The 101890-nt window shown below is 39.0% G+C and overlaps 1 protein-coding gene across 2 annotated transcripts; it reads right to left on the bottom strand.

Moving 5' to 3' along the window:
• Positions 1-39024: 39024 nt before the first annotated feature.
• On the bottom strand, positions 39025-97226 carry GREB1 (growth regulating estrogen receptor binding 1). Of its 2 annotated transcripts, none has more exons than XM_074820804.1 (32): positions 97010-97226; positions 91749-91871; positions 90831-91007; positions 84104-84286; positions 83645-83788; positions 82206-82331; positions 80182-80304; positions 79168-79305; positions 78799-78984; positions 77882-78238; positions 77044-77172; positions 75406-75531; positions 74748-74945; positions 74477-74657; positions 72436-72628; positions 71710-71846; positions 70027-70366; positions 68381-68496; positions 67486-67685; positions 65572-65661; positions 62918-63552; positions 55600-55702; positions 53719-53877; positions 51169-51311; positions 50239-50400; positions 48367-48571; positions 47384-47558; positions 46204-46422; positions 43806-43941; positions 43058-43258; positions 41315-41453; positions 39025-39472 (listed from the first exon to the last, which is right to left on the bottom strand). In XM_074820804.1, exons 1-32 carry the CDS (start codon positions 97164-97166, stop codon positions 39309-39311), a joined length of 5865 nt encoding a protein of 1954 aa, XP_074676905.1. In that variant the 5' UTR covers positions 97167-97226; the 3' UTR covers positions 39025-39308. The 2 variants fall into 2 exon arrangements, with proteins under 2 accessions (XP_074676905.1, XP_074676906.1); XM_074820805.1 differs by having other exon boundaries at positions 62936-63552.
• Positions 97227-101890: the final 4664 nt, after the last annotated feature.

Here is a 101890-nt window from a genome sequence, read left to right as displayed (position 1 = left end):
GGGTTAAAAAAAAGGTTTACAAGCACAGAAGAGTTTAATAAAACTCAGGAACAGATTCCTAGAGAGCATTACATAAGTTCATGCAGGGGAAAAAAAGAAGGCCTTCAATTCTAGCTTGGGACACTAGATTTTTCTGTCAAGTATGTTGCCAGTGAGCAAAATAACCACTCAAACCAAGAAGTTAATTATTTAATGCATTATCAGTAATGTCTAGCATTTCCCTCCCCTAAAACTGGAGTTCATGTTCAGGCATATAGTACCTGAGTTATGAATGAGTGCAATTGTTAATGCATGCACACTGTGCATGTAAAAATGATTCAGTAAATAGAAAAGTTGAGCTTTTAGCTCTTAATTATAATGAACTCATAAGCAAAGATGGCTCTGGAGTCTGGTGCAAACATTCTCTGTATTAGTGTTAAACTCAGAGTAGCTCAGGTAGTATAAATTTAGAGTTGATCTAGTTTTTTTCCAGTGTAAACATCAGAAAGTACTTGGACTCTGATTCTGTAATTACCTGATTAAATGTCCCACCATCTTAAAAAAGGAATAGTTCTCCTAACATAAGTAGGTATCTTTATACAGTACCTACAGTTACCCGTGATAATTTGAATTCTCTGTCTGGTTTGCATTATTTTTTCCCTTTCTTTTTCTTTTCCCTTCAAGTCCAATTATCCAGTACTTCATTTTGTCCTTCATTTGAAGGCACAGTAGTGCTGGTTATTGTAGCGTGTAAATCCTGGCATTTAATCATCTGCCTCTTACTCCTTGATTTATTTGAGAACTTTTAAAAAAAAGTGTAAGTAGATGTTACGTAGTTGCAGAGATTTCTAAAACATTTGCCCCCCCCCCCCCCCCCCCCTTGATTTTAACATGTTTCCAGTTTTGTCTGTCCTGCTGGTTTTGCTTTGTCTCTGTTCCTGGGATCAGCTGTTCCCGCTGTTTCAGTACCAGGTACTTGAAGATCTGAGTAGTAAACAACTTTGAAAAGAGAAAGAACGCCGTCCTTGTCCAACATAAAGCCATACAGGACAGACTTTATTCCATATGAAACCATCTTGCTTTTGGCAGTGTGTTCAATCTGTCACATCTAGGCAGATGCTTCTGGCCTACACCAGCCATCAAGTCTGACCCGCCTGAGCTCTTTGCACTTTGCCAACTTCAGCTTCTGGATTTTGCTTTCCATACGGTTACAGTTAACAAGTATTGTAATTGTCACAGTCGCGCATGTTAGCCAATACAGTTCTGACATCATTTCTTATTTTCCTTCTTTGGCCTCACTGTTAACAGGCGAGATGATGACATCATCCTCAGGAGGACTGTGATGTCATCAGAAGTACTATCAAGTTTAAGTCATCAATGAGGCAGGGGAGTGACAGGTGAGAGGGGAAACTGAGATGATTATTTTGTCAAATGATCAAATGTCAGATTGTAATTTTCCAGGAACTGTTGCAGCTGGAATTAGAGGCAGGGTAGGAGGCACTGGTCATGTACCAAAATGCTCATCTGTAACAGTAACATGCTTATCAGGTCTCATGCCATCAGGGCTTGCACTGCATAACCAAATTTGATGTGGAACCAAGTACTTTTGGACTTAGTTTTGTGACAGATACACTGTTTCCCTGCCTCCCCCCCCCAAATATAGTCTCCAAAAGGGTATCTGTAGCCGACACACTACCAGACAAGTTTTTTTGCCTTTTCAGAATATAACAAGTCTTGATGATGAAGGTTCTCAAAAGAGCCTTTCTTTTCCCTCTAGATCCACATCCAGCCTTGCAAAACCATGAAAACCTCAATGCTTCCTTTATATCCTAGCAGCTCTTTCCACAGTTAAAATTCAGTTCTCAGCTACAAAATACTTGGCTACTGAGAAACAGAGGCATCTATTGACTGCTATGATCCAAACAAGGCCAAAGCAAAAGAGTGTAGGAATATTTAAATTAGGAACAAGAGAGGCTAAATATATCAACCCTGCTGAGGGTCTACTTGTACCAGTCCAATCTCATCAGACAGTAATTTAGCTGCAAATCTGTAAATAACCAAGCTTGAGCTCCTAAATAAGCTTAGAAAGTCCTGAGCCCTGATAAAGCAAAGCAATCACAGTGTATGAGATTAAGGATACAACAGTAAAATCAACATGTTCTTTCTTCAGCCAAAGCCTAGAATTCCTGCATAGGCATGTTTAAACACAGACCTGTACTCGGCTCAGGCAAAATACATACTGATGTTTAAATGCACACACATACAAGAAATGAGAGATAATACACCACTCCATGGAAAACCCCTCCATCCTGTTTTGGACTGAAATGCTTTCCAGCCCAAAACCTAGCTTTTCATCAGTCCAGTAAATCTATGCATGACTAGCAAAGCTTTTGCCCAGAATACTGTTTTCAAAGCACAGCAAATCAAAAGCAGGATCATCAACATTATTTGTTTAGAACAAAATAGTACAAAACACACTTTGAGAACTTCAAACAAAGCTGCTCTACTTCCCACGGTATAATCTTTTCTTTATTATTCCTGTAGCTCTTGCAAACTAAAATAGTAATCTTAATCTTGAAGAGGAAAAGATATTTGGAAACCAACTTCTTCTGCTGAGAAGATTGTTGCTTTCCTCTCAGCCTCACATCTGCAATTTCTACATCAGACTGCCTACCAATATTGAATTATCCTCGCAAACAGGTTCTGAAAGTTATTGCTCAGGGGTTGTAAAGTAGCACATCTTGATTAGTTCACTGTATTGTTACCTCCTTACTATGCAAACTAGTCCCTCTTTCCTGTAGCTAGCAAAGATGTGATAGCTATAGCCAACTTAAGATAATAAGAAGATAAACAGATACAGGAAGATAAACAGATATTTTGTATAAAGCTTTTTCTTATAGTAGGCTAAGCAGTAAGTGCTAACAGAGCTCAGCTTGAAGTTCATTCTGTAACTACTGAAATAGTGGTCTAAAATCAGGTTTGTAATAAAAGTAACAATATTTGGTGCTTCTCACTGTGACAGAAAAATTCTTCACTTTTGTGCAGACCAGGATATAAAAGTGGCTGTTCTGTGTGTGGCTCCTGGTGAATGAAGGGGCACTCCGTCACTTGCTTGTAGTTACAAGACACAGGTTTACTTGGCTTTGAAGTTAGAAAATTGTGCGCTATCTCAGGTACTGTCATTAGTTCAGGCTGTCATAAACTGGATGAAAAGGGTTTTAATCTCCCCTCAGGAAAGAGGCAGATGGAGGATTGTGAGCAGGCTGTCAGAAGAGGCAGACCCTGGCGACTTTCTCCCCCACCAGTGAATGGATGGAGGAGGCCTCTGCAGGCTCTGCCTGAAAGTTCTCCTCTTCAGTCCTATCTTATTAATTTTGCTTAAAAAATTGAGATGATCCAACCCCTTGCTACTATTTTTTTATTTCTCTCACTATCAACTTTCTTGAATATTCAAAGTGGTAGAATGTAACCAAGTTAGGACTTTTTTTTTTAAACATCTGTGTGTATCATTTAAAAGGGCAATTTTCCACTTTTCCCAATTCAGCCGGTGTAGCAGGTGTGGATCCTGCACCTCCGCCTGAAGGGCTCCTGCTTTCCCTCCACAAGGCTTTCTGTAACGGTGAGGCTGGCGTAAGGGTGCAAGTCTGTTCAAGGGCTTTGGCCCTCAGGTCTTTCCACACTGTCTTCTCATTCCTTCTCGTGTGCTGAGCTGTGAAGACACCTTAATCTGGCATCACAGATTTTAGATCTCTCTGATCTTTAACCCCTAGATTCAGTATCAGGTGATTCAGGAGGATGGGTGAGATACTGTTTGGGATAACCTGTTCTAGAGTCATTTTCTTTACAATTCCATTCTTGGGGATTTAGTGATTATGGTTTATATCAAGGACTCTGCTTGTTCTGGATTTAAAGTACAGTCATTCTTTGAATGCTTGTGGTAATAATTTCTTCAGGCAAAATTTGATCTGTATGGAACAATGATAATGTTTAAAAATATATTTGTCTTAAGCAAATGATCTTTTCAACCTCACTTGCTGTCAGAGCTGACTTAATCTTACTGTGCGTGGGCTGATTTCTTCTCAAAATACGTTGTTACTGATAAAGTTCACGATCAAGATTGTGTCGAAATTCTGGAAACAAGTTGAGGCACAGAATTAAATTCTGCACATTCGGTCACAGGACAATAAATTCTCTTTAATTACTTACATCAATCCTGAACAATTAATCAGTAAATAAGGCTGTTTACTGCAGTCTTTCTCTTATCTAAGCAGTTCACTCTCCTGGTTTAGGCTGAGGACTTGTATAAAACTCTCACCGGTACCTCTAAGTCAGGTATGTTAAAGCGGGAACATTGTCATTTATTTCAGTTTTGTACCTGCTATCTTTCTTTACATCTTCTGTAAGGACATGCATATCTATGTGACATTATCTGAGGAACTGGCTTCATTTTTATCTGGAGTGCTAATATAGTTAATAGATGTGATCGGCTTTGGAAACTCATGAAAATAGTACTTTATTTCAGTTTCATCTTCAAATTTTTATGAGGGGGAGAGGTATCCCTGGTAACTTAACAGTAAATCTTTCCCTCAAAATATTCTTGGTGTCAAAATGAGTGCAGTCTTTCCAGAAGTGCTATAGCACTACAATCCCTGAACATAGTAATAAACGTTGTTTTAGATCTGCAGTTAAACAACACTTCATCTCCATTAGTCTCAAAATAATTGTTTGGAAATCTAAACTTAGGTTTGCTGTGACAAAGAGTATAACAGCCAATTTGGATTTGGAAAATGAAGTATTTAATGGAGGAACTGTGGATTGAAAAGAAGAATTTCTTTTTTCTGATTTCTGCAGTTGTGTTGAAAGCTGAGCAAAACTAGAATTTTACCCTAACAGAAAGTTTCAGTATTCAAATATTAATATTTGAACAAAGACTCTGAAATATAAAAGAGTCTTGAAGTATAAAATGCACAAAAGTTTTTTCAAATGAAACACCTGTTTTAAAGGGGGGTTATTATGGCCATGTAATCTGGCCAGAAAGTACAATGTATTTGAATGGCTCTTAAGAGACAATGATCCATTGTAAGGAAATCTAATTCAATGTTGATCTGAGAAAGTTGAAACAATTTTAGTTAGTCCAATATTAAAATACTGTAAATGAATCTCTACCTGCTCTACGTATCGTTCTCTAGATTCTGCCCTTACATAAAAGCCAATGAGGGTCAACTCTGTGTTCATGTATTTCTGTTCATAATTTGAAAAAAGCTTACAAGCACTTGCACATACATACAAGAACTTTTTTTAAAAATCATGTTTCAGAGTTATTTTAAGAAAATGGCTGCATTCAAGAATTAACGTGCAGTGAAAATCATTCATCCCTGTTTCATAAATTGGCAGAGGTGTTTCCTAAAACAAGCATTTTGCATAAGTCTATGGAAATCATTTACTTCAGTGAAATTAGCGGAATCCATTTCATTAGGTCTAGCATGTTCTGGGGTAGAAAGCCTTTGTCAGGGCAGTCTGTATGCTTTACATATGCCGTTATGCAAATCTGAGAATACATCAGAGACTTTGCCTCATTCCTGCTACTCTCATTACAGCTTACTGTACAGTTTATCTACTGCAGACAAAACTACATACCATGAACAAACCTAGCAGCTTCTGCCCACAAAAGCAACATAAGCTTGTTTTACTATTATTTGCACATCAGCAACATTGTGTTCAGCGTATCATGCGCAAAGAGAATTCCTATCCCAGTGAGTTTAGAGTCTGAAAAGTGTCAGGCCACACAAAGGAAAATAATCCCATTGAAGCCAGTGAACTTTGTATTACACAAGCAAAGGGTCTTGCTCATTGTTTCAAACAGGTGAAATTTTTTTTTAAAAAAGCAAGGCTAAGAACAGGCAATCAGACAGTGCTTTGTATCAAGCTCTGCTATAGCACAAGAAGAGACAAAGGCCTGGTCAGAAAATACAGAAAATAATTCTATTTAATAGAATAAAAAACAAAGTCATACCCACAGGTAGCTCAGAGTCATGTCAAGGTACATGTCTGCTTCTGATCTGAACTCTTCAAACACCCTGTTTTTCCCCATGCCCACCCCCACACTGCAATCTGGGCACAAACAAAAAAGCCTCCCTGTGCAGTCATCCCGGTGATATCAGATGCCCCTCCCCTGCAGCCCTAGGTGACAGCCCAGCTCATTCACCCTGCATGTTTTGCATGTTGCTTGCATGGGGTTGGGATCATGCTTATTGCTCATCTACCTTGTCCAGGTCAGATGTAATGTATCCTGTGTAATTCTGCTTCGTGTGGCAGATTCCATTTGATATGGGTTTCTCACTTTCTGTTTCATACTGCTAACGTGTCTGTACAGACGTAGGCACAGCTTAGTGCGAACACATCTTTTGTCTGCAACATCTTTGGGATTTTTTTATCGTTAGTGGTTTGATAACTTCCCAAGATCTCCCTTCTGGGTAGCACATTTTAAATATAGCACATACATATTACAAAATTCTTCCTCCTCCTCTTCTTCATGTATTTCTGTACTACATTATGAGAAATCTAGGACAAACAGCGTAATAATGATATATAAAAATTAATTTAAAATTTTGCCCAGATAAAACATAAACTGATTCTTCTTAAAGTATAATCTCACTGCAAGAATGCATTCTCCTCAGTTCTTTTGAAGTTACAGTACAAGTTCACATGACATATTTTGGTTACCCAGGAGATGTTCTTGTAAAGTTCAGAATCTCACCTGAATGCAGATCTAAATGTTCCCAAAGTTTGGAAAGAAAAGATCACAGCTGTAGTATTGCTTTGCATGTGTTTAATTTTCAGATTTTATGCTGTTCTTTGCTAATTGGAGTTCCTTCACTGTTTATTTTACTGGCATTTTGAATTTCCAGGTACTTTTCTGTCTGCATAGCTCAGCTACTGCACTGGTGTCCAAAGCCAACCCCTGACAACAGCAACTAACCTATCCCTCATTTCAGACTGCCTCTTTGACTTAACCACCTGTCCAGTTTACATGACATAGCTAATATCAAACTCATCGTAGAAGTTAGATTCTCAATTTGTAAAAGTTGACATACCTTCATGGAAATCTTGACCTGCATCTGCCAGACCCAAACTGAAAAGCTGCCAGGCTCTACCAACCAGCTAGCACACTGAGAAGCTACATGCAAGTCACCATAGACCCCTGGATCAGGAAAGTTCCTCCGTAAACCATGGAATATATCCTACACTGTACTGTGTAGGTTGTACGGAAACACCTGAGTGGGATCTATGTGAGACAGCAGTATAGCTATGCTAACATTATACTCCACCCAGGCTAATAGGTCTCTTGTGAGACCTACGCAGAGCTGTACAGTGACTCCAATGGTTCAGCCAAGAGGATGTGTCTGCATGGCTCTGCTTGGTGCTGGGTAGAAATGCTGTGGTCCTACCTGTGATTTCAAACACATCAGCCTCTAAATATTCTGCTCCGCCATCACCGTAAGAGTAGGTCACTCTGAGGAATACAGTCCACAGTGACTTGGGAAATTACCAGGTTGTTTCCTGGATCTGCCTCTTTTCCCTTCTTCACCAGTTGTTCAGCAGTGGCAGTTCTATAACTGGGGTGTGAAGTGCCATTTTCCCTTTCTCGTTACTTCTCCTGAGTGGTTCTTCTGTATAATTCATGTCTGTGTCCCAAGACCACCACCTCACAGATGTACTCTCTGTTTTTCAGGAGAGCAGTAGCAGGGGTGTCTGGACATGTTTTCCCTGGCTTGGGACCTGTCTTGCATCTCACATTTGCCACAGGTTTGCTGATTCTGTGCTTATTTTCCAGGTCAAATGTCAAATTTCCAAATTTTTGTGCTGTTTCCCTCCTTATCCTGCTAGGACTGGCCACAGGTGAGGGCCACCAGTTTCACAGAGCCACCCAGCCTTTCACAGCAATAATAATACCACAGTGGACATATAGTAACACAGTGTCCAAAGGGTGACATTTGGACATGCTGTGCTGGGTACCAGAAGATGGACAGGAGTTAACCACTGCCTTGTCCTGTTTTCCCAAAGACCCACCAGGCTTCAAGTTAGGTCTGCCCTAAGGCACTGGAGTTAAAAAGAAAATGAACAATTAAATTCCTACATTTAGATTGCGAGTCCAGACGTTTCGAATCCAACCAGGATCTTTCATCAATGGAATCTGAAAGAAACGAAGAATAATGAGGAATAATAGAGTTAATTAACTATGCACAGAAGTTAATGTATCCAAGCCTCAATTATGGTCTTTGAAACTCAGCTGCCCTAATGAATACCTCTCCTGTGATTCCTTTGTAAGCCACATTACCCTTGTGTGATCCTCATTTTGTATCTGTACTGGGGGATGTTCTCAATATTCTCTTTCTACCATCTGTTTCCAGGGTTTTTGCAGGAGGATTTAATCCTCTGCTAGTAGGATCTGTATTGTCAGATGGGGAGAGATTGGAAGCAGGGAATCCCTGTGAGCTCTGAAGAAGCATGGACCACAATAAGCTCTGTTTATTCTTTTGCAGGATGGGGATGCCCAGTGCAAAGGACAGAGGCAGAGCTGTGATCACACTCTGCTGCCTAGGGAAAAAACCTTTTCATATGACAGCATCCTTAGATCTGTTCATGGTAGAGGAAGACCTCTAATACCCAGTAGGACAGGAAAAGCAATTCGGTAGGACAAGAAGAGTACATTTCAGCACCTTTGAAGCAACCTGGGGTTCAGGGGCTGCATAGCAGAGCCAGGGCTTTATCCCCTGAGCAGTGCGCTGCTGACAGGCAGCACAGAAGCCTCAACAGAGTGGCTGCACTTTCAGAGTCAGAGCCCCAAGGCTGAGGTGGCACACAATTACTGTGGTCACCTCTTTCTGAATACACAGAAGTAGGAGTGAATGGTGACTTCATTTTTAAAGAAGCCACCGTTGAAAGACACATTGACATAAATTAATGCCTAGTAAAAAGGGTAAGCTTCCGGTGTTGCTGGAGATGATGGGATTCATGTTTAAAATAAAAGTTACTGAAGAGAAATTCTGTACTGCATTTTATACTATTTTTTATTCCATAGTGAAATTTTATACTGAAAGGACTAATTCTACAGGATTGATAAATACGATGATATGAACAAATAATTTGAAAGATTTCCCTTTGATGTTTAGCAAAATTAACATTCAAATATGGCCAGGTTTGCTGGTGGTGTGTGTTCTGAAAACATTCATATTCCCTCATATTCAAATCTCATAATTTTTCAAGCACAAATGCTCACCATAAAAAAACAAACTCATTCTACTCTTTATCATTCTCAAGTTATATGTCACCCAGAAATACACTGTGGAATCTTACTGAGCAAGTAGAAAAGGCATGAAATGATCCCTTTTCTGAAATTTCTCTCATTTAAATACAGCTAATGAAACAATAACATATAAGGAGAAACCAGAAATAGAAAAACAGACATTACAGAAATAAATTCACCCAGTTCTGATAGGTGCGGTTCTTAAGAGTTCCATTAATGTTCATTGCACTCACTCACACACTCTGTTATATGTATAATTAGAATAACATTTCGTGTGGGTGACATGAAAAGTAAGTTCGGGGTGGTACCATCAGGAGAAGACAGTAGACGTCTGGCACATAGCCCTTCTCTGTTCACGATAATACCTTGCACTTGAGCATTCCATTAGGGATTGCACCACACCATTCAAACACAATATACTGAGTCTCTCAACAACCTTATGGGCCAGGAGGTATTATTAATTCCATTTTTCAAATGAAGAAACTGAGATACACCCTGATTAAATGACTTACTCTGCATTACAAAGGAAGTCTCGCATCAGAATTAGAAACATCTCTTTCCATATGGCCCATTGTTTTAACAAGTCTATCCTTTCTATTCTCAGAAGCAGAACAAAAATACTGGCCTTATTGAACCAATAATTGAACAGAAATACTCTTGCAGTTTAAATTATTAATTGAAATACAGATGCATGTTGTATGCAAATACTGTATTTAATATAATTACATTTTCTTGTTGCATGTGCATGTTTGGGTTTAAGAGGTATCTTGCTGCTTTGTTGACCAAGATGGTGGCTTGAAGCTATCATAGCAGTTGCCTGCGCAGTGACAACACTAGATATTTTAGAACATGAAATATTGCTGTCTCATCCCATTGTACACAGTCTGAGGTGTGGGTCTCAGTGTATGTCTTTAGTCTTTATCACTTTTTTAATTCTAGGTCCACTTCCACCTCCCAGGGAGAGCTGCCAGCCCTGTCCACATCTTGACCATGTAAGAAGGAAACCCAGATGTCCTGGCTGGATGCAGTGTTTGGGGAACAACTGGGTTCATTCCTTGGAAAATGCCTGCCCCAGAGATTGGTTGTAGCCTCCAGATTTCCCAGAGGAAATCAGCTGTGCAGAACAAGAACCAGCTAGGGTACCAATCTGCCACCTGTGCACACTGGATCCAGAAGAGCTGCTTTGAGGATGGGCTGGAAGGAGAGGCCGTGAGGGCAGGCTGTACACTAGGAAGTGCCACCTTCTTACTCCCAACATCAGGAGCACGTTGGCAGAGTGGATCAAGGTGGGGTTGTATTAATTAATCCCTTCTTCCTCTTTCACCAGTCTTTGCAGTCCAGTCTGGAGCCCACCCGCTAGAAAACAACTCAGATGAGTAGATTTATTTTCAAATATCTATATTAATGAAAGGGCTAGGCTGACCTTCCCTCCCTCTCTCTCTTTCTTTCTTTCTTTCTTTCTTTCTTTCTTTCTTTCTTTCTTTCTCTCTCTCTCTTTCTCTCTCTCTCTTTCTCTCTTTCTCTCTTTCTTTCTTTCTCTCTTTCTCTCTTTCTTTCTCTCTTTCTCTCTTTCTCTCTTTCTTTCTCTCTCTTTCTCTCTCTCTCTCTTTCTCTCTCTCTCTCTTTCTCCTTCCTTCCTTCCTTCCTTCCTTCCTTCCTTCCTTCCTTCCTTCCTTCCTTCCTTCCTTCCTTCCTTCCTTCCTTCCTTCCTTCCTTCCTTCCTTCCTCCCTTCCTCTCTTTCTTTCTCTTTTTTTGCTTTTATTTCTTTCTCCATCTTTCTCTCTATTTCCCTCACATGGAACAATCAAAGTTCCATGATTAAATAAATCTCAGAAACACAATAATAGAAACTGCCACAGGAAAACAATACGTTTCATTAGCAGAGAAGTCAACAGTGTGTTGCAACAGAGTTGGTAATTGTACAATAGTGCTGCTGCCTGTGCATTCAGTTCCTCTGAAAAACAATGATCGGAGACAGTCCTGTAAAACATTCTCTGTGTACTGTTGTAACAACCACGCGACTCTCCAGGATTCCTGCCAGCAGTTAAAAGTACACTTAATGTTGCAGTTAAGTATTTGATCTTTAGAATTGTCTAATCTCTGCTCCTGCTCACATTTGAAAAACTACCCTAAGGATCTTTCATTCAGTCCTGCAATTCATGGAAAAATTTAGTATTTATTGAATTATATTTTGTCCATTGTTTAGAGTGACTGTTATAAATCAGCTGTCTGCCTTTCCTATTTAGTAGGCTTGGAAATGCAAACTGATATGAGTAAAAATTATTTTAAAGCAGACACAACATGTCAGATCTTTTCTTCAGCTGTGCCAGTCTCTGTAGTCACCCTGCTGACCTCAGAGAACAAAGCTAACGTAGGGAAAAGATGACCTTGCACTTAATCTAGTGAAATAGGACACAAGGGCTATTCCTGTACGAGAAAACTAGACAGAGTCAAGGCACAGGCGGAGGCACTGGGACACTCTGATCTATGCCCTGATACTGGAAGAACAACACTTGGCATGGCTGCAGCCCTGGCCAGCTAGCAGCTCCCTTCTTGGGAATGAGCACAGAGCATTTCCAACATGCATCTGTATGGGGCCAACCAGTTTTGAGAGTTGAAGGAGCTAAATAGCATGGAGGTGACTAGATCACGCCAGGTAGCATCAAAGCTGGAGAATGGGCACTGTCACTGTTTAGTTCACTCACACCAGTGTAGCCAAGAGATCCAGATCTCCTCTGGAGCCACCTGAGCTTTCTTCCTTATAGGGCTGTGAACATACCACAATACCTGTTGCTCAGTTCTCCTGATGTCTAACAGGAATTATATCCTCCTAAGCTGTCAGGATAAATTCATTAATATTCATAAGAAAACTGTAACTTGTGGTGCAAAGCAAATTTGCCTTTTGACCCCTATAGAGAGGCTTTGTGACCCTATCTTGCCTGGTCTGGCAGCATTAAGCCAAGCTGTACTTTTCCCAGATAAATACAAAGCATTTAAGAATGAAGAGATTTCTTATAGCTGTTAGAAGATGGAGTAAAACAAGAGAAGATTCAGAGTTAACAGAGGCGATGCCATGATATCTGCAGGAGAACAGATTAGTCTATACTTCATACTCTCACTAGAGTGAAAAATACATAAAAATATTGCAAGGAAAAAACGAAAAGTTGGTAACTGTAATCCATGGCTCATTGTGAGAGAGATGGAGATGCAGTGAGCTTGAAATGCAACAGGAAACATGTAGGCATTAGGAAAACTTTATAATACCACGGGCGGGCAAGCTCTGCTATGGCTTGCCGGAAGAGGCCGAGATCTTTCAGAGCAGGCTGAACATGCATTTGTCAGAAATGTTTTAATTAACATTGATTTGGCTGTAGGCATAGAAATGGACCGGATGATCTCTGAGTCTCTTTCAGCCTTGTATTCTATTATTCTGTGACAAAGTGACATGGTAGGATGAGATGACATTTTCAGGAGCGCTTTCCTAGCAATAAAATCTCACAGTGGAAAAAAATTCAGAAACTGGTGGTGAAAAACCTGTTACATGAACTGTTTTGAATCTGACTAAGAAAATAGTGCAGAAATGAGTTGTAGGGAAGCATGGCAGAGTAGCCAAGGGACTGGCTGAGTGACCTAAGAGGCTTTCTGTCTCAAACTTCCGACTCAGTCTCACGACATCACCTGACTATGTTTAACTCATCACACTGATGCAACAGATGTTGTAAACAAAGTTACTCATTTGTGAATTACTCAGGTAATTTAAATCTGGTTCCTACAGTAATCATGCCTCTTAATGTAGCTAAGTACAGACAGTATGTGTGCTTCAGTGCTGCTAATACCAGACAGAAACATCGTATTTCTTCCCTTGAGGAGCATCTGATTTTACAAAACAATTATAAGACCTACCTCTGATGCCTGGAGATGACTTACATTTTCTCTGTAATGTGGGTGCCTAGTGCAGAGGGGCTGATCTGTTCTTTCACAGAGATCCAGTACCTTTGATGAGGGGATGCTATCTCCACTACAGAATATCTTCTAAGCAACAAAGAGGAAGGAGGGCTGGCTCCTCTGAAGATAAGATGACAATCCTAAATTCAGCCCATGACCAAATTACTTTTCTAAATGACCTAAAGAAAGAAAATCATTTCCTAGTATCTGGAATAGTCAGGTTTGACGGACAACATTAAACTTTCCCGGGGAGGTGTAACTAGAGTCAGGTAAAGCTTGGGACATCAGTAAATAATGTCAAAGAAATGTAACTACAGAAAGCTCTGTCAGAAACTGCAGTAGTGAGTTCCTAGTCAACTGGCCTGATGTCTTAACACACCAAGCCAAAGAATTGCTGTCTATGTTTACTTTCTAGAAGGCGGCTACCAAAATATAGCTGCTGGTCTGTAGGAGGCCACATGGGGGGCCTCAGCACATGGAGATCAGCACAGTTTAAGTTCTTGCAACATGAAAACCATAGTCAAGCTTTATTTTATGAAGTGAAGGAGGCTCAACAAGAAAGCAGTTCTGCTTTAGCACCTCACAAGGCAGCACATGGAAAGAGGGTCACAGGTATAGGGTGGGAAGATCCCAGCAGCTTGGAGCCTCCTTACTTGCCCAGCCTTCACAGCCTGCCTTGCTCCAGGGACAGCATGAGAGCCAGGACAGGTCTTGCAGCATGAGCATGATGTTCTCCCTGCTGAAAATACTGATAGCTGCATTTTGCATTACCTCAAGTTCCCAAATGATTTTAAAATCCAGACATATGCTGAATGCTTTGTAATAACCCAGTCTCTAAATTTAAAAAAGTGAGAATATCCAGGCACTTCTGTCCTGGAGCTCCAATCTTCTTGCTAAGCATCAGTGGGAGAAGGGAACTATTGAATTGCTGTGATCTGCAGCAAATCCCAGGCACCATGATTTGCTAGCCACACTTGAAAGTGAGTTTGAGTAAAGAACTGGAGGTGAAACACTACACAGCAGTTAAATTATTTAGCCAGGCACGTCCTTGAGTACTCCCCAGCACTGGGTTAGTGCATAAGACTCCAGCACCAGTCTTTGATATACACCCATCCAGCCTGGTGCCTTATGACAGGTCTGAATTCTTTCTGCTGAGCTCCTCCCATTTCTTAACCCCATGTTAGTCATTCACAGTGAGAATTATCAGCTGTTTATCATCTAAAATCTTGTGACACATCTATTGACAGCTGATAAGGCCGTTTCCTCATCTCCACCAAACCATTCAGCTGGAGGAGCGTGTTTGACCGCTGCCTCCATTGGCTGACGTGGTGGCCCCACCGCCACACCTGCTGCTTGCTTTTGGCAGATATTTTAATGACTGCAGTTAACACTGCACCTGGGAATGTTCCTCTTAGAAATTACCCCAGGCTACCAAAAGGTATTTCATGAGGTGTTGTTTCCACATCACCCAATCGTCACACCCTCCCTTGTAGCATTGTTCTTTCCAGACCCGGGGGCCTCCTAGCCCTCTCCTTCACAGGTCAGCTTTGCCATCCAGCCTGGAAATGGGGACTGCCAGCTGCAGCTCGCCATCGGACTGCCGAGGCAGGTCATACATGCCTTTCACCAAAGGAGGGTTAAAATGACTGCCTCCTGCTCACAGTTAGGGTCAGAAAGCTGGTGGGTAGTGAAGCTGCACAACTGTGTTATCTGCATTGTACATGCCCTGGCACATGGGCTTAGCCTTCTGGGAAGCTTTGGTTCATCCAGACCCTCGATGTTAAGTACAAGGCAGAGGAGTTGAGAGCTAGATCTGGCAGAATATGGGATTTGCACCCATGAAGAATCTGGAACCTTTTTTTTTTTCCATGATAAATGGAGAACAGACCAAGCTGATGATACTAATATTCATTCTGAGACACCAGATACATGCTTAGTCATGTATACAGAGGACCCTCACAAGTGAAAAAAAATCAGGAGCTATTAAGAAGTTCTTGACTTAGTTCAGACATATTCTGGTCAAACAGGTGCAGCAGTGGAGCTAAACCCAGAGCAGTTCTGTTTACAGGCTTGAGAAACTTGTGACACACATTGGATCCTCAGGCTCTGCATCACCTAAAAGTACACAGGCATAAAAACTGCTATAACTGCTGTGCTGCTCATGGCTCCTTAAATAACACCAGGCACAATTTGTGTGTGTTTTCACTTACTGGTAGATTTTGCTATAGGTCACATACAAATACCTTATAGAAGCTTGGGGGAGCTTTTGGAAAGGAGCATTTCCCTGTTCCCATTTGTTTTCTGTGTAAATCTGGGCATGAGTTTCAGGAATGGGGATGTGGTTGGGAAGATGACAGGCACAAAACTGGGTGCTGCACACTGAAAAGCTCTGCAAGCTTTTTGTGTTGTGAATTGTACCCTTTGTCCATTTGTCTGAGGCAGCTGCCTCTGTAGCGTGGCATAAATGTCACAGCAGCAAGTGGGAGGCAATGGTCGTTATCTGGGGCTGACCTTTAAAAATCAGATGGACTTTTTATTCTCTGTTTACTTTCTCTGTTTACTCACTTGTTTGCTTGCAGACTTTTACTCAGAGGTCTTCCCTGTGGGTATCAGAGCCATTTTAGACTTCAGGTGATGCTTCCCATCCCCCTGCCCACTGATTTGGAGTAAGCCTCCCATCAGAATGCAATTTATTCAGAGCAGATTAAATTTTGCCACAGGCTGAACTTGCTTCAAGTCAGTCCTGATATCTGAGTACTTATGTATAAGTTACCATCCAGAGCCAGCAAGTGTACAAACAGAGTAATGTGCACATCAGATTTCAAGATATGGCTTTGTGACAGGTTTGAAAGAGTGGTAACAAGTCTGCATTAAAGTATAAGGGAATTAAAGTACACATGGGGTTTTTTCTACTTTTCTCTGTCCATCTGAGAAAAAAAAAAAAATAGATAGGTTTGCTATAATTCTTTCAAACCTTTCATGTGGTCAAATCGTAAAGCCTCACATGCACATTATTAACTGCAGAAAAAATGTATCATTGTCTTATGTGTAGTCTTCATAGTTTTTTAAAGGGATTTACTAGCCACAGCCTTTTAGAGAGTAAGTTTAGTGGAACATGGGTATGATTGTAATATGGAGAGGACAGAACTTCAGTCCCGAGATCAGATTTCTGAAGAGGAAGCAACAGGAGAGGAAGAACAATCCTACCTCTGAGGGGTGGGTCAGGAAGTTTGGAAACTTCCATTGCAGCTGGCACTATCACAGGCTTTCTGTGCTCTGCTGCACAACCCAGCTAACCTTACTCTGCTTCTGGTTTTTTTAAATAAAAAATAGAGAAAACAATATCAGCCCTAGAGTACTGTTATGAAACTGAATTTCTCAATGTTCACAAAGGTTCTGAGTTCCTTGGGTCAGTACACAGGGATCACATGTAGTAAAGACTACGTGTATGTAAAAGTAAACACAAGTTCATAAATAGTCTTTGGAAGCAGTTCCCTACTGGATTTTATCCAGGAGGTCAGAAAATAAGGAGGAGGGGAAAGCTAAGTGTGTTTTTCATTGCACGTGATTTGTTTTTCTCACTAACACCACACTCTGTTCAGGACTATTTCTAGGAAGAAGGATCATAAAACCCAATCAAAATATGCTACAACTTCGCTGACTAGTAGATAAACAGCACGTGCAGAACAAGGAAGCTTTTGACTCAAATTCTTGGGCAGAAGCATTGCAGAATGCAATGGGGCAGGAGCATGTTATTCCTGTGGCACAAGTTTAGTATTTGTTCATATAGAAAACTTTAAAAGTCTTTAGAAATATTTTAAAGGATGTTATTAATCCTTTAGGCTTAACTAGGTTTTAATTAATACTAAAATAATTGGATTGGCTTTGGAATTCTTCCACCATGCAATACTATCTCACTTTTAGATGTTCCCTGCCTCAGTATTTTGCCTTCACTCAGTATTTTGCCTAAGCCAGACTCAGTGGCCTGGCATCTATCACTCTTTTGTTAAATGTCCTATAGTTTTTCTCCAGGGAGTGCAATGCTATGGGTGAACGTTTACAGATCCCTGGCTGTAAAGAATGCAATTTATGTCACCAGCAGATGCTCCACACAGGGCAGGCTGACCTAAGAATAGAGAAACAGGTCCTAATATTAACTACAAGTGTTTATTTTACAGTCCTGAAGATGCCATTGCTCCTAGGCTGGTGGTGAAGCAGTGCCTGATTGATACAGCAACAGTCAGCTGCCCTCAGGAATGCTTTGGGACTCTCTGTTTTCTGGATTTGTAATTTAAGAACAATATGGAGAGTTGGGTGCCAAGACCTGCACCACAAACCTCCCCCAGCATCCAACGACGTGGCCGAGGACATCAGAGATCCACCTCTGTCAGTGGAGGATCCTGACTGGTGTTTCTGTTACCTACACGGGGCTGGTTTTCCCCAGAAGTTAAATCAGGGAACATTCAAAGCTCAATTTTGTGAATCATCTCTTATTGAGTACGTTAGACTTTAAAGGTACTCCCACATTCAGATGGATGAAAGATAGTTAACTCTGTGATACTCCAGACTAGCAGGATCCATTTTTAAATAGGCTTCACAGATTAGGAAATCAGCAAAAAGTGAGATAGTGACAAGAGATAATCTGTTCACTGTAACAGGAAACAGCATATTTACTTGTTTTCTCTTCATTGATGCAATGCCTATAAAGTAATTATTGCTATGTGAAGGGATTCCTGCAAAGAGCAAGCACATAGGTCCATCTGTTCTTGTTTTGCTTGAGGTGGCAACATAGGACTATACCTTTTCAGAGCCTTTCTCTCCCAGGTCACAGTTTTCATTATGTAGCATCAGTTGAGTAGAAAGCTGTCCTGCCTCTCAGTTGGTTTGTTAGTGTTACTGTTAGTGAGACAGCATTAGATTTGGAGTCCCCATGGTATACAATGCAAAGATGCTTAACAAAAGAACCCTCCTACTTTTAGCCCAGGTGTACCTATCTGACTTCAGGGACAGAGAATAGTCCCCCTGACTTCAAAACCACCTTTCTTAAGTGGGATCAGATCCTGGGGCTGCTCCTCTTACATTAGACATCCATAACAAAGATGGTTACCTCTGGACTCCCTTTCTAATCAACAGGAAGTGTGGCATTGCTGGAGCATGATCCATCTGAGCTACCTTAAGATGGCACAACATAGAGCACTCAAATGCAACCTGTTTTCTGTAAATGGACCTCCGGCCTGTCTTGGGAAGGCAGTTTGCATAACTGCCCACTATTCTTTTTCCTTTACATTTTTCACCCTTTTCCCCCACAGGATAGATCTGCTTTTGTACCTTGCCTAAAGCATGCTGCTTCCATTAGGGGTTGCAGCTCCCTGAAACAAAGTCTGCTTTTCTTCAGCAAAGCTCTCATGGGCAATGGAAAAGTGAAAACAAATGCAAATACATCCTGAAAACGAGTACAGCAGTTAAAAGAGCTTCATTTTGTCAGTATTAAATTATCTCAGGGTTTACAAAGGAAAAGAGTATGCACTAAGACTCACATTTTATACTGCTCTTTGCTGGCCTTCAGCAGAGTTTAGAAGCTTTAATTGTGGCCCACTTTGCCACACACTGTACAGGAACAAAAGGAAAAGGTTGTGCCAGGGTCTTTCTCTTTTGCAATCGTCCCTAACTTAAGAAAGTGAAGGATTTCCAAATATTAACATCCAAAAGTCTGATCAGTCATTCACTGTCTGCTGCTTGTAACCAGCTTTATTAATATAATAAGGAACAAGACATCATTAATGTAGGCAGTGTAGGATGAGGTGAAGAGTTTGCTTGATGTGTATGGCAGGATGAGGAATGTATTGTCCAGCTGCCGCAAGGCCAGCGGACAGTCAGGAGGTATGTCTGCTCCAGCACTCCCAATGTCCTGGTTTCAGGGATGCTTGTCTGGGGATTTATAAAGGACTTTTACAAAGCAGAAAATAAACCACTGGCGTTACCAGGTAAATAAGGGCACCATTTTTCAATAGCTGTGAACTGGCACAAGGCAGTTAAAGTGAAGAACTGCCTCTCCCATGTGTGAATGTGGTGCAGATCCCCAGTGAGTAGCATCTTCCCTAACCTTAGCCGAAGCCTAAGCAAGCTTACAGTTCCCTCTGTAGGCCGTGGAGAGGTAGAGCCGATTTCAAGGATTGATTTACTCCAACAGGATTGTTGTCTTTAGATTGCAGAAATGAATCCTTCTGTGGGTTCAAATTAACCCTCTCTTTCCACTGAGCACAAATGCTGTAAAATAACCTGCAGCATCCTGTTTCGCTCCCTCTGACATGGGTGGAGATGAAATGAGTCCCTGGGAAATCAGGAGGTGGGAGCCCCAGGGCACCCGTGGGAATCCCTGGAGAGGCTGGGATGGAGGCTCCTTCCCAGATGCCATGCGAGGAAGGGCTAAAGGCTGATGCCTCTGGCCTTTGGCAGACCTCCTCAGTGGAGGGTGAAGGTTGCCTCCAGCTCCTGCCAAAAGCTAAGGGAAAGCATTGCTGGGCTGGATGCAGCCCAGCTCTTGCATACATTTTATATGGGTGCTCTGTGGAATGGAAACCTTTTCCCCACTAGCCAGTGCCCCCATCCCTCTGGATCTGTCACCCCTCACCCCCCAGCTCTATTTCACTCTTGCCATTAACTCCCCTTCTCTTCCCTGCCTTTCTTCCAAATCACCACAGGCTGTCCTGCTAATAGTCCTTTCCCAAGTACAGGCTACAGGAAAAGTGCCGAGCCCATGCAAAAGCTAAATATCTGGGTCCTGCACTACACACTGGGTTAATACTTAATCCAGAACATTTTCATAGTGCCTTATCCATCTCAGAAACTTCCCTCTCGTACCCAACTGCCCAGAACCACTGAGAAAACTGACTTGGGAAACTTGACCATTGCCTTTCCTGCTGCACTAACCTGTCACCCATTAGGCACATACTGCCTGCAGGAAATTAGACACCTGCTTTGGTTTTCTTGCAGTCATTAAGTGTCAGTATAGTATGTCTGCCAAACCCCTATTAATAAACCACCTTTTTGTCTGTCGCAGAGTTATGCCAAGATAAAATGTCGTTACCCTTCTACCATCTTTGTGTTTCACAGGTCCTAACAGAGCTTTTTTTACTGTACCATTTCCTGATTTACTGAGATTTGTGCAGCACTTACAAGAGGAAGAATAATGTAAAAATCAGTGAACTAGTCACATTAAGAGTTACAGGAAACTACTTGTTCTCAGTTATACCATTAGGGCCTGACTATCCACAACCTACTACCGTAGGGGAAAAAAGAAAGAGAGAGAGAGAGAGAGAGAGAAAGTATATTCATTTTGAGCAGAACGTAGGCTTTATAGCACAGTTTATAACCAAATGTGTTGCTGCAGAAATGTTCTGTGACCATTTTGATGGGCTCCTACTTTACAAGTCTAATACAGCTGCTGGAGGGGCACAGAAGTGTCAGATGAAATGAAAAATAAAGCAAACTTCCTTCTTCCATTATTTAAACTCCTATTCACTTAATGTTATTTTTTACATAGAAGGGGGGGAAGTATTATTATGTTTATAATCTGTTTATTAAATGCATTGTCCCTCTCATATACAGCACAGCATCCATGAGTCTCAAAGTATGTTACAAAAGATGTTATTAGCATAATCCCCTTTTAACAGATGGAGCAACTAAAAGTTGCAGTGGGTTATTGAAACTCATCCAGCAGCACAAGGGAAACAGCTTTGTCATCCTGTCTCAGGCCAGCACTGCACAAGAGCTACAGTTCATTTCTCAGACTAAGCTGAGAGTCAAGTCTTACTTGACTTACATTCAAGTTTTGGCCTCTATTGCACACACAACATAAAACTTCCAGGGGAAGGGATTTATGAGTACCCAACATTTTTTACCAAAGGCCATGTCTGTATTGCTTTAAATTAGCTCAATTGCAATGACTGACTGCATTTCCACTGACCTTCCAAAAATATCAGGACTCAGCCTGATATTTTTGAATTTAACCTTAGTTAAATTGGATTCATTGGATCTAAAGATGAAGAACATTTAAATACCTATAGGAAAACTCTTCTTCAAGTTTAACCTGTTTTGTTTTAAATTAGGCTAATACAAATTAAGGAAACCATTGTTTTTCAAGAGAGTGTTCATACAAATATTTCTTGCAATTTATTTATTAAAGAGTATATTTCCATTGAATTTCCTAAGTGTACCTCTGCAGAAAAGCGCCCCTACAGACATCTTTGACTGGTAAAAACCTCTAAGCAAAAGGTGACAGGCTGGAGGTTCTCAGACATTTGCGATGAAAGGAGATCTCTGAACTCTTGGAGGTATTTGGAGATATTTACTGGGCTCTCCAAGGAGATTTCTTGGAGATATTTACTGGGATTGACATCCCACAAAGCCTCGACTTACAACTCTGCCCCATTTCTCTGTTTTCAAGCATCCAAGAAATAATGAGTCCATGGGATCCTAAAATGCTTAGGAAAATATAGGACAATCCATCATGTTGTCCAGATTTTAAAGGAAAATTAATGATTTTATTAGCAAAGCTATGCAGAACTTCTAATTGCTGTGTAAGTAAAAGTTCACCTTGAGATGCTTGATGATACTTTAGTTGCTTTTTAAAAGGTCACCTCCATCCTGTAGCAGATTGCTATATGTAGAATTTTAGCAGCAAAGCTGTACTACGTGCAGAGGGTGGGCAAAGAGAACGGTGCATTATAACCCAGCATAATGCAGAAAAAAAAAAAAAAAAACCTGGATGTAAAACATTGATGTAAAAGAAAATAAATTTAAAACGTTCATACTGGTTAGCAGGTATGCAAATAACCTGGATGTAAGGGTACATCAAGATTAACAGACCATTTTTTGTTTTTAAAGGATAAATCCAATTTAATTAACCATGCTTGATGCAGGCTATTAATTATCAATTGCCTCATTTCTAACAAAAGGAAGGAAGATAAATACCAGACGTCAGCCATAAATAATGTGTGTGACCACTGGAGGTCACTTTTGGTTTAGAAATCCTCTGCTTTAGAGACCTTGTGACAGCAATACAATTTTTTGCAAAAGCAGAAGAGAGCACAACTGAGGTTTGCAACTTGTTCATGAAAATTCATTGGAAAATATTTATTTCATTTTGGGATATTTTGTAGCCCAGAAGGGCTTCAGGGAATTCTAGCAAATTATCTTCATGAAACAGCTACTCTCATTCAATTTTTTCCATATCACAGAGTTTTGCAATGTGGCTATTTTGGCCTGAAAGACAATAACAATAATAAATCAATAAATTGAAACAACTATAGGATTGGATTAGAATGCAAAAGAACATATTTTTTGTCTTTGTGGCTAAGCAGACACATTACTGTCTCTGCATTTAAAAGAAGAAAATGTTAAAACTATTCACCAGATCCATGGATCAGCTATCTACCAATTAGCTCAAAGGCTCCAAGTTTCCAGCTTTTGCCACTGAAGAAGTAAACAAGCAAAGAAAAGTAGCAATACTCTTTGTACTGGATTAATTTCTAGACTGATCCTGCAAAATCTTACTCTTCTGAGGGGTCATCCTTAGATGATTGATAAACTGACTTCAAAGGGACAGTGTGTCTGAGTAAAAAAGTTTTGACCAGCCATCAATGTTCAGCCTCTTTTTGCAGTTTTTTTCTTGTTTGCTCAGGCCCTTGTGAAAGGGGGCTGCTTCCCAGCCTCCCTTGCTTGGGAGCAACCATGCAGTCCCCTGGCCCCTTGTGTTCCCCATCTCTGTTGGGCAAAGGACAATTTGCTCATCCATTAGAGCAATGCGTTTCGGCTGTGATGCAACAAAACCAACATTACTCCAAGATTGCACCAAGGCTTTTGTGGAATTCAGAAGACAGAAAGGAAAAAAGGAAGAGAGGGCAAGAGAATATAGAAACCACATAAATTCCTCCATCAAGTATTTTCTTCTTGGTCTTTCTGAAGGAAGGATGAAGAATTTATTGTGAATGGGCATGTCTCCATTGCCTGGTAACAGTGTCTGTAATATAGCGCCTCCTGTGTTCAAGTGACTGACTGCTCTTTTGTGTTGTGGTCTGTGGTTTTGATGATGAACTTCCTGAGAGACTGTAAAGATAAAAATCGCAGCTTGCCACTTGTTGAAGATTTAAGAAGAATTAAGATTTCTACTTAGGGATAAACAGGCTCTTGACTCCTGCACCTGACCGCCATGGCAGTGCTGCAGAATTTCAGTTGCTGAAACCTAAACAAAAGTCATGCGCAAGCACACGAAATTCCTGCCCGTTTCCCTACAATCGCTTCTTTCGCAATGCAAAGAGGCTCTGCAAAGCTGACCAGAGACTCTCCTTTGCTGTCAGCTTTGCAGGGAAACCATCCCAATACAGCAACAACGGGCAGCAGCGCAGCCATACAGAGAGCTCGAGGATGGCAGTGAAGGTGCAGCAGAAGGTACCAGCTTCATTTGAAACAATACAGACGATAGACTAAAGGAAAAACAGTTTCGGGAACTTCTTTTTCTCTCTGCATTCATATATATGACATTATACTGGTAATTTCTCATTAAAATAGCAGCTGATTTTCCTGTGAGAGTGGCTACTGGTATCAAAAGAGAGAAAATTAATTCTGAGGATGGTCTTGGGGTCACTTTCCTTCCTCATTTCATGAACTGCAATCCCAGGTGGGATGTGCCTTGGTTCTAATACACGGTGCATTTAAACTGGGGGCACAGGGGCTTGAGCTATAAGGCAGCATGCCCCGGCAGGATGGGCATATACAAGGTTATGCGGTAAAACATGCCCTTCTCTTCTTGCAGCTTTTACTCCACAAGCAAGCTCAGTTTTGCTTTCTGCTCCCATGCTCACTTCCACACCTATTTCTAGCCCTCAACATATGCAGCTTTTTTGCAATTTCTTAATTTCTAGCTCTGTAAAATCAATGTGGTCCACAAGACCATTTACTCCCATTTGCTTAACACTCCCCCATATATGTAATTGTGAGTGAAGTAGGAGACAGTTCTGCCATGAATGCTCTTCTCTGATGATCTCTCCAGCTTGTGCCTGTTAAAACCAGAGGACACACATTTTGGGATGCCAACATGATGGTCCCTTTTCAGGCACACCCTGTTATAGCACCTGTGGCCTCATGGCTCCCTGGGTGACAGCGTAGGAAGCACTCAGCTGATGACAGCCCAGCCCTTATCTGCTCGTTGATTTGGAGTAGAAGCTCTTTGGGAGCCTTCAGTGTAAGCACCAGACTTCTGCTGCTTTTCAGGAAGCTTTTTCTTATCTCCCAGAGACAGGGGACTTTAAATGGAAAAAAGTTTTAACCTTTGCCATGACTGGTAAAAGCTTGATACATTTTTGAATGTAGATGTCTGAAAGCGGGTAGCAGGAAACAAGTATCACTGCTTTGAAAAACCTCAGATTTTAAGGCAACCCTGGTTCTTGGAGATGTGTTTGTGCTTTCTGTCTGTTTGGACTGGGCTTTTATTGTGTGCTCCACTTCTAGGAGTGTTTTGCACTTGCAGCCCAGATCTCAGCGTAGGTTTTGCTTAGCCACTTGGTCAGGGCTGCTGAAGCTCACCCCTGGGCTGATCAGGCCCAGGGGTGAGGCCTTGATGTGGTGCAAACTCCTGCTCCAGATGAGATTCAGCTGTCACAGATCACCACAAGGAGTAGGAGAGTTGGAAGCAGAGAGGTTAACACTCCATTTGTATTTATGGAAGCATAAGATAAATAAGTGTTATTAAAGCATTACTCATCATGCAAAGAAGGGTTATCATGCAAAGGCAGTGTAGGCGACAGGAACTGGGGGGCGAAGCAGCTGACAGCCTTGATACTATTTGTCTACCACTTATTGCCCTCACAGCCTTTTATCCCCATGGACCAAGCTGAACTTTCAAATCTATATTAAGACAGGACAGGCTCTCGGAGACATGATCTCCAGATACAGAGGATTTCTGACCTCCAGCAATCTGCTCTAAATAAAGTGCAAAAGGACTCGGTCCCCAGTCAGCTCCCCAGAGAGGTGCTCTGGGAGCTCTGGGGTGAACCACAGGGAAGGGTCTGTGTTCAGTTTACTGTTTGTTTTTCAGTAGGTGGGAAGGCAGCATACATGCTTGATGCTGAAAGAAAGTAGATCTGCAGTGAATACCTCTGAGCCTTATTTACCCTTGGAAAAATACATCCTCCAGTCGCTGAAGTGTCAGCCCACCAAAAGGGGAGCAAGGGGCTGCAACCAGGCAGCACCTGCTCCCCAGGCTGCAGCTGCTGACCCGCTGGGCACGATGGAGTAGGGCCACCATGGGGGAAAGAAGCTCCTGCCTCTGAAAAGTCTGAGGTCTACTCGACAGATGGGTGCAAAAAGGCCCACCAAAATAAAACAGAACAAGAGCCCACACCATGAACCCTGTGCATAGGGCAGTAGTTCAATCCTTGTGCCTGAAGTGGTACAGATCAGCCACAAGTCAGAAAGCCGGAGGGAATCAGGCCCCATGTGAGAGACCCTTCACTGGGGAAGGTCCACGGGATGGGGCAGTCCCAGAGTCCAGACCATTCCCATCTGTGGGGACGGCTGGAAACAGTCCTGCTGTCAGAGTAACTGGAGGCATCCTTACTCTAAAAGTGCAGGGGACTCCAAGAGACCAAAGCCACTGCGTAAATGGGCTCTGATCTCCAGCTGACCTGAGCTGGTACAACATCGGAGGGATGAGAGCAACCTCTGGTGCCAACCTGCTCTTTCCCATTTATGCGGGATAACAGTTTTCTTGCAGTAAGTCTCACAGTGAGAGACACGCAGATGTTTTTAGCTTTCCAAAGAAACTGATGCTAATTAAATTGTTATCCCCACTGGAATTTGGTAAACCCAGGACTGCCTGCAGCCCTGGAGAAATGACAGTCTTTTATCAATGATCCCGTGGTTTGGCCTGGGACTGGGCAGAGATTGATAGAAACTTGCCCTTGAGAAGCCAACCAGTCCCTCCCCCATGGCAGCATCAACGGCAGCTGTAGCACTGGCAGCAGATGGCAACTTAATTGCAGCAAGGCTTTGTATTTCTAAAAGGCTTCTTCTCCCAGCGGATCTCAAAATACAATATAAGCTTCGGGTTAAATTAACCTAAAAAAGTTGGGGAGAGGAGGAAAATTAAGGTTACAGTTTTCAAGTATGCCCATTTATTTTGGGTACCCAGTACAAGCGGCTCGGGGGATTTTCACAGATGCTCAGCCCTTGCAGTTCAGGTGAAATTTGTAGAAATTCCTCTGAACTTGAAGGTCTCAAGCCAGGAACTCAGAGCAGAGCTACCTACAAAAACTGGAAACACTGGAAAATAAAACCTGAATTTTGCTTAGTGCTATATGGGAAGTTTGTATTTGATTCAGGATTTTGCATAGATCTCCCTGTGTCTGCTATGCTTTGACAGGCCCAGTCCTGCTCTAAAACTTGGCAATAATGAGGGTGGGTGAGTACTTTCAGTGTCCCTCCTAGATATTTCTGTAATTAAATGTGAACAGCAGTGAGAGCATCTGTTAGCTAAGCTACACAGCCCACACTATTTTATTAGTTATCAGGCAAAAATAAATCTTTATGGGATCAAACTGAAAGAAACACCACCATATGGAGAGCTTGGAGATGTTTTAAATATTCTCTTTTCTCCAATATGTTTTGGGTTTTTTTTGCTAAATATGTTACTGGCTTTCGGTGCCCACTGCAAAGTGTAACTTGGAAAATCCCTCCATGGCCCAGCCACTGGGGCTGCTGGGGGGATGCGACAGGAAGGCAGCAATGCCCAGGGATGCCTGGGGACAAGTCAGGCCAGGCACCATGTCTGCATCTGAGGTAGTCCTGTTGCCTTGCTGAATACGATTGCTCTTTGCCCCAGGCTGGAGGAGCAGAAACATTCTCCACACATGGCCCAGCAGTGGTCATTTTGGGCAATATTTGGTTGGAAGAGAAGCTCCCCAGCCACCCTGGGACTCCTCCACCGCAGCTGGTGTCTCTCCCTGGAAAGCAGCAGCGGTACAGCCCAAAGTGTCTCCCCTAGAGCCACTCCCCACCATCCTTCACTGGCAAGACAGCTGCTGGCCCCAGAGCATGGGGATTTCAAGCACATTCACAAAAACAGGGAGGCACAGGTGAATGCAGGAATGGTCCCCGCCCTTTCTAGCTTCCCCAGCCCATCTCATTTGGCAAATATGCTCAAATGTGGTTGCCAGTCCCAGTTCTAGCCCTACACCAATGGTGAGGTTGGGATGAGCTTCTCACCAGTAACACATAGCCCAGCTTGTCAGACACTTGCAGACACTGTCACTGTCTCCAGGTTGGTAGAGTCTGTCACCAAGAGTTTGTCACCAGTGGAAAGAGGGGAGTGAGGAAGAGCCAGCCTTGCTAAAATGCTGGTGGCACAGTACTGCCACATTTGACTCCTCCATCACAGACCATTCCCCCAGGGTGGATGTGTTGTCTTCTACCCCTCTTTCTGTACATCATGAACTTCTCACCTCCCCAGCCATCATCTCCCCCACCTCTGCAGAGTGCAGTCTGGGGATATTGCCAGTACAGTGCTTTCTGGGTCAGGGATGGACTGGGGAGGCTTTAGTCTGCCCTTCCCAGAGCTATCAAGAACTGTGAAATAAGTTCTCCGCAGCATGAAAGAGTACCGTAGCACATAGCAGCCTCTCCCCAAATTAGATATGGGCTAAACCGGTGCAAGAACGGGCTAGAGGTATCCACCTGTGCATTATCCATACAAAGCTGTGGCAATGCACTATAACAAGGGTTTATAATTATCTTACTTCCACAGGAGTTCTAGAAAGGCAGATACTTAAGGACAGCATAACCTAAATAGGGCTTTGGGTCACACTGCTCTGGCAGAGGCCTCCCTTCTGAACATTCCCATTTCCAACAGCACAGGGTAGCCACAATTTTCTGTTGAAACTTCACATGCTGTCACATTGCCAAAGACTGGTCAAAAGTGGAAAAGAAACTGGACTGATTATGCAGGTGTTTAAGGTAATTTTTCTTGCTGCTTAATTTGTGTAGTTATCATAAAGCTGTCTGCCCAAGTATCGTTCTGTTTCAAGTCTAAGGGCACTTGTGTTTAAATTCTTGTACCACCATCCCCACCGTGTTATATCAGCTTCTCTCAGTGGTGCATAATTTATTTTTTATTTTTTCTTTATTCCTTCTCTGGAAAGGACAGAAGTGTACAATCTCATTCATATCCTTAGGGAAAGAAGACATCTGTATGAAATCATATTTGTGTCATCCTCTTGCAACATCATGGTAAATCAGAGGAAGTGTTCTGAGGTCTAGATGCTTGCAAAAACCAATTTTTGCTTCTGGAAGCATTTAAATTTTTAATCACATGTGCTACATTTCAAAGCCTAGGGCTTGTATGTTTATCTTTGCATACCTAGGGGATCTTTTTATCAAAGAGCTCTTTATTAGGAGTTTTTTATATTCTCAACTATATGTATTCTGTCATCCTCTCCCAGGACCACAATTTTCTCTGTACTCTATGACACACCAATATGCAGAAGCACTACAGTAAATCTATGGAGGCAAATGGTACTTCTATTCTGAAGTCCTTAGCAGAAGCCCAGAGACAGCAATTCCTAAAGGCCAATAGCAACAGTTTCAAATGATCTTTAGCACATCTATTTCTATCAGAAATACAACATGCTTTATATGGTGAATAACACTGTTTATTTTACTTGTAATGAAACTTATATATTTGTTGCAGAACAGATTGTTTCATGGAGCAGTGGGATCCATGGTTTCCCTTGGCAATTAAAAAGACTTATATGTGAAGGAAATTCCCAGAAGGAAACTTAAGCTAAAGTACATATCATACACAAAATGTTGTGTAGGACATCTTAATTTTTAATAAAACTGATAGCCAGAAATACACTGATGTTTGAAGTTTAAAAAAAAAAAAAATCCCTGCCTTCTTTGTTTATACTGAAAGTTTGGTTTATATTGAACGTAATCTAGGTGTTCCTTAGCATTTCAGCCATCTGCCAACTATTCAGTACCTATCTCTCCCCAGCCAGCCTCCATTCTGCTCAGTATGTAGGGGATTTTCAGTGGAAATAGAAAGTTTCCACTTACGTTTAATTAAGAAACCAACATCCATAAATTATCTTCCTACCCATCGAAAATAGACATTCACCAACACACAAATACTGTTGCTCACCAAGAAACCTGTGTCCTGATAGTGAGAACAACTGGTAATCCTTTTCATCCTCCCAGCATGTTCCTCCAAAGGTGAGACTATTTTAAATCCACATTCCTGTCATCAACTAAACCAATTTATTCTATGCCTTTTACCTTCAAAAAGCAATTGACTCTGATAACTTGGGTACCTGCACAGTTGCATCTTTACACACATCTTCATGCCCGACCACAAACACCTAGACACTATTTCAAACACTGACATTTCCAGAAAAATCATAGGTGTGTATGTCTATAAAAAGATATGGAAGTTTAAGGTTATGACATGAAACCATAAATGCTATTTTCAAGACATATAATTGGTTTTTAATCACTTTAATGCATTTTTTAAAGTAATTGAAAACCTTGGTTGTACATCCCCCACCCTTTTCCTGAAATTTAGAGAATTCCCAGACCATTCCCTAGAACTGTTCCTACTTCCACTCAAAGCCCTTTCAGAGTGAATGCATCCTTTCCATCAGAAAACCGTACTGACCCACATCATCTCCAGCAGCATTAGGCATCAAGCCCAGATCTTGAAACACAGGACCATGCAACCACTGTTAGTGGACTATCAGTGCGGACTGTCTTTCATTAAGGCAGCTTCTATCTTACTAAAAAAATTATGGCAAGACATTTCTGTATTTGTAATAGGCGTCTTGCTGACCCTTTTCTTAAGGCAGACCTTCAGAGCAAACACTTGCACTATTGTTTACATCATTTTCCCTCCATTATACCTAAAAGGTGTCTTTGAACAGTGCTCCTTTACATGGCCAGTGAAACAGCAAAGCAAACAGTACAGAATCAACCAGGTTTTCTTGTAGCATCTGACATGCATAACAACAGCAAAAGAAAGTTTTCCTCATTCAAATTTTTGTTTTAAATGTCCACATGTAGAACTAGAACAGATAATCTAACCATTAATGAAACACAAACTTCAACATGAGAGTAAAAAAGCTGATGATACTCAGTTCTATCTAGGTTCACACAGCACAGCTTGTTATTTTTTTCCTAGAGCTTTAGTGTTATTTATGCAACCTTACAGCATAAGCTCTTACCCAAGACCAAGGGGAGCCAGTGAGGGTCTCTGGCTGGTCCTCCTCCTCAGACGACGTCCTGAGCCGATAATTTTCCCCCATTATTTGCATACACTACTAAAACCACTCTTGGTTTCGGCCATATACAAAAAATGCTTCCTTCAAGTTTTAGCTGTTGACAACAAAGCTCCAGAGAATATAATTTCCCAGCGATCATGTTTGCTTGCTAATTTTACCTGCTGAAGTTCTTGGAAGCACAGTCAGAGCAAGAAACCTGAGCTCAGTAAACCAGAGCACACTTTCCTTGCAACTGACTCTTCAAGTATCCTAATTAAGTCATAAGGTTCAGTGAAAAATTAGAGCCTGACAAACACAAATTCAATTCCAAACAGTTAGTATCCTCACTTTCATAGGAGATTTTATGGTTGGGCAGTTTGCTGAGTTGTAAATTCTGTGAACAGAATATAAGGAATTTTCACTGCCAACATTTTGTTACCATCATTAATCATATTTCATATGGGTTTTAATGGTTTAATTTTGTTTTCAAGACAGGTTCTTAATGTCAAAATCTAATTCTACCTTTCTGCATAGCCACACGACTCCACAACCATAGTTGTATGTTTGTGAAGGCAGCAAGCTTTTCTGTTCTTCTGTGCAATCACTTTTGAAAGAGGATCACTTTCTTTTCCATTTGCCCCTTTTGGTCATCTGTTTCTGTTTGGTACCAGAGTGTAGAATCCTATTATTATTGATCTCATCCTATGTAACTTCAGACAAACTTGCTCTGTTAACTGTGAGATTTCTGGTTCTGCGAGAGGCAGCTGCTGATTCCAGCATCTTGAAATCACTTCTGGCAGCTGACAGGAGTGGCAGCTTTGTCTCCAAGATCAGGTCTAAAGGAGGCTTTGTGCCTGAACTGACCACTAATTCGCAGCTATGATATGCTTTCAAATTCACAACCTTTAGCTTGAATTTTATTATTTATTATTCCTCTGCTTATAAGGCATCCAGCTGCAGTAGCAGGTGAAATAAAATTGTTATCAAAACCCCTGAACCCTTCTGATACAAGTCTGACTTTGGGCAAAGGCTTATAAGTCTTTCCGCTGAGTTATATAACAAAATGGGCTATTTATAGCACACCAGTGCAGGAGAGTCCTAGCATTAGCTATGAGCTGATAATGATCATCAAATGAACAAATATGCCCAGCCATGTTTGATATTTAACCTTAAGCTATATGCAAATTCAGTAAGTAGGAAAAAAAATTAAATGGTGGAAAAAGAAAACTTTGGAAATATAGCATTAAGTAGAGAAATAGCCTGTGGCCAGCGCGTGGTCTCTCACCACTGTGAGCGTCACTAAGCTGGGCAGCATGTAACGATAGAGAAGATTAAGAAGTGCTAGCCCTCTCTGACAGTTGGCAGCCCACCAGACATTGTCTACTTGAGGATTAGGGTATCACAGTCACATGGGCTGTGGTTTGACAGTGTGTTGTTTTCAACAGCAACATCAGCATCAGCTGTACCTGCCTCCGTCATCCTCCTTATCCCAAACTACAACATGCAGGGCTTTTAAAAGTCTCAAACAGTTTCCTAAAACAATTTATTCTGGGGTCTCAAGAAGAGCTGTGACATCCCAGGTGAGAGGGAAGCTCACTGCTGCATGGAGTTGCCTTTAAGCTTTGGGAGTATTGGGAACGAAGTGCTATTCCCATGCATCAACCAAAACTAACAGAGCTGCCAGACTGCTGCAAATGTCTGACATGGCAAAGGGAATGTCAGTTTGCATCACAGGACAGGCATCAGGTGCAAGCAACACACTCTTGGCTCACTCCAGTTACTCACTGGGCCTATGGGAGGCTGCTGGGCTGCCCTCAGCATCCCTCCTGCACTGTCACGCAGCCTCGTGCTGCCAGCTTGGACCTGCTCCTGCCCCTGAAGCTCTGCCATTCTGGCCCACTGGTTCCAGCCTGATGGGTGACAGGATCACAGGACATTGACTTGGAAGACATCTGGAAGAGACCTAATTTTCAGAAAAATTGATGTTTACCTAGACTCTTTCACGTTTTACATTAGAAACTCAGAATCTGAAGTGGCCCAGTAACCAAGTCACTCTCCAGTTGTAGGCTAACACTTCCAAGAGAAAGCAGCACAGCACTTAAGTTACCAAGATGCTCAAGTTACTCAACAACTGTACTGTTGTACACCAAATGTTAAGACTGTGAGCACAGAAACCCATTTATTAGCTATCTGACAGATCACATTTTCTTTCTGGAACAATTTCAGGGAAGGAAATTCAATACAATTCTTCTCATTTCAGCTAAACAGGGAAATGCCACACCTAATGAATTTCAATGGCATTCCTGCCTCTGCTGAAAGATCTATTCACTAAACTTAAAAGATAGGAACCACTGTTTGTTGGAGTAGTTTTCCACCGTCCCACCCATTTCTTCTGTTAAATTTGCTTTCAAGCTGTGATGGGTAAGTATAACAATCTATCAGAAATACTGTTTAAATCATTGTAATATGTTACATAATGTTTATTTATAAAACTCTTCAAGAAGCAGCTGTGCATCTTTCCCAGCACACTGTATTTCTGAAGCCTTTGTCATATTCTGCGCCACCCAACTTCAGGATCTTTCTGCTTTCACCCAGAAGCACTAACAAGTACGAGCATTTCTTCTGTGCAACATACATGAACCCAACGACTGCTGTTCCTAGATCAATGCATCTGATAGTCTGGTATGCTATGTCCAAGGGTGGCCATCACCAAACACTTCTGATCAAGATATCCAGAAATGGAATAATAACCAGATGTAAAAAGAGCTTTCTCCATAATTTTCATAAATGAGGACAGTGGTTCCCAACCTTTTTCCACGGTTGCTGTTCCCACCACCTGCTCCCCTTCCCGCCTCCTCTGCTGCCATGTCCTCATAGCCAAGCCACGGTCTCTTTGCCTCCTTCCCAGTGCTCCCCCACAGCCCCAGCAGCTGCTTTTCCCACACTCCCTTTCCATTTCCCCACTCCCAGGACTTCACAACTTTGCTGCTACTTCCCCAGTTGGTGTTTTCAACCAAAGACACACGTGGAACACGGGGCTGACACAAAATTCACAGAAATTATTCTCAGACTCACAGTTCACAAAAGCTTCACAATGGTTTTTGGACTCCTGTTCAGCTCGTAATCTCTGTGACATCCTGTAGCAACAAGTTTCATTGGATAATTATGCAGTGTAAACAGAAATCTTGCTGTCAGTTTTAAACATTGCCTAATGATTTCACTGCATGATGACACAGGGTAAACAGGAGCCAACTTCTTTTTATAAACAGTGTTTGTAAGTGCTGTATCATGAGAAGGAAAAAACCGCTTGTAATCATCACAGAATATTAAAATATAGTAATATTAGCTCATGGTAACCTTCATGTGAACTTCATTGTGTTGAACTGATAAGATTATGTCATCTTATTTTTAATAGAATAATTGTTTAACTTTAAGATTAATTTAAGATATTGTTAAATACAATCACAACTCTACTGTATTGGGACAGCATCACTCACCCAAAATAGTTTTAAGTTTCTCCAGCCTTTTCACATTACTGCAGTTGCCATGGACAAAGTGTATGGAACTCCTCTTCTCTATTTTCTTTCTGTAAAAGGCTTCTGTCTCATAAACAGCCATAGCAATTTATAGCACCTTGGTACCTGAAATAGGGCTATATTAAGAAAGCAAGAATAAAATCTACCTTACTGCTGAGTTGTAACTCTCTAGTTTTGCATCTCCTGCAGAGGTAAGATTCAAGATGCTGCATGTTCAGCCCAATGGTGAGCTTAGTAGGGGATTTCATACACAACACTGCCAACATGCCCCAACACAGATGCCATCTTGTCTGGGACAGATCTATGAAATTTATGGCTGATAAATCAACAGTATTTACAATAATAATTTAAGTTTGAATAGAAAGAAATCACACCATCACCAAAAAACAGGTTCTGTGTGTTTGCAAAAGCACGTTCTGCATAGGTATCATATGATGCAGAATTAATCCTGTGGTTACTGCAATAGTCTGTGAGCCAATAACTGTTCTCCAAACCGTTACTGGTCCCTGTAGGTAGTAACAAGTGAAAACTCACTTTCCTATCAATCCCATTGTCTCTAAGTATAAAGAAAATTGTTAAATTGCTGTTAACAGGGCCACTCAACATTTTCTATAGCACTTCAGCAGACACTGCCAGAATTAACCCTCCTTAGTATGTTCAGAGTTTAAGTGCATAATCAACACATCAGTCATGTAACAAGTGTGAAGAAATTTACTTCTGTTTATAACACTATGTAAATCTAAATAAAAAATTCCAATTTTCTTGAGGATATTTATCAAAAACGCTTTTACATATGAAGCAGCTTTATGAAGCTGCTTTCTTAAGATCATAGTAGTTGATTCCAACCATCTTTTTCTCAATGAGCAGGAGTCTCACTGTTATATCCAACACCCCATCACTCCCTTACTGAATAATATGTCAGCAGTGGGCAATGCCAGCAATTGGACTATTGCATCAAAACTCCTGGAGCTGTGTCCTCCACAATCGTCAATGGTTATTTGGGGCACTGTCAAAACAGGACCAGAAAGGTTATAAAAGCATTTGCAAATGACTAGAACCACTGAGTATTTCTTCACATGAAAACTGTAGCAGGGATAAGGAGTAGAAGACAGTCAACAGGCAGAGGATGTCTGGGACTAGTTCTACTTCTCGTCGAAGAGCTGTCTCCTTAAGGAAGTACGAAAAAGGAAAGAATACAGATTTTATTTCTCACCAACATAGCCACGATATTTCAGTGACAGTTGATGAAATATTAAGGCTGGTTGCTGAGGGGTGGGGGATGACGTGTGAGCGGAGGACTCTGGTGGCAGAGTGGCGGATTGCGCGTGGTGCGGCGAAAGGCCGTGGTGTGGGTGTGTGGGTGACTGCCAGCGTGCAGGACTCTGATCGCTGCCAAGCAGTGCGTGGTTGGTCTTTCAGATAATTGCAATGCCTTACCGCTCTGAAAATCAGCTCCAGCATTGTCATTTCTGCTACAGGTGTCGTGGCAGTGGCTGGGGCACAGAGCCTAGGAAGGAGCAATGTCTCGAGACCACCCGCCAAGCCCCGCAGCCTGCCCAGCCCCGCAGTCCGCGGCAGATGGCCGGGACCCATTGAGCTGGGTGCTTATGCCACCCACCTGAATTCCCCCTGGCATGAAAATCCTGATTCTTTTGCACCACATGCAGCCCCTGCCCAGGGTCCTTGTGCCCAGCAAACACTTCCTAACGCAGCCAGGAGCCCTACTTGCCTCCCAGCTTCCTCTGTGCTGCTGCCTCTGTTCATAGCCCCCACTTCCCTTGCTGTCCATTTTCCACCCAGTGGAGCTCTCCCCTGACCCCTCCTTGGGTTGTTTCTCTATTAGTTGTACATCTTTCTTTTTGAGTGAGCGACAGATTTCACCACAGTGTGTCACAGATACAGCCTTTGAAAAGCAACTCCCTCTCAAGCAATATTTAGCAGCTGCTTTTAGATGCAGAGTGGGAGCCGAGATCTGTACATTCCCTACCACCACAACCGGAGGCACTTGCTAGGGAAGGATGAAATTCCTTACATTGTCTAGTGTTCAAATCATCTGTAATGCCCAGATGATTAGATACCAGACATTAGTGCTTAAATGCTTGTGAAGAGCACTTTGGTAGTGGAGAGAGGATGGTAAGAAGGAAACTAATGTCACCTTCCCAGTAACCTTCTCTATATTTGGATACCGTCTTTTGCAGAAGCTGAATCATAAAGTACTTCACTCTCTAACACACAATACAGAACATGCTAACAATACTATCTGCAGGTGATAATAGTGGATAACTAAACCAGCAAGCATGGAAGGCACTAAAGAAGAAGGTAGAGGCTGTAAAAAGTCTGTAAATGCATGCAGGCAATGCCTTTTATTTTGTTTGCTACTACACTATCAAGTCAATCCATGTGATGGAGAGCTCTCTTTTCTTGCAAAGTCCAAAATCAGAAAAGAAATATTTAAAAGGTTTGTGTACATAATGGGAATGGGCCAAGTTTGCTCGCAAAGGTCACTGGGACTGAAAGCTGATAATCCCCTCCCACGAAAGGCAAGACAAGAGAAGGGTGGAGCTGGGACCTGGGTTCCCAGCCCTACACATTCAGCTGTGGTAAACAACTGCAGCACAAAGAAGTTGCAGCACAGGATGCCAGTCCCACAGAAACAGATTTGCTTTTATTTATCACTGTTATTTATCTGTGCTACTGTATCACCTCAGAGGCCCAGTTGGACACAAACCTTACGTTGTCCCTCTCCCTGAAAGCTTGCACTCTAAGGGAGCTTAGCTTGTAAACTAGGTCAGGGAAGAAGAAGCTTTAGGATGGAACTCTGGAGAGCGGCTCTTCCTGACTCATCCATCATTACTTTTTTGGCATCTTGTGAACAAAATGCCGTATTTTTCTACCATATTGGGTGCATAGATGCTTGTATGATCAGAAGCAACTGCATTTTGGTCACATGTAAGTGCATATCTGGTCATATAACAGGATGTGATCCATCAGACAATGGGCCGCGCAAGCAAGTTTTGCCATATACAATTGCTTATGTATATACTCCATGATGGACAATGATTGCAGTTGGTCCCATGATAAAGATACGTCTGGTAAGGCCAGGTCCTGAGACTCCTATCTGGTAGACAAGATACACTAGGTAGTTATCTCATGGAGCAAAGGTTAAAGGTGAAACAACACTCAGGAGTATGACGGCTTCAGCCCACTAGCAGCTGCATTTTGTCAAAGTTCTGAAGGCCTTGTGGCAAAAGAGAATGTTAAGAAAGGACATGATTTTTAAAATTTATTTATTAGTATATACTTTAGGCCTTTTTTCAGTTTCTTGGAGAAAATGGGCATCTAAAGACTCGCAAAGCAAATCTCAGATCTAAAACACAGGAAACATTAACAGACACTTGGTATAAGTTGTTTAAGTATTTGGTTACAGGAAAGGAGGTATCAACCCGCCATCTTTAGTTCTGAGTTCTTGTAAAAACTCTTATGCCTTTGAGGCTGCATTATGCTTTAGGCCATTAAGCAGTACTATACTTTCTTTTGATCAGTTCAAGGCATTCCTTAATTATATTAACTCCTTTCTGCCAACCCTTTTCTTTTTTTTTTCCCTTACAAAAGCATACTTCATGGTCCTGTACATCACAAAGACAGATGTCCATGCAGCATGAACTTTATTTATAAAGGATGGATTAGACATGAATGTCACACTTCTTTAAAAAAGTTTAAATTAACTTATCAACTGGTGAAAACTGAACAGGTAGTACTATTTACATAGGACAATGCTTGCCTTCCTTCCCAAAACTTAAAGTGAATTTGCACTCTGAAACAAGGACAATGAAATATAGAAATACACTGATTTCTAGAAGTTACCTTATAAATAGAGATCTAAGTTTCTCAGACTTACAGAACTTACCTTTTCCCTGTAAATGAACCTAAATTAGCTCTTTGGCATAGTCACACTGATATCTGCATTTCAAGGCCAGTACTGTAATGGACTCAGCCACCTAATGGCATTTCATCAGTATAAAATCAATGATCTTCCCATTGGTGTATCCCGCAAGAAAGGACTGCCCAAATATTAGAGGTCTTCTGTCAATGTCTATACTCATCCTTCCTGCACCTGGACTGAGTGAAGTCAACACTGATTCTATAAAGACAAACAGGAAGTTTGCAACTCGGAGTGTTTCCAAAAACCTAGACAAAGACCGTGGTCACTGACTTCACATTTAGAGTGTACAAAACATTGTGATGCCTGGTGCCATTCTAGAACATATTTTTAGATTTCTACCTGAATTCCTCAGAAATGTAGTCTCCATTTTCTCACTCTTTTGAAGCACCTTGGCAAGAAAATATCCCCAGAAAGTGTATTGGGAGTGTTTCAGAACTGTCTCATCTGCTGTCCTGAGTGCACTGGGCCCAGCTTGAAGTCTGCAGCCAGTGCAACAATTTAATCAGAAATCAGAAAACATCACTGTTCTAGATGGAATAAGTAAGTCACTTGCAGGTCAGTCTCACCATTTGATCTCTTCAATTACTCAAGGTAATTTCAGTTTCAAGTTTAAATATTCAGATCTCATTTTAAAATCTACTTTCTTGACTCTCTTCCTTATGCTAATAAAACCAGACATATAATTATGCTTCTATCTCAAGAGTCCTGTATGGTAAAACTATCCAGTGTGGCACCTGTTCCAAAAAATTAAGGTTCCAACTGAGTTCCCACTATTCAAGAAATATACTTTACAAATCTTCATATAAAAGCCTACCTGGATCAATCAGTAGCAGTATACTACAAAACTGTAACAATTCCTGTTGCCTTGTGCCAACTGTTACATAAATAAGACTTGTAAAATAAAATCTGCTCCTAAATTTACATTTCCTATTTCTGGAATGTCCAAAAGTTTTCTAAAATTCTTGCTTATGAACTTGGATGTGGTTTTTTTTGTCACAGAAGTGGTGCACCCATTGACCTCCCTTCTGATCCAAAATTATTTCTGCCATGGGGAGTAGTAAGTTTTTGCATCTCTCCCAGGAATTAGGAATGACTTCCATCAGACAATTAAATTAGAAAAGTCACTTCAAAGTTTGGAAATATGAGCATAAATAGTCTGATTAGATTTCATTTGAATAAACAATGAAAAACGGTCCTGTTTCTGTTCAGAAAGCAGAGAGTCTCAGAAGTCATTTAATAAGATGGTGGCAATCAGTCTCTTGTATCATTCAGGAAATGTGTCTCTTTTCAATTAAATATGTCGTCCAGTCAGGAAGAAAAGTGGTCTGTCCTCTTTTGCATTGGCAGTCTGGAATTCATCCCGCAGTCGGAACTGCCATTCATCTTCCAGCTCTAGTCGGACAACAGTCTGGCGAAGAGAATTGCGATCTTGACAAATCACACACAGGGTGGCACCTAAGCAAACAGTTAAAAAGAAATGCACGTGAGTATCCATTCCTTGTTCTCAGATCACCCATCTTCCACCACCCCTTCGTATGTAGAACTCCACCACTTTCACAACAGGAGTTACAAATGGGGTTGGGAGAAAATTAAGACACTCATGTAGGATTGAAGGAGAGCTATGTTCAGCTTCTCATTTATCAGGATCTTCTTATGTAACTTGAGGTATCTAGTATTCATCTAGTAAACAGGACTAACAATACATTCTCTATTCTTTAAGGTAAGGAAGGGTAAAACTGTCAGGTCTAAGCAGGTGGTAATGAGTCCTGGCAGAAAACAAGATACAGCCCTACATCCATTACTGTTCTAGCCCTACTATCATTACCTTGTTGAATGAAAACCTCACTTAGCAAAACACTTACACCACAAGTCAATCACCATGATGTCTGCCTAAGCTCTTTGTGCTTTGCTGACCAGAAATTGTCTAAACATGTCCTTAAAACTAATCACAAACTTTTTGGATTGGTAGACTAATGTGCTGTCAAAGAAGAATCTGGTCTGTTTGGCTATGGACACAGGCAAATCCACAATGCCAAAGTAAGAAATATCATATTTTAGTAAACAATATCAACTGTCTTGACTGGCATGCTGATACCATTTTAACTTGCATGCATGATTTCCTGGCTTCTGAGAAAAGTGCTCAATTAAGAGGAAATAATTACCTTGCCAGCATTCAATAATCTGAATAAGATGAAGTGGAAATGCCCAAGACATAAAAAAAAAAAAGCTGAGAATATAATAAAAGAAACCAGACAGACAGTCATGTGATGTTTAATGCTCATGTGGTGGGTTAGAAAAATCAAGTAGACTGCCAAAGGGGATGGAAAAATCCCGAATAAAATACACTTTGTGCTGCACACTATAAAAATTGTCTGGTTTATGCAAAATGAAAATGATTGATAGCCTCTGGTCACTCAAAAAATGCAGTACAAAAGCACTGCTTTCATTTGCAGTTAGTCTGATAGCCTTGTTAGAGAAACTAAAGGCTGATTAAAATGTGGACACTGCTCCAGAATGAGCACAGGCAGCGTCACTCATGTGGCTTCAGGTAAAAGCACTGTATACCCCAATTTGCACTGTGCTACACATACCTACATGAGACTGTATGAACTGCAACAAAGAACACAGCAGTTAATAACAACTCTGCCTGCTTCAGGAAGGCATTTGCCTCGGTGTTCTTCCTCCAGTGACAGTTATAGTTGTGAGTGAAACAAATCCCCAGAGTGCTAAATGCCTAAGTTAGCAGAACAAGCCAAAAGCAGTTTGCAATGTGACTGCCTGCAATACAAATGGAAGTTATTTGTCTCCACTGCTATCCACCATCATAAGGACAACACGAAGAAACTGGTTGTTAGGAATAAATTTTAAATGAGCCAGATTCTATTTCCAAGGATAGTAAAAAGATTTTGATGGAGGCTTGTCCATCACCCATTTTCTATCAAAAATTAGAAAACCTGCAAGAACACAATAGGTAAATGCTTCCTACACAAACCTTAAATGCTCAGTTTTCAAACATAAAGTAAGGAGTTGTGCATAAACACCAGGCATAATGATATGGATTCAACATTCCTCCCTCACTTAGAAATCTGCAGAATTTACAGCACTGTTATATACCAGTTTACTATAGTACAGAGCCAGCATGATCAAGCATCAAAGATGGGTGGGACGTATAAAGACAAATATGAATACATGCATATACATATATATGCACATATATTTTCATATAAAATACATTTTTCCCCAGGTTCCCAGAGACCAGGTCATATAATTCTCTGTAATAAAATTATTGCAGCTCACCTTTAAGAAAATGAAACTTCTTCAAAAAGCTGGCTACAACAAAGGAGTCACAGAGGTATAGCAGGAGACCACTGAATGTCAAACCAGAGGAACTGATATTCAGAGAGTGAGGCCGAGAACTCACGTAGCAAACCGCAATCTGATTGGGAGAGGGGGAAAAAATTTAACATTTTTCAACCTTCTACATAAAGCTAAGACCTGATACCAAGCTTTCAGTAGTCGCACCCAATTCAAATTCAGACTTGCTTTCCAGCTCCAAATATTGTGATCTATGTAGTTCCTTCTGAAACATCCCCCTACTTATTAAAAATCTACATAAAAGCACTATTCATAACTATGTATTAGTCATTACTATGTATTACTATTATTATCATGAGGTTTAGTTGTGATAGGGTTTGAAAGCTGCAGTAACAATAGCTCCCCACAACCATAATGCTGTGACCTGCCCAACACAGTTTATCTACACATGAGTAAATATAGTAACTGTGCAGTCAGACACAAAAAGAACCCTTTAGAAATTACTAATTTAATTTCCATTAAAATAGGATTAGTCAAGTCAGTAGAGGTGTGCATATACATAAATGCATAGGGTTTCCTCTTGTCTAGGTTTTTTTTATGGCTAGTCCCCAAATCCACTAGGCACTGGGAATATTTATAGCACTCTTTCAGGACTTATAAATTTAAATTAAGGAATCTTCCACACAAGACTTTGTTACTTAGTTGGGGCAGACCCTCATCTGGCATAAATCACCATGATTCAATGGAGGAAGGTTGACCCACAGCAACTGAGACTCTGGCCCAGGATGCCTATATTTATCCATATTCCTTCAATCCTATTGTATTATATTCCAGCTCAGATAACAATTCCAGATCAGAATTGAACTCATTTCATGTGTTGAATGGGTTAGAGTTGAAAGGATGCTATGGATGAAGACAGTAACAGTACAGTGCCCTTCCACAGAGTTTGTTTTTCCAAACATGGTGGGAACATAGACCTCTAAGAGCTCAGCCAGAAGGGAAATTAAAAATATAGTTCAAAATGTTCTGGGAGCAGCATATATGGGAAGGTCATTACACAGCTGTTTTTGTAAAGAAGTTTAGTAAATCCAGCAAGACTGAATTTCATTTAGTATTCAAGTCAGGTGAAAAGGTAAAAGGTTTCTCTCTCCTGAACAACACCACCTTAGTATCACACTTCTATCCAACCTACATTTGAGTTTAAGCATGACCTTGGCTTTAGATCCAAACTCATCAGAGAGCCAACAGCTCCTGAGATCTAATGTCAGCTTCTCCCATTCTCACTGTTTTCTTGGTATTTGCTTCTCTGCCTCAAGCTTATCAGTCAAAAATGAACTAAAACATTTGTGGTTTGAAGTGCTTTCTAAGGGCTAGCTAGTATTTGTAAAACACTCTTGTGGAAGAAATTTGCTGTAGGAAGGGCCAAATTATAGCAGACTGAGAAAACACTCATCTCTGTGCTGAGTGTTAAAAATGTGCTCTGTGTTAATTCAGAATCTAATATAATTCACAGACTATATTAGTATTTAGGACAACTCTGGTATTGTTCTCCATGTATTTTATTTGAAGCCTCTAATAATATGTCTATAGGACTAAGAATCCGACTTTAATATTATAGGGATGTAATACCTGATTCTAACTATTACTAAGTAATGCATCAACAAACTCATTCAAAACATAGCCTATACACTTCTAGAGCTGCTTGAAGATAATTTTGTTCAGTACCTGTGGTCCTAAGTTAAGGTAACAGTCCACAGATAGCACTGGATGGCTATAATTCTTCAGTGAGAGAGGGAAGAAGCGATGGCTGTGATACTGGAGGTATTTTTCAAGGAGCAATTGAGCAGGTGCTGCCAAGAAGGTATGCTTGCTGTCAGGAGCACAAATGTACTGAGCAGGGGAGATTGAAACTGGAGTGTCAGATACCTATGAGGAAAAAATATTTCTGATATAGATCAATCTGATCAATCAAGTTGTACTTATCTGAATTTTGGTTTGTATAAAATATATCTCTATCCTACAAATCTAAGATTTATATAAGAAGCAAAGTCATTCAGCCAAAAATATCTGCTACCAAAAAAAGTTTCAGAGTTTCACAGAATTATATTTGTATTTATAGAGTCTTTGAGGTTTCTTTGAACCCAAAGAACCCATACTCCTACATATGAAGTCATACGAAGATGAGCAATTCAATAGCTATAGATAAAAAACTCATAGTAAATGGTTACTTGGATTGTAAAGAGACACTTTAGGTGTTTTTAATAGTTTTAAAGGAAAATGATTCAGGAAAGGTGCATTTATGTCAAGAATATTGTGGATTTCAGAAATAAATGTAAAAAAACCAACACATGGCAGACATACCCCATTACTGGCAACTGGTGATGCACCAAAATACCTCAGCTCTCTTGGTTACAGGGTACAAAAAAGGAAAACAGAATTTTAACAATAATGAAACAGAGGTCTCAGTTACCACCTTAGACTTAATGTGGAAGGATCGCTGTCCTCCTACTGCAATTTGCTTTTTCATGGCACTGAAGTGATTGAACCGACAGATGAGAAGGCCAGCACTGTGGACACGCAAGTTGAAGTCAACATCATCACACGTAAATCTGGAAAGAATAAAATCATAGCAGTTCAGAGGAAGGTCTCTCATCACATACTAACAAATACAAGCACTCAGGGGCTTTGATCACCGTAGAAAGGACAGGTGTCAAACATACTGACCCTTCACCAGTGCCTATCAATCAGGAAAAGAGGCTTCAGCTTTGTAATAATAAACTAGGCTAGAATGAGTTCAGCAAGATCAGAAAGAGGGAAGGAACCACTTAGAGAGGGAAAGGACCAGAAACACTGAGGAAAGGCGGAGGAGAAAGGTAATAAATTGCCAGGAAAAAGACCTAGGAGTTAAAATATTTTCTTTGCCTTTTACTACAATAATGCAGTCATAGAAAATGGCTACATATGTTACTATCCTAAATCAGGTCAAAGAAATTATTGAAAAAGAAACCTCCACAGAAATGGATGAGGCCCTACATTTGATTTGTCAAATGCACAGAGGTCTCGGACTACTCATTTTTCCCTTAGAATACAATTAGAGACAAAAACTATTTGAAGACAAGGAGTCTTTTCTTAATACAACAGAACTGCTGAGACATAGGAATAAATTAAGCGGAATGAGGCCAAACACCCCTGAGCTAAATTTGACCCATTTTAAAAATAAGATGGAACAGAATAAAAGGTAAACTTCTAAAGCTGACTAAATTCAAATACTCCAGCCTTTGGAAAAAGTTCTCCATTTTGAACGTATATATTACACAGAAAACAGGATGATGTGCAGAACCATCAGATTAACATCCAGGGCTTGGATTTAAGAGAGCTGAGCAACAGCTGACCGCAACGGTCGACATCAGTGAGAAACATGGCATTTAATTATAGGTTTTAAAAATCTTGTCTTTGATCTTAGTAATATTTACTTGGATATTTGGTATCCCTGACTGTCAATGTCTCTGTGTTTTAAAATGTACCTTTTTTCTTGCCAGCCCAGGCTTGGAATGTCATACAATACTTCAGGCTCGACAGCACCCACACAGAGGATTATGGTGAGCCACACATGGTTTAAAGACACAGGCAGGAAACGGGTGGTGTGATCTGGCATTCCTGACATTTTAGCATTGCTGCCTGTACTCATATCATTTGCTTTGTTGCTGTTCTTTTCATTAGCCCTTCATAATGCTTCATAAGTTAATACAGTTAGACAGCCTGGGAGCACCGTTCTGTACTAGGACATGCACGAGAACAAGTTTAAAATGCTCCTTTAAAGTGTCAGGCTGGTGATGGTAGAAATTTAGGTCATCTGTTTATCTACAGAATAATGAAAGCAAAAGTGCTTCCCTGTGGTTATAAGTAAACTCAGACTTCAAAAGACATCTTCCAGAGATAGGAGACTTCTCCTGAGAAGTAGTGACTGATGTTCAGTTATCTAAGTCTAGGTGTGTAGAGCCATTTTAGATTAACTGGGGTATCCCACCTAACTTTCAAAAAAACACATGTAGATTTCATGTCATACCTGTCAGCCCCATATGGACATCTTGCATATTCTGTGGTGTCTAAAGACCAGCTTTAGACAAGGGAATCCCACCTCTAGTGATATCTACTTCATTTGGTTGTAATAAATGCTTGTGACTCAGAAATGGGGCCAAAACCACAGTTTATTAGACATAGATCAGTGAAATTCTGTGAGATGAAATACCTAGTGGATACAGTTCTAGTAACTGTGGTGATACTGTGTATTATAATCTGATTTATCCTATGTGGCACAATAAATGAAAAAAAAAAAAAGTGGAATTTCTGAGACACCTGAATGTGAGAAACAACCATCAACATTAACGAGGTTTATTTATTCCTTTCTTCTGATTGTCCTGATGAGCACATGTGCAGTATGCTCCAGTGAAAAAAAAAGCCCAGCTATCCAGCTATATCTCAATTCCATGTCATAACAAGACTTGGTTATGCACCATTCACCCATACACCCCTGTTTCCTTTGGAAGGGAGTGCAGCCAAGTGGGCAGGAGGGGAAGTACAGTGTTTACCAAAAGGCCACTTGGACTAGACAACTGGGGGACCAATACTGCAGGGCACACTGCTGAGTGTGACTACCCTGTAATTCAAATATGAGTATTTTATTTGGACGTATGGAAATGAAAGTCTTTTTGCAACTGCTGGCAATTTGGGAAGGATCTGAACCACCAGTAAGAAAACAAAACCTGTCTGCATCCCATTAACAACCTCTCCAAAAAACCAACAAGAAATTTTGTAAAACTTCCTTTATTTGGTTCATTATCTCTTTTGAAAGATGCTACTTATTCACTTACCTGTTCTGATTGTACTGTACATTCTGTGTCAGATCGACATTCAGCATGATGAAATCATGCACGTGGCAGCAGGAGAATGGCTCCTTGATCTCAGCCCTGTTTGTTTTACTAGACCATTTCCTCATCCCAATTAAGGCATAGTGAGTGACATTGGGAGTTGCTTCAATATGTTGCAGAATTTGCTTCAAGGAAACATTCCTTTCAGTCCATGTATAATCACTACAATAATTATAAAAATGTGTTAATTTTAAAGTATAGAGAAAATATTCAGAATGTCATTCAGCTGAAGAGAAATTCATAACAGTCAAAAGTAGTTATGAGTATCAGGTAGATAACTTCAGTGTTGTCTTTACTGCAACTTTTTGTCTCTCACTCTAACCAAAACTTAAAATTAACCAGGGTTTATGTGTTGGGAACTGTGTGACAGATCTGAAACTTAGTCTGGTTCTTTCAAAATACTCACTCAGATATGTAAACCTTTAAAGTTACCTGGATAATGTTCCAAATTACTCTGTGAGGGTTGCTGACTTTGTGCCATAACTTAAGTGCAAAGTATAAGATCCTTCTAGCTCACCCCTAGGGTTCATAAATCTCAGTTTTCACTGAGTTTAGTTCTCTTTGAAGGTTTGCTGTAAATCCTGCATAGCACCATTCTGGGAATAGATAAAAATATCTAGTACAAACAATGATCTAAAGTAATGAAAACAAAAACACTTGTTTGGGGATTTGGGGAGCTAATAAATGAGCCATACAGACTGGGACTGACAAAAGAGCCAGAGGAAATCATTTGTACAATTTGCACAGAAATGTCTTTTAGCTTCCTTAGAAAAAGCCTGTTAAAAAATGTACATGTGAATGCCTGTGCTTACCCAGTGTATCAGGGATTGTTTACAGAGTCTGAAATCTGCAGTTCAAGTAACTCTAGTTTGAACTGGATTCAAGCTATACAGCAAAGGCTGCAAGGCACTTAAACCCCCAGGGGACAGGAATGAAAAACAGGCACTAAACTATGTGCCATGCAAAGGCAGATATCTAAGGGAAAACACTTCTCTCATTAGGCGAATATTATTCTCTGCTTGTACGGGGTAAAAGTTGTAGTACATCAAACATAATTTCAAAATCGATATACAGTGAAAGGTTAAAAGAGATCAGCTGCAAAACCATGTATTACCCTATTTACCTTTTCCTGTCTCCTGAACAATCAACTTCTACTGCATTCCACATAACACAGGAGTCATCTGAAATGACAATGAAAGGCCAAATATCCTGGGGTTTTATCCCCAGCTCCTCTTGCCGATTTCGTTCAAGCTCCAAATTATGATAAGACAATTCTTTTATCAGGAAGTGTGCAGCACCTGAAACCAAGGACATAATCCATCAGATTAAAAGTAGGGGCAGAAATTGTTTGCTTTTAACTTGGAAGCCTTTTGAAGTGAATATTTCTGCAGACTAGGGTATGAATTACTCTGAAGGTTTTAACACCGTAACACTCCCCAGAGCCAACTTACTTTGTCTCTTGCCCAGCAAGTGACTTATAGGACCCCACTGGGAAGCACACAAATTGAGGTCTGACTTCTGTGGTAAAGATTTGCTAGTGTTTTAAGGGTTTAGCGACGGATTCTTTTGACCTAACAGATATTTAGTTCCACTAGCATCTCAGTGCAAACATCTAGAGATGTTGATTGACCAACTGAATAACACGGGAACAATTTCCCTTGATAATCTACTTTGAACATTTGTCACTACTGCTGTCTATAAATTGTACCAGCAGTAAAAGCAAGGTGCTAAATATTTCACAGATATATTAGCAGAACCTACCTAAGAGAGGTACCTAATCAGTGCATCACTGCCTATGCAAATAGTACATAACTTATTTCCACAAGGAAACAGAGTAGGTAACTCCACCTGAGTTAACAACCTCAGCTCCCTTTAAAATCAGTAGAGTAGATATTTCTAGGGTGCAATTCATCTAGCTTGTTTTAGGTGACCTGGATTAAGTGAATTGCATCTTCAACTATGACACATTGTCTTCAAAGAGAATCCAGATCACCAGATCAAATATGCTAGCTACAAGGTGTGTGTCTACATGTCACTGCTAAGTAACATCACCTCAAGGGCCCAAGTTGTGTGTCTGCATTTGTTAGAACTTTTTGTTATACTTACCTACTCCTGCACTGTTGAAAATGCTTGGAAGAACAAGCATGATGTGGTTGGGCCAATACTTCTTATATATGGCCATTTCATATTCCTTGACAACTAAAACATGCAAATGACTGGCTCCATCCATTGCATGATATAAATTGAAGAGTCCATGTTCATGACGACCAGTGGTGGGAGTAAAAGTAGGGCTTTTTATGTAATCTTCACTCTGTAAATAAAAAGAGATGCAAGTTTCTGTGATGTTTAAATAAAGAGAACCAGATCCTTCAGGAGAATAAATCAGATTCACTGACACTGGACAAACTGCTACATTTTAAATTGGCTTAATAGGAAAATAAACAACTTTTATAAGAGTTGGGAAAAAGAAAACTCTATCACTTAGCTTATTTGAGTGGTGAAGAGTGTGGTAGACTGGTTAGGACAGCTAATCTTGACCTTCCAAGTGCACAAGGACCTTGAGGCTAGATCTGGAAAAGGATTTAGGTCCATACGACATAAGATGGTAAGGAACACCTTACTCCAAAACTGCAGTACAACCCTTCTGACTGGCTATCACCCAATCTTGAACGCATTGAATCTCACTAGCTTCCAAGTTTGATAGTACAGCTTCTGAAACTCTGTTTCTATAGACAACCAGGACTGTTCCAGTCTGAGCAACTGATTTTAGCCTGGTTCCTACTAAGGTCATTAAGGACCCAGAATGAAAGTGTGCCTCTTTACAGAGACTCTCAAAAGCCCTCACAGTTAAACACTCCAGATTTAAAACTGCCAAAGCACGAAATGATGGATTTGATGCCAATGGAGTTCATGAAAGGGAATTTAAAGTGGATCAAGAAAAACATTTTATAATGGTTTGATAATCTAGGTCTATATCCCACAGCACTTTTCAAGCTTGCAGCAAGATTGCAGGCACCATTTTGGAGCAAGTGAACAGAAAAAGAAGCAAAGGAAAAATAAATAGTTTTGGCAAAGCCTCAAAGCAGGTCAGTGGCCAAAGCAGGAAAAGAATCCACAAGGACCCAGTGCACAGTTCTGACTGCGCAGCCAAGCACAAGTTTACTGGGTAAGGAAGAGCAGGAGGTTTCATCCTCACATTGCACAGCTGCTGCTATGTTGTTTCCTGGGTTCTCTTGTTTCAAACTTGAACTGGACATAAGAACCCAAACTGGAGGGTGGTATTGATTGATTATTGTTTATTAAAAGCAGCTTATTTTCTCAAGGATAGGAGTGCTAATGCTTACTGCTGTTCCACAAATTGCTTCAATACTCCAAGTAGCGTGGCCTGAGCAAGGCACAGCTTCATCTTAGACATGGATATTAGGAATCACTGTAAAGGTCAACATCAGAGTTTGCATAGTCTGTCAGATGGACGACCTTACAAAGTGTTTTCTACAAGTGTGACGTGATTCTTTGGACAGTCTTGAAGCCATTATAAAGATTCTTTGAAAGCCTTATTTTTATATGAAGGAAACTGAGCATTTATGCAGAATAAAACAGGATAATCCACTGCCTTCCTCTACAATAAAAAATTGCTTCCTCTTAGTATGATAAAAACCCCATGTCTCTCAGGCTCATTGCTGAAACCACTCTCACTTTAACATCTTAAACCCATAACCGAAGACCTTTTGCCCCAGATAAGAGAGTGTTTATACCAAAGGATCATCCCTGATAATGAGCAAAAGAAACAGCTTATTGGTGACTTGACAGTTTTGCTTCATGTCTCCCTTTCTGGGAGAAAATACAAACTTAGTATCAGGATATCTTCATTATCTCTTGACAGCAGGACCAGAAGTGTAAAGATTGCTAATTCACCAAATTTTAAAATTGGTGGTGTCTCTCTCCCATATATGGCCATAAATATAATTATCCATCTACCTTATCTGTGACTAGTGGTAGCCTCATGCTTTCCAATTGTCTTCCTGGTTGACTAAAGACAAAATGATGCTCCTTTGACTTTGGAATGATAAAATGCAGCTGGATCTCTTCTCCCAGCATAGAATAGGAAAAGGCAAATGCATGCAGAGTAGATTCATAAAGCTGAGGATGGGAAAAAATAGGATAATTCCAGTGGTTAGAGTCAAACTACAAGGTCTCAGTGTAGTTAATACACATTTATAACATTATCAAAAAGGCTACAATCACTTACTGTATTGCATTATATTTTACCTCATGTTTCATTAGGTGTTAAGCAATGCCCCTTGGCTAGAGCATACACTAAAAAAATTATAAATTAAACTCTTCCCTCTTTTGAAACCATTGTTCCAGCTTCGTTTTGCAGATGGTACCAATACTTACAGAACACTCTCGGCTTTCAGAAATACACATAAAAACCAATATTTGCACTGCTAATACCTTCTTCCTCACATTCTAATAGGCAGGAAATTGGAGACTTAACTCTGAGTAATATCAGTCTCTATGCCACATATAGACTAATCTATGCTGGGCTACTCCTGTATCAGAAGTCGCATCTTTTGCAGTTACTCAGGTGAAAATGTGAACAAGTCCCAGTGGGAAAAGTTTACTGGGAAAGTAGTTTGAACGGGTAGTATACAGGTACAATGCAGATTACAGCAGTGAATAAATTAGTGTAAATGAGGCAAGGATCAATCCTCTGACATCCTCAAACCTGCAGTCTGGTTAAGGCAGGCAAACCTCAAGAAATAAAAAAATCTGTAAATCAGCTGCTTTTAACACATGCATACAACTTCTAAGCCAGTTCAAATACAAGTGAATGTACACAAAAATGTGTTCGGGTTGTGTCTGCTTTGGTTTCTGATCTGCAGAGTAATATCTGGAAATCTTTACCTGGTACCTGGGATTGAAACCCATATACTGATGACACTGTTCACAGTGATGGTAGGTGTTATATGCTGCATACTTGGACAATCTCATCCTAGTTGTTTGCCGGCGTGTATACATATCGTCCTGTCTCCTGCTCATGGATCTGTCTATTAAAAAAAAAAAAAAAGAAAACTTAAATGTAACATATAGTCAAGACCAGAATGTATTCCCTTGTGACAAACTGTTTCTGTCACTGTAATTAGCTTCTAGGAACAATGGCAGGATTAAACACATCCGAAACAAATTATGACTTCATTCTGAGCATAGTATGTTTTATAAATTGTTATGTACAGTAAAGGGGACTACAAAGAAGTATCTGCAAATTCATGATTATGATAATTCTGTACAGATTTCACATAAAGCTAAAGTGTAAACAAAGCCAGATTATTAAAATTATTATTGTTGCTGTCACTATTATTGGTTGAATGCTTGTAAAAGTAGTAAATAGTAAAAAAGAGTCTTATGACAGACATTTGTCATCCTGTGATGGACATCACAGTAGATTATGTGAAATTAACTTGGTAAATTTATTGCTGCTGCTCTTTAGCAAATCTCTACATTTTAAAAAAGGGTCTCCTTTTTGAGAGACTGAAGGAAGATGAGATATAATTTCTGCTGAAAAGGACTTTTGTTATGTCATCTGACCAAACCTTTCACTCAGATTTGCAGCATTGTATCAGGTTGTTCAAAGTTGTTCCTTGTTCCATCAAGTTTTGAAAATCACTGAGTGGAGTTTGCAGAGTCTCTCTGGGCAACCTGCTCCATGGTTTGACCACTTTTATTCTGGAAATATTTTTCACACTATCTAATTGTAATTTCCCATGTTGCAATTTGTGTCTGTTGTCTTTTGTCCTTATGTTGTGTATCTCTAGTAGTTTGTGTCTATAAATTCCCATTAGGAAGTTGAAGACAGCAATCAGATGCCCCTGCTAGACTTCTCCAAACCAAACAAACCCAATTCTCTTCAATTTTCTGTCTACGTCACATGCTTCAGGCCTCTATCCATCTTGGTGGCTACCCACTATACTCACTTCTGTATGTCAATGTCTTTCTTGTACTGGGAAGCCAAAAAGTTGACAGAATACTCCAGATGTGGTCTTACAGGTGCCACGCATAGGAGAAAAAATCACTTCCCTGCTTGCTAGATTTTTAGTAAGCCGTTAACCCAATGGAGAACTGGTGACTCATGTTCAAATTGTTGCCTAACAGGATCATCAGGTCACCTTCCTCAAAGCTGCTGTCTATACAGCTGGCCCCAGGCTTGTACAAGTGCAAGATCTTGGATTTACTTTTGTTGAACTATATGAGGTTCCTCCCTGGAGATTTCATTCCTCCAGCCTGTCAAGGTGTTTTTGAATGGCAGTGCTACCTTACTGCATACGAACTGCTGCCTTAATTTGATATCATCCATGAACGTGCTGATGTTGAATTCTGTCCCTTTGACCAGGTTATTAATGGCAATCTTAAATGGCATTTGCCTCACTATCAGTCTCTCTATCCGTATTGCCATGAATACCCAGCTGTCAGTCAGATTTGTGCCACTCATCACATTTTGAGTTCAGTGGTCCAGCCAATTTCCCACCCACTTTACAATCCACCTATCCAAACCATCTCTCTCCAGTTTTGGCTATATGGATGTCATAGAAGACAGAGACAAAAGCCTTGTTGAAGTCAAGATGAAACCACTGCTCTTCCTTTGTCCATAGTGCCAGTCATCTCATCATAAAATGCAATCATGTTTACCAATCATGATTTGCCTATGATAGACCCATTCTAGCAGCTCCCAATCACTTTCCTGACATTCATGGGTCTGGACATGTCTTACAGGAGAGTTTGTTCCACAATTGTTTTGAGGACTGAGGGTAGGCTCACTAGGCTGTAATTGCTTCGATCCTCCTTCTGTCCTGTAGAGGAAGCGCATGGCATTTTCCTTTTTCCAACCATAAGGAACCTCCACCAATTGTTGTTACCTTTTAAAAATGATAGACAGTAGCCTTACAAAGATGTTGGCCAGCTCCCTCAGCATGCTTGGATACATCCTACCCAGTCCTGTGGGCTTGTGTGTGTCCAGCTGGCTAATTCAAAGGACTAATTCACACCCCAATACTCCATGAATCTACATCTGGACATAAGCATCTCATGCTTTCCAAACTTAAACCAAAACCTAAAAAATAAACCTATAAACACTTTTAAGTACATAATTAACTTTACTCACATAAGTCATTTGATTGCTACAGAGCAGGATAATGCTACTACATAAAAACATTTGAATACACAGACCTATTGTGGAATCAGAGCTTTTTAAATGAAAGACTACCTATGTAATATTCCATAAAACATTTATAAGCCTCATACTTTGGTGCTTCATCTGGCAAACTTCAAATCTTTTTTCACTATTACTTAGTCAAGTGCAATTCTGATAATTTCACTCAGTTTAAAAGTTTAACGGGATTCTCACGTTAAAAACAAATAAATACATTTATGTGTACGAATCTAGATTTTTCAAATTCTAACCTTCACTATTTATAGTTTGAAGTTTTGAACAAATCAGACTTGCATCTTCATATTTAGGGTCATGGATAGTGTAGTCAAAAGGCATCTTCTTAAATGTCTCCAAATCTGGCCACATATCTCCAGGTTGATGGTAGTATTGATCAGATTCTTCTTTTATGTCTATGATATTATTGAAAAATAAGAATTCATGTAATTACAATTTTTAAAGCTCTTCATACTCCTATAGATGTTTTTGCTATGCCTACTATTCCTGCAACATGTTTTCTTTCACCATTCTGAGGAAGCAATATTATGATGCATCTAGAGGTGCACTTTTGAACAAATGTACCTCATACCTCAACGCAACTCTGGCTTTTAAACCTTTGTTTTCAATTTAAGACCTCTGTAATCTTACTGGAGCAGTTGGTGGGATGATGATGAAAACAAAGTCAAGAGTCTAGTAAGGCTAATCTTCCTGCATCCAGGCATTTGGAGTCTTTCCACTGACCACCACATTTGTGAACTCAGTTGAGGAAAGATATGTTATTCTCCCTGAGGAGAAGAAGCCCTTCTAAAGCTTCAGAAATTGCAGTATTAAGTACAGTGTAGAGTTAAAGTCAAATGCCCCTTCTAGTGATAAGACCAGAGTAATCAAAGATAATTCACTCCAGGATAAGAGAAAAATAGTAAATGGTATTGGTATAATGTGCAGTGAAATTACGCCTTTTTCTGAAACAGGTTGACTGACATAAAAACCCAGATGTACACAAGTCCTTACAAAATACTTTTCTACCTTTGTCAAGAGGATGAAAGATCTGACAAAAGTAAAATGGACAGTAGTGAGGAGTTCAGTTTGGAGGGCATCTGTAAGCTGCTGTAAAGGGCCATAACTCCATGTCTATGAGTATAAACTAAACGATTACTTACAACAGGTGAGATCCTGACTTTTGGCACCCAAAGTAAATATGAAACTCATGTGGAATTAGTCAGATATTGAAATTATTTCATGCCCTGACTGTGAGTTACCTCTAAAATCCTGCCTGAAATACAAAGGACTGCTTGCACAAACCTCTCCCCTATCAGACTGGTCACCTTTTCCACAGGTTTTGCCACAAACCTTAAGGGATAGATGCCTCTTTCTCAAGCACAGCTCCGTGTGGAGGAAGACTTCTGGGTACTGCCCCAAACCGCCCTCAGAGACAAGAGCAGAGGCACAATCCCACAGTAAAATGACTGAACAGCTTCCAGCAAAGGTCTGATGGAGACACTAGCAGACAGGTAGCACCCACCTGAGTATCTGTACGGCTGACTGTGGGCATGCTTTTAGTGCAGAATTAGACATATCCCATAAAATATCACCCATATTTTTCTATGTAATCCAGCCCTTAATTACAGAAATACATCTGGAAACACAGGGGAGTAATACACTGTAAATAAAGGAAGTCTGGACTAAAATTAGCTATTAGAGAGCAGGAACAGTTTTCCTCCCTCATGTAGTCTTATGTGCTCAGAAAATATGACATTGCTCCTCATGGTATAAATCTGCCATAATTTCACTGATTCTTTTGATATAGTTTACCACAAAAGTTCATTCCAATTCTAAACTCAAAAACAATGTCTGGATATCATTTAATATACATAAATGTTGTTTATTACTTCCCAAGAAAAACAGAGGTATGTGGTTTTCTTTCTGAGAGGAAGATTAAACTTTAAATGATGAGTGAAATAATAAAATATTCTTAAGTATCAGTTGAAGATCACTCAAAAATTTTCTTTAAATATTTCAGTAATGTAAATTAATTGCAAATGTAAATGGCATAGAATATACAGACAACTACATTTCAATTTAACATAACCATTTTCTAGTCTCCAGAAGCAAATGCTTTTATATCAAGTACTTACTAATGTTGATTTCTTCCTCATCATAAACATCCACTTCTGTCAGTCTAATCAGCATTCGGGACAAAATACTGAGGAACTGCAGATAGGCACCTGTTTTCCCTATCTGTAAATATATAAATTAGAAAATACAAAAGTAAACTTTCATTTTTCAACATGTTACTTTTCCACATACCTGGAAATTGCAGCTGCAGTGAAATGGAATATTAATATTCAGCGCTTGCATATCCCTGTATTTGTATAGGTCCTTGGCATAAATGAAATGATTAAAGGCTCAACAGTTTTGTTCTCTCTATGCAGGAACCTAATTTGGAGAACACATTTTACATCACAGTTCTAATTTACAGCCCCTCAGACGAGCATTTTCTCTCCTGATGTTGTAGTTTCTACATAGGCAATGAACTTTTAAAAATCCATATAAGCTCATAAAATGTTCCAAAGAAACTCCTCAAACTACACAATAACAGACAAATTACCTCAACCCTTTCATATTTGCATAATTGACCAGTACACTGACTGCTATTGAAGTTCACTGACTATCCTGAAGAACGAAGTGGCATGCATCCATAGAACTTGTGCAGGCCACTTCCACTCCTGGAGGACATGGTATATGTACCAATGTGTTGTTCCACCTCTTGTGCTGAAAATATATTATTTCCCTTCCATTGATTTAAAGTCTCCATTTTAAAATTATCTTAAGATTATAACTTTCTCCTTTCTTTTTTACCCCATCAACACACTATAATATTTCCTCTTCATTACGCCAAATAGCATTGCTGCCCTTTTATAGTTTTTTCAGCTGAAAGGTATAAGCCACAGTCAATTATTTGCTCAATGGATTGTTGTGTGTCTTCCACATAAAGTTTACTGATGATAACATCAAGTAAATAATGTCATATCTAAGCAGACAGCATTACAAACCATTACACTTGAACAGGAAGCAGTACACAATGGGTTTCAGTGAGAAATAAGAGACCAGCAAGCTCATGTCACTCTCACAGGAGAATGAACACACCGTGATATTGTGTGTGTGTGTGTGTATACTTCAGCCTCAGAATGGCACTGATGTCCAGTTGACAACTTAAGACTAATGTCACACCTGTACAGGGGCATTTGACATGTAGATCAGTTATGACACATTCTGCTGCAACTGTCTGATTTCACAAAGTGGTATCAGATTTTGGACTAAGTTTATATTACTACTGAATTGAAAACCCAGCTTCACTGCCATTACTGCTAGGACATGGCAGAAACATAGGGTGTTGAATTACTAAATATAGTACTGAATATACTATTTTCCATACCTGTCAAGTGAAATTTTCATTTTTTCCTCAATATTTGAGAAGAGGAGGCTTTGAGGCTTAAGCAAGAGTAAATAAAGGTTCGTTTTGATCAAAGTTCGGCATCTGTTGTTCTTAAGAAATCAGACTGCACTTTAAATAGTTGTTTGCCAAGGGTGGAAAAGGGAACTGTTATCCCTGTTGAGGGTCAAAGAAGCCCTTCAGATGCACATGGCAGACCATGTGTTAGCACATAGCTCTCTGTTATCCAGGAGTAATACAGAAAAATGTGACTTTGAATAGAAGAAATGATAGCATGGACCATAGTCATCCCATGGACCAGCTGTTTCTAACTTCCAGTCTGGGTTTTCATGTAAGATCCATTGAGACTAATGAGAATCTTTCTACTGACCCTGGAACAAGGTTCTAAACTTGACTGCAATGGCTGCTGATTGGTGAGCTAAACAAAACCATCTTATCTTCTCACATCTGAGGCAAACCTGATGATGCTTTGTCCTAGAAGAAAATACTTTCAGTGTTTTCTCTCAAGTCTGAGATTACCTTTATAGGCCCTTATGAACATAGTCTTTTAAAGCGTCTCTGATCATCATTTCATTAAACACAGGGTGGCCTGACAGATTAACAATTCCCTGTTTTCAAACAAACGAGAGATCATTTGTTGAAAGTACGCAACTATTTCCCTTGATATTGCATACCTATGTGAAAAACTAATTCCTAGTCTGTTTGAAGTATATACTTAGAATTGTCAACAGAGCAATGGATGAAAACCTTACTTTTTCTTTTTGGTAACCGTTTAAAAATTATTCTATCAAAATCATGTATTTTTCTTTCCCTGTGGGACCAGTCTTCACCAATGGTTTTCACTAATGTATCTGGAAGTGACTAGGCTACTACTACATGGTGCTTAGACAAAAGGTATCTGTAGTCAATTGACTCAAGTATACACAAAGGTCATGAGTCAAAAATGTTAGAAACCACAGGACTGCAAGTGCTAGTCCCTAACCACTAAACTAAAACATATGTAATTATGATATTCCATGCATCATATCTTACCCAATCTCATTATCTGTCACACAAAAAATGTCCAATACAGTACTGTGAGCTTTATGAATTGTTAGATATTAGCAACACTATATGTAATCTCTCCACATTTTCAGAATGTTTCTCTGCCAGGAGAGAGATCAGACTGAGTGCATAGCAACATTCATATTTGGACTCCATTCACTTGCATGTTTGCCTGCATTTGCTGCTGAAGAAATGAATTGGTGAAACAGGGAACACCTTTTCCAGGTCATTTTGAGAAGATTTTCAAAAAGAAAATGAGAAAAGGATGACTTCTCATTTACAGTCGTTTACTCCAGAACGGAAGAACCTTGAACAACTGAATTTGTAGCATGCCCAGATAGGTAAATGCACCTTTAAAATTAATTGTATTGTTTTCTATGTGTACCATCTCTAGGTAAAATGGACAGAGTGTCTTTCTTTGAAAATACTGAATAGCTGTCAACAAACAGAGCTTTCACATTTCTCTAGAGTCCTTGCCCCATCTGTCACCACCTCTGTTTTTGATAGTTTGGGCATCGTAGGTAGCTACAAAGAGATCTTGCAAGCAGGATATTGTACAACTTTGAAGCATAAAGCCCCATATTTGCCCATCCTCCATCTGACAACTACAACAAAACAGAAGATCTGCAAAGAAATTTTAAACTGTATACATGATTGTGCTGTAGCTTTACACGTCTTTAGAGAAGCTTAGTCCAATGCTGTGTTGATCCTAATTGGTGACTCTGGGCTTAAGCATGATATATTAACAATTACGATGACTGGTAAGGAAGTACTCTGAGCAAGGTGTTTTTCTCCCTATCTTTGGAGTTTTATCTCTTTGCATGCAAATTCTGCAAACAAGTTAAAAGAATGAAGGAACCGGGCTGCATTTTTACATTCCTGAAACAAAATGTACATGAAGGAGTCTGCTACTACAGACAGCTCTGCTTGCCAGAAATAGGTTCCTCAAATATGTGGCAGTGCCCAATACTTTAACAGATGAGGCACCTAGGGGCCAATATTCCCAAATAATGGAAGTATTACTCTAATTTGTTCTTATCTACCTGAATTTAGAAGACAGAAATCTGATGAATCAGACTTGGAAGAGGAAAATCCCAGAAGAGTAAGAAATAAAAATTTCAAATCTTGTGAAAACTTATGATAACTAAGGAATTTGGGGCCTGTAAAGATGTAGTATTTTGGTTTCTATTTTCATCCTTAGTGCAAAGGAGGATTTGACCCATAAAAAAATAAGAATATGTTTACCCTGCAGCTCTTCATTCATGAAGAGTGTAGCTGTAGTGGAGCAAGAGGAAGGAATATGAATTCAAAATCTTCCTGCAGAAAATTCAAGAGGTATGAAGATCTAGTTTTTGTGTCAAACACATACACTACCTGAGAGGAGTGGAAAGTTTTCCAAAGATTTTGACCACTGAACTGTGTTTGCCATAGATATCAAGGATAAACTGAAAACAGTCAGCCTGTCTAAGAATCTGAAAGAGATTTCAGTCAGAGAATTTACATGTGTGCCTCCGTGATTATTCATGGAAGTGGCATCCAAAAGTGCTGTTGCAGCAGGTCTGACAGTAACGAGTTCCCTTTTTTTAACTTGTTCCAGACACTGGACACCAGGACCACTAGAAGAACTTTATTATTCTTACATGTTGCTATAATGTATCATCTGATTTCAGTCTTCACATTCAGAGAAATATGGCAAAAGGGGAAATAATTCCATAAGGCTTTTCTATTTTAATTTCCAGATGAGATAGTTCTTCACATACCATGGCACTGGTTTTCAAACTGCAGTCTGTGAACCAATGGTGATTCACAGAAAACATGCCAATGGTCCACAGGCAGCTGGTCAAATGGTGCTGGCTCTTCTCCTTGTTTCCACTTGCTACATTCTTCTAAAACACAGCTAACAATAGATATATTCAATATTTCCCTAACATTTTTCTTACATAACCTGAATGGTATATAAGCCCATCGTAATAAGATTTTAATAGGAGGAGAGGAAAACCAAATAATATGGGCAGCAGTTTTCTTCCTTAGAAAGTGTCTTAGGACATGCTGACTTCATTCCCTGGCTGTGGTGCCATGGGACTGAGCCGTGCTCACAAGCAGCTTCCATGTTTAAGGAAAATGCTACTTCTAAGTTGCAATATCTAGTTAAAAAACAAAGGTACAAAACCTTGATTTGCAGTTTGGAGAACTTTAAGATGAATATTTCTAAGAAAAATATTTTAGTGAATTTAGGCTTCCTTAGGCATTTTCTTGGGTGCACTAGGGACTAGATTTCTAGACATAGATATAATACATGTTCATGGTGGTGCATATTTACTCATACTCACTAACCAATGGCTTAACTTCGATGATGTGAGCTAACTTACAGATAAATATATACATCTATTCTATGCCTATCCAGTTTTTGCTGCACTTCCTAGAGCCTCTTCTAAAAATAATGCATGTATTTCCTTCTAATGTATATAATTGTCCTTGTAAAAATGCATCGTCTTTTAGCAAAACATTTTGATCGGTACAAAGGGTAAAATGTGTCTGTGAGAGAAAGGTGAGTGTAATTTATTACTAATTACCCTGACAGTGAGAATTATAATTTTGATTCACTAATGGGCTTAGTTTTCTTCCTCTGGTGATTTCACATTTTTCATTTTAAGCAACAAATTGCTTCCTGATTTGAATTTTAGTAAAGTAATTGCTGCCTGATAAAGAAAACAACTACTTCCTAATTTCTGAAAAGATAGTACTCTGGCAGTCTTATACTTTGGCTGAGATATCAACACTCAGATAGGTGCTGTCTAATAATTGTTTTTATTTCAGCCTGTATTTATTCATGCATTAAGCCTTAAGTCCATGTAAAATGTTGATATTATCAAACACATGTGAGTAAAACCTATTTCAGGAAGCAAAATTATTTCTTCCCAAAAAGAGAAGAGTAATTCTAATTTCTGTATATTTTACTGTAACAATTCCCTAGAAGAAATGCTGCATTGTTATACCTTAAACCAATAAACAGTGAACTTACTTTTACAGCTCTTTGTTTGATTTACAGGAGATTTTAGCAATTTGGGAGGTTAAAACGGTGAAGGAAGCAAAGCTGCTGTCTTTTTCCACATACTGAAATGAATGTATACCCCTACATTTTGATCTTAGGAAGAAGACGTGATACACCTGATTTGATATGTATGAATTTGTTCTGTGTGAAACTTATATTCTTCAGAAAGAACTGAGAAGAGAAATGAAGAAATGAAAGAAATTAACGAACATGTGAAGTGTCCTTTAGGAACTGATCTAACTGTATGACCCCCTGCAAGACTAGGAGATAACCTGCCTTGTGGAGACAGCTGGAGAAGAGATGGAGTTTCAAGTAAAAGAAGTGATATCAAGGCTGAAATTCACTGCTGTACAGGGGGTCAATATTTCAAAAAAGAAAAAGGTTTGATAGCAAAAAGTGGTGAATACCATGCCCTGGAACAGAGCTGATGAATAAATAAGCTGCCTGTTTAATTGTAATTCATTAAATGGCAAGTACCAAGTGTGTGAAGCATCAAAACTTCCTCACAGGTGTATAGTATGCTTGCAGAACTCTCTGAATGACTCGTCTGAGAATCATGGATTTACATTTGTGGCCCATAACCAAATGAACAGCAAAGAAATAATTACTTATCAGCTAATCTGAATACTTAGTGTGGTTTTGGGAATAGTATCTTTGTGGATTTGATGTGTATACATATACAATTCTTACAAAAACTGTCACAACCTGTGTTTTACTTTGAGATGGAAATGAACAACTCTCTTCCAGAATGCATTTGGTTTTATGCTGCAGCTGAGTATGAAATCCAGTTTCTTGATCACATAATACCTCAATCTTTGGCAAACAGGGACAATTTAGATCAAAGGAATGAACAGTGAAAAACTGCTCATCAGAGTACTTTTATGAATTACAGGTTACTGTAAATTTGCAGGAAGTCCCCGTATGAAAAGCCCATTTATGTTCTTTCTACTCTACTGCACAATAAATTTGGGTGTACAATGGAATACAATCATTTAACAAATAGCAATGTGGAGTTTCCTTTTGCAATGCATGGGCACAGAAGAGTGGATCATGAGGCAAGTTAAATCAGTAACTATCATTAGATTAATTCTTTGGGTTGACATTACAGTAACTGGCAATATGGGTCTTTGCCTTGGTTTGGATTTATCCTTTTTGACTTCTGAAGTTCACAGGACATATATATGTTCTCAGTAGGCATGGTATCTCTTCCTATCCTGTTGCTTCGTATTTCAGCAGACATGAGAGGCACAATTATTACGTTTAGCATGTAACATGTGCATTGAACTATGAGATACCTTACTCAGAGATAAGTGCTAACATTCTTAGATAATTTAGAAAAGAAGGAACTTCTTAGAACTATACGCATTTTCATATATCTTTTCAATGTAATTTAGAACTCTTGGCTCAGCTACTCATCTTGGAAAGATGGCTCTTCTAATGTTAAACTGGACTTCTTGCATGTATTATTTACAACAGCTTCTATTTCTGTCTGCTGTGTGGAGGAAACTGAGAAAATAACTTAGTTACAAACTCCCAGCTGTCTTCAGATTGATCATAAGAAAGTGGTTTTGTGAGGATCTTTGATCTTTATTTAAAATGTAAATGCATTTTCAACTTTAACAAACTGAAATTATACATCAAAACTATCTCTTGAGCAAACTATCTTTTAAAACATTTTAATGGAGAGAGACTGACAGAAAATGAACACTGCTACAGCTTCATCATCTTCAAACTCAGGCTAACAGTAAAGAAAGGAAGATTATTTTATTAGAAATGATTAGGAAATAAAATATAAGCAACTTACTCTCCACCAAAAAAAACCCTTTCAAGTATGAATGATAATAACTAATCTATTTCTTCTGAGATTATGATAAAATTAAACAAAATAAATCAATGATAATACCTTGTTCTTATTACACACCTGTGGTGGCCCACTCAGCAGCAGCCTCCTTGGATGAAAGGTGTCCATTCTGCCCTCATTTCTATTGTTGTAGTCCATATGGATTGGCTTGGGAACCGTCCATTGGCGGTAGTATAGAGACTGCTCCGTGCAAGTCATCATCTTACTCATAAGAGGACGAAAAGAACTTGCCCACATAACAGAATGATAAGGCAAGAGTGAAGATGATTTGGGAAGTCCACTGCTGTCCGTAGAAGTAATAATGTCATAAACCAATTTGGGCAGGAAAACTATGGGAGGCTGTTTTGATGCTTTGGTCATGGAGCACTGAGAGGTCTGTAGGATGAAGGAGTTATGAGTAGGTGCAGAGGAGGAAGAAGAGGAGGAGAAAGGTGAGGAGGAGGATGAGGTGATGGAAATTTGGGCACTTTTTATGCTTTGTTTCATATCCAGCTGTTCAGTTACCGGTGGCAAGTGTTTGCTGATTGTTGTTTGTGCCCCCTTGTCTACTTTCTGCTTCTGCCTTTCATAGTTATTTGTATTTTCTTCAGTGCTGTTGCTTAGGACTTGGTGGGGGGATTTTGCTGTATCCCCTGATGCTATTAAAGGAGGAGACGACTCACTGCAGAATGCTGTAACTAAAAGAAAGTTTGTATTTCAACACAGTGCAACTATCTCTGCTAGTCAATGTCATGGGTTAACATGGATAGAGTATCCAACAAACATTGCAATCCCACTCCTGTTCTTGCTTTCACCTTTCTCATACAAGAAGTCCTAATGGGACTAGTTTCAGGTATACATCTTAATGCAGAAAGTGGCTTTTAAAGCACTGAAGTGCATAGGAAAGATGTCAGTGATTGTCCTGTCCTCTACTTCTCTCATTCATTCCTTGCTTGAAGTGTTCATCAGATACTTTCATCACGAGACAAATACAAAATTACTGAAATCATCATTTAAAAGAATGTAAGAAAATAAATATTCACAGGTTATAGCCCCATCAGACTACAGAAATGTCTACACAGACTGACATCTAGAAACAGTCCTTTGAGTCAGCTCATGTGTCTGCATCACTACAGCACGTAGTTTGATCTAATAAAACCTGGCTCTCAAGTCTCTGGTGCTACATAATGCATTAACGCATTCATACAGCTTTTGGTCAGTTCAGAGCACATACTGAACTCACAAATGTTGGCCTTGAATATGTCATGTAAATATACCCCACAGCTAATTGCTGATTTTCTGAAAGTGGTATATTTTTACCTTCTATGTTCTAATTAATAAGATTTCTTGAAAGTTTAAGGCCTCGTTTTAAGTGGTTCTGAGCATCTTTAATGCTTAGTGAATTCCAAAGAGGAGATGCAAATACTTCACAGTCTTCAGAGTAGACTCAGAACTGGTTGAGGAATCAGTCTCTACATGATACTAGGAATATTTATCTGAAGCTAAACATAGATAAACACAGCTTTCCTCTCATGGTAAAAACAACAGTCTTGGTTCTAAAAAAACCCCCATATTTTGAACTAATAAAAGTTGATAATTTCTCTTGGTCTCAAGACATAGTAAGATATACTCTAGCTGCATATTAATCTAAAGTAGCCAGTAAAGGACATTAGCAATAAATACAAAAATATCACCAGCAGTATGAATGGCTATAAATAAAACCACTGTGACATCCTTCAAAATACCAGTATCCAAGAGCACAGAAAAAAAAAAAGGAAAAAAGATTTCTTTAACCACAGACAAATTGAGGCCACAAAGTCACAGGCATGTCACATGGACACTGTGGAACTGATGAACAGCCCAACTTTAAAGAAGAAAAAAACATTTTGAAAATTAAAGTGTTGATGAAGCTTATCCAAATGTTTTCAAGATTTTTGTCCTTTTTTAACCATCACTGTGCCTGTAGAAAAGAAATCATGGGCCAATTATGCACGTCACAATGTTGAAAACTACAATTAGATCAAAATGAATTTACTGTCACTGAAAAAAACCAGCATGTTTTTAAATGCTGCATGAGACTGTGACTTCTAGGAAGTTACAGTAAAATTTATATTCCCCACTTTTATTCAACTCTCCTCTTAATATTATCTGCATAAAAGAATGCAAAGAAATTTATCAAAGGGATGTAGTAGTTTGCCTCATGCTTTCTACATCCCTTTGCAGATTAAAAAGGATTTAAAAAATTATCCACCTCTAAAAGAGCTTTCAAACAGTGCAAAATTAATGAGTGAACATTCCAGAGCAAAACCAAAAAATACCAGTGAGGATGAGCATGCTTTTTCTCCTACAGATTTTCAAAAGGTTTTCAAAAAATGTGAAGCATGTTTTCTTTTTCATAAGTTGTCATGGCTTCAGCGAACACACTCAGCCATCACAGTACTAACTGAGGATTCACACCCCAGTAGCACATATTGAAGAAGTGCCTGGTTTAGGCGCCCCACCCTATGATTATTTTTCAAGCAAGAAAAGATCTTATTTCTTATATTTCAGAAGTCTGATCCTTATTTGTTTTAAAGTTATCTTTAGTGATCCCACTAAAATAGGCTTTATCAAAATCTTAGTGATTTATGCCTTTTATTATTTATCTAATAAACCAAATAAAAGGTCTCTTTTTATGTCCTAAATGTAACTTAATAGAGATGATCTTAAGGTCTTACTGGAAGCTTTTGAAGAGAGAGATGAAGATGCAGAGTCATGGGAACGAGATCTTTCTCTTTTCATAGGACTTCTCTTTTCTGAAGTAGAACCTGTTTCATGAATGGTAGTAAGGGAAAACAAAAAATATAATTTAAGTAAGCCTGTAAGAAAGCACAGCTACATTGTCAAGATACAAGTAGGGAAAAGTACACAAGAGTTTGTGTGGGTTTTGTCCTCATTCTGACTCTGTTTTCAGTATGGAGTATCTGTTCCTACCATTGGACCAGCCTATGTCCTAATCCAACTATGCTGAGCTGCAGTAGCTTCACCAAATCAATGCTGCAGCCAGAAGCTGGTAATTTCTAGGCATGGCTCAACCATGTTTTCGCTTTCTACCCTTGTCTTATTTTCCTCACTAAACCAGTGTCAGGTAAACCAACAGCCAACAAGCTCTATTTTGTCAGTATGTTATGAAATTACATCCTACCCCATACATTACAACTTTACAGCCAGATTATACCTCAGTTTTTGGTGATGAAAATCCACATTTGGATGGCCACCAAGGATATTCACTTGAGGTTCCTAGCTTAGGCTTCTAAGTTAAAATACTTGTTTCTATAGAGTCTTACCATGATAAACAGAGACATAAACACTGCCAGCAGAAAAATTAAGACTGTAAGTCTATCTCAGGTGTTCTGAATTGAACTCTGGAGGAGCATACCGTACTTCACGGACTAGGAAAGCAGCCTTACAATTTAGACACCTGACAATTTAGATGCCCATTTGACTCAGATCACATAGAATCTCAGCATGCTTCAACTAAATGGACAGAAGTAGTCATCACATCTAAAGTAGGCCTCTATTGTAGACAGTCTGAGTATGACCTCAGGTATTTCATTCTTCTATGTAAAGTACATATCCAATTAAAGTAAATATTTTTGTTCTGCTTGTTCTGCTATCCTTATTATCAATGAGTAAGAACTTAACAGGTGAACAGTAGCCAGCTATCTTCCTCCTCATAGCATAGAAAAGGAAATGAAGGCAAGAACTTGAGATTTAAATAACCTATGGGGATAAAAATCCCTTGTTTTCCACAGTTACAAGGCACAACAGACAGTGAACAAAAATGTAAAGAACTTAATGATAACTGATGATGCCCATCAACTATCACTCAAAAAACCCCCCAACAGTTCATGGGTAAATTATTGTTGTTTGTTTATACATTTATATGTTCCTAATTGCTTTCTTAAGAAATGCTAAAGTCACCAACACTACACTATCAGTTTGAATTAATGGACATTTTCAAGGAGTGCTCAGAAGTTACTATGTTCAGATATATTTTCTGGCCATACTATCTAATACCTTACAAACTAGAGACTACTCAGCTGTACTATACGCAGTTTCCTTGGGAGGAATCTTCATCATTGTCAGTATGTAAGCATAGGTTCGGTATCATCAGTCAGGGACAGTTTAGGTGGAGCTGCCCGTGCTGTGAGGGAGGGGATCTGGTCACTGTTTCCCGGACGGCAAAGTGCACACTTCCCTGCTGCAGGGAGGGCAAAACAGTAGTACAGCACTCCCAACAGTGAGCATCACTAGATGTAGCCAGTCAAGCTCCACATTGCAGCTGCCAGAACATATGAGGCAAAGGACGTACAGAGGGAGGGGAGAGAAGAGAGCCAAAAAACCAGAGAGAGAGAGAACAGATGCAGCAGCAGAACTGCAAGAGATTAAAATGGTGCAGCAGCAGCAGTCCCCAGGCAGGGAGGGTGAGAAAACACAGGTTTGGTGAGATGAAGCAAAACTGAGGAGCAGAATTCACTCAGTAAAGCTATCTCTAGAAACCCTCACAAAGTAGGTATCCATACAAGCCTGCTTTTTCTAATACAGCTCAATCATTTTACAGCTTCTTTTATTATCACTACTAATAATACCTTCCGTCGCTATTTCTTCATCTTCATTATCAGTGCTGCTTAGTTTCTCTGGGTCACTTTCTAACACATCATTCACAACTGCTTTCTCTGTGTGAATTTCTGAGCTCACAAAATATGCTGCCAAACCAAGTTCTTGCTCCAAGGTTGTCCTTACCAAAGAAGATGAATTTATTAAACGTAGGTCACAGTATCTCAGTGATCTAGAGAGAAACAAGAGGGGCTCGTATGAAAACTCACTGTAATCTACTCCCTTATTTCTTTTACAAACACAGCCAAAGGGGAATTTTTTCATAATCTGCTTAAACTACAGATGAGATGATATAACACAGTGTATCTTCCGTGCTTAATAAGTTTACCACTGTGGTGCATACACTTTTATTTTTTTTAACCCAGTTATGCAGCTTCATCTAGTGCACTGAACATTAGCATCAGCATAAGAAAAAGAATAATCATTTGGGTTCTAAGCCTAACACACAGAATGGTATTCAGTTGAACATACAAAAGCATTTAGTGCCCCAGGGCATCCTGTCATTCCAGAAGGCACTGATCTCTCCACACATTCTGTAGCACATATGCCAGCATCACGCAGATGTCTCAGCTACCCTAGGGTATCTAAAGCAGCTATACTTTTTTTTTTACATACCCTTATTCTCTCCTCTAAACTAGGACAAATCATAATATTTTCTGAGGTATTTATATCTTACTATAAAAAGGAAATTATCATTAATGACATAGGGTTTGTATTTATGATATAAAAACTGCCAAAAAATGGGGAAAAAAATCTTGACACTGAAACCTGTTTTCTTCTCCCACAAGTAATTACACAGTTAATCTTTAGACATTTGGTAAGCAATGGATAAAACACTGCCACTGAGAAAATACTGGATCTTCTTACCGTGGCAAAGACTCCCCTTGTGGATCCATACCACTAAATATCAATATACAAGGCAAACCTTCCAGTTCCAAATAAGTCTGTGGCCTCCAATCTACATCTTCAATTTTCTGCCAGACCTGTATAAGGTAAGAAACACTGTTGGACATATCTATATGGCACAAATAAAAATACAGAAATACATACTTTGATCATCCATTACATGAATCGATTTGTACAGTGGATGGATGTTCCACCAAGGGAAGGCACAGAGCAGAGCTGATTTCAACATAGGTAGATTGCACAATTCCTAGAGCATTACAGGTAGCAATCTGCCTGCTGTAAATCTGAGGAGGTTGGGACAGTATGTTCCAGTCTGAAAAGCCTCCCAGCTTCCCAGCTGCATAGCACTGAGGCCAGAGCATAGCTGGGTAGAGTGTATATGGTACAATGGACAGTAAAGCTGAGTAGGAGCTTTGGGGGAGAGAAGAGTACAGAGGATTGCTTCTTGGGGCAGATAATGTCTGGATGTCTGAGTCTAAGGAAGAAAATGAGCTAGGAATGAGACTTTTTCACCTTAGAGGAATAGGGGAAAGCTGGAAGTGTTCAGCACATATACCAGTGTCCTCATTTGCTACCCGCTGAAGTCTTCTGCTCTCCCCAAAAGCTATCTGTTTTCCTGATAACTTCATGAGAAGTTCGATAACTAGATCTATTGTTTGGCTGTTTAACATCAGGCTGTACTGCTTTGCTCACACCAGTCAGTCCTTTTTGCTCTAAGACTGATCTACAGATAAGGAGTACACAGTAGGACCAACAGTACAACAACTCAGCCTCTGACATTTGTACATGTACCACTATTATGTATGTCAGAGAAGACAACCAGGATGTGATTCAGAACTAATACTGATTTTTCAGAATAAGTTATGCCTAATTTACAGAAGCATTAGGCCCTGGATCTCAAATGACTGCATCTAACATGTATTGAATCAGACATGGTACAGAGTGTACCATATATATATTACACCATCGTAGAATGTAAATACATTTTTGCTTTGGTGATCAGATGATGGTAATTTTATGAAAAGCAAGGGAGTATCACAGGCTTTTGTTAAACAGATGACCACAACTCTGGATCTAAAGGATATAAATTAATTTATAAACCAACACATGGTCCAGAATGCATAAAGTCCTGAGCTGTGAATACCAGGGTGCTCTAGGACCCATAACCAGCACCACTGATTTGGTGCCTTCATGCCACCTGCTGGTGACAAGAATAATATAACTCAGCTGGTCACTGATCAAAATCTATTTGCACTCTGATGATTTTGTGAGAAAGTTCTGCTAAAACTGCGGCCACTTTATTTGGCTTTTTTCCTTATTGGTCATGGTCCCTGTAGGTAAAAGCAGTTCAGCTGTTTGGGAGGGTTGTTGCTGGAAGTCAGGTTCTAGCCGTATTAGTTAATATTTCACTGAATATTAACCAGAGGTAGGACAGTAGAGGCATCACAGACAGTATGTCTAAAAGATAAAAGTCATGCTCCTTATGGTAGGGGTTTTTTTAACTAGTAAGACCCACACTTCAGCTCATGACCATAATTCTCACCAGTAAAGTCTCCCCACCTACCCATCTAATGAAGCTTCCCAGTATATGTCATTCTGCAAGTTACCTTTAGTTGCTCCACAAAGTGCTTCCCTATTGTGATTCCAGAATTAGGATTTCCCAAGATTATTTCAAAGTTATCTTCAAGAGCTAGTCTTTCCCTTACATTATACAGACGTTCATATGCCACTGCAGCCAGCGGAGTACATGGAATTCTCAACACTACCATGAGGCCATGACCACTAGGACATTGTCTTGAAGAGTTTATTAGGTTTTGGGTGATTTCCAGAGTTTCAACTGAGGTGTAATTCTTCATCTGAGAAAGACCACACACTGCCATCATAGCTGCAGAGTAGTGTTGTATGAGGACAAAAGTCCTTATCACTGCACTGTGTAATCTGGGGAACCTGAAATAAATGGTGAATTAAATAGTGAAGTATTAAAGGCTAAAGTGAAAAAGCTAATTTTTACAACATATAGTAAACTCAGGATTTTATCCTGTAAAGAATCCTTCATAGCTATTATACAGCAGAAACTCACCGAATTGCAGTTGGATAGCCTTTGCAATGCATCATTTCACAATCAGAACAGATGTCTCTCCATTTCTTAGTAAAGATTTACTAAGCAAGTAGTCCAGTAAGGTTACATCACTTTAAGTTACCAAGACTTTACTGGTGTTACAAAATTTATCACAGAGTATTTGCTAAGGCACTCAGTAATATCATCAATCAAAATACTGTGAGAATAGTATACTTCATTATGTGTTATTCTTAAGGCAGGGTGGGGGGTGTTTCTCTTTTTTTCTTACTGAAGCCCTGAACCAACTTACTCTTGTTTCCAAGAGAGCTGAATCCAATGAGCACTCCAGGTTCCCAAGCCCAGGTACACCCTGTCTCAGTCCCCAGTCTATGGAAGGGAGAGATGTGGATATGCAATAGGTTCCTGTGCTCTGGTTTTCACAGAAATGAAGCCCAGATGCACAATAAAAAGAGCAACCATGGCTTGCTTAGAAAAGTGCCTGATATGCGTGATCAGAGCTCCAAAGCACCCTGTAGGAAACCCCAGCAGTTAACTGTGTACGTGCTCAGTCTACCAGTTAGCAATAGAAATTCACAAGATTTTACTTGTCCTGTCTCATTCTTCTTACAGATCCCAAAGAGTTCATCCACAGCTGCACGCATGCACACAATGTGTCACTACTCTTTTTCAGGATTCTACACTTGCTTCACAGGGATCAAGGAAAACTGATTATGTATTTTCAAGATCTGATGATGCTCTGAAGTTTTTATCATTGTTTTAAGTGTACAAACCACAGTGATATGTCCACTTCTCTTTGTGGTCCAAGTACAGTATACACAAATTCTACACATTAAAATCAGCCAGGGTCAGCAAGTGATAACATTGGACAAAAGTAATAACACATTTGAAATTACATGATGACGCAATGTTAGATTATTATAATATAGAAGTAGCTACTGGTCACAGCAAGAACACACTCTAAATTGGGCTAAACTGTGTGTGTGTGTGTTCATAGTAAGAGGCAGCCTAGATTGATTAGATTACAGGCCAAATATATAAAAAAAAAAAAAGATGGAAGAAGAAAATAAGAACGAGTGAAATGCCCTTGCATACACAGTTGATCTGTGAGACAGCGAGGGGAAAAAAAAAGAATCAGGCTTCTAGGTAATAACTCAAGTCACTGGAACACACCTCCTGAATTTTCTGTGTTAAACAGAGGAGGATACCATACCTTTTTCCCAAAGCCATGACCATTGCTTCAAAAGAGCTGTCGTACCGAAGGAGTGGAATACTATGTCCAGAGAGGGTGGACTCAATGAATTCTGACAGTCCAAAGTATTTCCTGTTTTCATGGTATAAATCTACACCCTAAAGCAAATGAAGCAATAAAAATATAATGGTAAAGTCTATCAATTATTAATTTACAATTGATTAACCATTGGTATCTGATATATTTGCAATCGCATTCTCTAATAAGCATATATCTACACAGACATTAAAACAAGGAGAGAAAGAAAAAGAATTAATTTTTTTGAGAGAACAGAAGTTTGACCCAATTTTTCCTTGCTTCTTTCTCTCTCTCCCCATATACATGTACACAGACAGAATATCTATGTATGGAATAAATATGCACACATATGAAGAAAATCCATAAATGTTCATATATTTATGCAGTAATGCACTAGAGACAGATTTTCAGATGGTTTTCACTTATGTAGCTCAAAGATTTTTAGCAGAACTACTACAGTTTATAGAAGATATAAAAGGAATAAAGAAAAAAGGCAAGAAATGACAGGACAAGCAAAGGGAAAAGAACACAGGCTGAACAAGATAAAGATGCCATGCAAACTTCATTCTTGTTTACAAAAATCATGGGGCCTCCACAGTTTCATCAAGTATGTAATTGTAAAATAACTTATGAAAAGCTCACAAAAGCACCTCAAAGCATCCATCTTACATTGCTGTATGAAGAAGGCCAGTGGATCTCATTGTAAGGGCTGATATGGGTATGCTGTGTCTGCAGCGCATAGGGGAAGGAAGTCACATGGAGGGTCACAATATTTGGCGCCTCTTTCACCTCCCTGCAGTTCAACAGTCTATCAACAACTCCTGTAGACAGTTCTGTTTGAGGATAAAGGCTATGCATAGCACTGCAAAAAAGAAACCCAAAACTCTCCAAAGTGATCAGCACAAGGAAACATTTGTGTCAGTGGAATAGCTTTAACCTGGATGTGAAATTGAAGTTAAACACATACAAGGAAGTTAGGACTCTATTCTTTGCTCTGCTTTTGTTGCATAGAAGGATAGAAAAAAAAAAAAAATCAAATTATTTCACTGCAGCTGAAAATTTCTGTAAGTCTGACAAACTCCCTAGACAGCAAATTACCAGTCCCTTACAGCTACCAGAATACGAGAGATAAAGGATGAAAGAAAGCTGATGTTTTGACTGTTGCCAACAGGCACATAGTCCTGTAGTAACTTTGGCCAGATTGTTAGTGCTGCCCTTAAGAAAATATAATTCTTACCTACAAAAATCAAGATAGAAAATGACACAGTAAGTCAGGATAACAGGAAAACAGAGGGAAACTACCTGAGATAGAGCTATTATGAAAGGGAAAAATAGTTATTGTTAGGGCAAATGCTAGCATCATGGAAAACCTACAGTCAATTCCTTGCTCTGGTGTAAAACTTCAGTCCACATTCATGCTATTTAGTTTTTGGCATCTACCTGCAGTGACTAAGTTACAAGCCTAGTCTCTGCAAGCTCCTTCTATTACCAGCAGAGAGAGATAAGTAACTCCAAGAGTGGTTGTGCCCGCCCATGATCTAAGTCAGCCCTCAGAGATGTCGTGTCTCAGTTGTGACTATGTGGGCAATCCCAGGCAATTACACTCCTGTTTTAGGCACCTCATTTAACTGACTTGAGTTAGGTGGCATGAATCCTGCGGTGCAGAACAGTCACTTAAGTATTTGTCACTTACATATCTTTATTAGATAAGAGGAAAAAATATCAGAGTTAAGCAGCAATACAGGTATTTCCCTACCACTGAAGGATGTTATATGAATAAATGCCTGAAAGGCTGTGATAGCTGTAACGGGCCATGCAAGTCCCTCAGATACAGAGGAGTTGGAACAGGAAACCCTCACATGCAGATACAAAGTTTTGGTGAAAATCACCATTCCTGACCAGTGTGAAAGACAAAACCTTGTCATTTCATTCACAAGCAAGATTCCATAGTTTTTAGTTTCAGAAACACTACTGTGCTCACAAAGTTGGAATACGTTGGTGTTTCTGGAATTCAGTATGTTCTCCAAGCTTCCCAGTGTCTCAGGAGCCAAAAAGCAAAAGCAGCCCAACTTCTGAGCAGGCAGGTTGTCGAGAAGCCAAGGAAATGGGGCTCTGTGAGGGAATCAATGAGTTATGCAAGTGAGCTGATGGGGAACTTGGTAAACATTGGACAGAAATCTCCCTGCTTCTCTGAGGAGTCTACCTGACATTACTATGTATCCACAGAAGCTTTCCATTATTACAAATCAGTGATTCTGGATAGAAAAAATATTGTACTGGAAAATTTCCAATCAGTTAAAGAAATAAGCAGCAGTGTTGGCTCACTAGTTGTCTACTCACTGTGGAGGGTTTTTGCATGTTTTCCAGCCCAGAGGACACTGACAGAGGATAATGAGCTCTGTGTACTTTCACAGGAAGCTTTCCATTGAACAAATGACAACCAGACAAAAAAAAATAGTTGTGGCTGAAAGAAGATAAGAATGGTGAGCAAGAAAAGCTGAAATGTTCCACTGAGGCATAATATAATAAGCAAGATAAGAATAAGTCATGAAGGACCTTAAAAGAAAACACGTTTATTCAATGCATGGGAAGATAAGAGTTAGCAGAAAGATGCAAACAAAGATGAGGGAAGGGATAAATCAGAAAGCTGATCTTGAGAGCTAATGCAAACAATAATAATTTCTCTAAAAATGAGTTACAGTTTTCTTACCTCATTAGATCCCAGTGTGCGTGATCATGGATTAAGACAAACAGTGTATGTGGATTCTGCATAGAGTTTTGTAAAAAGACTTTGAATTTAATCTGGGCCTCTGCATCTAGTTTCATAACATACTGTTCCACCCTCTGCTTTGTAAGATGTTCCTTTTCTAATCCAAGTTCTAATAAAATACCTAAAGAAATGGAACAAATGTCAGTATTTCCAGATACAAATGAATTTAACAATGTCCTGTAAATCTAAAATAAAGCTAACTAATGAGCACCTGAGTGCCAGAGATGAAACAAAGTCTGCTGATAAGTCACTTCGGAGGGTGGAACACAAATCAAGAAATCAATTTTCTCAAAGGAACCCAAATCAAGATTTTGAGTGCTGGAGTCAGCAATTGAGCAAATATGAGACAGCAATTTCTGAGCCACTGCTAGCTGGAATGGACGAATCTGATGTCGTTCAATCTCATAACCTGGAAAAAGGCAAAATTCTGTTTAGATATATGCCCAAAGTCTAATCTAATGTAAAATATTAGTCTGGCAAAGAATGACTGATCTATTCTTTAAGGTACTTTGCTTATGAACAGGAGTTGCAGTTTATGAAAAACTATATGGAATATGCAAAGAAATCTTTCTGCATTTGGTCATTTTGGTCCTGTAAGTCTCTTAAATGTCTGAGAGCTGAAAGTGAACTTGTGTGATAGCATTCTGCTACCACAGAAGTAAGACTCAGAGCTTCAGAGACTACAATACCCAGTGGAATGAAGCAGAGATTCCATCAGTAAATCTGATTATTCCAAGACATGAGGTGCTGTTTGTGTCAGGACCTTCACCTTCAAGAGCCTAGGACTCCGCCCAGATGGATCTAACTGCACACCCAGACACCTGGTCTCAAGTACCTACTCTGTTACCTCTTTAGAAAATCCTCCTTACTTGTACACGCAGCCGTTCCAGTTCCATTCAGCGCTGTTGGTTTATTCACTGAAGCAGAAAGTGCTGAAGATATGTGCCCTTGGTTTTCCTGATAAAATTTCTCCAGCAAAAGATCAATGTCACCCTCTATCAAATTGAAGGGATAATGGAATAAACATCCATGTTAATAAGAGCTGCATTTCATACTGATTTTGTTTTGTAGATCTTAAAAGAGCTTTATATTGCTATCTAGTTATCCTGCCCTTGACTTATACAGGAACCCTCCTGTTATTTTCTATTGCATCTGTTTTTACAGCATATCACTAATAAAATGCAAATCAGAGCAGGGAATGGTACATCAGCTCTGCACACCGCTGGCTAGGGCATTTATGGAGGATGGTAGAAAACTAGCTTCAAGTCCCTGATGCAAATCAGCAACAACAAAGACATGAAACTGGCTTAGTTTATGTTCAGATCATGGCGCTAGACTGTTCACTAATAATGATTACAAGAAGCTTTGGAAAATCTGATAAATATTTTAAAATCTTTAACATTTTTGAGAGAAAGAAAATTAATTCCCTATAAAGCTGAAAGAGAAATATGAGGGTTTTTTAGCTATACACAATGCTGAAGCAAGCAAGGTGTGCTTTATTGAACGATACATATCTGTAAATATATCCTATTCTATTCAGCAAGGGACCTGCTTACAGACAAAAGCTATGCAGAGAATACAATATGACTGTCCTGAGTATTTAGTATTTTCTCAGCAGTTGAAAAGATGTTTGAACATGTCTGCACTGAGCTCGGAAAGGCAGGGTCTGCCCCATGAAGTGCCATCCAGTGGACATAGATGGCAACTATTTTTAGGATGTTCATTTACTTGTTCTGCTCAAACAATAGCAATAGCAAAAGTGATTTTGAGAACCATACTTTGAAGATACTAAGAGTAGAAACACTAACATAACACTACACGGTGGTTCAAGGAAAATGAGTTTCTCTTAAGTGACCACTCAAAATATCATGACGCATCCAAAAGGGTTCTTGTGATCTAAGTACAGATTTACAAACATAAAGTGAATGGCAAAGGGGACTGTGACATCCCATTAACACTGACAAATATGCTGCATTTACTCTAGTTGTGTGATACAGTTTAACTTTCCCTGTGGCTAGATCTATCCCCAGATAATCCTGCCTGTAGTAATCCTCAGTACACTCAGTTAAAAAATGATCCAGTAACCCTGACTCTGCAATTTTCCTCTCTTTCCCATGCACCATGACCAAGTTCACAGTATGGTAAGTTGAAAGGGCAAATCCTTTGATAAAATAACTCTATTATGGTCTCAGTGAATTCTGTGCTTAGGGCAAAAAAATTTATAGTTTCATATGGATATGGACTTGCATAGTACATGGATGGATTTGCATAACTAAGAATAATATGCTCAGCTATTTGCTGGCATATTTTTACGAAACTGAGAGATTTTAGAAACTGACACTTTCAGAAGGAATTTCAATTCAAATTTATTTTCACAACTTTGTCCTGCATTTTTTATATATTTCTAATAATGTCTTGCTTCTGGAAAGGTAATGAGCACAGCTATTTTCTCTGACTTAAAAGTTTCAGGGACTTGGAAACATGCCTCTTTATAGCCTGTTAGGTACCTGGGCAGAGTGTGCTAAAGAAGGACCCCAGAGTTTCCACTTTCCCTGTGACCAGCTGATAGTTAACTTCTTTTTGGTAGTCTGAAGGAGTGAGCATGCTCTCAGACAGAACTCTTGCCTGATACTTTCCTAGAAGACAAAAAAGTAATTTTGAAAGCACTTCAAACTAAAGTTAAAAATGTTCTAAGTCATAATAAAAATACTACCCAGCTAAATGAATACCACACACACAAAAATGGCAGAGATGAGTCTTTTCTCTCTCCTATGCATGTATGCACCAGACATCTGTAAAATAGATTCATGTTTCATAATTCTTTGTGTTTCTTTCCCAGTTTAAGAAATATTTGTTGATACAATATAAAAAAGACCATATAAATAGTCAAAGGAATTGTCAGTTATCTTACACTCCTAATGAATCTTTGAATGGCGAGTCAAATAATTTCTTTAATTATCAGCATAGTCCTCAATAGGTTGTTGAAGAGAACGACATTGAAAGACCATCTTTTTTTTGGAAGCTAAAAAAATATGTTCAGTCCTCTGCTCGCAGTAATATCCCAGTCACACAGAGCAGGAGAGCTTTATGCACTGTGTGTGCTGTCACTCAGTATTATTTGTTCGTAGTAGTGTTGGCTGGGATGCCTTGGTGAGAAAACAGGTAACACAGAATATGACTTGCTGGGGAGAAACCCAACTATGCAGCGTCAACTTGGGTTCATCAAAACCCATTACTTGTTGGGCAAAGCTCTGCTTTCTGAGGGAGCTTATTGAAACTCCAGCCAAACTCCTCATAGCATTGAATTACTCTGCTTTGCCTGGAGATACACCCTTCGGATCTTACCCGTTATCACAATGCAGGAGTCAATAGCTCGATTTCTACTGGCACATATGATCACCACGTAGTTTGTCTTTATTAATTTTCCTTCAATGAGTAGCTTAAACATTTCTGAAAGCCCTTCAGCCAGAGAGTAGCTGCACTCAATGATATGGACACTATCGTTACAGGAGCTAGCTGCAAGGCCCGCCAGCCAGGGAAGCTGGGCTGAAGTCACTGGTGCGATCTGGCTGGGCACCTGAGGCTGAGGAAAGGTCTGTGGAACAGCCTGTTGGTACTGACGGATTTCAGACAGGTGTGATTCCCGCCATGAACGCATGAATATTTGTTCCAAATCCTCAATCAAAGGGACCTGGTCTGAGGCTAAAAAAAATTAAGAGGGAAGTATTATGAAACAATTAAACAAAACTGTTGAGTTAAAAACTTTTTTTTTCAAAATATGTACTTTTTTAGAGATGATCATGTTTCAAATTTATGTATGCATGCATGACTATTGCCTTTAACAGATGTGAATCAAATTCTTCATTTTGAAGTGCCTTGTGATACTCAGATAAAGCTGCCCTAATAGGAACCTAAGTATCAGTAATTAGAAGTATTTAAGAGGTTGAGAGATGCCTGTTTCAGCATAATAATACTTCTAAACCACAGACTGTATGCAAGAGCAGTGAATTGCTGCTCTTTTCCTTTTTTGATTTTTAGTTGCTGAGGTCCCAGGTTATAGAAAATTAACTTTTTATGATTATATTTCAATCTGCCTGGTTTTCAAGAACTAATTATTTAGTTTTGTTTCATTACAACTAATTAAATTGTTTAATATCACATGTCCCAAGACATTTAATATTGTCCTGCCCTAATGTTCCCTTACTCATTTGCTGGGATGTAATATATTCATTGCAGTCTATCTGGATGTAAAATAATCTTACCTAGTTGAACAAGGTAGTAGACAGTCAGTAAGAGTTGCATTTCCTCTGAAATAGGCTGTATTGTGGAGGCACCATATTGTTCATATGCTCTAGATAAAGACTGTGAATTTCTGTAACAGGTGTACAGCAAAGGACTCACTATCACATCATTAATGTTCCCACAGAGATATGGGAAGTTTCCATGACCTACAAAATAAATGACGTTTGTGCACATCACACTAAAATTTGTAATTTCCCATGTATACATTAAACAGTTTTAATAGTAAACCTTTTAAAATTGACAGCTTTAGCAGTGTTTAGCAGTAGGATGTATCTTTACACCTCTTACGGAAAAGATATAAGGTCTTGTTGCAGGGTTGAGATTTTTACCTTTAAAAATAACTGGCTTTGCTTTACAGATTTTCAGCAAGTTGTCAGGAACTGAGACCGGTTCTCCTGAGCCCACCATCGGAGATGAGGCTGGCCCCGCCAAAGCAGAATGTGGTAAAGATGATAGGCTTCCTCCATCTAAGATTTTACACATATTATTACTCGAGTCAGGTCTAATAGTGATTTCCTCAAAGAAAAGTTATTTAACATCATCTCATACCCACATTTGGTATCAGTGTTAAATGCTTTTTATGGTTACATCACACATTTCATGAGCTGTTACTACAGCCCATACTATTATGCTAACTTTCTTGGAGGACTAATTACATTGGTGTGACCTTGAACATCACACACGCATCTAAAGATTTTGAAATGTTTATAAACAAACAGTTCCAGCTATGAAAGCAAGAATACAGCGACTTATGTAATATCGGTGCACAAATAGTTACAATTTGTGTATTCTGTATGATATATTTAGCTTCACTGTTTCTAAATAGGTTTTCTTGCAACAGCAAGAAAGAAAAAATTAAGATTCAACATTTGCTCTATCGTAACTTCTTTACAGCATTTTTAATTTAACCAATAGCACATTAGAAGAAAACATGTTTGGGTAAGCAGGTTTATTTCACTGCATGTCACTGTAGTCTGTATCTAGACTATAAGATCCAAGTGCCAAGAACACTGACAAATAATTGAAACAAAGAATGGTACCTTGACCTGAGTTATGACACTAATTTTAACACCCCAAAGGTGTTTTGGTGCCTAAAGATGGACACAGACACCTGTTAGGATTTCTTAATAATGACTTGGTGACTGGATCCTGATGAGAGTTAAGCTCAGGGCCTCAAAAAGAAATTAATGGAAATGAACATAAATAATTCTGAGCATGTACGTACCAAACACCTTTCCAAACTCTAATGCGAATCTGCATGCATCTTTAGAATATTGCCTCTCTTCCCCCATTATTTTCTGAATAATGAAACAAACATTACCATTATGTTGGGTATAGCTTACCATTTTTAATTCTGTTTGGAACCTGTGGGTTCAGCTGCAAGTTCCAGTTTTCAGTAGATGATGGAGATTCTGGTGACCAACCTTTATGGCGCTTTTTTGGAGGCCCTGAATTTGTTAAAGTGCCTGAATAACAGTAATATTTCAGAAAAGTATTAGAATAAAATGTATTCCATTTTGTGCATGGTAATTCAATGTTCTGATAGACTGAATGTGTGTGTTAAGTACTGTGGTAGACAGGGTCAACCCTGTGAATATAATCCTTTTTTACGGTTTTTATTTTACTTTGCTATGTCCCGCATAAATTTCTGGGAACTTTCTGGTGCAGGGAACTCTTAATTATCTAGGTAGACTTCACTTATTTTATACCAGTGTTTACTCTGTATTAATAATAACATAGTAAGAACAAGACATGTACTAAGAATGCTTCTAAGTTAATATTTTGAAGACAACACAGGGAATTTTGGTCTTTTTATTTCTGAACACATGACAGTGTTTCATGTAACTTATCATGAAAAATAAAATTCTGAAGGGTTTCAGGGTAACGTTAATAAAGATCTCAGTTCTTTTCAACAATTTTCCCATTTACAGGATTTTTGTCACTTCTTGCTGGTCACCATCTTTGGTTTTATGCTATTCCATATTAATTCCTAGAAAATTACTTCTGTACTTTCCTCCTATCCACGTGTAGTTCCAACACATTTGCTTGCAAAAACATAACTTTCTTAGAATTTTTCTAGGAGATCCTGATGATTAATTTCTTGGATTTTCTTTCATTAATTTCTTGAATCTTCTCGTGCACTCCTGCAAACTCCTAGAATGATGTGCTTCCACTAACATTACGTATATCTAATTATCGAGAGTCAGTGGTCCTCCAGGAATTGCTCAGCATCTGGCAGGATTGAGCTATTTCTGTTTCTGGACATGAGTTTGCAGAGGTCGTAACACTATTTGACACTGGCAAGGCTATATCTCCTGGCAGAATGGTTAGTCCCACATAAAATTCAAGACAGAGTAAGAATCTTATATGAAAAAGGGGGGCTAATTTTGCAAAAGATATTAAAATTAAAAATAAACCTGAAGTCTTCAGATCTAGAGTATGATTGTTCACTTGCAAAACCTTACGTAAAGGTTTTCAAAGATGACTTTGTCCTTTAAACTTTTACCACGTGAGGGCAGTATTTAGCCATTTGTTCTACTCATGCTTTCATTTAGTTTCCTGGCATACTGTAACAAAAGTCACAAGATAGTTAAAGCAATACAAAGAATTTTTTATTTGAAAATACTCTTTCCTGCAAATATGTTGATATGTGAAAGTAATTCATCTGAAATAATTTGGCAAGAATATGTTGCTGCATGGAAGAAAGAGATCAAGAACCTGAATGGGCAGAGAAAAAGAATTTGGCTGTGATGCTTGGAGGGAAACCTGGGAAGACTTATTCCAAAATAGAGCCATAGCATGTTTCTAGCCGTAGTGAAGACTAACTTTCTTGCTTAAAGAAGCCAGTGACACAGAATACAGTTTGTGACAGAAAACAGTTAACACAAATCTGATAATATGAAGTGAGGACAGTTTCTTCAATTTGGAGCCAGTTGTCAAAGTCTAGTGCTCCATCCCAAGGTGAACAACTACATAGGAATTACCTTACGAGTGATTACTTATAAATCTTTCTCAATTTCCTTCACAAAACTTGCTGGTGAGATTGATGCAAACTGACACATTCTTTAAGAACCGGGATTCAGAATCTAGTCAGTACTTCTATTAAATGAATGAACTGTAATTATAACGAAAAACTTCTAATTAATAATATGAACTGTAAGAAAGCTATGGCTGAAAACATATAAACAATTTGTTTTCTGAAAATTAACACAGAAAAAATGTTATGGTCAGAAAGGACTTGGAAGACAATAGTCATTTCTATTCATATAGGAAATTACGATCATGATATCATTTGTTCAATGTTTCTATTATACCCATGAAATATAGAATTTAGGGTTATTAAAATATAACAAGTCCATACAAATACCTAACACCGAAGGTCTTGTCAGAGCAGACAGGTTATTTTTCACCAACTGTTGCTTAGGCGATTCTTTGCCGTTATAAACTGCTGAACTGAATGCTGCTGTTGAAGGGGTGTGATCTATGGCTGCAGCTGGGAAGAAAAAACGCAAAATATTTACATTAAACATTTCTAGGTCGAGATCCCTGGTTGATAAATAAACTGATCACTTGATCATTTACTTTAATAGAGACATCAGGATCTGCTTAGAGAGAATGCAATGATGAATAAAACAAACCCAGTTCTGATCTCGTACCAGATTATTGCTGTTTGACTCCCAGTTAAGTGCCTGGGTAAAATCAGATTCTGCAATTAAATACATATGTCAGATCCTTTAGCTTCTCTGCAAGTGGACTCTAGCTCTTACATGAAGTTTACTCAGGAACCAACTAAAAGAGTGAGACAGGTTGTTTAAAATTTACTAAAAATCTCCTAAGCCTCCATTCCAATTTGACACCCTCTTTCCAAACTTCTTTTTAACTCTGCTGCATTAAAAAGACAGGTTTCCTCAAGCCTAATATGCTTGTAATTAACGTAGCTTTTTTCTATATATAACCTTTGACCAAAAAAATGCCAATCTGCTATTATAAAGAGATTGATGATTTGTTCTGGAGGGGTACCAGTATTCCAGATCACAACTATATAATAGGCTTCTATCTCACAGAGAGAATATAACCACAAACAGATGTGCCTCAGTTCTTCTGTGTGAATCTCTGTAACAGTCACAAGACACTAAAGAGCTGTTTTCATTATGAAAAAGCTCAGAGAGATCACTCTAGACTCTGTCATCCATCACCTTTCATTTATGTCAAGCTAATGAAAAAGTAAATGTTTCAGAAAGAATTCTTATTACAGAAAAAAAAAGTTACAGAAACTGATCATTAGTTTGTTTTTTAATATTAAAGCCACTTTTCTCAGCAGAAGAAAAAATTCAAAAGCTTTTCAGCTGATGGCTATATGATGCCTGTGGTAAAGAGGATTTTGGTCATAACATAAAATAGACTGGATCAGAAGAGAAAGCTGAAACGACACTGGTTCATGTTACAGACATTTGTCATCTGTGACCAGGCAAGCAACAACTGGAAGAACGCAATACCTATTCTCAGCAACTTTAAAAATAATGGCTTTTTAAAAATTTTGGTTTGCCTTAGCTATGAGCAAGCTGCAGAACATCTATTTTATTATTTGCTAACCTTTTATGCATAAACCTGAGAGGAAAAAATGAACAGCAACAAGCCTTCAAAGTATGATTGTTTTCTTTTCTGTAATGTACCTCTAAACCTATTTAACTTCTTTTATGTGGTAGTGTGCTTATTTGTTTGTTTTTCCATTCACACACACAAATAGGCATGCACAGAAGAGTAAGAGGACATGGAAACCCCGTATGTTTTCCCTCTAAGCAGTACCTGTTTGTTGAGTCCCAGCTGGAGCACTTGGGTTTGCTGCAGGGAGCGGCTCACTGGCGGTGCTCCCCGAGAGGCCCGAACTTTCTGGCAGTTGGAACAATGTGCTTGAGCAGGTGCTGGATGAAGATTGCCGGCCTCTGAACTCTTAACAAAAAAGAAACTTCTTATCCCCTGACAACAGTGGCATTTGCTTTTTCTCTGCATATTTGATTTGATAATTTCACACATGAATTACTTAGAGGCTACAGCACTGAAAGGGAGGAACTGATGTCTTCAGACATGCCATCCTCATGTTAGGTCAGTGAATTGCTTTTTACAGCTGCTCTAGTAATCACCTAGCTTTAAAGAGCCTTTCTTTCAACTGATCTGTCTTAGGTTTTACACGGACGCCAGTCCCTGCAACAGCTAAGCTTGGATGATGAAAACCAGAGCTTGAGGAAGACAGCTTCATTATCTTACCTGCCCCTTTCCAGCAGATCACAGATCCTTTGGTCAGAGCTCCCTGCGCATTCCTGACCAGATAATACTTTAAGTGTTTCTGTTTCTTGGGCTGAGTGGTCAGTTTAAGATTAATGTGATTTGAGAATTCTGTAAAGTAGCAGAAACCCTTCTTGCCACAGCCAACACAATTGCCAGAGAAGCCTGATAAAATAAACAATACATATAATCCAGTGAGATAGGTGGGTCACTATTAATAACATCCAAACACGACTCCTTCCTGGAGAAAAGCTGTGTATATATATTTTTCAGAGTGAACTTTTTATCAACATTTTCCTCCAAAAAAAATTACATCAAGACCACTGTATTGCACTTTTGTTATCAAATTGCAACAACAGAGCCCCATGTTTACAGAACAATTAAAATAGGCCATATTTTTCATTTTCTCCCACCAGAAAAAGATCACAATTCCTATTTACTACCTACTTGTAAAACATTAAACCAGTCTCTGACTGAAGAACACTGAATCACATGCTTAATCCCAGCCCTATTCAAAACCACAGAAAGTACATCTTCACTTCTGTTTCAGCTTTCATTGAAATTAAACATGAAATTAACTCTCAAGAAATCAAGTATATTTGATCTATTACATTTAACTAGAACTAAGTACCAAGTACCTACTACAGATGCTTTTTTAGAGAGGAAAAAATACTAAAGCCTTCCTGGGCTAATAATGTAAAGTAGCTTTCTCCAATTATGGCTGGACTGTGTTAGCACTTCACAGCAGTTTAAACTATTTATGATTACGGAAACAAAGTGTCTGCAACTTTATAGGCATAGTCCTTGCACGTAAAGAAGCTTATTGTACTCAGGCTTGATGGGGCATTTCCAGGGATACTGCCATTTCCTCTCATTCTGAGATACAGTTTGAGCCTCAAAGAGGGGCTCATGATGGTGATGTCATTATCATCGTAAATAAAAGGCATTCCTTGCACAACTGACTGTCTGCCTTTTGATTCTTAAACAACCTTTTTTTGTCTATTTTCCAAAGTATTTCCTAAGAAATTTTCATCTTGCATCAGACCAATGCAACTGTCTGAAATACTTATTATCTACAAAGAAATCCTATAGTGTGCAATTAGAAGATAATCTTCCACATGGAAATTTTCTCTCTGTTCCCTACATGTGACCTAAAGCATGAAGTTTTCTTCTATTTTAATCATATCTAATGAACATTTTTATGTGTCATCACAGGAACTGAAATGGAAAGGGTATGTTCAGTGAATTGGAAAATGGCAAAAATAAAGGAAATATATTTCACATAACATATGGACAATAGCATTGGAAATAAATAACTGGAGTAGAGGATCAATAATATGGTAGATTAAGAGCCATTTATGAAAATTATTATTTCAATCACATATTTCAAATTAATTTTTCAAATTAATGGTCAATACCTTTTTCCTTCTGTAAAATAGAAGCACTGAAATATAATGCTTTGTAAACACCTGCTGCTTGGTTTACAACCCGAGCACTTTCATTAGTTTTCAAATGGCTCAGAAGAATTTATTAAAAACCTAAGTTCGTGTGGAAATTGGTCTGGTAGCCAAGGGAACAAGTGGCTAACAACTATTGAAAGCTGTCTATTATCTCTCTGATCCTGGTCGGTAGGATGATAAAGGTCATTATGACTCATAAAATCAGGACAAGTCATGACTCTGCAGAATCCCCTGTGTTATATCAGTCAGCACAAAAGCATCTGTCTAACATCACAGAGCCTTCAGTAGCTGCAATAAAAGCAACAACAAAAGGAAACAAAATTAGAATGGATGTGGCAAAAGCTGTAGAGTTTGCATGCATTTTATGCAGATTAAGAAATCATGAAAAATGCTTTTGCTAGTAAATGAAAACTTCCCATACATTTGGCAGCACGCTGAGCATGACCAGCAACACTGCAATTTTTGCCTGGTTGCCACTTACAAGCCCTTACGTGTTTTCTAATACAAGCATGAAGGGACCATTTCCAAAAGTAAAATAGAAGTACCTGTATACTTTTTAGGTTTTTTTCTGGGAGTGTCCAGCCACTTATCAAAGCCACAGGTAGAAATATTTGTTCAACAGAAGTTGGGCAGTGGACATAAAAACTTTTCATGTGCACTTTAGATCAGTCATTATTGGTAATTTTTGTAAATCATCATCTGCTTAAACCAGATTTAGCAATAACTTCTACCTGAAATAACCTTTTGTCCCAATCACATATTTTTAACTCTGTGAGATCTACTGGAAAATTAGTTTACACCACATATAGCATACAGGTGAGGCCTAGTAAGGATTAAACAGATCTAATTCTCTGCTTGTTTTGCAAAGTACTTGGAGAACTTTTAGAAGTTTATTTTTTAATTTTTCTTTTAAGTCAAACTATCATCTTTCCCCTCAAGCTTCCCCAGCTTCTCTGAGTCACGTTAAGAGTCCTTTCTTGCAAGCTCCTGCCAACACCATTTTCGATCCCATTCATTCTGACACTCTCTGATGACAGCCATTGCGTTGTTAATGCAGCTTAGTCCTGACATCACAGATAGAACACAGCATGATCTTATAATTTCAATGAAATAAAATGCTGTTGAATCATTACTCATTGCAGGGCTCTGCCAACCTCACTCATAGCACTTTATGCAGCAGATTGAGTAACACAGAGAACCCAAACATTTCATCATCCTCCTTTCTCTGAATGCCCTGTTCATACGCTATGGCCCAAGGCAGCAGCTGACAGAGGGGACAGCTTGTTTCATAAACAAGCTGCATTAAATATTCTTCCATACATTATAGATAGGACAAAGGTCAGGAGAGTCGGGGCAGCCATAAGGTGACTCAATATATCTATGTCATGGGATTGATTTCACAAGAGAATTAGAAATCAATGCCTGGACTTTAGGGGCTAAAAGTCTTTCACCTTTAGGTCACCAGTGCATATCCCACTCAGTTCAGTAGTGACTTAAGGCTGTTACCCTCTCAAGACTGTTTAATCAGAAGGTCTTTGACTGTATCTGGTATTTTATCATATGCATTTGCTTGAATTTGCTCACATCACAATCATCAACTGCCCATAATTTAAAAAGCTCCTCCACAGTAGGGACCCTGTGCTCAGAAGGAGGACTTTGGACTAAAAGGGTATGAAACCTGACCTACCTTCTCAGTGGGGAAATGGTTCCTTTGGATCAACAGTGAGCTTGTGCTAGGGATAAAGAGAGGACTTCAGGATGGAAGGCTATCCATCTAATATTTCATAATCTAATCTTTCATAAATTGGCAGAAAAATTTCTTTCTGTTTCTCTTTTAAATGAATAACAGGCTTTAAAGTGATGTTAATATTTTTGTGGAAAGTTGGCAGCTTGCTTAAACAAAGAATTATTATATTTTCAACTTTTCAGCAAAAGTATTTATTCTTTTCAGTTCTACTCACAAGAAAAAGCACACATACACTGACAATGCTCCACATTTTCCCCACCTACTCAGTCTCACTTCATTTGAAGACTAAAGTCCTAAATTCATAAAATAAATAAAATCAGTATGGTCAAGCTGAAGAGCTCCATTGTACAAAAACTCACTATTGTTAAAAAAGCCCAGTAGAACATTGCACATTTTAACAGAAGCAGCCACAATATTTTATACTACAGTGTTTTCATCTTACACACAGCTTACAATGCAAGCAAACTAATCTTTTCCTCTGTCATTCTGACCTCAGGGACCCACTGATAAAAAAAAAAAAAAAAAGATTTCTTATTTCCTGCTAAGAAAGTGGGCAGCTGTTTGGTCTTTTGGGAAGGAAAATGATGAGTGAATAGCTGCTTCCTTTACCATGACACACTCTCCTTAAGAGTGAGAATTGGGGAAAAAAAAAAAAAAACAGAAGAGAAAAAACTTTTGGGAGTGGTACATGTTAGCTGCTTTCATTAGGAAACAGTAAATATTGCACTATCACAGAAGTGCTTCCTTCATCTAAGCATTCCTTTAAGTCACATAAAAGCCAAGAAACACCTTCCTAAAGGCAAAAAGCTGAATCTGTTTTGCAGAGTAGATAAACCTGTGATCTAACTTGATTAACAAAATCATATGAGGTATATGCTCAGACACAGAGAACTTTCTGCTTGCAAGAAAAATAGTCTTTTTCAGAAAATGGCATTTTTTTTCTATGGAATAATATGTCAATTGTTAAAACAAAGAAACAAAACAACCTCCAACAGAAGTGACTTTCAAATCACAAGCATATATGCCTTCATGGTGGGACAACTTATTAGCATAATCAATAAATTGGCACATGCCCCAGAGGCATATCAACAGCCCCTAATGGGAACAAGACCATAAGTCAAAAGCTGGCCTGGAAACTACCAAGACATTTCCTGTTTTCTTCTGGAATTTTTGTAAACTCCACAGGCATCTTCACAAACATATGCAGGCAGATCATGAGAAATCAGGAAACTATTGGGTAATTCATTAGTTTCTTTTCCCTTCAAATTAACTGTTTTGGAAAAAATCTACAGTACCACAGTATATTAAGAAAAAAAGCATGAAATTAAGCAAAAACAATGGGGCTAAAGAGTTACAAGTGATGTGCCTGTATCACCAATAAGCCTTACCAAAAGCATGGTATATAATCTGGCCCATGATGATAGCTCATTTCAATTCAAAATGAATCCAATTCTATTTCCCTCTAAACTTAGAAAGGCTTGAAGGGACCACTTTCCATCTTCTTTCAAAAGGTCAACATGCTTGAAGAACAGCCTAAACTCAGAATACCAAAAATAAGCATCCTATCCTGTCTTTAAAAGCAAGATAATAAAAAGAGCTTCCCTTCTTCATATGAAATGTTTTCAACTTAAATTTATCACAAGACAGAGGTCACCGTGTTACACTAATAGACAAGAGAATTTAAAGCAAGAAGGTTCTTTTATCTCACTATGTGTCTGAAACCCTGAGACTATTCATGTCTGCTTCTAATTTTACTTACCCTGATTTGACTTGCGTCAGTGTATGAAAAATTTCTATCTATAGTATGATCTATTGTATGAATAGTATGCTATTATGTCAACAAGATATATGGTGTTTTTTCATTAGATTAGGGGCCAGGAACAATATTTTATTTCCAGCTACCAGATGAAGACTTTGGATCTTAAAGTATGGAAATTCTTTCATATTTAAGCTTGTTATAGAATACATAAAAGTCATCCTACAGAATTAGTAAAATTCTTTGCAAAAGAATGTGATTCACTGGCATTTAACTGTGTAACAGCTGAAAATAAGCATTTAAATGGTTTCAGGAAACTAAAATGTATTAAATAAGCAAGCTGAGGATGCAAGTAGCATAAAAACCTCCCAGTTATGTTCCTGTTGCCTTTTTCTGTTCTTGTTTAGCATGCAATTAACAAATACACTACTTCCTCTCTGCTAACAACCTAAGGAGCTTAAGCTGTTAATAGTGCTAGCACTGAATGACTTGAGTGGTACAACATTCCTGTCTTTATCTTTAAAATGACAACACGTGGGTGATTTACAACCCTCTTAATTCTTTTACAATCACTGGTCAAATGTACTGTGACCAATCCAACTCTGCAACATCACATGAGGGAAGAAGTTACTGTACATAGAATTACGTTATGCAGCTTCACACTACACTGTCATCCCAAATGCCTTGAAGAGTTGCTCAAATTGAGGTAACAACTGAGTTCACATCATATCCCCCAGTCTTTGTGAAAGAAAACTGTTAAAAGACACAACAAATGTTTCCTTTTTGCTATTTATAGCTCAGACTGGTACATAGATATATGATGCAGCATTTTTTGGCTAACTAACTAAGAAAATAATACATAAGAACCTGAGAGTGCCTGATTGAAAAAAGAGTTCTCCCTCCGATTATATACCACTTTTCCCAATATGAAAACTATTCAATTTTAATAACTTTAATATTCAGTTTATTCATTCATATGATTGCAGATCTTCCCCATTTGGGTTGATCTGGATGAGGCTAATGGCCATCAGAAAGGCTATAATAAAAATGGATAGAAGGACCTAGTTTTATGTCAGAAGTTAGACTTTTAAATAGCTGAAAAGCAAGAAACTGAAGTATCCTACAAGCAGTATTATTTAAACACATAGTATTACCTGATTACACATAGAGGAAAAATTTCAACTTATAATAATTCATATTTATTTATATTGTGATAATAGCAAAAAGTCATAGGTGAGGATCCAGAACCCATGCTATTGTTCACAGACAGTGGAGAATATTACTCCTATCTCAAAGAGATAAATCAAAAATGTCATAAATTTTTGTAGTCCAAACCATCATCAAACTGCTTACATGCATATAGTAGCCTGAAAGCTCCACTTGACAGACCTACAGTCTCTCCATGTCAGTATCTGGAAAGCTAAATTAGAGACAGGCAGCAGTTCAACTAGACCAGTTACCAGATGTGCAGTTCCAGGAACTAGGACATAAACCAGTCAGACAACGATTTTAGCCTTGGACTAATGGATAGAAGGTGATGAAGCATTTTTAATGAACTGTCTCACTCTCTATCTTTCCAAAGCAAACATAGCCAGCTCTGAGTTGTTATCTTGTTGTGCATCACCAGTGAGCATTACTGTAGACATGGAACAGAAACAGGATCTGCTGAACTCACTCTGTAAAAAAAGATTAGCTATTAATTATAGCCCACAGAAGAATCCACTTACTGCAATCACATACACTTACCCAAGAGGGCATTGCGCCCATTGTCATCTGGCAGGAATCTTTTATCCACAGCACACACTAAAAGGTGATCAGGTAAATTTGGTGATTTTGCACCAACAAGTAAAAACCCTGATGGTACCTCAATATGTTCATTGGAAATTGAAACCAGTCTCAAATCTTTACCAGCCTGGCAGAAACCTAGAAAAAATCAATTCAATGTATTTTAAGTTGACCAGATTTTTTCATTTAATATCACAATTGTCTTCATTAAAAGACTTCATATATTTTTAATGAAAAACAAAGTTGTATTGTCTGAGGTCAAGGGCAAACTAAGAGATAATTTGCTTTCCTGCCTTTCGGTCAGCCATAAACAGATGCTACCAGTATAATAAACAAAGAAAAATCTGAAAATGTACAGTGAAGTTTCTCTTGATGATGTTCTGCAACCTACATACTTATGGGACTATTTACTAACATCATCATAACTTAGGTCAGACATTCAAAAATGGAGATAAGAGTTCTCAATATCTGGTGAATTTCACTGGCTTTTCCTGTGTTTTCAAATATTTTTTACAGCAACATTGAATGAGGTACACTTTAAACAGAAAAGAGCAAATTACCACATTCATTTTAGCAAAAGCCATGCCTGCAAACTCAAGCTTTTAAAGGTCGCATTGTCTAAACGAACAGAAGTTCTGCCCTCATGCCAGGCATTCCAACACAAATGCTTATCTGACACACTGGGCAAAGACCCTGTCAAGTGTAACAGCAACCAAGAGCAATCCAGCTTTATCTGGGAGGTATTGAACACTGACATTTTTAGGATTTCTATATCATATAGATTATCTCATTCTGATGAATTACAGGGGAAATGGGCCCAATTCTACCTTTTTCCATAGGGCAAATACCTTCTGACAGCATCTGTATTGCATTTCTTACCATCAGTAGTGCAACATCCTTCTGGAGGAGGCTTCATCTGGTAAGAAACAGGAGGACTACTTGATTCTGATCCTTCTTCCTCCTCGTCTTCTTCTTCTTCCTCATTATCTGCTCTGCTGCCTGCTACAAATGATCATAGTATAAATGACTCAGACAACATAAAACATAGGCAACAAAACAATGAATGAACAGGGTGACCCAGTTATAGAAAGTATTACAGCAAACTGGATTCTCTCCTCTTGACAATGACTTTACTGCTGCCAACTCTTAAGGTATTTGTTATTTCCTTAAAGCTCCAACTTCCAGTCATGCTTACAATAGAAAAAACCCTTTTAGCTCCTGTGCAAAAAAAAGTTCAAAAGCATGACCCACCTGCACCTGAGAAAGTAAAAAATACTAAAAGACAAATAAAAAGAAGCCTCAATTTATGTTTTTTTTTAAATTTCATTATTTTTAAGCTAGCCTCATGATTTTCAGAGGCCTAAACTCCTGGTGTTTGAACTCATGCTGATCAAAACAGTGTAACTGTATCCTTTGTTTGTAATATTAAAAGCCAATATAAACCCAAAGTCATTACTTCTTAGCACTTTAGAATGTCCTGGCTGCAGTCCAAGTACAGATTTTATTTATTAGGTATTGACCATGTCCTTGATGTTGTACGGGGGACTGAAGAAACGGTTCCTGCTTGAAACTAGGTTCACCACAGATGATGTGATAAGAATATAAGATAAGATAGATATATATAAGATATATAAGATAATATAAGATAAGATAAGATAAGATAAGAATATAAGACAGATAAGAACACCTAATTCTCAGGCCGTCTGTCTTCTACCAGAATCCAGAGCTCTGAGCAAAGTACTGCCACTCCCTGTACAACATCAAGGAAAGGCAGATGTCTAGGAAGATGATTCACAGAAGCCTATGCATGGACTGTGCTAGTCCAGGAGTCAATACTGAATGCTGGAGAGAAGAATACATGATGTAGGCTTAATTTTTTAGAGGGTTTTAGGTGTTTCTTCTCCAGATTCTCTGCTGTAAACTACTTTTCTGGTGCACCGGCTACCTCAATCAGAATTTTTACCCAATAGCATACTTGTTAAGAGAATTGACCTGCATATTATTGGTGAATGTTTCAGCCTTTCAACTAGAGACTGCTTCTTTCCTTCTTTCCACCCATAGGGCAATAATTTTTTCATGCATTATGCAACAGCTCCAGCAAAACATACTGAGCAATGACTCCATCCCCTCTTATGGCTCAGACACACTCATGGCAAATGGGACAAAGCTGGCAAGCAGAGGAGTGCAACTAAATGGTAAATGGGGAGAACATTTCTATGGACAGGACTAAGGAAAATTTCAGACCAGATCCAGCCTTACATATGACAGAGATAGGACACAAGTACTAAGTGAACCCAGTGGGGCTTATGTCTTCAGCTTCTAGCTTCTTGACTTCTGTAGGGATATGCCTGCAGCAAATACAAAGAGCTTTCACTGACAAGATTGCGTGATGAAGGGTTGCAGGTACATGAGGATCAGCTGTTTGGACTTGGGCAAGTAAAATAGCAGTTAGGCTCCTACGTTACTTCGTTGATTCAGCTTTTAATCTTGAAACAGAAAAACAATGAAGCACACTGCAGTCATCCTCCAAAGCTGTGTCCACTTGACATACTCTCTTTGCTTCAGCTGATTTTGGACCAGGCACTCAGAATCCCATATATTCATCAAGGATTTTTGTTTTCCTATGACCGTCCTCAGAATATGTTTTTATTTTATTGACAAATTCTTGTAGAATCAGCTAAATAAATACTACAGGATAAATAAGAATTAGGGAGAAAGCTGAAGAAAATAAATCTGGAGTATGAAGACTTGTCTCTAAAGGTTATTAATACTTACACCCCAATCTAGAAGAGGATTTGAAGGGTATATTTACTTTTAAGTATCTAAACATCAAGCTTCAGTCCTGGTGCACACAGATAAGGGCAGAACATTAAACATCACTGTTTTAAGGACGTAGTCTAAAGACAAAAATGCTGAAAGTGAACAAAGGGAAAAGTGAAGCTCTCAGTCTTTGCTGTTTAAGTCAGGGGTAAGTTATGTGTTCTGACTTAACCTTGACTAACATCCAAATGCAATGCAAAAGGGGTGAATCAGGCTCTCCTCTCTTTCCCCACACTCCCAGCCATGAAGTTCCTTCCTTCCTCTTTGTGCCAGCTCTGACACTTACTGGAGCCTGTGCTGAGCCATCCCAGCTTGCTAACTCAGCAAAAAACAAAGCAAACAGAAGTGACTTTTTTTTTTACTGTTTTTATGTATTAAAGTAGCTCAGTGAAAGATTCAAAAAAATGCCAAAATTGATAAAAAGGGAGAAAATGGGAAGATATGGCTAGCAGGAGTGGGGGGAGCAGTGTGTGGGATTTTCCCCTTTGGGCAGCGGTAAACTGTTAGGTTTGTTCAGCCATAACAGGTAATTTCACACTAAAAAAAAAAAAGGATACAGACAAAAAATGGAAGTGGAGACTAAAAAATAGGACAGCTACAGCACTCTCAGGTCAAAAATGAAAAGAGTACAAGAGCAAATATGTACCTATAATAGACAAGAATGACCTGCTGTCACCTGTAAAGGGCATCATTAGGGTTTCTGCTGCTTGTTTTTAAAAAAAACTACAATTTCTGCTTCCATTTTACTTTTAAAGCAGGGCCTCTTCAAAGAGCTCTACATTTGCATGTGTCTGTTACACATCTTCTCTTATTAAACAATCCCAACAGAACATACAAACACTCAAAACCAGAGACAAGATGGTGACAAAAGTGGACTCAGTACCATAGTTCTCATGTTGTATGTTACAGAACTAGGCAGTCGGCTGATGCAACTTGATATAGCTCCATTAAACCAACAAACAGACATACTGCAAAGATTTTGTCCATATTTTATTAAATTTAAATTTATTCGTAGATACCATAAACACCATTATTTTCTTTAAGCAGTTCTTTTCAGTTCTCACAAAGGATTTATTAAACCTTTATGTTATACAGTTGTGATTAAGACATTTTACATGGAAAATTCTTCTCTCCTTAAGGTATAAATATAAATTAAGTTCTGGAAATATTTTAATATACATACAATTTTTTCTCAGTGGGACTATTCATAGGGCTGGTATTATCTGCAAACAGCGTCAGGGCTTAAATGAACAGCCACAAAATATATTGTATCCATGAACAGACAGCCTCCCTTAAATGCAGATCAGGGAAGGAACCAGTTAACCACAGACACAAGGGAGCTGCGAAGTTCACCTCAGAATGTGGTGCTGCTACCAGGTGCCGAATACAACAATACTCAACAAACAATCTCATGGCAGTGAAGCCAACTGCCACACTGCTGCTCTGCATTGCTTTGCCATGCCATTTCCTACCCTTGACCCACTGAAGTCCCAGTGATATTGGTGGTATAGGACTTGGATGCTATCAGAAAATTAATGCTTGTCATTAACTTTTGAAATCAGCTTCACACCTCTTTGGCACAAACACAACACATAGGCTAAAAGATGGCAAAAAATAACAATGAGGGGGGAGGATAGGGGCTTATACAAGACCCCAAGGATGGGCTCTCTGCTTCAGATGGGTCCTGGCCCTCAGAGCACAGGGATTCATGTAGCTAGAAGTGGAAATTTTAATGTATGATGAGGCTGGAGTACATGATGCCAGCTTGCAGACCTCTCCCACCTGAGGAACAACCTATGAAAACTCTATTACAGGTCCCTTCAGAGATTCCCTTGTCTGAAACTTTCATGAAAGGAATGTTCTCTGCCAGGCTGTTGTGAGACTTTTAATTAATTACAGTTGAATTCTGTTTCCATTAACTGCAAAGAAAACAGAATCAGCCCTTCAAGGTTTGGAAAGTTCTTTGAAAGCCTTGAAAGAAAGAAGTTACAGAAGCGTGAAATTGTGCTTTTGTTCCTGAACAATGCATCTGCCTCTGTAGCATCTTTCCCAACTGATGTCATAATCCATTTTGTGACATCACAGCTGGTTGCTATGGAAAAGTTTATGAAATCCTCATAGAAGGGTGTGATAGAAGGATCACACTTTATGTAGGGAATAAGCAGCATATATATGTAAACAATGAATGTATATTCATTATTATGTCCTACATTAGAAAAAAAAAAAAAAAAAGACATGACTATGTGTGAGCTGTGAGCAGATTTACTTTTTCAAGAAATGTTTTCTCAGCTGTTACCATGAGGTAATAGTAAAGAGTTTAATCTCTGCAAAATACTTTTTATCTACTACTATTTGGGCTGATTTTTTTTTTCTGTTACTGTAGATTGTTAACCATTACGCATTTTTCATTACATATATACCTAAGCCATCTTTAGCAAAGTATGACAGGGAAAGTAAACCTGGTCAAAAGATGAAACACCATCCTGGTGACAGAATGGCTAAATAATGAAATTATTAAAGGTAACTTTGCACCAACATGCCAGTGTTCTTCACACACCAGTAAACTCACCAAAAACCGTGAGACCACTACACATAACAGCACACCAGAACACCAAATTGTATCATTAGTTTGCTTATCAGATCTATACAGTTCATCTAAACTATACTAGTTTCAAGAAAAAGAAAAGACTGAGCAAATGAAAGTCAGAAAGCAGGCTTCTCTAAACGGACACAAAAATTCAGTGAGAAATCCCATCTGTTGAATACCAACTTGTGCAGCGTTTATGAGAGAACACATCCTAAATTTTTACCTTTGCAACCACAGAATAACTAAAAATATTATGCCCAAACTAATTATAAACCTTCTTAAAAGCTAAAAATATTTCTGCTGTATTTATTCACAATGAAAATCAGTTCTTAGCATATATCTTTTAGAAACATATCATGTGTTTACCATCACTTACTGTATAACTTTCAGCAGTGTATGATAAATTATAGGATAACATATTTATGTTCCAAATCTCCAAAGATTTCTCTACACATTTAATGGAACATTTCCTAGTACTTCAATTTATGTATATTGATAAATCTGAGCAAGCAAGTGGCTTAATTTTGTCAAAATGAAAGACAGTGTAGTTTGTATTTTTAATCCAATTCTAATACATATATATATATATATTTGTAGATCATAAAAAATCCAAAGAAAAACTTTAAATACTTTTGGTTTTCTGTATTCTGATTTGAAATGTGTGTGCTGAGCCTTGGGAGAGCAAACAGCAGAATTGACTTTAAGCAGAAATATAAATTCCACTATTTCCTACCTTCCAGTGATGACAGTTGCTGTTCAGCTTCCAAATACAACTGAGAAAAGATTGGTCTGGGAACTAAGTTGTTTGAGCGGAGAGAGGCCTCAATAGAATTATGCAACACTTCTTCAAACCGTGTTGTCTTGAGCTGACCAGCGTAAGAATTTCCCATCTTCTCAAAAAAAAAGAGACAAGAAGAAAAGAAAAAAGATATTTCAATTTTAGCACTCAGAACTCGATCACTGCATGTTGATGTCAGACTACAACATTTCTCATGAAAGAGAGAAGCTTCATTGTCCACAAAGAAAGGCAAAGGAAAAGAACATTGACTGCAGCAGTCACTAAGCAGATCCTGCTGGTAAATTACAGGAAGTTATCTAAATGTAACAGCTTTCTGTAATTCAGCAGAAAGGCAGCAAGCTTTGACACCTTCTTGAAGATGTGGCTAGAAATCTGATTCGAGTAATTCCTTGGTTTATATAGCAATTGAGAAGATGCATTTTCAATAGTCATCTGTTAAACAGCGTTTCTGTTTTATATTATTTGAACAGAATAAATGCTAAAGGAGCTGGGGAATTTGCACAGTTTTGTGTATTTATGTCTGCATGGCCCATCATGGCTGAAAACTCATGGCTAAAGCAGTTCAACATATCTTTAGAGGTGCTGCCTTGTAAATAATGGAGCATTGCTGTAACTCAGATATTGTGAAATATGACAGCTTTTCCTTCTCACCTTAAACAGTATTTTTCCCTGTAAATATGCGTTTTTGGGGGTTTTTTTAGAAGGAGACATTATCAATTATCTATTTGATTTTGCATTTAATTATTAGGACTTTACTGTTAGTGAAACGACATAATTTATTAATTCTGTCATTGAGGAGTCAGTCTATTCCAGCTGAATATGTCACATACTTAACTGTCGCCTGCTTTCCACAGTGAATACAATGAACTGGTATAACCAAAAGCCATGTCAGCTTTCTTTTCCTATTACAAAGTAGCTCTTGCCCTGGGCCCCATGTCCTTTACCTCCTCAAGCAACTGTGAATAGAAAGCATGAAACGCTTCCTGTTTGTGGCAGTAATTCCTAAACACTGAACAGCCCCTCCTCAGCACTGGGTACTGCCTGGGAAATGAGCCTGTTGAGAAGCATCCTGTAGGAATCAGTCAAGCAAAAGAAAAAACTACTGTGAAACCACATACTGCTCTTGATGGAAAAGGGCTTTGAAAGGAACAACATACAAAGCTGACAATCTGGATATCTTTTTATGACTTTGTAAAGCATATTTTACATATATAATCATATTTTTGTATACTTGTATCATGTTAATACTACATATATAGTATAGTTAATACTATATAATATAGCATATTGATATTATGTAAATGGTATTAATAGCAGCACAATAAGAATTATAAAACAATGCAGGTATCAATTAAGAACATGATCTAGATTAAAAGCAGGCACTAGTGACAAAATATTCGTGTACATACACAAAAACAAACAGAAAAGTTGCAGTGAGTAGTACTGATGGTGAAGGGTAAATGGGAAGCTGCAAACCTGTTCTGTGCTAACAGGGAAGTGAAGATGCATCTTCTCTTCTAACACAAAAAGCAGATTACAGTTCCCTTTCTGCACTGATAGGAACCCTCTGGCTCCTCTTGTTTTAAGTACCTACACCAAACACAGCTGAAGACAATGAGAAAAGCCTGACATCAGTATTGTCCTTAAAAAGCTTTATCAGAGGTGTACGCAGGAAACCCAAGGTCAAGCACTGAATTGAATTATATTAAATGCTGTTTCTACTCAAAAGCACTAGAAGATGTTCAGTTCTAATTCTAATCTATCTTTCACCATTATATTACTGTCAGGTACCTTGAAACAAGGACAAATAATTATCAAGATACCTGACAGATACCTATTTAATTCTTTGTTCTTTTAAATTCCTTCCTATATTATGAACTCATATTTTCTCTTGTTAGGTTGGAGGCATCTGGGGGCTCAGGGACATATCTCTACATTTTCAGGGGCAGGTACAATATAGTTCTACATGACTGTTCATCACAGTCTTGAAAGTCTGGACTAAAGAGAAATAAAAATTCATGAACACACTCTCAACATGTTAACATTCAAAGTTACACCTTCATGTATGGAAACAGCATTCAGCTATCATCCATTCCACACACTTTTTTACATAGACTGCTTTATTTAACTACAGAGCCAAAACATGAAAAATTTCATATAACATCCAAAAGACTTTTTGCACTTAAAAAAAAAAAAAAAAAAAATCACTGACACAGCACAAAGAGAATATCCAGAAGTTTGACTGCAGTGGCAGAGGTTTGTCTTACAAAGGGCTGGATGCTACTTGTTCTCAACATGACCATGAAAAGCAGACTGGTCTACCTGTTTTGCAAACTTATGTACTTCTTGAAAACATTCATTAAAGCACATGAAAAATAGGAAGTTTTTAAATTCATCCAGTGTGAGGCAAAACATTCTCAGACAACTTGGAAGCACTATCAGACAAATAGGCAGGCAGATTGCCTTATGCAATGAAGACTTACTTGCTCTATTGATGACTAGCTGGATCTAATGATGAATGAGAAAACACCATAATATTTCTGTTTGTAAACTCTATTCCATGGACATAGTCAGCTATTATTCTGTACTGTTTATTAGGAACAGAAATAGATATACCATTTGCAGGGATTTTACATACTTGCTCAGGATTTATAGAGCCCACTAGTGGATAAAACAGAAACCCTGTATTTAACCCCAACGATGGCAGAAACCAGCATCTTATCAATGTGATGTTACAGACAAGGAATCAATGAAGATGAAGTTATTTGTGCAAGGCGTGGGTCCTGGAATCCTTTACAACATAAGCATGTTTGTTAATCCATTGGGGAGCTAATTTAATTATGCGAATGCGTTTGTAAAATGAAACAAAAATATGCTTTCTGGACTTGTGCACATGGTAAGCTCTCATGTACCTGTGGGATCTTACAATTACAGTGCCAAACACAATCATAAGTACAGGAACATACTTTGGAAGGTGTGACAAGTATTTCATAGCCATTTTTCATCAAACACACACACACCACTGGAACCAGAAAATGGTCCTTGCAGGAGGTTTTTTGCCAGCATCAGCACAAATTTGCCATTCAGAGCGACTATCAGTTGCAGGAGAAGTTACTTCTATGAAGCAAGCAAGGGAGAAGCTGTTTCCCACTAACTCTACGATGTCTGTCACCCCTTCTTTCTTTAAAGCTGCTCAGACTATGGTACCTGAATTGTTAGTTGCTGACTCCATGGCACCAGGAAGCAAAGACTTTGAGTCCTGTCTTCCTGCTTCAATGAACTCAGTATTCCCAGCCCAGATTTATGTCTTTCTTCGATACAAGTGGGTGGCACAGGCTAAACTTTCAAATGCTTGTGAAATTCCAAGCTATGAACATAGACAGTGACCAGATCTATTAAAAAAACCCAACACACTGACACAGAAGGATAGCCCTCGACCCCAACTACTGATAAATCAAAGGGCACCTCCCTATCACACTTTCAGTTTCCATGGAGAGCATGCAGAGAAAAATAGTTGCCAATAGGGAGAAAAAAGGGAAAGATCTGGATCTGGAAGAGCTGGTTAAAACTATGATAAAAAGAAGAAAACCACACTGAGGAACTTGGGAGTCTAAGAAACAACTGCAGATAAAAATGAAGCAGGTCAGGCCAATGTCTTAGAAACCCATTGATAATGCTGCCAAAGAGAGATGCCAAGTCCAAGCATCTAAAAATGAGAGAAGTGTGTTAGTCACTAAAAAGAGAACAGCCCTCAAATTCCAAACAAGGAACTGGCAGGATTCCTGGGGTAAACAGGGATTATGGGACTAGGAAAAAGGATCTTCTTAAGGGTTAATGTCTGTCACATACAGAGTCAACTTCAAGTTCAATTGCAGTTGAACTAGTCAGGTTTTGAAGGAAACCTGCACTTATCCTGCTATGACCCAGTACTCCAGCTTCTGTGATTTAGAAAGGGAGTTCCCTCTCGGCCACGAGGGCTGTACCTACCACGAGAGCCGTCACAGTGACTGGTCACGATAACATAAGAGTGATTGCCAGCAGCAGGAGGACGTGCAGTCCCATCACCTAGATCTCGGAGGGAGATCTTTTGCACAATGGAACAAAGAGGGTAACCCACTAGTGACTTTCTAGGTGCAGTTGTCTATCATAAAGATCAGTGAGGATTATTAAGATTTTGTGAAGACTGAAGATCTAGCACAGCAATTCTAGACAAAATTTATCCTATGCCTAGGATAGACTGGGTATCCTGAGGAAAACTATGGACTTTAAAGCATGGGAATTAATCCAGGGCTTTTGAAATAGACTAATGAAAAAAGTCTGCCTTCAGTGTGAAACTGAGTAAAGCAAAGAATACATGTGGGCTATGTTAAGAAGGCTTGAAAAAATAGCCAAGGCATCTAAGTGGGAAATTAGGAAGACACGTTAAATTACTAACAAATTCAATCTTAGATATGACTTACAAATTATTACAGGAGGGAAAGTTTTATATTGTGAATTTTTTGCATTATAAAATATAATTGACATTACTACTTTAATATATTAATCCTTCCAGCAAAACAGTATAGAAATGGATACACTTTCCCAGTTTAAACAACCAGCTTTCATACTTTTGAAATGGCCTAACACAATAATTTCTATTGTATCACTTCTAAGAGGAGAATGATGAGATGTTTCCAAGCTCACTATTATTCCAAAATAATTTGTTACCACTATGGCAAGAGGCAGTTAGTCACTTGCATAAAATGAGGGGTTTTGTTTGGATAATATGGATTTAGGTATCCAAAAGGCTATCTATTAAAATTTGTCTGGGAGAAG

The sequence above is a fragment of the Strix aluco genome, chromosome 3 (assembly GCF_031877795.1).
Source record: "Strix aluco isolate bStrAlu1 chromosome 3, bStrAlu1.hap1, whole genome shotgun sequence".
NCBI lineage: Eukaryota > Metazoa > Chordata > Aves > Strigiformes > Strigidae > Strix > Strix aluco.
The sequence above is the reverse complement of the archived record's forward strand: the minus strand, read 5'-3'. Positions and strand labels throughout refer to the sequence as shown.

What these genes read in the sequence shown, in the direction of transcription:
- GREB1 (XM_074820804.1), bottom strand. Translation starts at nt 97,166, where the DNA reads ATGGGAAATTCTTACGCTGGTCAGCTCAAGACAACACGGTTTGAAGAA. An exon ending in TCCAAACAGAATTAAAAATG is followed by an intron (nt 79,306 to 80,181) that starts GTAAGCTATACC and finishes GTAAAATCTTAG; the next exon opens with ATGGAGGAAGCCTATCATCT. An exon ending in GTTTCATCTCTGGCACTCAG is followed by an intron (nt 74,658 to 74,747) that starts GTGCTCATTAGT and finishes CCATTTCTTTAG; the next exon opens with GTATTTTATTAGAACTTGGA.